The following is a 144,179-nucleotide window of genomic DNA, read 5'->3' as shown; positions in this document are numbered from 1 at the left end:
ATTTGACTTACTTTACTGAAAGGTATAAAAGAATTTCCAATAGAATTAAGATGTTCATACTCCTCCAGTGGAACTAGCTAGCTGTTTTGATGTTAGATGTCTGTTTTAAAACATATCATCATGAAGCATCTGTAAGAGACCCAAGGGAAGACCCTGGTGAACAATGGCAATATTATCTAATTGCTGGTATTGGTGTGCAATAGGAGAATGAAATATTTATACTGATTTTTCAATATTTACTGAGGGAAAGGGTGAATTAAAGATTCTAATAGTCTAAATAAAAGAAATTTAGAATCTCATTAGATTTGTCATATTTTTAAAATATGCATCTTTAGTTTGATGAATTTTTCAGAAAAGGTGTTGCTTTAATTAAGAAAAGAGCAAACAAACCAGATCATGAGTGAAACTGCTTGACATTTAAGCACGTTAAAGATTCTATTGTGACATACACCTAAAGTCTGTCTCAAATTCTGCCACTCCATAACTTCCTACATCAAGAAATTTCAGTATTTCTACATTCTGCCTGAAAAGTATTATCTATTTTATACTGATTTCCCAGTGGTTTCAGGGACTTCCCCTTAATTACAGAACCGCGGAATTTTGGGAGTAACATTTCTGCTTGTCATCACCTTCCTCCTAAGCTATCACTTTTATGAACTTTTTCACTTTGATATATATTTTTAAGCCTTTTCCTAGCAAAATGAAGTCACCCTCATATGGGTTAATATTCCACCTCTCTGGCATATTTTAAGATGTAGTAGCTTTATCACACTTATTTTGCTCATCTCCAAGACTTGAAAACATCGTGAACTTCTGAAACATCATCACGTTATATTTTAAGCAATAAAACTGAGGGATTGTTAAACTCTTGCCACTTAATGATGTGAGCTTTTTCATTCCAGCCACAGTACAAAATCCGTCAGTAAAACAGAATACTATGAGAAATTATATTCTGCATCCACTTAATGAACCAAGGTGATTTTTTTTCCCTCCACACAGAGAAGAAAATATATTTGTTTTTGACAGATACTCTAGTGAAAGATATCATATGTTATTAAATTTCAAGTTAAAAATGCAGTTGAACTTGCTTTTAAAGTGTGAAGGCAATATTCACTCAAATAACCTGAGACCACTTCTTTCTTGAAGTGAAATATATAAGTGCCTACATTCTTGTTATGGACACTGGTTCTGTATGCATCATGAATGCAACATCTACAAAATTTGGTATTTCAATAACTTTAGGGGATTGAGAAAATATAGCAGTTAGGTGATAGAGGGCAATCTTCTTTACATAGTCTTTACACAGTCTTTTAGATATGTTCAACTGAAGGAGTTCAGACAGATCTTCCCATTCATTCCATACCATAAAAGTAATTATTGTCCCCTCAAAATGAATTTCAGCATAAACTAAATTACATAAGAACAAGTATCTGAACAAGCCAGCCTTTTCAGCAGGCAGCCTATGAATTTACAGCACATTCAGCATAACAATGAAGGACAGATACATTTTCCTAAAAGAATAAAAGTTGCCAAACACACTCTCATAAACTGTTGTTAAGACCTGCAATTTTTCTTAGGGTTTGTAAACAAAGAGAGTTGCCAAGTAAGGCTGAACAGGGGCTGCCAAAGCAAGAGGGGGGCTGCAGAAAAATTTTTAAAGGTCTTGGGTTAAGGCTCAGATGAAGGCATTGAATTAATGTTGAGAAAACAATAAACCCTAGAGCTGCAGTATCAGTAGGGCTATTTGGCCTGACAAAGAAGAGGGCTGACAAAAGAAATTTCCCCTGAAACCTCTCTCTACAGGTCATGGATGTTGGTCCAAGGTAAAGACTTACCTGACCACCTAGTTAGGGCTGGCAAGGAGAGGTTTCCAAAAGAGATCCCAGAGCCACAGTATGTACAGGACCATAAAGTGGCTGCTAGAGTAAGAGGGGATTGCCAAAGGAAATTTCCCCTGACAGCTCCTTCCTCTCTGGGCAATGCTTATCAGTCCCAGGTTAAGGTTCCACTAAAGGCAGTGGTTGTGAGACAGGTAAAGCCCAAGATCTACAAACAACACTTACACCACTACTTTTGTCCCAAATTTTGTTGCTCATTTTCCAATAAGCTGCACACTCATAGATACTTCCAAAAGAGAATGGTCTTACCATCATCAAGTGGTTCTATAACCAATGGCAATAATCTCAGTTCTCAGGAATTCACAGGATTTTTCTGTTTTTTCCTTGACTCTGCAGTGCCATATCAGTTTTGATAAAAGATCCTTCCACATGAAAACACATTCACAATTACATACCTGGGGGATGAATAACCTTGAAACCACTCTCCCCCACGGAACCACATTGTTCTGAAATACTGCAGATTTTTTTTTATGCCTAGAGATTCTTCTTTGGCCATGACCTAAGTGCAGAAGGAAAAAAAACCCTCCAATGAATCTGAATCAGCTGCCAATTATGTATATATAAATATCCAAAACACCCTGCTTCTTTTAAAAGAGACTTACAGTTCTATTTTGCTTTCCCTGACATCTCTGTAGACCAGGAAGAATTACCAGAGAATGGGGAACCCAAATCAGGCAGACAATAAAAGAAGCTACTATTATATTCACATCAAGGCTAAAGCACAGAGGATAAATGAGATGAGGAAAGCAGTGCCCTGCCAGCTGGAATTTTACCCAACAAGTACAGAGGGTAGCAACCTCCTACTTGCTCATTCTTGTACCTTTTACAAGCAATTAGATTTCAAAAAGGGAATTGTAATTAGACTTCTAATCAACATAAATTTCCTGTACAGAGATTTTGATGGATCAGAGCAGACCAATGAAGCCAGTAAAACCTCTTTTATTTCCTGTAACATCTGGGCTGTCAATACATGAAAAAGCCTAGGTAGTTCACATATCTCATTTTCTAACAGACTGTTGGTAAATTAATAAAATACTTCTGACATCTTTACATGCTTAAGGAAATGCTGCTTCTGGTGGAGCAGAATATTTACAGTACATCTGCACAGATAGGCCTAGATTCTGGACTTTTAAGGTCAATTTCTCGAAATGTTTGGCTATCTGACAATACCATTACTTCTCCTACACCTGCCTGCTTCAGTACACAGGCTTTCGTTTTAAATCTTTATGTAGAACTCTGCAATGCCATATTTAGAATCCATAGAAAAAACAGATGAGAAATGTTTTGTCCATCAAACCCCTCTCAATAAATTACAGTAACATGACAACTATACACATCATTCATGTTTACTCTGTCTAAGTTTGAGAGTTTATCAGCCCTTTAAACATTTTTTATGAACAGACATTTCTAATTTCTCCTGGCAGAAGGTTTTATTTTCATTAAAAGCTCTTTCAGCAATTCAGGAAGGATGAAATAACCCTGCATTCAGGGTTAATGGCAGCCATAAAGGTTCTTTACCAGAGTGCTACTGGAAAATTACAGCAAATAATCTTCATGAAAATAACCTTGCTCATGTTGTGATCTATTACATATTGTCCTTTCTTCCGTGATAAAAATCATACTAAAAGATTAAACTGAATCATGACCCAGAATAAGGTCACATTCTCACAGTAAATGACATGGAAAGGGGGAGTTGCAAGGAAACACACAACTAAATTCTCATTAAAAGAACATCACTCACTGACTCAATGAAAAAAGTACAAAAATTTTTGTTTTGAATTGATTACTCAAAGTGAATGACTGACTCAACTTAGTATAACTTCAATTCCTCAGCAAAAACAAACAACCTGTATTCATGAGCTAGCTGAACTTTCTTACTAATCAGAACAAAATTTTCATTACAACCATGCCTGCTTACATTTCTGTAGTTTGTTAATTTCTCTTATAAATCCCTACTCACAGGAGTTTAATTTTGGTTTTTAGTAAAGAAGGATCTGATTTTGCATAAAAGGCTTGGATTTGGGTCATTTAAACCATATCTGGACTAAATTTCTTCATTGAAAGATATATAAGCAGGCAGCATGTCTCGTGTATTTCAAAGCAATTTATTTTTAGGGTGACCAACTCATCCACTCTTCTTGACAGAGAGCCTTCATTTTTACATTCATCCTTATTCCTATGACTTTGTCTGTCCAAGTTTATCAGTTTTCTGCCTTTGAAAAAAAGTTTTACTATGGGCTCTGTACAGTTGTTTCTGTTAGGGGAAGAGAGGGCTGTCTTCACAGAAGTAATGATCCTGCTACCTGGACACTGCACCTGAGATCTGGACTGATGGAATAGCCATTTAGCTCTTCATTTACCAATAAAAGAACTTGTATACATTTACTTTATGTTTGGCAAGGTAACAGGTACTCTGGATCCATCTCAACCAATCTTCTGAAGAACAGTGGCAAGACCAATTCAGAGACTAGCCTTGCTACTCTTTCAATTTCCTTCTCCCTGTTTCCCTGGAAAAAGATTCATGATGAGAAAAACAGTATCTTGAGAAAAAACAGTGGCAGCATAGCAGAGGGAATAGACCTAAAAAAGTGCCAGTGGTAACATCAGCAAAGCATTTGGGGGGGGTATTTGATTTTAAGAGAATGTAGTTGCTTCTTTCATAAAAAGATGAAAAAGTCTTCAATGCTACAAATGATTTCTGCTCCATAATCCAATGTATAAATATGTAAGATACTTAGCATTTTTGGTCTCTCTTGCTAACAGCTGACTGACAAGACACTTTATTCTATTTCTCTAAAAATGTAATTGTAACCTTGGAATTGGGCCACAAGTTGGCAAGAAAAAGAATGGGGGTGGGGAAAATCAGTACTAAGATGACAGTCAGCTAGGACTATTCTTTCTGGTTCATTTCAGGTACCTTTGAAATTAAAAGAGTGATGTAGTACACAACTCAACTACTAAAAAGGCCAGAATAAAACAATTATCTGGATCTGAGAACAATTTTATATTATCTGAATTACTTTTTTACAGCTTATCTTTTTAACAGTTTATTTTCACCACGAGTTAAAAACAACCCTTAAGGCTGCTCAAATGTTACAACTTTAGTCCTAAAGAAGTTACAGAATTTCAAATACTATCCTGCATTGTAACATCCATGTGACAGAGGATTATGCAAACCATAATAATTTTTTCCTTGTGCAAATACATTTATTGGTACAGAAAAAATAGAAGCTCTCAATTTTTCACATTCTACCCCCAATTTCTTTTACACTAAAAAAAGCATTTTCAAACACTATGTATGTCACTCGTCCTCACTCTGTAAATCTTGAGGAATTAACCAAATAAAAACAATTAATAGAAATAAGGGTTGCATGGTGAGTCTCTGACTACATACCCAAACAGAACTGAAAAATCCTGCTGACTTTGTAATTTATCTGTTTTTTCTGTGTTCACAAGTATCTTTTTGGGGATTTTTTTTTTTCTGTATTAGCTATAGAATACATTGTATTTTTTAAATGGACAAATGAAATTAAAAGCCTACTAAATATGTTAAAAATTGGTGAGACACACATAAAAAAGGGCAAGTGGAGCTACAGTTGAGAAAATGTGTTCTTAGGAATATCCACCACAGACAGCATTTCAGTGTCTTGTAAGATACACGAGGCACAGTAACAGCAGTGCCACCAGCCTGTAACTCCTGTGTTCTTCAGGTATTTCATTTAAATGCACAATGAGCAACAGAACAACTCACTAACCTAGAACATGCCTGCAAGACTCTGCAACCTTCCTGGTCCAAAAAGGGGCAGAGGGAAATCATCCTCAATCAAAGTATAAAATAAAGATATAAACACTTCCCATTAAGCACATAAAACATATGGTTTATATACTCTATTTTATATAAAATAGACATTCTTTCTTCAACTGGCAGCATTTTTACTGGTGAAATAAAACTTAGATCTTTAATTCCATGTTGAATGAAGATTGACTCCAGGAGCCACTTTTTTATCACAGTTAGGTATCACTATACTACACTAGATTAGAAATATTCATATTTTTTATTAAATGCTCCTTAATTCACCCAACAAATATAATTGAGAGCTAGACTGAAAAAGAAACACTTAAAGAAAAGTCTGCTTATGTAGAATTGATGTGATAGCTTCGATAGATCTACTATATTTAAACCTTCTATAACCCCCCTTTTTCAGATTTTATTTAGATTAATTTAATATTTATATAATGTTTAAATCAAATGGAAAAGAAATGAACTCATTAAAGACCTTGTGCCTAATAATTTCTCTGTTTGGAATTGCTTTGACATTTACTACAGACCATTCCTTTACCTTCTTTCTCGTTTCTGTCTGCAGTTAAGAGAATCCATTGCCAAATCAGTTTTAAAATGTGGTTTTCTTAATTCTTTCCTCAAATATATTAGAAAGTATATATTAGGTCTGCTATCGGCCATATATACCTTTGACAGCCAGGCTGTAAAGTACATCTACATTCAACACTGTGCTTTCTGTCCCAGTTGAGACATGAGGCTTAAACAATCTGACTAGAAAACAGAATATGTCATTCCATTGAAACTTGGGTCTATTCATGTCATGTTGGCCTATGTCATAAAACTAAAAGGAATAGGAAGGAATGTGACCTAAAAATAAGACAGTGCAGGTATTGTGCTGTTAAACCACTCTAATATTTCCTCTAATAAAACCTCAGTGAAAGCTGATTAAACAGAGATACTCATTGAAGAATTGCTGCTTTTATAGACAACTGTTTCTTGCTTAACAGCAAAGAAGATTCACGCTTTTAGACAAGCTTATCAGTTGCATAACCGTGACTTTCTTAAAATATCCATTATTTTTACTGCAGTACCAAGTAAGAGATTTTCAGTGGCTCAGAGACATTTCAGGATGACAAAACACTGACAGAAATTTCAGAAGTAACTACAAAAAAATCAGTATTCACATTCTTTAGTAAAAAACATCTATAACAAATTTTCCCGCTTTCCCTTGTGCCTAGGATTTTACACAGCAGGAACACGAATTAAATGCAAAGACATGGAGCCACTATGAATCTGAGATAAAGGGTACAAGGTCAATAGTACCCACCAGACCTTCAAAATGTTTCCATTTGTGTTTCAGTGTAGACCAAGGCTCCTCTGAAAATACTCCCTAGGATAATAGCTTTAGAAATCTGTCACAATTCATGCACTTGAGAAGTCATTTAACCTTCACATTCCTTAGTACATGCCAAACTTGGTGACTGAGAACAGCCAGCATGGATTTACTAAGGGTAAATCATGCCTGATCAACCTGACACTTCTTCACTGTTAGGACAGTCCCACAACGATCCAGGCTGCCCAAAGAGGCTGGGCACTTTCCAGCCTCGGAGGTTTTCAGGATCCAGCTGGATCAAGTCCTGAGTAGCCCAGGCTGACCCGAGGACTGAGATCCCTTCCAAACAGAATTACTCCACAGTTCTATTCAATATTCAGCAGATCACTCATATGCATTTTCCACAACATGTGACAGTATAAAAAATGCCCGAAAGGTGAATATGAATAAATTATCTCTGTGACTATAAATCAGGTATCAATACTACAAGGAATAATAGAGACAAAGCACATCTCAGAACATTTCACATTTCTTAGAATCCACCACAAAGAAGAACAAGAGAAACCAGAAAAGAGACTGCCAAAGGGTGAAATTTTTGAACTCTTGCCTTTCCATATCCATTCATTTTTAATGAGTCACTATGAAAAATTAAAGAAGGTGCTTGAATTTTATATTCCATATTCTACTTTCTACCGTTTAATGAAATAATTTCCCCTTTTTAAATAAAAAGTAAAAGGTTGAAAGCCATTATAAAACCTTAGTTTTGTCCTCTAACCATATACTGCTATAACATACTAAATGCCTGTGGGAAGTACAGGACTTTCCAGCAAACTGAATCACAAGTCAGCTTGGCCCTCCTTCCCGTATTCCTTTCCTACCAAACCATTATCCACACATCACTGAAGAGTTCTCCAAGAGATTAATTAAACTTTTTACTTAAATAAAGGGTATCAGGGGTAGCATCGAAGGTCTCATGTGTTGGGTCTTTTTGCAAAATACCTGACATAAGAGCTCAATGTCCTACTTCAGAAAGGGAATGCAGAATATCCACAGAAGCCTTCCTCTAGAAAAGCCCATAAACTCAAAGCTGTTTCATGAGAAAATTACTTTTTCTGAAATAACAATATAATCACTATATCCCATAAGAGGAAAACATAAAGACTCCTAAGTTCTTATCATCAGTATGACACTTTGATATCAACTATTTATGAATTTTAAAATAGCAGTAGCAACCTACAGAGCTTTTAAAAGCTCTGTATTTATATATCATAGAAAAGGCATTTGCTTAAATTTACTTAAATTATGTTAAAGGGATATATCCCATGACAACAAAGAAAAAAATTTACAAAATTAACTCAGGAAAAAAAACCAAACACAGTACATAAAAAACCAAACATAATACCCCCCAAAAAAGACAAAAAACCACACCACAACAACAACCAAAAAAAACACCACCACCACCACAAAAGCCCTTGAAAGATGGTTATATTTCATAGAGCTTGAAGAGAACTGGCTTTCATGACCCATAATGGATTTCGAAATGTACACACTTCCTACATTATTCTATAATGGACATAAGACATTTTGAGATTTTCATGCAGAAAAGAAAAGAGAGAAGCCAGAAAAATGACTCCTTGTTAGTCTATGTACCCATTTAAGTCTCGCTTACAGCTACCTAGAGAGGGTATAGGGACCTTATTTTGACTTTCAGATACTTCTTACAGGTCATTTATATGAGAAAATAACCTTGAATAGGTCAATATATAATTCCTGAGTTGGAATAATATTTCCAGATTAATTTTTACAGATTGCTCTATCTCTACACAAGTTCTGTGCATTTTCCAGTTGGAAAAAAAAATCAGAACCACCTCTTTAGCAGCTCAAATAATTTATTATCAAAAAACCCCACACTCTGATGCACAGAAAGGGTAAGTGGAGCTCAAAGAATGAAATAGGTATATATAATGAACAAAAAATATCTAAGACCCCTGATTTATTTTCTGCAAGGATTGAGAATAAAATGGACTACATTCTCTGGAAACAAAAGAAAAGGTAAAGGATGACCAAATTGAAATGACCTTTAACTACTCACTTGGAAAACTATTTTTTCTTTAACATAAAGTTCATATGGGATGCTTTGAAAATCATTTAAATATTCTTTGTGCTGCACCGCTGCCTGTGAAGTACAATGCCACACAAATCATAAATGTAATAGTTTTAAGTTTTGCATATTACTCAATTCTTTTTTTAATTTTAGATCAACACAGACAAAAATAAGTACATTTTGAGTAAAAATATTATTTTATCACATAAAAAAACAATGTAAAAAAAAATCCTGCCAATTAAGTAGTTAAGAAAAATATTGAAAAATGTTTTAGAGAGCAAAATTCATGTGACTTGGACAACCATATGGAATTTGCTCTGTGGTCCATATGCAAACTCTAACCTGAACAGCATATATATACAAGATAAGCAACGATATCACTCAGTAATTTATATATAAGGAATTCCCAAACAGATTTGAGGATTTGCTTTTCCAAGCCTTTGCAAAATTATGGTAATGGATGGTGTGTTTTTTCATCAGTTGAAATGTCAAGATCACCAATACTTGAGTGCTGCATTTCCATTAAGACTAATCTAAGAAATTGACTGAAATTTTCCCATTGGTCTCAGTGGTATTGATTCAGACCTTTATGTTTTTATTCCTGTCTCCTTGCTGGCACCGTGTGCTCATCATAAACCTGAATAAATTATTGCATACTCATTATTCTTCAACAGATTTACAGGGTGAACTTCTACCAAGTTGCACAAGTGATAGCTGAATTTGCTCCATAGTATTTTTTCTTACACATTAGTCATCAAAAAATTTTGACCAAATAGTTCTTACACTGCAAATTATACAAAATTATAGCAAAATTATACCAAATGAGGTAAAACAAAGCTACTGTTGTTGACACTAGAAGAAGTAAGACAAGACACAACACAAAAAGGATGAAGTGAGTCAGTCTCAATGAAATAATGGTGTAAAACATGAAATAATGGTGTAAAACATGAAATATGCCATTAGGTCTTTGAAGAAAAAAATCTCCACCACAACATTTAGTGCAAGACAGTAATAAACCTTTAGAAAACAGTAGTAAACTGTTATTGTACAGGGCAAGTAATAATTTGAAAAATAGGAGGAAAACCCAATTATTTATGATGAAATACATTCAAGTACTAAGGTTTGCACACATCCACTGCAATAAAGATTTCTAAAGCTTATAAAATATACAGTGCATTATTATCATATGATAACCTCAAAAACTGTGGAAACATAGATTAATTCCTTAGGGCCAAGAATATTGTTGATTCTCCCTCCCTATAGAGAAAACTATACATCTGTGGTTCTCACTAGGAGAACATCAGTATCTATTCTTTTATATAGACAATTCTCTAAAAATATCAGGATAATACATATACACATTGTAGAGAAATTTTTTTAAAGGAGAAGAAGAATGTGTGAATACTGACATCCATTTTCTCCTACTGAAAAATGGCATGTGAAGAAATCTATATTTAGTAAAGGCAATTAAGAAAAGAGTAAAAAATAATACCAAAGTAACATTTTATATTTTATGCTGGAGCACAATTATAAGTTATTGAAATGAGGCAAAACTCATTACCTGAAAACTGGGAGTGGTACTCTCAGAATGACGTTCCAAATTAAGGCAATAAATGCTGCATAATTTAAATACCACTATTCAAAGTGATCTCATTGAGTTAAGGGTTAAGAAACTTAAGTTTTAAAAATTAAATATTTATCACAGAAACTTTATGGAAACAGACATGGAATTACTATATTTCCTCAGCAAAGCCTGTGTAGTTATAAATAACTGTTGTTCACTGAAGCAACATTTTTATGGCTTCTTATACAGCTTTGGTTTAAAAAATAAATAAAAAAAACAAAATAAAACCAAATACAGAGGTATCCTCTGTCCCTAAATTATTTCAGAAGATACTCAGGGAATGTATTTTGAATAGTTAGCATCTCCATGCGTGTTGCTCTTTGTATTGCCACTGCAACATTTTTATTTCATAGAAGATCCTGTGACTGGAACTAGATGCATATGTTTTCACTTTATGTCTGGTGGAACTATCAGCTCATTACCATTCACTACTTCCCTTAAATCATTTTTTAGGTATAAAACCCATCAGACTTAATAACATTCAAAATTATGAGTAACATAAGGCACAATTTTAGTGATCTTTGAGAGGAGAGAAGGAACTTGCCTCTAATCTGTAATTATAGCAAAGACTGTGAATATGAACTATGAGGCACTTGGAAGGAATTCTGCTTTATAGATATCAATTCTTAGTATTACTGGCTACAGTAAAGAACAGTTCAGCATTCCATTGAAGGAGTAGGAGGTGGGGTGGGGAGTTAAACATGCAAGAGTTTCTCCTCCATGGTACTCTGGACAACAATAAAATTTGCTTCTTCTTTACAACAAATAAATTACATGACTTTCAATCCTTAGATATATAACATGGCACTTCATATTAAGGTAAAGTACACAGGTCACAAATGACAACACATCACTAATAGACTTTAAAAATATGCCGGGAGACTTACAGCCACATACATATAATTTTAAAATGCGAAGATGATATTTTGCAGCAGTTTTACAATCTTGTTCTAAGCTTTATACTGTCACTTGATACGATCTTTGCACCTAAAATGGGTACAACCATCTCCACCACATTTCCCTGACAGGTGAAAGAGATGAATGAGTAAAGAAAATGCATTACAGAGAGGCATCAGGCTAGCACATGCTTGCAAAATCTGGGGATAGTTGGGCTGCTATAACCTCTGCTTTCATTTTTAAGATAAAATACAAATACACATGTATTATGTAAATAAGTCTTTACTTTGATCCATATTAACACTTTCCAGATGCAAAGAGATCAAGGAAACTCTGTCTGAGGCTACTGCTATGGCTAAGTCTAATCTCCCAAGAGACTGCCTGAGAAATCAAATACTTATGTTCATAAAACAAGTGAGCATGTGTGAACCTGTCCTAGCAGATGCAGGATAAAATGGCTGTGCAACTCTGAGCCACTCATACTACAAACTGAATACTGCACCACCTTTAACTTTCACCCTTAAGATAATATCTAATTTTTCCTACAGCTACCTAAATAAAAATAATATAATGGCATATTTATGATACATTACCATATTTACTAAGAATAACAGAATGACTAATGTTTCCTGAAAGCTTATTTCACCTATTTCAGAAGTCAAATAGGCTTCTCTTTGCAGTGAGATAAAAAAACAAGACAACAACAACAAAATCCCCAAGACCTTCCAATTTTCAAACCTCCACTGACTTCCACACCAGCTCCACAAACCAGCACTGACACACAGACTTAACCAGAGTCACATGCTCTGGCTTGTCCTAAGGCCAACCGAGAATGACATGCCAGTATCTGCACTGAAACTCATCCTGTTAAAATAAGAGATAAGAGCTAACCGATGTTCTCAAGACTGTAAATTGCAAACCATGGAAACAAGGAGACTGATGCATTAGAAGTCTGACGCTTGTCGTGCAACAATATGAACTAAAGGGACCAATTCCTCCCCCTTCAATTCAATCCACATTTTATTTCTTAGCTACACTGCTGTGGCTGTCCTATCAAATACCTTTAAACTGTTCTATTTCAATACAGAATTATTTTACACTTAATATACTTTACTGGATAATAAATCAGAATTCCTAACTTCCATCAAAAAGAGAAAATTATACACTAGAATGATTATCCAGGACTCCCACTGCAGAAGACCAGCCACTGAATAGAAAACCAGCACGTTCCTACTGTAGCCTTCTGGCTTCTCAGCATGTGTTTTCATAATAGCAATTGGCAGACAAAGGTGATTTTTTTCTGTACAGATTTGATAATGGAAATTTCATTTTAGGTTTGTATCAGGAGATAAAATGTCAGCAGGTCTGGATTAATGGGAAAAATAGTGATAGCACATCTAGTTCATTTACTGAGGAATTTTGTGCCCACTGCCCACACAGAATATTTTCTTAGAAAATAAAGAATGATGATTAACAAACTACTTACATACTAGTATATTGAATGACCATCAGAAAGGAAAAACAGTGGCCTAAGGATAAAAATCTAATTTTCCAGGAAAAAAAACAAAGGCCTTGCACACATGATGAACACACACACAGTTAGATCAAGTATTATTCATAGGTATCTGCATTGTCCTGACCTGTACAAAGATACTAATGACTAAACATCTTGAGGACATTTTTCACTTGAAGGAATAAATAATGAAAATTAATTGCTTCTATTTTAATTGCATGTTTTGCCATAAAAGCTGGGTTTTATTCTTCTCAACACACCATGAGAAGAATGAAAATATATTAATGCCCAAACAGATCAGAATAAAATCCCACTTTACCATTGAAACAAAGATGCTTTTCACAACTATCCAAAAATCTCAGAGATTGGGTTCCACAAAGCAAAGCTAAGTAAAAGAAAACGTCACCCTTAAAGGCACAAGCATTTCTGCATGAAGAGCTAGGTAAGAGGGTTGAAAGGAACAGAGATAATACAGAGATCCTGAATAGTCCCATAATCTCACAACTTCAGAGTAAACTGGGGAGACACTGTAATTAAAACAGATATGACATTTAAGTGATATGTTAAACGTCTGCAATTTACAGATATTATAAAAAATTTAGGATGTTTGAACTCCAAAACTCCAAACAAATGCAAATTTTCCCTGCAATCACATCCACCAGCAAGTACATTAATGGAAATCAGGAACTGTGGATGATTTTTAGAATAATCAGTATGGTCACATTAGTCTGTGTCAGACATTGCCAGCATAACAATGAACCATTCCTGTTCTATTAAATTTATTGTAAGAAGGAGGATATACACTCTAGCAGCAAATTAGTAGAGTATGAAACAGCACCATAAGTTAAATCTTTCCTTCTATCCTATCTTGCTTCCCAAGAAATGGCAATATATCCCACATTTTAGTATAAATTTCTGAGTTTCTCTAGTCAAAGGGGATTTTTAAACTTGACTTAGAAAAAAGAAGTCAGGCAATCAGAATATATAGTTTTGAAAGGACTGTAGAAGCATCTGAGATTCCAGTTGAGGAATTTCAATGGGCAGTGCTTATTCATCAGAACAATGCTATCTCCACAGGTCCTGCAGGGACACCTTCTCTTGCCCATACAGTTCAAACCGAGACATTAGAAGCTTTGCGGGCAGCTCACTGGGCATTTCATGTTCTTATACCTAGATCCTCAGGAAGTCATTTGCTGCCCTACATTCTTCAGGTTTGGCCTAGGAACTTCTCTTTGTGGATCAAAAAACAACTCACTCATCTCACCTCATGAGTGATCCAGCTCACTCATTGTTCATCCTACTGTTGATCCCTTCCTTACATCTTTTTCTGCAGAGAACTGTTGCCAGTAGTTCTAAACAAAAATCCCCCAACCCTTCCCCTCAAAAGCAGAATGTTATTTACAGGTGCTGAGACAGTCATGCATGGTGGCACCAAATGTGCTAAAGTCTCAGATCCCAACTTGTCCCCCTGTGCTGCCCCAGGTTTCTTTTCTCCTTTCCCAATGGAGAACTATGCCTACCAGTATCAGTGGCATGCTTTCTTTCCTGATTTTATTCCCTTTTCCTCCAAACACATTTAGAGATTTGAGATGCCCACTGCAGCATTTGAAAAGCTTCTACCACTGCTTTCAACTTTGTTATCTTGCCTGAAATCAGAGACACAACTATCATTTTTCTAAAGGTCACTCTCAGAAGAAATCCACAATTCATTGCAATCATATCTAGCTTATGTAGGAAAGTACAAAAATACTGCTCATAACTATTTTACAGGAAAGTATAAAGACACTGTTACAGAAAGAATTGTTTCTATTTCACAAAACAGCTGTAGGCAGAAATAAATCCCAGTGAGTGTGTAGAAGTGACCACAGAAAAGTAGTTCATACAAAAAAGTACAAGTCCTCATATTTTTAAACCATTTCTCCTGCAATTTAAAAATGGTGGATACCATTTTTTTCTTTTTCTTTTTTTTTTTTTTTTTTCACCTTTTAAAGCAGATAAATTGTTTCAGCACAGCAATAACAAACCAATCATTTCTGAAAAGTGAATTAGACTGCAATGTTGCATTGGCAGGAAACTCTGAGCCAGAGAGACAGAGTAAGACAAGTTTAGGTGGCTTAAGGCTAGGAAGGGATTAGATGGAAGTTGAGCCTCTGGAACACAATCTCTGCACTCCATCAAGAGAATTTTCTGCCATCTTTGAAGATGAGCAGGCTGTAAGCTGAAATGTAAGACTAAGTTATTAGGACGAGTTTCTGGCTGGAGAGCAAACACACTGCTATGAGGCCAACAGCTGCCACATGAGCAGCTGATAAACAGAGCATTGCCACGAGTATGAATTCTGAGGAATTATCACCGTGTGCCCTGACACAGAGAATTGTCACACATCCTATGGCAGCCCTCTGCAATCACAGATTCAGACAATGATTACCCTATTCCTTTTCACTTCTGTTCTTCCTAGGGTGTTCTTTGATTCACAGATAAATCACACAGCTTCTGTCTCCCATTAATAATGCCAGATCAAGCCTTTCCACACAAGATACTCAAGCACCAGCAAGGATCGTTACCTGACATGGAAGCAACAGTGAAGAGTTCAAAAAAAAAATCTAACCCACCAAACCAAAGGTATCCAATTCTAAGCTTTGACTGTAATACTGGGTGACACCAACCAAAGCAGGATAAAACAATAATTAGCAAAAAACCTTCCTTAACAACCAAGTCCAATCATAATCATCAGTCTGTACACAAGGCAAAACCTCACCTAGAGCCAAGGTACACAAGTGTCCCAGTTCAGTGTATGGTTTCAAGCAAGGAGCCCAGATGCAGCCACCATGAGGGAAGCATCCCTAGGAAAGGCATCCCTAGGGAAGGTGAACTGTAGTTCTCCTACAGTTTTTCTATAGCTCTGAAAGTTAATTAAATAAAAATTATCATCTAATTTTAATAGCATTACCTTTATCACAAAACAGGATAGCCTCAAAAAGAAGTATTAAATTAGCTTAGAAAGTACTCATTGACCATTTGACCTGAAAACACATTTCTTCCACTTTTGGGATCTCATCACTTGGGTGCATAACGAAGCATAGTCCAGCCCAGCACACACCTGCAGAACTAAAACAGACCTGTGGAACGTGTCAATGAAAGATTTTTCAACGCTACTTAACAAATAAGGCAATTGAGACAACACATACCAGGGATAACCAAAGGAAAAAAAACCCAGCCTACTGCTCTAAATTTCTGTATGGAATATCTGCAGCCAGTGCTAACTGGTCTCTGCTCCATCTTCTCTCCTTCATGAACACATCAACATCTGTAGGTTCTTGAATTGTAATGCACTACTGTTCACAGCTTTGCACAAAGAAGATGTTTTCTTTTGTTGACAAACACCTCTTTATCCACCTTTGGTCTGGAGCATTAGGGTGGTATAATCTTTCTATCAGAAGCTTTTACAAAGTGATGTTAGTAATTCTGCCTGTAAACACCATTCAATTGCACAGGGGCTGTCAGTTTTAAATTTACACTGAATTCCAGGAACCTATGACTGGCTACGTACAACCCTTTTCTAACTTGACCTTGAGGCAAAATTTCAAAGTCACAAAAGGAAGAGAGTAATAACAACAAAAAAATTTCATCATTTACATCTATGAACTGTTAGTTTACATTTAGATTTCAAAATGTTGCATTTAAGACTTCCACAAGAATTCCACTTAAGAGATATGCTTCTGAAATATAATTAAAGTCTGAAATGCTACCACTTTTTTTTTCCTTTTTAGCTGATAACTGTTTAAGAGATAAAATAAATATTTCATACCTGTGGGCTGTTCACCAATGGAAAAACTAGATATGTTTACAGTCACACAAAAATCTTACTTGCCCTGCAGCATCTTTGTGAGATTTCATCTGGGAACTATTTTTTATATTTAGAGCCTTTAATTTTGGATAAGACAAGTCAATTTTTTCTAAAATTTATGAAAGCAGAAGCTTCAGTTTTGATATGTGTCTGTGCAAGTGGTGAGAGGGGAAGGGAGATAAATTGCAAACTTCTAGTTTGTACCTGTCCTCAAAATTAAGAGAACAGAGTATCATTACCCTTTTTATTTTCTTCAAGCAAAGAGAAAAATACAATGTAAGCAAACAAGTGAGAGCACACATGGAAAGTTTTACATTTTTGCATATAAACAGAAGCCTCGATCCTGAAAATGCAGACAGTACCCTACCCTCAATTAAAGAAGGCTGAGAGGTGGACAGAGTAGAAACAGTGTCCAGTCACAGCCCATTACAGGACACTCACATCAAGATTGCTGTGCTGCAGCTGTGACTCAGCACTTCTTTAACAATTCCCTACATGCTTAAATTTGAATGACAAAAAGGATTTCAAACAGAAGGGAGTAAAAATGCGTGCTGATACCTGAGTATTTTAATTTTTTTTTAATATCATCTAACAGTTTTCTGTAACTATTTCTATTTCTAGATTTCATTTTTTTACAGTGATTCCATAGCTTTTAAGTTTCACACCTCTGAACGCAAGCCTCCTGCTCCCCAGCCTGTGGAAAAGCAGGTCTTTGCACTGCTGGGCTGTGCTGCCAGGCAGCACGAATTTCACATGCAGCAAGTGCCTCCTCCCACCCAAAACACAACCCACAACTGTGGGCACATTCAGTGCCCTGCACAGGCACTGCAGGGTATGTCTGCACTTCCCTAGGCTGTGGAGAACGTGGTCACCCCAGCAAATAACAAGGACAGGAAAGCCTTTGGAGAGCCCCAGAAGCCAGAGTTCTGTGCACTCGCTGACACCTCTGAAGACATAGAACTGAGTATTTTAAATTTGACTAGTCCCATGGTACTTGAGTTATGAAAAAGGAAAATATTAAACCAACTTAGCTTGAAAGGTTAGGTCCAATAAGTAAAATGGAGCACAGACAATTAATAGCAAAGGATATACAACATACCAGCAATTTTATTTTTTATAATAAATAGGTTTATCAACCCCTTTTATAATAGCCTCTCTCCTAAATCAAATTTAGACAAAGGAATGCAAATCAAAGAATAATCCTAATCAGTGTTTTAACTACAAGATTAATGATTCATTTAAAACAAATGTCTACCCTGATAAAAGAAAATCTCATTATTGTAAAAAGCTGCCTTAGTCTACTTGATTGCTCCATCTAATAGGAATGTAAATTAAATAACAAAACATAAAACCCATTAATCTCGCCACTTTTACATTAAAAACAATCTTGTGTTGTAAGCTGCTGCTGAGTAAACTAGTAATGAAACAGCTATACAGTAGTTTCAGTTAAAAATCAGCAGCAGCTGGTTTAGCAACATTAAAGATAACAAAAATATAGCTTGCATATCAATTGCATCTTTTCAGTAAAATACACAAGTATTAAAATGCTGGCCAGGATTACAACTCTGGATTAAAACCTTTCTAGGTTTTAGAGAGACAGGCCAGTAGATTCACTTAATGCAGAGACCATTTTATTTTATCACAGCATCACATCTAATGAATACCCTATTGTAAGAAGCAACATGAGTGTTTTCCCTTGAACAGTAGCTTTTTGTACATATGAATATGCTTGTAGGAAGGCTTTTGCCAATGTTGGTAATATTTCAGAGGGAAAGGAAATTGCATTCTTAACCATGTTACCATCACAGAAATTTCAGTGCAAAGCAGGCTGGGGAGTCAAACGAAGGTCAAGCCAGTTACAAGTCAAGTTCCTTGAAAGAGCAGGGTTCTGAAGTTTATTTGTTTTCAGGGAGAAGTCTGCGGATAGGTCAATAGCTTGAGTTTTAGACCTGACAACATTCATGGAAAGAAATAACTTCCAAGGCTGAAATGACTATGGACCACTGAACAACAGGATTGAAAAAAATGTAGCTCCACAAGTCACAATGTATTTAAGCTCACCATTTACCAACTTTTTAAAAAATGCTACTTGCATGACTGATAAGTAAAGCAGGGTAAGGTATCTCTCAAAAGCTGTTGAAATACAAAACAAAAATGCAATGTTTTACAAGACAGCATAGAAATCTTAAGATCATATAAAAATTGCTTGATTTTCTAATAGATAACAGAATGTCTTAGGTTGGAAAGACTTTAAAGAACATCTAATGCCAACTCCTTGCCATGGGCAGGGACATCTTTCAGTTGCAATTTATCAGCTCAACTATTAACATAGAATTAAAAATTAGGAGAAAGACAGGAAAACAGCAACTGGAATCATCAAATTTCAGACTCAATCACCAGGATTCTTTAATTGCTAATATAACTTACAGCAATTAGAAAGCAAGAATCAATTACAGCGTTATAATCCCAGTGATCTGTGGAATATGGAAGCCCACATGGGCACCTTCCCATAGCATCTACAGAAATTCTTCCTTTCCCTAAGGAAGGTGAAAGACAGAAATGGGAAATCTTTGAAAGTACTCTGAAAGTACTGAAAGTACTCATTCCATTCACTTGCTCCTCAGTAAGTGATAAGACTTATATCACTCTTGTAGATAAAGTTTAAAAATAAAAATTGGGATGCAGAGTTGGAGTCAGTCCATAGCCAATTTTTACTTTCTCACCAACTATTTTCCACATATGAATAAATTAGCAAGTCCTTTCAAAGTACTAATGAAAAAACCCTGTTTCCTCCACTTTCATAATCACTGGAGATATATTAATAACTTTTCACTCCAACTGAGTAGAGCTCCCCATCTGCAGCTTCACAGCCCTTGACTGAATTCACAAGGTACTATTTGTGTATTCAGATCAGAAATCTGATTGCCATCTGTATGCACTGATTAGTTAGTGATCAAATAAGGTGCAAAATATATTCAAGTATGCAAATCAACTCTTTGCCCAAACACTGAAGGCTCAGTTATGCATGGCCACCTGAAATGTGTCCTTTCTGTTTACAATTTGCATAGCTTTGGTATTAGTTTGCATCATCATCTCAGGGAAACAACTGAGTTTCTATTACAAAGTTACTAAACTGATGTTGGACAAACACTGCACTAGTTTTGATGGAACCTAACAAGGACTACCATTAGCACAATAAGACATTTTAGTTGGTTTAGGTTTCTTACACATCTAGCATGCAACACTCTGGAGAGAGGCATGGTCATCTTAAATTACATCCTTTTCACAGAGACAGAAAATTGCAGGAGAGATAAATTCAGCAGGAAAGCAAAACCAAAAAAGAAATGAATGTTGAAGTCAACAATACTGCACCAGATGTAGTGTCTACTTGATTTCTAGACCTGATGCTACAAAATCCAGCAAGATTCACTGCTGAAATCACACAACGGTTTAGTGATATGGGAAAATGTGTTTGTGGGAACTGAGGGACTAAGAACAATCTAAGAATCTATTCACTGCATTATGACCTTTACATCACCAAGATGACAACTTTTTTTCCATGTCTTTCTAAAAACATCTGACTTAGCCTCTTTTTTGAGAACACAAAATATCCACAAGCATGAGAAGTGACTGTGCATCAGCAGAAGTCATGCATGGCAAACTCCTGACAGGACTTAAGTGCAGTTAGCTCAGAAGGCATTCAATGTCAAAACTATATACATTCATGACCTTTCCTGCTCCTTCAAACCAAAATAAATTCATTCTACCATAAGGTGGATAATCAAACAAAAACAAAACTGTATGCACAAAAGCACAGTATTTGATCGATTATTTTCTCCATTTTCCTCCTTTGTTGCTAGTGCTAAAACAAAGCCAGAAATTCCTCAGTGGGTTTGTTTTAGGAAAACATTTATTAATCAATTGTTTCTTTTTAACCTTCCTCTTTTATTTTGAGAAATTCTATACAAATCAATGTAATATTAGCTATAATCACAAACGAAATTACCTGAAGGCAATTCAGAATGTGAAATGTATGTTTACAAAACGCACTAATTAAACATTGCCAACTAATATTGATTTTGGTGTAAAAAGTGAAAAACAGCAAGGCTGAAAATGGTCTAAGTTCCTTAATGGTGGCACAGTCACAGAGCTCAAGACAATCCATCAATTTATTATTTTTTTAATAAGTACATACAAGTTTGTACAGTTCCCTTCTTTTAGTCTAACATCTCTTAATAGCTTATTACACTCCCTGTGGTGTTTTTGCATTTGGGAATTCTGAATAAAGAAGACAGATTGTGACATTTCTATTCCTTTTAATCTACCACACTCATTGCAGTTTAAAGGGCATGGATGAAGACACAATTTAGAATCTGCAAAAAATAGATAAATATCTCTAGAAACCGTGAAATATTCATAACGCCTACTCTCAGCTACTTAAAGGCAACACTGTAAAGTCATCATGCCCAACAACTGATTAAAAGAGCTGATGAAAATTATCTAGTGCAGATAGCATGAATACCTCTGAAGCGTATAAAGCTTTGTACGCTATCAAACCTTTAGAATTTAACTGAATTATTAATAAACAACTGAGAAAAAATAAATTTAGATATGTGAAGAGTTACAAAACTGGTCCTAAGACTGCAAAGCTGTGATCTAAAGCTTCCTATATATATTTGAGAAATATTGTAAAAAATACTAAAATAAAAGTAAGATATATAAAAAGTTTGCCATCCCTTGTTAAAGGTGTTATCTGTTGGCTACACAGACACATAACTGGGCACAGAGGCAGCAACCAAGTACAAAACAGGCTCTTACTGAAAACATGCAAGGAAAAAAAACAAATACAACAGGGGGATGGAGTCACCACAATGATACATACCCCATATGTAACAATTCTACTGCTCTCCAAGCAGCTCAAATTAAAAAGTTCCCCTTTAATCACAACTCCTTTCTCTTTTCCTGTCAGAAAAACCAAGGACAAACAGAATAAAGCATTAGTAATCATCTTGGTTACAAGACAAAGTGTTCATTACAACAGACGATACTGTGATAACCTGTTCACTAGCACTGGTTTAATTATGTTGCCAAGATAGGTAAATGAATTTTCTCCCTTTTCACATTTAGTTTTTCTCATCTTTATGGGATGTCCCATGCACAAATGATGTGGACGTGGCTGTCATCTCTATCATAAACACCACTACCTTTGACTCTCTTCAGAAAATTATGTTAACAAATAATTAGGTTAAAAACGTTCCCAGCCATGATTTTAACTGGTGTGAAAAATAAACAATTCAGGTGATGTAATCTCTTTAGCCTTAAACAACAATTTAAATAATCCTGTTATTGCCAAAATGTACATAGATTATTATTCAGATGAGAATTAAAAAGTATTAAATTGACTTTGTATGCAAAAAATTCATTACTTCAAGGTAGGGACCAGGTATTTTTGGTGACGCTGGGGTCTTCACCAAAAGCGGCACCAGCACAAAAGCTCTCCTTTTCCTTTGAGGAGCAGCAGCAATCAGGAGGAGAAGATTTGATGGGCTCAAGCACAGTATCAATTTACATGACAGTTTTCACCATCAGCCTATGTGTATTATCCACCTCTTGGTGAATAAATTCACAGAAAGTGTGATTCTCCTCTGTCCTTGCCAGTCTGAAAAGGACAAATAACCCACATATTTCAAGCCTATATTTTAATCCAAGTAATGGAAAAAGGTTTCAAAAACTCTACAATTTTCTCAAGTGCTCTTAATACCTTGTTCCTAAAAAATACCCCTCCAAAAAACCCCAACAAAATACTAACAAACAGAACATCTTGTTTGATGGAAGAGATCATCATAAACTTTAGGGCAAAACATAGCAATAAAGTCCAATTGCTGTGTCATAGTCTGGTATAAAATGTCAGCTTCAGCACAAGGGCAAATGAACCCACTTACTTTTTGGTGAAAGCTGAAGGATTTTGAAGGGATACACAGATATACAGCAGACCTCTCTAATATATCCATTGGTGGAAAGTCATTTTCTCTCTCCTAGCTATCTGGAGAGAAACAGACCTGTTGGCTCAAACAACAGTGACTGAACATTTTTGCACTCCAGTGTGCTCTGATAAATAAAGGCTACATTTAACTGAGATAGGAATGGGCTTCCACAATCACTACCTCAGGTTGCTTTGAAATATCCCCTCAAGACAAGCATTTTGTTGAATAGCATCTATTCAAGTAAAATTTTCTACCATTTCTGGCAGACTAAAAAATAAGAATTAGAATAATACACATTGAAAAGCCCTCATGAGTTCAAATTTACCTAGGTGAGGTTCTCTGCTCAAGTTCTGAATATCTTTGAAGATGGAGATTACACAATCACTCTCAGATCTAATATCTAGCCACCCTCAATGTAAAACAGATTTTTCCACTATTTAATTGGATTTACCTCATTGCAACTTCTCTCTGATGCCTCTTGTTCTGTCATTCTACGCCTACCAGAAGGGTTTGGCTTTATCTTGTCTGTAACCACCCACGAGACAGTTTAGGACAGCAACAGATCTTTCTTTCTTGAGGCCAAACAAATCCAGCTCTCTCAGCCTCTCCTTGTGTATCATTTGTTCTAGCATCCCAATGGCCTTTCTCTGGACTCACTCCAGCACATCTATGTATTTCTTGTACTGGGGAGCCCAAAGCTGAACACAGTATTTCAGATGCAGTCTAACAAGCACCAAACAGAGGGAAATAATCACTTGCCTCCATCTGCTCTCTATGCCCTTGCTTTTAGTCTAGTATGTAGTTGGCCTTCTTTATTGAGAGGATACATCACTTTCATATGTTCAGCTTGTCTACAGGGACACCTAAATTATTTTTTGCAGTTTCAAGTCTCCAGACTGGACTTTTGTAGCTTGATTCCTGTAGATAGTAAACTCATCTTCATTGCTTATGTTTTTAAGAGCATCTGGGCTACAGTATCTCATACTTGAGCACTTCATGCTGTTATAACTCTTCACAGCAAACCAGGCAAGCTGTGTTTATTGCTCTACGCTAGCATAACATGGGAGCACCAAAGGCAAACCAAACCTTTTCTTTAGCCAAGAAAGAATTTGGATTTTCAACCAACGCCAACACAGTGCTGGCAGAAAGCAAAGTTAATGTGTATCACTTCATAAATCCTGGACTCTGCTCACATCGCTGGGGAGCTAAGACAAGACAGCTACGAGTCACCTCTCAAATGCTGTAAGGTTACACCAACCTAAGTGACCTCAAAACATTACCTGACAGCCACAAAATAAGCTTTTGTCACTTTTGGTTTTGAACATGCTATCATTTACTTCCTCTTCATTGCTCTGGCCCTTTGATATGTGATGTACAGAAAGAAATATTTCTTAATCTTCATTTGGCTCAGAAAAACAATCTCTGTCATGCCATTGGGTGTCTGACCACGAAATTAATTCTGTGGAGGGGAGGGTTGGAAGCAGTACTTCATTATGAGCAGACACCAAATCTCAGTCTCATTTTCTTTGCACTGTTTACCTCAATATAAAGATCAATGTATCTGTAAACAGAAGGTAGAATGATATATAACGTCATACACTGAAAAATTTGCTTTGGAGAAATAAATGGAAGCTGCCGAGCATTTGCAACTGTAATTTCCTGATGTAGCTTACCAGGAGCAAAATGATCTTACCAGCCCAGTATCAAAACTGAATGCCTAATTCTTTACTCCTTTACAGACTGCATTCCTATACATCTTTAAACAATGTGAGTAAAATGCTACCATTTTAGCAACATATGTTTCCTGGTTTTAGCAAAGGGTGAAATCTGTCAAACATCCCAAAGAGAATTTGCCAAGATCTTAATCTCTATTCATTGCAGCCATTACACTTGAAATTGATTTTTACTGCTAAAACACAACTTTTTGTGACCACAGTTGAGCTTCCACAAAGATTTAGTAAAACAATCCTAAGGCAGCACTGGGGAATAATTGCAACAATAAAGTATAGACACATCAACTCTCAAAAGATAGCAGAATGGTCACACGGTGCTGACTCCTACTTCTTACCTCCATTTCTGTAAATGCATTTAAAAAGGAAAAAAACCATATTACTCTCTTTCTTGCCATCTTATATGTAAGTGTATGAATTAATAAAAGTTCTGCATTAACTATGGTACGTTACAGAGTCACAAATAGGACAGAAAACTCCTGCATTGAATACTTTGAAATGTATTACAGACTGGTGATAATATACAAGGATTCGAGAAGACAAGAGCTCTAGAAGAAAATTCAACAGTATGTACATGTACAGATATAGAATATCCTCAGTTGGATGGCACCCACAAGGATTATCAAATCTAACTCCTGAATCCACACAGGATAATCTAAAAGTTAAACCTTACATCTAAGAGCAAACACTTCTTTAAAACCTAGACCTGGGGCCATGATTGCTAACTGGGGGATCTTGTTCTAGTGCTTGACCACTCCCTCAGTGAAAAATTTTTTCCTCATAGGCAATCTAAACTTACCCTTTCATGGCTTTAAGTAATTTCCTGACCTATAACTTTCATGATCAGACACACTATTTCATATATTATGTAACAACTACCCAACATCAGCTGTTTCTATTTCAATATCTGCTGTAGCTAAGAGCGCTCTACAGATAATCACATTTCAAGGAAGTAAAATAGTAACAACCTCCCTGTTTTTCTTGTTATTTTCACCTTTTGTTAACTTGCTTATCTATTTCAGAACACTGTAAATATAAATTTCTATACCAACAGCAAGAAAAGTTAATGAGATTCTGGCAGTGGTTAAGGCATTCATTACTATGATGTTGACTTAATAAAAGGAATCGTTTTAAGAACTGAAGCAAAGTAAAGAAAAGTTTTTGGGTTTTTTTTTTTTCTTTTTTTTTTTTTGCAGGCCTGCCAGCCTGAGACAGTTGCTCTTATGGAGGCAGGTGTTGACTAAGGAACCCTATTCACAGCCTCATTAGAACAAGACTGAGTGAAACAGAGGAATACAGAAAGGGCTAAAGAAATACAGAAAGCAGCATCTCAGATGTGATCCTACAGGCTGTGGAGCCAGGAGAGTCTTCAGAGTCCTAACCCACACAGAAATCTCTGCATCAGCAGGCAGCATAGGGAATAACAAAAGCAGAAGTCACAGCTGATAGCTCTTGGGACATGGCATATTCAGAAGCTACACAGTTAGGTAGGTCTCTCCAGTAATCATGTTTACCTGCACGAGGAATTGCAACTGGAAATAGAACCTTCTGGACATTCTTAGTCTGCACATCTTTGTAGGTGCAGCTTTTTTTTTTTTTTTTTAAACCTATACCTATTTCACAGGAAGGAAACTGTAGATGAAAATTTGAGTTGCCACTGTTAGGATTTATCTTCTTTAAGTAGGTATAATATAGGCGTAGGATAGAAAATTTTAAGTCAATTTTATTTAAATCTGAAGTTCAGATACAAAGCTTGACACAGGAGAAAAAAACAGTGTCACAAAGCTCACTTGCTGATCTGCAAGAAACTGGGTAGAATCAACTTTTGATGCATTAAGGGGGTGAACAGCTAACTGCACAGGATCAGAATCAAAAATAAAAAAACTTGGGAGTTTATTGTGTTTGGGGATTGTCTGTTGGTTTTTTCTATTTTCTGATTGATCAAGCAAACTTTTAAAACAAAGACATTTCCAGTATGTAAAGGGAGCCTACAAGAAAGCTGGATAAGGACTTTTCACAAGGATATGTAGGGATAGGACAAGGAAGAATGGCTTTAAACTGAAAGGTGGTTGGTTCATACTAAAAATAAGGCTCAGAAGTCCTGACTGCTTTAGCTTTCTAGTTAGGCAGTTGTTTGGGGATTTTTTTAGGAAAGATAACATGTAACAGCATAAGTATAATAAAACCTTTTTGTTGATGTTTCCACAACTGCCCATTGAAATTCCCTTTATATGGCTACATTCTTATATGGTGCAGCAGATTATGATTGGAGAAAAAGCACTGGAAAATAAGATTTAGATACCATACCACTATTCCCTGATACTAAGCTACGTTTGAGTGCAGCTGATTCTCTGGCAGAACAGTTACACAGATCTATTTCAATGAGAACCTCTATCCTAGATACAGTACCCTACAACACCAGAATAACATTTTCACCCCTACTACTGCCTGAGCGAGGCATACATCTGACCAGACAGAGTTTAAAATGGTAATATGGTACAAGATTAAGGTTTAAATTAACCCTTGAAATGCTAAGAATATATATATGTCACTGTGGTGCAGTTTATCCAATATATTTAATTGACGTGTTTTGTCCAGCTTCCCGTTGCATACAAAAAGCCCACTTGACCTGCTGTGAAATACACTTAAAGACAGTTTCCAGATGACCAGATCTTAAAAGTTCTGATCATCTCTATGCCCACTAATTTTGGTGAACTTCCTTGTGATTCCACATTCCAGCCACAGATTTTTAAAATATGCTCACATTTAGTACATCGCTCACCTCCACTGCACTGAGATATTTCTAAACATTCATTCCCTTTCTCACAGACTGACAGGGTTTGACAGATAAAAATATGATGCAACAAAAAGCCATGCACCCTTATAAATACATTTACATCCAGTGGTTCTTCTGCTATTAAAATAATGGGTACTGAGTAAAGATCAAGTATGCCCCTCTCTATCTTGATAACTGCAACCTGGAAAATGTAGGTTTTTATCATCACCACCCAGAATGTCTTAGGAAAAAAAATCTGTTATCTGTTAAAATACACTCTGAAAAACATTTAACCAAAATATTTTCTCTTATAAATAACTGTGAAAAGAATTGTAAAATACTGTTTAAAAACATTTCAGTTGCTGCACTTCAACTCTGTTAAATGCCTTTTTTATAATTAATATGCACCTCAAATAAAGTTACTGTAATTTAACTTATAACTTTAGACAGTATAGTTACATATATAAAATAGGTATATATTCTATAATTTAAAAGTTATCATTTATGTTTAAGACTGCCCTGTGTTAATTACATACATACATACATGCATTTCCTCTATTACTATTTTTTATTCTTATTTATTATTATTTATTCTTATTTATTATTATTATCATCATCATAATCATCAAGTTCTCTGTGGTTAGTTTACTTTTTAGACTGGGCATGGAATATCATGGAGCCAGTATGAGCTGGCATGGATCAGGCTGAAGGAGGAATGACAGCATCTCCACCACGGCCTCTCCTATGCCACTGGTTTTCCTGGAGGACTTCTCTCCTTGCTCACAGCATGAATACACCTGAATGTCTCCATAATACCTAAAATATTAGCTGGGGCACCTCAGTTTTCCATTAGCTACAGGTTAATGAGAGTTAGCTGAGAGTTGATGAACTTATATACTGTTCAAGTCCTTTTGTAGAACCCTATTTTTATCCTTCTCGGTTTAGAGTCAATAACAGTACATTAATTCCACAGTAAACCATTAGCTAGATTTTGTGTTTAGAAAAGATGCAAGAAGCCTTAGGACTAGAAATTGGTGATAGAGCCTCTCCACAGGCTTTACATCATGGTGGTTTTTTTTTCCAATTTCTCCTTTAAATTAACCCTTTAACTCAGGAAAACTTGTGTTTTAAATCACTGACTATTGCTACATACATGCAGTGTAGAAAAGTAAAATTGCTTACAGAATCTTCAAAGGTGGTAACCAAAATACTATATATAGTATTATCATTAAATATGTTTTAATCAGATTAAAACTATTCAGCAAAGTTGAATGTCTTTTGTCAATAACTCATTGACTCACATGCATTAATTGTTTTTTCTCCTGAAATAGTATCTGGTAAAAGCTGAACTTAATTCTTGGACAAAGACCTCAACGAGCGAGGTGAAGATAAATCACTTACAAACATCATTTATATAACCAGTCCCAGCGAGGCTTCTTTGTTTATTGAAAGACTGTTAGAAAATGTATTACTAACTTTTAATTTGATAGACTGTACTGGTCCAAAATAAATCTAAGCCATTTCTAGACCATCACAACTCATCAATTTAACTTATTACATGAGAAGAAATTCTTAATTGCCTCCAGAGTAATTAATTTAAAATGAAAGTGAAAATAATTCATAAATTAATCATCCTTTTCAAATATCCTTGCCCAAAGCAGTGGGACCACTTATTTTCAAGACTTTTTTTCCTACCCACAGAACATAGGACTGCTCAGTAAAACTCACTGAGCACCCAATTTAGTACTGCATTTTTCTTAGTGACACAGCTGCTGCCCTGAAATTTTCAGTCTTCAGAGTGGTTACAAGAATCAAAGGGAAATGGGCAAGGACTAAGTTGTGGAGTCAAAATTTGAGTCATCTCTGATGACTAATCAGTATTTGAGAGCTAAGCTTGTATTCAAACCACTTTACCTTCTCTACAATTACTGAACACAACTTCAATAATCTGGAGTTTGATATTTCAATGAACCAAGTATATTTGTAGGGATATTTCACTTGGCAAGCCACAGAGAAATCTTTAGATTTTTATCATGTTATTACACTCTTTTCCTATTCCCCAGACGTGGTAACTCATTAAGTGCAGGATTAGCCCTAAAAAAAAAAAAAAAACGGAGTCAGAGGCTAAAATCCACTTGAGAGCTTTTCAATGAATTTAAGGAAGGCTAACCAGGCATGCCAGAGGGGTGTGCAACTTATCAATGACCTATCAAGTTTCCATGGTACAGCACTTCTTGCAATTCCAGTTAGGCATTATATCTACACTTTAGGAGTGACCTGTGCTTGGATTTATAGCAGACAGAGCAGACAGACTCTTGCAAATCAAAATAAGAAAGAAGACAATCTTCACTGTCCAAGTAGAATAAAGGGATGATCAAAACAATATAGTCTGGTGGGATATTTTTCTAATTAACACGGAAAACACGGCACACCGCATACTTGGCTTTCAAAGGAGATGTCATTATCTCAAGTCTTAACTTTGTGGTCCTCAAAATGGTCAACATCTTTATCAAAACTAAAATCTCTTAGGAAAATGAGAAAGTACCAGCCATTTATCCCAACATCCAAATAAAACAAGGACTATCTCCATTTTTGTCTGTATGTCACCTGATATCTCTTGGGCATGGGAAGGCTGCACCAGCTGCTCACCAGGGACATGGGTGGCTGCCAAGTCTGCAATCATCCCAGGCTGCTGCAGGATATAACTGGGAATCTTGAAGGGGACATATTCTCTCTGTGAAGGCAGAAATCATTCTCTCTCCAATACATTTGCCTCCATCAAGAATGTGTTTTTTAATGCTATAAAGGGATAAAGTCACCCCACCCTAGCAGGTTCCCTTCCTTTCCTGCACCACACTGAAAATACAGCCATTCCAGGCCTACCTGGAAATCATGACTTTCTGGTCATTTTCCTGGTTGTGCTTCCCTGCACTGCCTCCCTGCCCCTGCCCAGCTGGCTGACTGTGCTGCTCCCCGTCTGCTGCATGACCCAGAGTACACCTTTAGCTATGCAGAATCACACTCGAAAGAACAGAAGAATGAGAAATATTAAATTCCTTTTCATAAAGTTCAAACAAAGGGGCAAAAATTAACCCAAGTCTATTCAGAATCAAAACAAAGGATCTCTGAATAAAGTTCTCCCACAGCTATAAGACCAATCTTAAGGAAAAGTGCACTGCCAGCACTTGCTTCATGGACATTATTTCTTATTCATAGGCTGCCTACCACATGGCAAAGAGGAGTTCACAGTGTACAGCTAGTGCAGTGGGGCTGCAGGCTCCAAAGTAATATACTCTTTATTAAAAAAAAGTCCTGTGGTAATTCAAACTCAGCACTGCTTAAAGCCTGTGTAATTAGCAAGGGCAGACTGTAATATGGCAAGCCTGCTGGGGAAAATGAGTTTCTGAAAGCTCTGGAAGCTGGGCTTAGGTAAGCAGCTCTTGCCACAGCATTTAGTGCCCATTTTAATTGTACACATTTCACCATAACATTGGCTCCAAATTACAGTAGATTGTTAAGGCAAATAACATCTCAGTTATTTAACTGCTAGGGCCAGCCAGCCTGTGCTTTAAATGGATGACATCTCAGGTAATGCATGTTCTTCCCAACACTGGACCACAAAGGTATATAATAAAAATCTTCCAAGCACTCATTAGTGCTCATTTACTTCTGCAGTCTACAAATGTGATATCCAATTCCGTAGGACTTCATAATCTCTGCATTCATTTTGGCTGGAAATAAATGGTGGTTCTCAGTCAGTTCAAAATACCTAAGCATGACTAACTCAATGAGAAAAACTGTTGGTGTTTTAACACAGAAAATATTAACCTTATTGTATATTCACAGTCAACCAAAAGAAGCAGCATGTCTGGTGTTGGCTCTAAGTAGCCTGGTAGAGATTACTACAACTTCTTTAACCACCCCAAAGAGAAATTCTGTTAAGTTCAAAAGAAGGATAAGCATCTCAGCCTCAACAAAAAAAAAAAAAAAAGTTATGTGCATAGGAAACATGCATGGTAACCTGTCAATAAAGAGCAGTGCTCTATTCAGAGCAACTGGCAACATACCCTGAACAACTAGCAGAGATAGTTGCTTCCTTTAGAAAAGCCAGAGCATGTATCAACCTCAGCAAGATATCCACATCTGTCCATTAATATTATGTCTACATTTCCCAGAAATGACCACACAAAGACAAAAACCACAATGTTTGACCCCATGCTTTACCATTAGCATTAAAAACCAGTGACGCACTGGTAACAACACAGACATCTCAGTGGGGCTGACAGGCTCATTGTATAAAGCTTTTACACAGCTTTAGTGTGAACATCTTCTAAGGACATATTTATTTCTTCAGAGAAAATTAAGGTTATTAAGAATTACCTCAATCTATTGAAAAGATGCTGTTTAAAAGCAGCTCAGTATCCTCACAAACCAAAACAAGTCAGACCTTAAAACCCAAAATCCAGCAGTACCCTTTTAAAACAAGAATTAACTTTTGCTAACAGAGAAAGGGGGTGAAGTAATCTGTCATTATGTTTTAAATCAACCTAAATACAATAAATATTTGAGTAATTAATGGAATTTGGTTTTGTGCAACAGTTCCTGACATCATCTAATTTTTTTCAAAACAATGTAATTTAATCATCTGGGAAACTCTAAATGCACTGCCATGTATGGTGTCACACAGGAGGCCAACAGTACTGGTTTGTAAGAAGAAAACTAGAAGCTGTAATAGGATTTCTCCCTTCCCCTTGACAAGCTGTAGACACAAGTTTAAAGTCCATAACTAAGACAAATATACAAGCCTCAGCTGTGCTTACACGTGCATAATAAATTATCCTCTGATCCCCTACTTCAAAATATGTTCAAATTCCAATTGATAAGATGACTGCATTGAGTCAAGTGAAAGTTTTATGAATCTTAAAGCATTTTGCCTTTCTGCATAAGAAAAGCATTTTTACCTTTACTTGTCTCCAAACTTTTATCAGCATAAGTATATACAACACATTCCTACTGCACTTCTTTCTTCTTAAAAAGAAGAATCAGTTCTTGCAACTGAACAACAGGAACTGTCCAAAATTCAGCAGAGGCACATGCAGGTTCCTGCACCCAGAGAAGAATAACCCCATGCTCCAGGATAGGCTGGGGCTGATCTGCTGGAAAGCAGCTCTGTGAAGAAGGACCTGGGGGTCCTGATGCACAACAAGCTGTCCCTGAGCCAGCAGTGTCCTTGTAGCCAGAAAGGCTGATGATGTCCTGGGTGCATTAGGGAGAGCATTGCCAGCAGGTCAAGGGAGGTGATCCTGCCCCTCTGCTCAGCCCTGGTGAGGCACATCTGGAGTGCTGTGTCCAGTTCTGAGCTCCTCAGCACAAGAGAGACATGGAGCTGATGGAACAGGTTCAGTGGATGGCTAGGAAAATGGTGAGGGGTCTGGACCACCACTCTTATGAGAAAAGGCTGAGGGAGCTGGGCCTGTTCAGCCTTGTGAAGAGACAACTGAGAGGGAACCTCATCAATGTCCATCAGTATCTGAAGCAAGGTGCTCTTCTCAGAGGTGCTGAGTAAAAGGGAAAGATGCAATGAGCAGAAAGTGATGCACAGGAAGTTCACCTGAACATGAGGAAAACCTTTACTGTGCAGGTGACTGAGCACAGGTACAGATTGCCCAGAGAGGTCATGGAATCTCCTTCCTTGGAGACATTCAAAGTCATCTGGACACAATCCTGAGTAGCATCCAGTATGGGACCCTGCTTGAGCTGTAAGGCTGGACTAGATGACCTCCAGTGGTTCCCTCCAATCTCACCCATTCTGTGATTAAAATATCAGGATAATGACATAGCACTATTATACCAGCCATGGATGCAGACTGAAGATGACAACCATGGAAGGTTATGGGCTTCTGATGGTAACGAAAGAGGTAAACAAGGGCATAGTCCTATCCCTCTTTCTCTAAATATATTTTCCTGCATACTTATCCTCCCTTTTACAACAGGCACCTGAGTCCTAATACCCTCCTAGCATGGCAGAGTTACAACACTTCAGAAAAACTCAGCCTCTTTGGCATCATGTACTGAAACAGTGGCAATGTGGAGATGCATTTCACACAAGCAGCAGCAGGGAAGGCAGGACAGTCACTCCTTTTGCATGAAAGCCTTTTAGAACAAAGTCTAAAGCAACAAAACAAACTAGCCTTCCACCAAAATTTTACACAATAAAAAACTCAACCACTAATGTAAAACAGACCCTGTTTCTGTGCACAGGTTAGTCATGCACACAGACATCATGCTTGAGGTGCAAATTTGACATTGGTTTTACATTCCTGACATTCCCACAAAGGGCATTGCTGTTCTGTGGATGAAAAGCACTAGAGGGACAAAGTACAACTTCAATAGCATTATAATCATCGCAGTAAGTCACAACTGATTCACACCAATGTGACTGTAAAATCGTTATTATAAGTTCCACAGTAAAACAAAAGAGGAAGGTATTGCATATGAAACAGAGAGAATACAAGGTTGGGATGATTCAACAGCATTTTTGAAATATAATCACCCATGGAGAAAGTCAGCAACCAGATCCTCCAAAAATGAGGACAGAAATCTATGTAGGATAGAAATACCTTGATTCCTAAATGATACTTTTTTCTTGAATTTTGTTTCTCCTTTCATGTGAATTCACAAGCCCTCTTAACCTCTTGCTCAGTTCCTCTACCAACAAAGTTGCCAATGAATTAAGGAAGGATATACAAATAAATTAACTGGAGCATTTACAGAAATTTGCAAAATAGATTCTATAAAACAGCATTGCTTCTACATATGAGTTCCTTTTCCACATCCCATGGTCAAACAGTTTGATGGAAGAAATAAGAGCAATTACAGTGAATAAAAGTTTATCACTGTTTGTGCCCTTAAACCAAGCTGCACCAAATATTGCCTGAATTCCTTCCTGAAAAGCTGACCACTTAAACCAACTTTCTGGAGATAATTAAATATTAAAAAAGAAAGAAACAAACAAAGAAGCAAAAACCCAACAAGAGAGTAAGTCTTCAATGACCTGGATCTAAGAATTTTCTCAGCTGAGAATATTTAATGTGAATTTGTAGACACTGAGTGCCAGTGGGACTGGCAATGCAGACAGAAAGTCAGAGTTTCAGATCATATTTCTCAGAGAAAAGCCAATTCTCAGCTCCCTAAAACTGGAAAGACTTCTTACTTCAGTCTCAGATTAGGTGTTTCTCCTTTCTGCATTTTTATTTTTTGATTCACTGTTTGATTTGAATTATTAGCTCCACTGCCAGCCTTCTTCATTCAGAAGACAAGATTGAAGAAAAACATTTTTAAAAGAGCTAAAGACTTACTGGTCTCTAGCTTAGGATAGCTGAGATACAGACAAGTCAGATTTGAGAAGCAGATCCTACAGTTATTTTATTATTTGCAAAGGAAGATCATTCTATCAGGAGAGACTTCATGGTCAACACAGATGTTTATCATGATCTACCTAAGGCAGCCCTGGAACAGTTTGGTTACTCCTGCAAACCCAAATGCTCCCATGTGTAATTTTCTCTGCTTCTCACAAATTTAAAACATCTACCTTGGGGCTCAGAAAAGACAACTTCTGAACACTGGCTACATCAACACCACTCATTTACCCTCACAGGAATAGATTTCATCCCAAGATTGCAATTCTCACTTGATTTGCTTACATTTAATAATTGTTACCAGTGCAACTGTCTTAGCAAACAACACCTCTGCAAGGTCTTAAAAATAGCAAATCCTTAGACTTATCCTAATTTTTCTCCACAAGACATTTTAAGAAAAGGCACTCAGCTCCATCTGCTGGATTTACATTATTTCTCTCTGAGGCTGAAGTCCACACAATACAAATGGATTTATTTTCCATTTGTTAAACATCTTATACACCAACAAAAGGAGTCCAAACTGCTGCTAAATAGGTATCTCCCAAAGTGCCATAAGGGCATCACTCCTACCTCAAGTTCCATTAACACATCTCATTACTGACCTTAGGAGCAGTAACCCATTCTTGGCAGACCTGTCTCCAACTCAGAAGTAATTTCTTGTATTTTGCCCTGTTTGCTATAATAATTATAAACACAGAGGCCAGGAGACACTGAAGCTAAGCTGTCTAATGAGATTCAATTAATTATTTCAAACAGCTAAGCAAAAATCACTGGAGAAAAAGAAGCACTTAACTAGTAAATATTAACATGGTCTTTCAATCTTAACTTGTAATACTGTAAAAATCCACCCACTAGTTACACTGCTGTGTTAAGAGTAATTCTAGAAATGAATGTTTTACACCTGGTGGGAAGCAAATTCTATTAAGAAAGGAATAGCCTCATTTAAAGAAAATATCTGACAATGAGTTTAGAGGTTCCTAAATATATATTCACTATTGCTTCTTCCCTTAGTATGCATTGTTTCAGCTCATCAAATACTTCTAATGAACAGCCAGAATGGGATAGAGATACATAAAATGTCATTAAAATATATTTTTAAAAAACTATTTACAATTATAAAATTCTAAATTAGAGCTTCTGGGGGCAAGATAAAAGCATAAAATATTTTCATCACCTGTCTGAGGCGACTAGTGTTACTAATTCATGGCTTACCTGTGTCAATGAAGCAGTAAGAATTGTATCAATAAAGCCTTTTAAAAAACTCAATCAAACAAAACACCTGAAACAAACACACACAGCAAACACCTTTATACCCTGTTCTTTTTATAGGCTTTATTCCGATATTATTTTTATAAGTGTATTTTCTTTTACCTTAATGAAGCATAGCTAAATTTACACTGGAGTAATTCAAAACAGAGAAGGGACCGCATGCCTGTAGACTGAATTCTCTGCGTACTTTGGTGGGATTTTGTTCATCTAAGCACAGGCACAAAATGTTTTAATAGCACAGTAGGCAGTTCAGTGGAAAAATAAAATCTTCTGGAACACTTTGGCTGTCAGTCGCCTACCTTTGGTTGTTTGTTACACTTTACTCCCCCTGAGCTAGTCACCAGAGGAGACACTGACTTTTCTTACACTCTCTCTTCTTGAACAAGACAAATGGAAACATCTACTTAGTACACAAAGGGCAAATCCAGGGGAAACAAACCTTTTCCTCTTCCTGTAATACACAGAATTTTTAAAGCTCATCAATCTGAGCTCTGTCTATCTTCCCAAAATAGGAGGAGATTTTTTGCTTGTTTGTTTGTGGGTAATTTATTTTAATTAAAATAAAAATGAAAGCTGCATGGTTTCCAACTACATTTTCAGAAGTCCTTTGCTGCCCTCATGTGTTTTACGGGAAAAGTAACCCTTGAAGTCTACACACAAAACAAAACAGCTTCTCCAACCAAGACTACTTCTGTTTGAAAAGGGCATAGACCATAGAAATAAAAAAAGAAAAATAACTGAAAGTTTATTTCCTTCTTCTATTAGAGCTAAGTTGACTGGTTTAAAATTTAATGACTATATATTAAAAATAAGAAAATGTATTCAGCCTGAGATAATCATAATCCCGAAACAGCAGATTTCAAGGCCAGCAGGCCAATTTAGAGAAAGTTGGTCACGTTAGACTGGTGGAAAATCTTAAATTTGTAATGAAAAGTATGTTTTTAAATAAAGCGTTGTTTCAGCACCTGTTGCTCACACTAACTGGCAAAGTAATTTCTTTCCTGTCCCATTATAGTGTACCAGAGAATAAAACCATGCGACTGCTGCATTAAGGCTTCTGTTACTCTCCCAGTCAGTACATCTAAAGCTATGGTGACTCTGGCAAGCTTTCCTTTGACACTCCTGCCAGCCACTACACCCTGCACTTCTCATGAGGGTCTCAGTGCTCAGCCACAGTTTGATGGAATTTGCCCCAGAGGTTCAGACCATTCTTTAAAAGGTTTCACCATTCAGTTCTTATGTTACTGTCTTCATCCTATGCAGTCCCTATCCTGATCCCCGACCTCAATCTGTCAACATGAGTTTGTAGTAAGTTGTAATAATATCTCCATCACCAATCCTTGGTTTACAGTGATAAACCATATCAGAATTACCAATAAAATGCGGCCTGTTAACAAGCTCTTCCATACTCTAAGTCATAAATAGCCCTCCCTGTACAAAATGGTGGTACTTCAGCCAATCCCCCAACAGCCATTCCACGGGAAGAGGGGGCAAAGGCAAAGCTGGATGCTGATCCCTGCGGGTTTATTCCCCAGCACAGCACTGCCAGGTTTGCTATTGGCACCAATAGGCTGTGCCTTCAAGTTGTAACGAGAGTGCCTGGGGGAAAGCAGCAGAGAGAACTGAGACGTAGAGCAAGATTAAAACACACAAATATCCTATTTACAGGCACTGCGTAAAAACACCTGCTGATGGAAATTAACAGAGGGCTCTGTTAGCTGGCAGCGGCCTAATGGAGCTTTTAACCGCTGAGCACTGACCTGCTTGCTCAAGCACCAGCACGCCGTCTGTAAGGAAAGCAATGGCTGCTCTCCGTGTGCTCTTCCAGCACAAGCTAATCTCCCTGGATCCCGGGGGCTGCGGGCACCGGGCAGCTCTGCCCTGCCCTCCCACCGTGCCTTCCTTCCCCCGCTACAGCCTGCAACCTGCATTCCTGCCGCTTCCCATTTCTGCTGGCAGCCCTGCGTGCAGGTACCGACTACCCTTCCTTTCGGAGAAGGGCGTGCACAAATTTATAACCTGGGAGACACCTGAAAGCTCAGCTGCCCTTCGCCCCTCCTTTGCAGCCCTGCGCGCCTGGCTTGGGTCTCCCACACGGGAAAACACCGCAGGAAACACGGCTTAGCCCAGGCGCCGTCGAGCACCCCAGCCCCAGCTCGGACCCTATCCCCATATCCCCGCAGCAGGAGCTGGCGGCTCTCTCCCAGCCCGGGGCGGCAGGGCCGGGCGGGCTCTCCTGCATGCCCCGCCTGTCCCCGCCCCGCCGGAGCCGCAGCGGGGCGCAGCGTCCGGCCGCGGGCCGGGAAGGAAGAACGGAGGGTTCAGCCCCCTTCCCGCCCGGACGCCGCCGGTCCGCAGCTCCGCGGTGGGGCTGCCTGCCCGGGCCCAGCCCGCCATGGCACGGTGGGCGATGCGGGTGCTGGCGCTTCTGCTGTGCCTGCTGCGGGCGGGCAGTGCCGCCCTCCCGGCGCCTGCGGGCACCCGGCTTGGGCAGGAGGGCGGCGGGCAACGAGGAGCGGCGGCTCTGCGGGTAGGTGTCCCGGCCGTGCTTCCCCTCGCCATCGCGCCGGAGCGCGGAGCTGCGGCCCGGCTGGTGCGGGCTCGGCCGCAGGAGGAGAGGCGGCGGTGCAGGCCGGGAGGCGGATGGCCGGGATGGCAGGCCGGGATGTGCCCGGCTGAGCCGCTTGCCATGGCCCTGCCGCGCCTCCCCACAGAGCTGGGGCCGCTCCCTCCCGGCCCGGTGTCACCGCCGGAGCGGCTGCACGGCGACATGGGGCGGCCCGGAGAACGGGGCTGAGGCGGGGAGGCCTTTAGGTCATTGTCCTGTTCATTTGCTTCGTAAAGACGGGAAGCGTGTTGGGGTTAACTCTTGTCTCAAGACATTTTTTGCGCATCTCTGAACCGCAGGGTTTGTTGTGCTGTCAGAGAAGGACATCAGATGAGTTTGGCACAACTTGTTCTCAGCTTGCCTGTTCTGTCTGTTTCATGTCAATTTTTTGCGCTTAGCAAATGCACTTTTGGTATCTGTTAGAGTCGAAGTTAGTCTAATTCCTACTGCTTTGGTAGGGATGCAGGATAAATTTGAGGATAACACCTCTTGTTATCCAATTTCATATTTACTGTTGCTAACCTTTTCTTTTTCTGCTCTTACAGTTTGGTCCCTGCTGCTAACTTAATAATGCCCACAATTATTTTTTTGTTCTTCTAGGAAAGCACTAAAAGAATTAGATTATTGAATTCATCATCAAAAGATAATACGACTGCAGTCTATGGAATAAATCAGTTTTCTCACCTGTTTCCTGAAGAATTCAAAGGTACATTATCTGGTTGCTTCTAATGCCTTTTATGTTTTTTTTTTTTAATCTTTCCCAGAGCCTGTGTCTTTTACATTTACAGATTCTTCCCGTGATGATAGTCAGCTAATTTACAAAGGCTGGTACCAAACTGTAAGTACTTCTGGAGGATACAACAATCCTTTTCATGTTCTGTAGTCTTGCAAGGTTGAATTGCCCACATCCTAAATATGTTTTAGTATTCAGGCGGTTCTATTTTTCCTTCTTTCTTCTCACCATGCTTTAAAGCTTTCTTCAGTTGCAACAGTTTTAAAAATGGAAGATACACAAGGTTCTCCAGTAAGTTCATATTCCCTTCCCCAACACAAAATTGACTACAGTCCAAACAATGCTTGGAGGTCCAAGGCTGCATGACAGCTATGGCTTTCTGGAGCAATATGACATACCTATTTTTTTTTTGTAGAAAATTTTCTGATAGCTAGCCTAATCTTCTCTTCTTGCTGTTCATGTGTGTTGTTACATTTTCTATTCATCAGAGGGTTTAACATATTTTTTTAAATTTTAAATAATTAAACATTTTTTTGGTGAAAAACCAGCAACTTGCCGGTGTTTCAGAATCTTTACTTTATTCTCCTCTTATTTTCCCCTTGTACATGGCTAAAACAAAGCATTTTTTTGAGTAAGTAAAATGTTGTGGAAATTTTCGAGCAAAATTTGTTTTATGGGGTGGTTATGGTTATCACTCAACTTCAGAAAGTCTTCACACTTCCTGACCCACATACCCTACATAGAGTATTTCTGTTCTTTCTGGAACTGTAGGAATATTTACATTCATTCTGGAGTATAATGATTATTTTAAAATACATTAATTTTCAGTGGATTTTAGAAGGAGACGTAATCTCATGGTTGTAACTGTAGATCAAAGTTACCTCTGAATTCTAATAAAGTAGTTGTTTGTGGGATTTTTTGGTCATAGATTTACAGATTTTTGTGTTCTGTTTAGCTATTTACCTAAGAAGCATACCTCACAAACTTCCCAGATACATAAAAGTGCCAAAGGGAAAGGAAAAACCTCTGCCAAAGAAGTTTGACTGGAGGGACAAGAAGGTCATTGCAGGAGTTAGAAACCAGCAAACAGTAAGTCCTGGTATTTTCCTTTCCTGGTTCTCAGCAGGTTGGCTGTAAGGCACAGTGAAGGTTTTGCAAGGGACCAGCACTGCCTGAAGGTGCCTTGGAGCACTGGCACAAGAGTGGCTAGTTGAACAGATCAAAGTTATGTAGCATTTTATGTGAAGTGGTAGACTTAAAAGAATGAGGTGTAAAAATGGTGCATTTAGAAACTGTGTGTAATATATTTTTTCATCTAGTTAACTAATTTGGAAAATATTTTGCACCATGTGCATTTTGTATTTTTCTGAAGGAACCATGGTTAGTTCAATGCTTGACCTCATCCCCCTGGTTCACCTAGAGAGGTATAGATCCTTTCCTGTTGTTCTTCTCCCATAACTGAATCCCTTGCCTGGTGAACACCTCTTTCTTTAGCAGTGAACTCCTCAGGGGATGTATTCATGATAGTAAAGTAACCAGACTCCACACAATCAGAGTTTATCCCAAAGTGGTTATGGTCATTGATAAAAAAAGAAGCTGTTCAGTCCCCAGTGTCTCCTTTCTGTGCTTCACATAGGACCTTATGAGGAATAAATTATGCTCCTTATTTTAAATGGCACAGTTCAAATATCCTAAAACTGCAGTATAGATTGTTGCTAAGAATTATGTTTAATTTCACTTTACCATTTCTTAAACTATAATCTGTTTCTACAAAATTCTATAAAAACTTACATGGTTAAAAACCAGTTTCATCCTGAGGCAACATTTTTTTTTGGAAAATAGATATCTCACAGTAAAGAGCATCCACAGACCTATCTTCAAGAGCAAAAATTCATCAGGAAGGAGTCCTTAAAATAAGACACCCATAATGCATTTCTAGCTTTCAGAGAGCAGTGCAGGGGGAAAAACAATTCCATATTTTAAAAGGATGATCACACTTCTTTATTATTGCCTTAAAACAGAGTTCAAGGATTGTGTTTTAAATGAAGAGCATTGGAAGACCTCTTTTGCCTCTTCTTTTCTTCTCATATCATGCTTCAAAAACAAACTGACTTTTGCTTTCTCCCCCATTTCCCTTGTGTCTCTCTCAGTGTGGAGGCTGCTGGGCTTTCAGCATTGTAGGTGGCATAGAGTCTGCCTATGCAATTAAAAGAAACAACCTGGAAGAGCTCAGTGTGCAGCAAGTTATTGACTGCTCATACAATAATTATGGCTGCAACGGGGGATCCACTGTGAGCGCTTTGAGCTGGCTGAACCAGGTTTGAAACTCTTTATAAAAACCTCAAAAGACTTCATCAGCTTTCATATTAGCGTTCTTATTTATTGAAGAAAAGTGATGGGGAAGGTGAAATGTACAGATTTTAATTTATTTATGTGTATATATATGCATACACATATGTATCTCTGTATATGTATGCATGCTTATTTATTTTGTTTGGAACCAAGAGAGAATTTGTTCAAGCAGAATTGAAATTTGATTGGAACTTTATGGTCTGTATATGTTCTTGAGAATGTAACAAGTCAGTCCACAGGGGCTGAAAAACTTCCTGAATTGATTTGCAAGCATACAGTACCAGTGTAGACAGAGCCACTTATGCATATGCCATTTTGTGGATTTGAGGCCCCATTATATGGGCAAAAGGAAGGATCTTGACATTTTCTGTTCTCAAGTTTCAATATTTTCTGTTGCAAACACTATAAAATTATGTGTGTGTAAGACCTCAGAATAAAATGAACTGCGTTTCTTTGTTTCACTTGCAGCCCAAAACATTGCAAATGCAGACCAATTTTCTACTTCAATTGTTGCTGATACATTTCATTCGGTGAAAAATCCAAAATGTGTGTTAATAACATATGTTAGCAGAAACATTTTAATATCTTTGAAATAAAAAGTACTCTCTCAGATTGATTTACAAGAATGTAAAAAGAATTTTTCAAATTTTTTGAAGAAATTTTAATCTTAAATTTCTTAATTTTAAGAAACTGTAATTCTACCCCTGAAGAGTAATAAAACCGTGGCTAGTAACAGTCTAGATAACTTGTTAAGTTTGAATATCAGGAACAACAGAGGATACTCACATTGATTCCTCTGAAACCAAATTTCTTCTTGCCTAGCAACAGAGGGACCACAAATGAATTAGGCTGAAGAAGTCACTGTCATAAACATACTGTACTGCAAAAGACATGAAGAGTTAAAAAGGATCAATACATCATACATTAGCATGAGAGTTTGATGCCAAGAACAGAATTGGACTTCATAGTATTTTATATAACTTCTTGGGATATTTGTGCTTCTTGAACTGTCACAAGGAGAGGATAGTTTTGTGTGGGGAAGTCATTTGAAGAGAAGGAATAGTCATTCATTGAATGAGCATGTCTGTGTCTTGAAATGGATGGGATTGCTCATGAGGGTAGTTAAACCAGAGATGCCTTTTAAATTTCATCCTTTTTTTAAAGATTTCTGAATTCCTTCTGAAACTGTCTCAGTGAACAAGGAATCTAGAGGTAGTAAATACTTATTTCACAACATGACATTCTTATTTCTAATCTTGCCCAGAGCACACTGAATTTTGAGTGGGTAATGTGGTCATTTTCTATATGTTTTGAGCTGCATTGTAGTAAAGTCAAATGCATTAACTTCTGACTCAATTACTTTGCAGACGAAAGTAAAACTTGTGAGAGATTCAGAATACACTTTTAAAGCTCAGACAGGACTGTGCCATTATTTTGATCGCTCGGATTTTGGGGTTTCAATAACAGGATTTGCTGCATATGACTTCAGGTATCTATCATGGATCCTTTTTATTTGCTGTACTTTTCCTTCTGTGTTCAGCAATCATTGAGTAAGCTAGAGTGAATAGTGCATTGGCCAGGCAAAGGTTATGAGGTTGACTGTATCACTTCTGTAGCTGTGTGCTGGAGAAACATTAATGTATAACATCTTTGAGAGTTAAGGCTTGCCACAGTGAATCCACTCAACACTGCCATCACTAAGCCTGTTCAAATGAGAAAGCTTAAGTTTGTGTCTTGGAATTAGGTCTTTTAAATTGGCTGTGTAAAAAAGGGAACACAGAGTCAGTTACAGCGTCTAATATATGAATATTACACTGCTTTATTATGGGAAACAGTAAATCATACCAATAGCAATTGGAATTTATTGAAAAAATTAGGAAACATTCAGTTACTTTGGTATTCATTACACATCCACCCACATCTTCTCCAGCCCATGACTTTAGAAACAGTGTTGTCAACTGAATTCTGTAAAGACTTCAGCTTTTTAGGTTTCTGTGTGAAGAAACTTATTTTCTAATTTTTGTCAGTACAATACAGCTACACACTTAATAAAGGCAAGAAATATTATTCTGACTAGGAATTATATCACTGCTAGATATAAGTAACTAAAGTCAATCATATGTTTGCCAGTCTGTATTTGCCAAATTTAGTTACTGAACGTATCATGCTGTGATGAAAATTTCCTGTTCCAGTATATTGGACAATTACAACTGTATGAAGATGCTAATGGTAAATGTCTGATAGTGGCAATGTCCTGTGCTTTGATATGTTTGAGGTACATATTTTAGTGTATCATTATGTATAACAGGTACTTCTGTAAGTTTAAAAAACAGTGGGAAACTACAGCACAGACTAACAGTTCATTGAAAGCTGGTTTTGGTTGAGAAGAGTGATGTTCAAAAGTGATGATATAGTACTCTCTCAGCATTGCCCACTGACTTGACCTTTGGATCTGTCCCATCGTTTGTGTGTCCTATATTTGGATAATTGTGTTGTAGTGTATGAAATACATAATTACTGACGTATGTTATGTGGTATGTAGAACTCAGAGGAAGCAGCTTAATTATTTGATTTTTAAACTATTTTTAACAAGTACATTACAATCACTAGAATCACTTTAGTGTGCTAACTTCAGTAACTTGGCTTTGTTACTCACTCTTTCCACAGTGGTCAAGAAGAGGAGATGATGAAGATGCTTGTCAACTGGGGCCCTTTGGCAGTGACTGTCGATGCCATTAGCTGGCAGGATTATCTCGGTGGAATCATACAATATCACTGCTCCAGTGGAAGAGCAAACCACGCTGTCCTTATCACTGGTTTTGACACAACAGGTGTGTTTCCACCAGCTAAACTTCAGCACAGTAGGTGTGGTGGGGTTTTTCTTACTTGCAACTTGCCTTTTGTGGGACAAGTGATTAAAATCCAGAACTTGGTATTTTATTGAAAGCTGTGTCATTTGATGTCACATCAATTCTGGAAATGCAGCCTGATCCCCGGAGAAAAACTCTTTCTGTCATTGATTCTTCAGTTCTGTGGCACTTCCTTCTTGTAAAGTCAAGACCATGGCTATGTGTGTCTTTCTGCTGGAAGAGCCCATATCCAGTCTTCCCATACCAGAATATTAGTTCTGTTCTCTATGGGAGCAACAGTAGGTTTCACTGGCCTATATCATCAACCCATCAGAAACGCTGAGATACTAAAATGCTAATTAATTAAATTTGTGGACTGTTAGGAATCTAAAGCTTCCAAATCTCATGTTGTCTCTTGCTCATGAAATGTCTCTTCCAGGTAGCATCCCTTACTGGATTGTACAGAACTCTTGGGGGCCAACATGGGGAATAGGTGGCTATGTTCGTGTTAAGATAGGCAGCAACATCTGTGGTAAGTCTGACAGAAAATAAGTGAAGTGGTAAAGGCCACAGGCTGGGATATGTTTCTCCATGTAAGGAAGGCTATAATAAAATACTATAATAATATAATAGAGATATAATGGGATCCTCAGGCAATACAGAACAGTGCTATGCTTTAAAAGAGATTAAATGAGTCCAGATGGAAAAATAAATAAAGTGGTTACTAGTCTGAGCAACCGGTGGAGTTGAATGATTGAAAAGCACCATGTAAAGGTAAAGCTGTATAAGAATAACAAATAATTAAAATTCTTTTGTCCCTGACCATGTAGAGGTAATGGCACTGTAAAGTATCCAGCCATGTGTCATAGTTCTAGGTGTGTACCATCACTGTACTCCTGTAGCTAGAACAGCTGCTGTCCTTGGCTGGTGGGTACCATTAGCTCTGGACTCAGCTTAGCAAACAAATATGAAAAGTGAAACTCCTTGGGAATTGTGTACCCTGCTTGTGGCTTTTCTTGTAGGACAGAGATACATCCTTTTAGTGCTAGTTCCATCTTGTGCCCATTTAATGTTCGCATGAAATTTCTCTTTGGGTTTGAGGGATTTCTGTAGTATTAAATACCCCATTTATGCTGGATATGGAGGTAAGGCAAGTCAAGCTCCTGTTTACCATCAGAGACTGCTGAGCCAAATTGCTGGGATATTGCCACTAGCTAGGAAACGTGTGCCTGTTGCAATTTTACATGTTAAAGTAACACTGGAAGTCTTCCACTGGCTTTCCCTTCCCGTGTGTGTTTCACAGTAGCTCTCAGTGATTGCAAGAGGTGTTAGATTACCTAAATCTTCTGCAAATAAGAATAGATAATATTCAGTTTGCCTGCATTTGGTAAAGATCAGAACAATGTATCCAGTCATAGCTTTCTCATGTTGATGAATTTTTTGTTCTTGTTGTATAAACAAACAACTTGGAAAGAGACATTTAGAAGAAGTCATAATGCAAGTCAGTTAGAGATGGTGGAGAGAATAGATGTGTTACGTTCAAAACCTGTTCTCTGAAAAGGCAAAGGTTTTCACTTTTTCTGTAGCATACCACACATGAACAATTGCTCATTTTCACACAGAGATGTTATCTTCTGGTTTAGAGGTGCTCTGATACCACCAGGATATAAAATTTTGAACATACAAGCAGAGGAAGGAGAAGATTAGATTTCAACTATACACAGTGCCAGGCAAGGAAGAAATAAAAGGGTTGCAGATGATTCCCTGGATTGCTACTGTCATGGCATGGAGGGCAGAGAGCATTATATGAATATGAATTCTGGGAAGTCTCCACTTCAGTATTTATTAAAACCAAATTTTACTTCTTTTGTAGGTATAGCAGATACAGTTTCAGCAGTATTTGTTTGACACTCCTCTGGGCCTCTACAGCTGGTCAAAGACCACAAGACCATTTGGACACGCACTCTATATGAGATGTAATTCAAAACAACATTTTCTAATATAAGAAATGGCTGTAAGGGCAATTCCTGCAACTCCTGGCTGGAGATTTTAAAAAAAGTTTTTATTTGGAATTTGCATTGAATGCCAAATTTCTCATGGAGTAAAAAGACTCAGAATCAACTGCAGAGTGCACACAAGAAGCTACAAAGATGGACCAAAGCCTCAAATGTGAACTTTATCCGGGTGTTGAATACTACTCTCCTTATAAAAATCTTGAAAGAACTGATGGCAAATGAGAAGGAATTTGGATCAAAAAAATCAATAGTATAAGAGTGTATTTGAATGTAAGAATCATGAGTAACAGTTTAGAAAGTCAGCAATTACAGAATACATTGAATAAACTGAGTGTTAAATTTCCCTCATTAATTGAACTCAGAGGTCAGACTTGCTGGGAATCAAAAAGGGGTTCCAGCTTTGCGTATGATACAAAACTGCAGCTGCAGGCAAATATAACTAGAACTCAAAACCAAATGTGTAATTCTAAAATGCTTTGAATTTTTCACCTGGAATGCTTTACCTGTATCTTTTAAGAAGGCCTACTGTGAAAAGTATTGAAGCAATTCTGTAATTTTTGCACTCAATTTCTGTACCATGTTAATAGATTTGTTTTTTATAACTTTTTATGACAAATGCAATGAGTATTTATAATTGTGTATAGTTAAGTGTTGCTGTTTTAGTCCTTCTAATTGTTAATATTTTAAATGAAGGGAAGGCCCAAGTGTGATGTGTCTTTCCTTCGGGTTTTGCTACTTACTGAATTTACTTGGCTGAAAACTTCAGTTGAACAAAATACGAAGTCTTCTGTACTCTGAGGGTTGTGTAGTCTGGCCTTCCCTGAATGTCTTACAAACAACAGATAGCACAGTTGCATAACTGAAAAACAATTGCCAAAGTTCCTAAAGGGGCATTGATAAAAGTAATGTAGTCACAGCAGTATGAAACACTGATGTGCCACCAGTGTTTTTGAGCTGCTACTGCAGTGAACTGAATGGCTGTGGTAGAGAGAACTTACCAGAAATTCCAGTCTAGAGTCATTGTATGTGTGTTTCCAAAGGAAGCACTTAAGACAAAAGTCAATTTAAGGAGAAGATGACCCAGCTTTATCAATATTCTCTAGCCAAAGTTGCCTTTTATTATATATCAGTTTGAATAAAAACCACTTTAAATGTCTGTTGTACTCCTGTTTGGACTTTATTTTTTCCTTAGAAGATGACTTAACAAAAGATGAGCTTTAATACTGCTTTATTTGAAATGCAAAGTAAGTACTTATATCTGCTATTTTTAACAGTATTTCTATGTAAGGGATTTACATTCTCATGTAACCCATAGATAGCAACATGATTCTTGATGTATTATAAGTTCAGGATGCTTTGGTTTCTATAGATTCAGGACTTAGTTTTTTGAATCTAGCTTTTGAAACTTTTAACACAAAATTCCTTTTGAAATTGCACTAGAGCTCAGAAACTAATATTCTTCTGGAGGTGATGAGACTGATTACATCCTCAAATAGTCATAAATTAGTAACAGCCATTAGGCAAACAAGCAAATACAAAAATATGTACAAATAAGTTGTGATCCTGATAACTCCATGTAATTTACTCTGTCTCTCTTAAGTGTAAACTTTAGGAAGCCAACTAAGAGTTATATTGGTCATTGAGTTGTATTGGGGTATCATTTTACTTTTAACCTAGTCTAACTCAATACAAATTATTTTTTCTACAAGCAATTTAGTTTCCTTCACAAGGCTACTATTCACATAGCTATCAGACATAAATACATATTTACACACCCACACTCCGTGAGAATGGCTGGTAACACCACTCAAGGTGAAAGTCATGAAGTTCTTTACAGCAACCAGCCTAGAAAGGTAGGCTAGTCAGAGTCATCACTGCTGAAGTAGGAGCTGTCACAGTATTCTGCTGTGTAAAGGAATTTATGAATGTTTGGGTTCATCTTTGGTATCCAGTGTCTTGGCACTAGAAACGTTGAAAGATTGAACAAATCCACAAACACCTTGTATCTGTCACTGAAAAAGACAATTGGAACAATAATTCCATCAGCGCAGAAGGCCATAATTAGTAAATCCTCAGTAATCATTCCTTGTCTTGTGTTTTATAGGATGCCTTGCACTAACTCTCCTGAACATTGCAGAGCAAGAGTCCAGTCCTAACTTTCTAGGGCATAGCAGATTAGGCTTAAAAAGGAAGTAGAGTTCTATAGTAACATCTTTCTTCTGAAAATACAGACTACATAGGTTGGGATCTCTAGCAGAATTTATCCAGGAACAATGTAAACCTGACATCAAGGAAGAGTAGGAGAACTTTCTAACAAAGTCAGTGGACATTCAATCCTCAATATCAGTCTAACCATCTGCTTTCTACTCTGCCCTCTGTTCCAATGGCTGTGATAGCAGTCATTGCCCACAGCCACATGTGGTGGTTCACGGTTCTTTGAGAACAAACCTCAAAGAAGATCCTCCTGTTAGGAGGTTGTGCAACTACAGGTCATGCTAGGGAATAAAGAAACTCAGTTACACAGTAGCTGGGACTCACTTCCAGCCTGTGTCACCTCATTGACTTGGGCTAGCTGGTACACAAACTAAACAATGCAAGGTTAATATTATTGCTGTCACTGTAACGCCTGGACCCCTTGACTGAGAATTATAGATTACACTTTCAGTGAGTGATCAAAAGTTATTTTTGCCCTAGAAGGCTTGGAATTTATATATGTCACCTGATAAATAAATGTACAACAACCAGGGGGAGATGCTAGAGTCCCAGAAGAGAAGCAGCAGCCCTTTGGCCTCCAGTGAGCTGTCTGAAATACTCCTCCCAGCTTTAGAGTATTTATGAACTATTCATTGCAGGTGACATGTTATTCTTACCTCACTGTTGAGCGCAAGTAGTGGTAGCCTGATGAGCCTCCAGTGCCAGCCTTGCTACCAATCATTCTGTGCACCAAACAGACATGGTTGTCTAAATGATACAAAAGGAGAAAATGGCACATGTTCAGTGTTTAGATACAATAGACAGTCACATTTATTAAAGGTCATGCAGAGATCTTTACAGGGATACAGAACTAGGTCTTCAGCAATGCAGGAGTTAATTCTGCCATTCTTCAGTCAATTTATATAAAGTTATTTTTAATTCACACTGATTATTGTATGAGCACACTAATTATTATAAATTACTATGCTCTGTTAATACAGAGCAGGTCTAATAATGTATCACTTATTTATGCCTAGATAGCAAAGGAGCAGAAGGAATGTTTGCCTATAAAGAGATGACTTTTTGGGATACATTGAAAAATATATACCTGTCCCTTAAATAAAATAGTACACTTTAAGCAGGTTGTAGCTCTACTTATGTATGTAATGATCACAAAAGCAGCTCTTTATCTTTCCTCGTGGCTGAAGTAGAAATAAAAAATGTCATTCCTAAAGAATGTTATTCCTAAAGCATAACTCCAAAGCTCTGTTCTAAGACTGGGTGAAACTCAGAGACAGAACAATTTACTTGCATCTAGAAGAGGGAGTGTCACAGTCAAAAAAGTCAAACTTACACCTCCATTTAGTCATGAGCACATCAAGATCCATAAGGGAAGTGAGAAGCTGAAAGGGAACCTGGAAACGAGGCTCCTCCCTTGGAAAATGAAAGAGTAGACAGTGAGACCTCTTAGCAAGTGCTGTATTTTTCAAAGTTGAACTTCACCAGTGCTTAGTGACTTAAAGTCACTTTCCTAAATTGGTACTGAAGTATCAGTAGATATTTTTACTAATGCTTCCGCCATGTAAGTCTTATACTTGGAAAAGGACTCCAAATCGTTCTAGGACAGGTAGAACAAGACATTTACTAGTTACAATCTGAGAAGCAGCATCTGGTCAAACAAGAACCGTCTACCCAGAGGGGATGTGCCACCTCTATCCTTGTAGATACTCAGAGCTCAGCTGGACACAGCCCTGGGCAGCCTGGTCTGACCTCTGAGCTGTATCTGACTAATCATGGCTCCTGTGGAGGGTTGAAATAGATTGCTTTCCACAGCCCATTCCAACCTAATTAGACCTGTGCTGCTGTTCTTAGCCATCACCTCTCCTCCTGCCAGTCACCATTAAAGACACATATTACATTACCTGTAGAAATAGATCATTAAGGCTCCCTTCAGTGCTTTGTAGGACAGTCGTCTCTCTCCTGCAAGATACAAGTGTCCTTAGTTTATTCTCATTCTCCTGCAATTGTAATGCTATTATGTGATTATAAATAACATGTCTAAGCCATGCAAAGTGCATATTGACATATGGAAATACAATCTACCTTTACTGAGCAGATGTTCATGGCGTTTTTCATCAAATAACGAAAGTAGTATGTCTTTCTGTTTTTGGTATTCAGACAGTAAGTCATCTTTTTCTTCTGATTCTGCTTTGGCCTTTGGTATTTAAAACAAAGACAAATTTTGGAATTCAACAGGCAAAATTAAGCACTTGAATGACTCATTATGCAACTTTTATTTAAATAAATACTGTGAAGTTTGCATATTAAATGTAAGAACTGTATTTTCAAATAAGATATGAGTCACTGTCCTTTGAAAAGTACAGTTACCAAGAAATGCACAATTAAATAGATGCCAACACAACTCAGATAAATATTCAAATAAACTGGCAACTTATCATTTATTTTGGTCTAGAGGCCTTGAAAACATTTAATATTAATTTGTTTGAAGTCTGATTTATTTGTTTTCAAGGCAAAAAAATGACATCTTTGTAGAGCTGTTGGTAAGAAAATTGTAAATAAAAAAGTTTATATTAGAAAGTTGTAAACAGATATTCTCAGGAAGCTGATTAATTCTTATGAATTTTTTTTTAAAAATGAAAAAATATTAAAAATGTTTTTTAAAGCTACAGTTCTTAAAATATTCAGGGATTTTCTGGTCCTTATTTGCCAGCATAATTCAAATGATCACATAGCAGCAAATTGCCACATACTGTTAAACAGAAACGGGCTGTTTATAGTGACATTCCATATTCACAGCTCAGGGGCCCAAACTTTCTATTTACTCTGGATTGTAGATGCAAGTACTAACTAAAGGTGCAGTTGTAGTTTCAGTAAAATCAACTTCATCCCTTCCATTGATACAAATCCAACCCTTTTGCAATCAAAATCATCCATGTATGTCATGCTTTAAATCATCTTAGATGTCAAATTTTAAAATTATTATTATTTCCTGAAGAATGTGCAATTTTTTCTGCTTCTTGCAGAGACTGATGAAGATTAAGTGAAGTGAGTGAGAAACTGTGAGTGAGCCAAAAGTTAAATTAATGTCACAATATTATTTTGCCATCTGTCTATGCTTATGGTAGTTCAAGAGTACGCTATATACCTGTATCAACTCAAATTCCTCTTCCAGACCTTTCAGAACGTTCACTTCTAGTTGTCCCCAGAAATCAAATTCTTCTGCATCGAGTCCCGGAGTTCTTTCCAGCCATTCCTTTAATAACAATAGTAATAGTAAAAGTAATAGTAATAGTTAATAGTAATAGTAATAGCAATAGCAATGTGTTCAAGGAATAACAATGCAAGTGCATTATCCTATAATTACAAGTTATAGCAACATAAATTATACTACTACAGTTCTGTTTGGGTACCCTGTGGAAGTGCTTATGGCTAAATTCAGCATGTCCATGGAGATGATTTACACCTGCACAATGGTGCCATACCAGCCCCCTCAGGTTCCAGGGAACCTGTCTCATTCTAAGGGTGTCTTTAAAACAAACTACAAGAAAACAGTCTTATTCCACTAGGATAGAAATATAAATATATAGGATAATAGTAATGATAAGTCTCAGAAAGGAGATATAGAGCTATCTATAGTTTCTAACCTCTCTGATAGACATCACTAACAGTGAGACTATTTTTAAATTTTCTTCTCAAAAGGGCTTACAGTCATGAAAAACAATGCAAACGAAACAGTACATTTACATTCTTAGCTTGCACTTTCACAGTGCAATTTACCAGTTTACAGACAGAATTTTCAGATGAAAGGAGATGCTGTGAAAAGTCAGTTGGTTTAGTAATGACTAGCTCTCTTTCATGCAAAATTTGGTGAGAGTCCAAAACACAATTGACAGAGAATTTGTCAACATACTAGCCACTCTTAAGGTAGGAGAATTCGTCATTGACACTAATGAAGGACATTCTTGGGAGATGGGGGAAAATGAAGGAAGGTCTAAGACAGACATTGTTACCTCCACAAGTTGCAGTAGTGTTGGTTCTTGCTCTGATTTAAGCAGTAGTTCATAATCCTGTCCCTTGAAGTTATCACGGTAATGCCTTCTATTATAAGGAACTCTCAGACTTTGGGGAACACCAATTTTGTTCTCTAGCAAGCGAAACTGCAGGCTCTGAAAGCCTGAGGCTGGACTTAGGTAGTATCTTTGGGAACAGAAGAAAAGAAGATACAAAAATGAAGGATGTTATTTTACAGCGGTTGGTTATCTTGTTCATAAAAAAACCCATCCATATTTCACATTTGAAAAATCAAATAGCTATCTCAGCATCTTTTATATGACTGCATTTAAGAAAAAAAAAAACCAAGCAATTTTAATGCAACTACAATGTTCATAAAACATAATCTTATTTTCTAGTTCTCTGTTGTTTCTACATGCAGAGATACATTCACACACTTATGTTTGCACTGTATTTTAAAATGGCAGCTTTGTGCATGTGATGTACAGGAGGCAACATTAGTGAATATAATTTCTTTTCCAGACAGAATAGGTAGTTTCACCAGCAGTCACTATTACAAAAATTTTCACAGCAATAAAGTTCCCACAAATGCATTTTAAAGTCTTTTTATACAGCATAATTCCAATATATTGCTACATATATGTGTGCAATATTATATAGTGCCTTATTCTATACAGTAGAATAATGTTCAGGAAAAACTTCCAGTGGGTTTTTTTGATGGATTCATTAATGGGAGTCTTTAAGAGTTAAATTGTCTGACCATGCTGAAAAACAACTACTGATAAAAGTAACCTGAAATCCCACATTGCTAGATAATTGTAATGCATTTTGAATTGCGAGTACAAGATTTGACAGAGACACATCATTGATATAATCTTAGGTTTACTTATCAAATGACAGTATGTGGTTGAAAAGCAAGTTTGGATCAAAACAGATGATTAGCCCATGGATTTCCCCTGCTGTAGAGTAATGCTAAATGATACAGATGCTACAGACTTCAAACAAGGGAAGAAAAATTGTAGTTTCCTTCTCTTTTCATTTGGGGACATTAAAAGATAGAAGGGAAAGGATACCAAAATGCAGAGCTATTTCTGTTGTTTCTGTTATTTTAACTTTTGACTCTGAGACCAGTCAGTAGCACCCTACCCAAAAGTGTCAACAATTAGTGAATTGCACTTCTTTGCAGAACATGCTGGACTCACGCTCAGGCTCAATTTCGTAATTGGCCCTTGTGCTTTAACGTCATGTTTGCATCTCTAAGGTGAACCCTCAGCTTGCTGAAAGACACCAGCACACATGCAGAATTCACAGTCAGCTCTAAGGATGGGGATTACCAACTCATGGATTGCTGTAGAGAAATAGTGAGTCTTTACCTGAAGTCAAAGAAGTCCAATGCAGTCATAGTTTCCAAAACTGAGAACTGCTCCACAAGTAATTTCAGAATCAGTGAAATTCTGTTCATTCGAGTAATAACCTTCAGCATGTTCCTCTCATCTCTTACCTGTGGAAAAAATAAAGATCATAACCAGAGAGAATGGTGTTTTCTCTAGATCCTACTTGGTTATTTCAGATCTTTTCACTGTGGTACATACTATAGCTCCCAAGTCCTTCCCATGTGAAATCCATAGAAGCAGAATCTCATATGGAATAGAGTGCTCTGGTTTTAACTGCAAACTGAAATATAATTTTCAAAGATTGAAATCCATTTTTTTCTGACTGATGTTACATTACAATTAGGCCTATCATATAGGGTTTTTTCTATGTTTTTGACTAAAATAGAAGTCAAAGAAATTAAATTCTAAAGCAAAATAATTTCTATAATTTCCAATAATTACTATATTATCGTAAGTTTATATTATATAATAAGATAATTATATACTTTCTGTTATAATTACTTCTAGAATAATTTCCATTCTTGTGAAGGAACAAGCCATAAGGCAGGTATGGAAATTACTTAAAAGTTGAGAAGTGGAATAATCTGACAGCTACATGAGGAGAGCACATCTAAAACATGTTCCTCAGAAATGTACATTAGCAAGCAGAGAAGATGAGAAAAGACTACATCTGGTGGGAAATAGAAAATATTAAATGGGAAACACAGAAATTCTTTTTTTGGCTAAGCTGAACACTTTGCCTGCAGAGGCGTCTGCTAAAATTCCTTTAAGTTTCAATGCAATTGAACTTCTCTCTAAAATCTGGGCATGCAACCAGGAAATATCAAACTACAAAAAATGGCAGATGATAACCATTTCCTTAATTGCCTGGCTTGACCTTAACATTGGCATTTCAAATGCTAATTTTAAACAAGGTTTCATTTTTCACAAAATAAATAATGAAAAATTCTTCTTCTTAAGAATTTATTTTGGTCAGTTATAATTTGATAAAATATTAAACTAAAAAGCCAATGAAATTAGGAATATAGTGGACAACAGACAACATTTTCATTTCTTATGAAAAGAAGGTTTCTTGTTTCAGTCTGGTCTAGTTTCAAATTTTCTTTGTAGACATGCTCATGATGTACTCAAGGTATTTCTCAAATTGCACACAGTTAGATTTTTTTCTGTGGATCTAGTATCAAGTCAAGAGCTTTATATTGTTAGCTATTATTGTAATGTGTGTTTAGCTTTGGACAAATGTGAGGAGTTGCTTATCTTCGTAATTTTCGGAAATTGTCACACAGTATTACCCTGCTTTGGATTCTTGCTTTTCTGTTGGATTTACTATTACACAACTACAAAAGCAAGTTCTCCTCCTCACAGCAGATATGGGATGGAAGGATATAGTATGTAGACTTCAAAAACTGAACAAAGACAGAAATTACCTTTCACCATAATACCTGTGAGCCTTCTACTTTTCAGTTTTGCCTCTGAGCCTGCTTTTTCTGCAGTAGAATGTTTCCAGCTTAAGTCTCTGCAGTTACCCAGCTCTAGTAGGAAACTATGAGAGCATTTTGGCCTATGAAACTGGCCTTGAAAGGTGATCTACACAAAAGCATACTTCAGGAGGAAATAAGATTTCGCTGATCAAAAATCTGTACTATCACAATATAAGAGCCACTCAGCCAAATTTTATTTGGTCTTTTGATGCTGTTTTTCAAAAGAGTACATGTTTCTTAAATAAACTCAAGTATATCAGGCTGAGAGGCAGGAAATTAGAGAAAAACAGGGCTGAATTTTCCAAAAATTAATATTTATTTTTAACTTACATGACCATTTTGAAAGATCCCTCGCACAGAGTCCATTTCCCACAAAATTTGCTTAAACCAAAGTTCATATGCTACAACAAAAAAGACATTGTCAGCATCAACTTCAGTGTTAATTTGGTTTTCTTTCTTCTTAGCGCCAAAAAAAAAAAATTCTTACGTTGGTTTGAAATTAATAGCCTACATTTACACTGCCAGTGCACAAAAAGGTGCTGACACATACACTTATGACCTGTTACAGTATTCTGCCCTTTACCTAAAGCACTACAGAAAATAATCTAGAGTCGAGAATATTGAGAGAATTTTTTAAAATCTGTTTTTGCACATCAGATATTTGATCTCCACATTGTTCATTACAAAAGGAGGAAAGAGAAAATCCAGATCTGATACTTCAATAAAATCTAACTCCAGAGCTGCTTATAATCTGCATGTTTTCTGTCAGTAACAGAAAATATCATCAGGCCAGGCTCTGCAAAACAGGCAGATATGAGCATTAGGGAGTGCCTAATGAGTGTGATGATTTCTACACAGATTCTAGATCGTTAAAACTGGATTGAAGTTTCAGAGAAGGCACAAGACAACACACAAAATTTGCCTCCAATAAACTGCATAGCAGTCTGTTGCTTGGACAACACCAAGATTTTCATAATCTTAATTTGTCTAAGAATAGAACCATCCATATTTTGGTTCACCAAATCCAAAGGTTATGCTCATGGCTTCACAAGCATAGAGTTGATTATAGCCTTACAATTTGTATAGGGATATATATAAATATAAAACAGATAAAAGACAGAGCTGTTGCTGTGCTGGTTCTAAAATGAAAACAATTTGTGAATTGCATGTTTCAGCACCAAATAACTCCCTGTGGCAAAAATGTTGGTCAACAACAACTGTGCTCCTCCACTTACCTTGATGTGTCACAATGAAAAGATGCTCATCATGTATTCTTTTCCCTTTCTTCTCACTCTCTAGTTCCTGAGCATTCAATATTTTGTCCAGCTTAAAAATAAAGGTAAGATTGTCCTGTAAAGCTCTCAATTCTACTATTAGCAATGGCAGTCCTACTGCATATGGCTAATTTTTACGGGATAACAGTTTTAAAGAATGCACATGCAGACTTCACACTCTAGGTTATATGAAAAGTTTGACTAAATTGTCTCATGTATTACTTACTTTTTAATTAAAAAAAATCTTGCCTAAAGTAGAACATTCAGGTACCTCAAGGGAAAAAAGTTTTGAAAATAATCTTCAGGGTAAATATCCAGGACACTTTCCAGATTTTAGATCTATACTGTCATGTCCCATAAAAACAGAGTTCCTAAAGTAAAATTCTGAGTAATCACACAATAACATCTGCATAAGAGCTCCAATTTGAAGCTGTAGTAATAATTTCAGTTTTGAGATTACTAGATTTCTTTTTTCAGTCAAATTTACAATCTAGTCATAGCTAATTTTAAAAAAATTCTTTGCAAGATTCCAAATAGTATATCAACAAATCAGTTCAAAAGCACAGAGTAATTCCCCTCACTGCAGTTCACACTGTCAGGGAAAAAAAAAAAAAAAACCAAAAAACCAAACTTCTGGATTCTTTTAGTACATATGGCATTTTATTTTTACTTATTTCTTAATTGCTTCTAGTTTCTGCAGGTTTTGGGTTGGGGTTTTTTCATGTCGTCATCCCCACCATCCCCTCTCCCCATTAGTCATTGTCCTTTGTCCTTCCCCCTAGTTTCCTGAAATATATTTTTACAGTCAAGTATTCTGGGCTTTCATGGAAATTGCACAGTCTGCTGATGTGCAGAAATTGCCAAGTGATGATTTTCAGACCAAAGAAAGCTTTTTGTGGTGTGTCACTTTACAGTTTGGGCTTAGCAATATGGATAATTCCCTATGAAACCCCCAAAATAAAACATCCATCTTCCTTGCAGTTTGAGAAGCATTCCCACAGAGCACACTGAGGTCCCAGTTGAGATGGGCACCTGAGCCTGTTACACTTGAATACCTGTCTTAGCAACTGCTGGGAGAAGTGTCAAACACAGGTCCTGCCTCAAGTCATAACAGCAACCAGGACAGCAAACGTTAAATCCTGAAACTTACTTGTAGGTAATCTCCATAGATAAGCCCACCTTTGCTGGCTTTATTTATTCCTTCTTGAGATTTGTCTTCATTTTCATCTTCCAAAGATAGCTTGGTAAAATTAAATCTAGGAATAAAATGAAGTAAACAGATAGCTTGTTAAAATTAAATCTAAGAATAAAATGCACTAAATATGTAAATGATTAATTAAAGAACTATGAATATACCTGCCCTTTTACTAACAGATGCATCTACAATTCAAACAAATGCTTTATTTTGATAAACAGAACCAGTAGAGCAGGTTTTTGATAAAAACTGAAATTCCTCTTGTCACAGTAACAGCTGGTAGCATTACATCTAGTTCGTCAAGTAACAAGCACTCACACAAATCCTTGTATGATCTCTTTTCATTTAGCAATAGCTACAGCTGTCTACTTGCTGATAGCAAGTAATGCCTCTCTGAGATTTCCTATTTTGCACTAACAGAGTATCATTTGGGTTGAATTTACAAAACAAAACACAGAGAGGAAAGACTCACAGGTAATTCTTCCCCGCGAAGGGGCAACCGGTCATGATTTCAGGATCCAAACTCGCTGAGCTGCACACTGGGGAATATATTCTGTTAGTGTTCCCAAACCTGCTGCAGCTCCCTTATATGTAACCTTATCTCACTGCCAAGGCCAACCCCCAAATTCCCCTTCTTAGCCCTCAGCCCATCCCCGCTATTCAATAATTACAGAGACTATCACAGCACAAAGGTCAGGAAGTCCATGTTGGCTCTCCAGGATTGTGTTTTTCTCTCCCAGTTAAAAAATGAATGGATGACATGCTTGTTTTTTCCTATGGCACAAACTTTTTGTGCTTTTCACTGCAAGGTTTCCAGCAGTTGTTTCTTTGGACACAAGTGTAATGTGTAAGGTATAAGTCAATGAGAGGCCTGTGTGATAAAAAGGCAATATTCAATAAATTGAGGAGTTGCTAAAGTAGGTTTTTAACCTGCAGCCCTTGATACAAAAGTATCAAGATACTATTAAGTTTAAAAAAATCAAACACATGGAAAGGGAAAGGGGGAGGGGAAAAACATATTTCTGTGGCAGTTTAAATAGTGCTTATTCAAAGAGATTTCAAGTAATATCTATAATCTCAAACAATATACACAGATTAAATGGAGAAGTAAAAGCATCACATACCTCTCATGCTGGTTTTCCAGTTGCTCAATCCATCATAATTTCTTAATTTTATCTCCTTGCACAAAAGTTTCACTCTCATTTATTGACAAATGTTACTCAATTCTATCTGGTCATCAGCTTAACACACAATGAAGTAACATGTAACATACATACGCTTCTTTTCTGCCTGCCAACCCTTTCTGAAAAAAAAGTTAATGCTCAGTTTCACTGCAAACAAAACTCCAGGACCTCTGTGACCCTGGATCGTTTGCTCTCTGCCAGACTTATTCTGCTTAGTGTTGTCTGTGCAGTGGTTTCAGCTGTCCCAGTCACGAGTAGTTTGCTCATTAAAAAATGCATACATAGTATTTGGGTGATGGGATGGATACCCTGTTATGCCAGATGTCATTTGTCAGGCTTTACACATATCAGCTTAAAATTAAGCCACAAGAAAAGCAGGACCTCACTGAAGCACCCCACCAAGGGCAAGGAGTTCTTCCTTCATGATGTAAAATCTGGCAGAGGAAAATAATCCTCTCCTCACACACATCTACATATGTGCTCAGCAATGCAGACAACTGGAGATGAAAGTGAAGACATCAGAAATTAAATGTTGAAAACTGCTTTTCATTAATATTTGCACTCAAACAGCTTGATTTACAAATGTAGAAATCTTGCACATCCATAGATTTCAAAGGCATGGAAAAGGAAGGTCTATCTTATCATTCCTATGTATCTTCACCTGAAACATCCAGACTGAGCCTACATAATGAAATCAAGCTTTCTGTTATCTTTTCTCATGGCACAAACAAAGAGCGTGAAACTAGTAAATATAAGGACAGTTGGAAAATACTGAATGCTTTACCTCATAAAATATGTGAAGGTGTGTTTTCTTGTGCAGTTTTATTTATTTCTGTGGAACCCAGAGAACAATAAAATTCCAGTTCAATGATCTCTGTCAACCTTTACATTGCCTACCTGGTAGGCAAAGGACTTTGAAGTATCAAAGCCCTTTTACACTCTGCGCTTAACAAAACATTAACTCCCTATTTGGGAAGTAATAGTACCATTAATTTGTTCAGGGTTAGCAAACTCACTTGCAATCTAGCTGGGGATACTGTGTAACCAAGAACTATACAATCTCCCCTTCCAATTCTGCAACAGACAAACTTCAGTCAATCAAATAAATCAGCCAGACAACAGCAATTTAGAAAGTTTTTCCAGTGTTTCCAACATTTCAAACTCCTTGTTTAAGGACCACATGGATGATTGGTCCCAAAGCTGTAAACTGGCCAATTCCTGAAAAACTGGATAATATTATGGAAAATATTTGCATCCATTCATTTAAGAAAATTTAATCTCACACTAACTGAATTCAGCTCTCTAACCACTGCAACTACAACAGATTTCAAACTCTCCAAGATCAGTGGGAAAATATGTTTTGATGAGGACTTGAAAACCCCTGAAGTAAAACCATAGACAATACAGATCATTCATTCATTCATCCATCTTACTGGCTGCCTTCATCTGATCTCAGTAAGGCATCAAAGTGTGCAATGAACTTGCCAGGAAAATAATTTTGTTTTAAGTGACCTGTATGACCTGATTATGAAACTGTCTGTTGGCAGTGTAGATGACAGCACAGGACACAAGAGTCCTCAAGGTTTGGATCAGCTCAGAGCCTTGAACTCTGGCATGGTTGCAGACAACCTTAGAAATAAAAGTGCACCTGCCACGCTGCTCAAATTTGGGGTTCACTGTAGGGACCTGACTTTTATTTGAGTGTCCTTTATATCCTGACAGAGATTTTATTGCCACTTTGCCATCTCTTTCTACTAGCATAATCATAAACAAGACTTGATGAAAAAAGCTCTTCAGTGTGAATATATCTGAAAGCAAAACATAACCTTAATTTTAAGTGACAGTATTGCTTTTTTTCCCAAAATGTACCTTCATTTCCCTTTTTCATGTTGAACACTCAGAACAACAAAGAAGCAGATCTAACCCCACACATAACTTGCTGTTCATGCTGTAGATGACTGAGCAAGGCTGTGAAACCCAGGAGTGTGTGCCTTTGAGCTTTTATATAGTTATTTGTGTATTTACTTTTAAAGCATGGAAGTCAGATAAAATGCCTTCTTTTCATCACAGAGGACTCTAACCTTCAGCAGACAGTGAGAATGTTCTGTTTTGTGACTGGGCTGAACACAAGACAAACAGTTACATACAGCAGAAAAAAAACACCCACAGCTTCCCAGAACTGCCCTTTGTAACCTTCAAATGAACCGTCATGGCCTTTATGACCAAGAACTGGAATTGTTAAGCAGCCTTCTTACTCCACCCTTGCCCACTTTCTGTTTACCTCCCCTTCCCCAGGTGGATGTAGGGTGGCTGGAGTGGCAGCTATAGGGCTGCAGAGCAGAAACAAACTGAACTTAGTTGGACTGAGAGAAGTGATTCATGTGGGCAAAAAGGGATCCTCTCTCTAGCCTGGGTGAAGGGAGGCTCGATATAAGGCAGAGGTGGCCTGTAGAAGGATTTATGGGCACAGCCAGAGCCAAGAGTCTGTGTGTTCTCACTGTGGGGCTCTCTGTCTAAACCATTATATCTGATGGGGACAGGTAAGTAAGCCTGACCTCCCCTGTACTGTCATGAATCCAACAGGAGTGTGAATTGGAAGTGACCTGGTCACCCAAGCCAAATCTCAACTTTTCCTACATGAAATCACTTATGGAGAAGAAAAAATGCACACGCAAGTGGTTTGGACAGCGTCACCCATTCTACTGCTCAGACTCTCATTCTGATTACAAAATCACCACAGATTGTTTGTGTAGTGTTTGCTGACTTGAAGGGCTCAGAGAACTTCCCACTACAAACAAGTGACGCTTGAAGCTTCCCAACACTTTTGTCCAGCAATTGCAGACTAGGAGCTATGCAGCACACATGGCTTCCACCCGTGTAACAGCAGCTACAGTGAGTCAAAGGTCCAAGTAGGTCATGCCATGCTGAAAAGTTTCAAAAAGAAAATAAAAGATGTCCTGGGAAGAGCTATTAGAAAAAAAAAAAACATACATTAAAAACCAAAACAAGACACCATCAACAACAAAGAAAAAAAAAAAACCAAAAAAAACCAAAAAGCTCCCCAACAAACTAAAAATCAAACTTACAGTGCAATAATTTCGCCACCATAGTCATCTAATTTACCAATTTTGATAGCCCAGGACTACCTAAGATACCTGTGTCCTTGCATTTAATAACTTTTTTGTGGATTCTGTGAATCCACAGCCTGCAGCAATGAGTTCCATACCTGAAGTACATACCATGTTAAAGAGTATTTCTCTGTGCAAGTTTCATACTACCTGCCAAATAACCTAGTCATTTTCATTTCTGTTTGGTACTGAGTCATGGCTAATGAGAAATAAGTGGTCTATACCTTTTAAGTCCCAATCACCCTGTTCTGTACTTGTGCAGATTCTGCTGTGACTTGTGAGATTAAGTACTCAAAAGTAAACTATCTTTTCTATGTATAGATTTTGCATTGTCAATTTCATAAAGTTATAGTGATGGAATAATTTGGACAACAAACACATAACTATAATAGTGAAATGCAGTGCAGCAGCTACTGTTTTGGTTGACAAGGTGCAACTCAAATCACAGAGGTGAAGCCCCCAATGTCCTAAAAGCCAGAACCTCACTGTGCTGGCTACTCTGCCACGACTGAACAAAAATCACTTCCTCACCCAATTTATAACATAACAAGAGACAGACAGGTGAATAAAGACATATAAAAGGAAGGTGAAGAACAGAAGATTGACTTGGCACCAAAATGTGCCCTCTGCTGAAATGTGTGTTTTGTGATTTTCAAAACTGGACTTGCCATCTAACTGGCATTTGAAATTAACAGCTGGTTTTAATAAAACTAAAATTTGGTGACTCTGGGCTAAAACAAACAAGCTTAAAGTTGATGCAATATATTAATAATCCAATCAGACATTTGTATCTGGGGGAGGAACAGAGTTCAAGGTCATGCAAACTACAAACAGAGATGAGATAGTGCTAGAAAGATTATTCTTTTCTTTTTAAATATTGCATTTTTTCCAAATTCTTAAACACAAAGAACTGTGTCATCGCTTCCCAGCATACTTTTAACTTCCATTTATGTTTCACACATCCCAGCACAACCTTCCCTTCACTGTCTTTCATTTGTGGCTCAGCAGAATGCAGCAGTATTTGTTTCACATTCTGATAATTTCTGGCTGATAATTATTCCCCAGGTATGGAGAAAATGTTCTTTCATTTCTGTCGACAAAACACCCTCCTTTCATCAATGTAAATGTATCACTGCCAGCCAGAATTATAAACTTAGGAGAAATAATGTATCTTGAATACATGGCACAGCATTGTCCCAAGGCAAACCTACCCTCTAATTAATACCCTGCAGCCACGCATTGCAGGGTACAATTCCTTCATAGAGCAAGGCTGTTGTTTTTCCCCTCCTGAACACCCCAATTCTGGTTCCCAGTCAGGTCCAGTCAAGCACAAATCTGGAACCATAAGCTACTCCAATGCCTCCACATGGCTCAACTCGTGCTGCTGTTTACTTCACAGTACAGCTGTCTGGCAAGTGCAAAGGGTTGGTTTAGGACAAACGTTACAAATTTGCTCACCTCATCCTGTTCAGTGTTGTCATGAATGGTTGGGATGATGGAATAGGTTGTACACTTCTTAAACTGACAAATGAGAACAGCCTGGAAAGTGTAATAGCATGCTGGCAGATGGGAGCTACAATTCAAAAGTACCTTAATGCACTGAAATTAATAATGCGCAGCTTCAGCAATGCAAAGAGCAGTACTTTTGAAATTCAGCTGTGATAACTAAACTAGCAAATAAGAAATTCTTTAGAGCAGATATTATACTGGATTTTTTAAACAGAAACTTTCTACATGGCATGGAATCCCTCCTTTCCATCCAGCATCAGAAAGAATTTCCCTGTTATATTATGCCCTGGGCACCACTCTTCAAGACAGATGAAGACAACGTGGAAAGGGCTCAGAAGAAAATGGCAAGAACAACAAATTCTTGATGTAGAAAACACGTCCTGTTGAGAAAGATGGAAAGAATTTGCCTATATAACTAAGAGAAGATCGTGGGGGAGAAGCAAGAAACACCTTCCTTTAAAAAGGAAAGGTTATGAGCAACTTCCAATATACTAGAGGATGGGAAAAGGAGTAACCAGTTAAATTAGGCAAGATAACACAGGCATAAGAAAACAAAAAGTAAGAAAATTTCTAGTATCTGTAAGCACTAGAAAACAATGATGAGAGCTCGTAATTTCTCCAGTCATAACCAATTCCTCCTCAATGAAGAGAGAGAATCAATGAGTCCTCAGACTCTCCTTGAGCACCTTCTGCTGCAGCCCCTTCTACCCTCCTGCCCCCCATTGCTGAACCCACTGGCAGTACATGCTTGAAGGAAGGAGCAAGACAGATGCTTGCATATACAATTAGTTACCAGCATTCCATGAAATGGCAATGACAATATAACAATCCAGATGGTGATCTCTCCACTGTTTTTTTTTCTCTGTTTCCCCTTTATTTGCTAATATTTTTGTATGAATTGAGTAAAAGTATTTGTAGTCTGCTGTATTAGCAACTTAGCTAATTAGCATTACTTCTGTCTTAAAAGTAGATAATATTTGAGATGCTTCTATTAAAAGAAAGACCTAAGCAAAACATCAGAAGCATTAATGTCAAGAAAGCACTTAAAGAGTTTCATGCAATGTAACAGACATTGGAAAAAACACTTTAACGTATTCTAAAAATACAAACTTGTTCGATGAAAGCTAAATATATACCAAATACATACTTGTGTACGCACGTGTTTTATCTCAGCAGCCCATAAGAATTCTCAGAAGACATTTTGCTGCAGCTAGGCTATAAAGAATTAACTTTATCAGAAACATGTTATCTATTTGTCTCAGGAAATAGCTATGTAGTTACTCTGGCTGCAGCATTATTTTTTTTTAATTTAGCACCATAAGAGAACTGAACAGCACTTAGGACTGACTTCAAATTATCATTTGTGTACAAAATTTACATTATGTATGAAAAAAAAAAAAGTAGTGAACTCTGTCAACAGTTGGCTTTCCTAATCTTTACTGTATTAAGTATTAGGGAATGTGGGGTTTAAATAACCAGATATATATGCTAGGAGTGAGTGGACAGAGCAAGCTGTCTCTGACCAATTTACTACCTGAAAGCTGTTTGCCCCAGCCATTTGGGAAGGATGAACAAACAAAAGATGTTTGGTCTTAGCCTCTTCATGTTTGCTTATGAATTAGTATAAAACAACCATAAAAGAGAGAATTTTTTAAAATCAATTTCTTATGTAAGACACAACAGGAAAACATAAGCCTTGTTCATCTGAAGTATTACATAAGCATAACAGCTCTTTGTAAGGCAGCAACACAAAAAAATAGTTGAATCATTTGCTGTATAGAGAGCAAATAACTTACAGTTTGTACTTCTTAATTCTATGAACATAACAGTGTAAAAGATTGATATAATTTGTTTTATGTACGCAAGCAACTCAGGCAAGAGGCATTGTCTGAGTTCTGTGAATTACGGTGGTTTGCATTAACAGGACTCAATGGATCTGCAGCATTCAGCAACTGCTCAGCAGAGCATCAGTTGGGGTCAAGTTACAAATAGATCTTGAAAAACTGCTTGAGTCAACACAAGTGCTGTGCAAAGCCTGCCCTGACAGAGAGTCCTACCAGTGAGGCAACAGTGACAAATGGAGCTGGGAATTTCAAGAAGTACAGAAGTCTCATCAGCCAGGAATAATTAAATGGAGTTCAGTGCTTTGCATTGTTGCTTGTAGCATTAACAACACAGCCAGAAAATAGCAACGAACCAGGCAGTGAGGCACCAAGGAGCCAAGCTAAGACACCTGATAACCCAAGAACACTGTAGGTGACCAGATGGACAATTACTAACAGAAAAAGAACTAAACAGATCAAAAAGAGAATGTGAGGAGGGCTTTTTTCTTAGTTTTTCCTAAAGCATTAATCAAGTACAACCCAGGTTTGAATTTTCTGGTATTTTTGTTCACTTCTATTAGATGTGCAGTTCTTTTCTTGAAAGAAATTTCAAACAAGATAATATTGCACATCTAATACAAAAGTACTCTCTTTTGCATAAGGAGCTGCTGGAATGATTGACTCTGCATGTATTTTCATCCTCACCCACAGGGTTAGTTCTTGGGAGCTCAGTTCTTAACAGCTCATTTTTGCTGAAGTCCACAAGAACAGGAAATCTGGAGCTGAAGGCAGCTACACAAAGTGTGGATGAACTCCACCCTGTTCTTAGTGGGAACCTAGTGAGAAACACTGATTTCCCTCCAGACCAGAGAGTGGCTCTTTATCTACTTCAAGAGAAGCTATTCAATTCTGAACAGCAGAGTATTTTAGTGAAGATAATTGGTCTTTCTAAAACAAAAGGAAAGAAATTTGCAATGTGATGCAATACACAAGTGCACCTGTACTACTTCTAGCATATGTACTTGAAATGTATATAAATGTGTATATCTGACCCTGCAATAAAAATAATCTTCTCTTTTACAATGCAGACTGTGTTAATGAAAGGCACAACATAGCAACCCTGGCAGGTAAATGACCTGGTCTCATGTGTCATCATGTATCACCTCCCATTTAGTTTTCTATAAAAGCCATTACCTAGCAGAGATCACAGAGGTAAGGCAGCTTGCTGTCCTTCCTTACTGAAATAAGCACAGCCTCATGGACCAGCTTGGGAGATTCATTCAATCAGATGCCAAAGGTATGTGACCAGGTATATTGGAGTACTTTACCAAGGGTTTTCTTGTTTGTCATTTTGTCCAAAAGTAGCAGTAGCATACCTTTTCAAGATCCAAAGAAGGGAGAGCTAAAAAAAGTTTGTAGAAAAAAACTGTATGCTTTCTCAAGAAGTAAAAAAAATCTTTAGCTATTGGCCCTCTGTGTATTTAGAATAAAGCTAATACAGTTTTAACTGGGCAATTGCTTCTCTGAATAATATACTTGAATGATTTTTACACAAAGGCAAAGAGGAAATCAGAAATCAATCCAGACAAACTAACTCTAGCAAAGAGGCCATACAACCTTCCTAAAATAACTCCTTTCAGGTAAGAGCTCTGGCTGAAGATAAGCAATCTTTAAATAAGCCATTCTTTATTAATATATAATAATGAAAATCCAATCACAACTAAACATTGGGAATACAAAATTTAAAATGCTGCACCTTATTTTTCCTACAACTTAGCTTCCAGCTCTTCCCACTCAGTCCTGTTACATCTTTTCCCCCACTAGATCAAAGAGCCTATTCTTATTATCTATCAGTTACTGTGCAAGTAGTTATAGATGGTTACCAACTGCCTGCTGACTGAAGTAAAAAAAACCTTTAAATCCAATTTATAGCTATAACATTAAAGATACAGTGAATTTCTGAGGGGATAATTTCTGAATGCCCCTATTATTATGTGAATTTCTGTAAGCCCACAATAGTATGTCCATGTATCCCTAGTTATACATGCAGGGAAGTAATTTCTCCTTTAATAACATTTACTGAGAAATCAGGTTTATCTGTCTTACCATGATGGCTCTCAGGTCTTTTCCAATATTCAGGGTTTCCTGAGGCAAAGCACCTGCAGCCCATCCTGAACATATGTGCTACCTTACTAGCTCTTATATGCATGTTATATATTTGTTTCCTAATATGTGGTTTTCTCCTGAGCCAGGATTCCTCTATTCCTCTCACTTAGTTACCTCCTCACTTTTTTACTTATTTGTTCTCTACTCTTTGAATCTGCTATAAAAATTTGGTTTATTAATATGTTTGACTCTTTTTTCAAGTACCTACATCAAACGTCCTTTGTATTGCTACTGAAAGAACCCTGTGCTCCCAAGACCTTGTTGTCTATTGTGTCTAAGTCCATATGAGGCCTCAGTGTCTATCTAGCAGCAGCTTTAACTCACTGATGGTTCAGCTGTGCTGGTTACACAACCTTAGCCCTGATACACACAGCCTAAGGGTTGCACAGCATAGGATGTGAGCAATGCCCTTAAAGGGAAGGAAGGGTTAATCATTTATAATCTCACGTCCATCCATTATTGTGGTGTGTTATCTTACTACTCACTAACTGAGACCTGGAATAGCCATTCTGTTATTACATATAACTGGAAGGTATTTATTCCTCATGAACAGACCAAACCACAAATCAATGGCTAGTCCTAAATTACACATTGGATATCACTTCCCAACCTACCCCATGTGTGAAATTTCACACCAGAAGTTTACCATTTGACACCTACTTGGAGTAGCTAACAATTGTTTTTCTTTTTTTCTTGTTTTTACAATAACATTTTCTAAAGAAATCTGGAAGTAGAGTAAGGATTCTTTGAGACACTCACACGGTAGTGCTAATTCCTCTGGGGAAAGCCCAGAGTAATGGAAGCAGCAGCATGCTATTATTAGATAATCTCACTGATTAAAAGCAAACCTTCTGCAATCAGGTGAAGCATCATTTCTACTTACTACTATTTACAGTACAAGCTATGCACAAGAGCTGAAATATAGCTCAGTTACATATTTGCATAGATTCAAAGTTACATTTCTGCTGATTAAGGCAACTAGTGTTTTTTGATGGCACTGGACTTTTATGTAGGGACATGTTATCATTCTCTTACCTAGCACAGTGCATACAGGAGGAATAAAAACACACAGCACTACCTGTGGAGAGAAGGATCTGACCTGCCTGTGGTCTCTTGTTGGAGTCTACAGGCAGCAAATAAAGACAAGTAGGAATGTACTCCTCTCAGCTTTTTCAGGGAACACACAAAGAACTCATCCCACTGCCCACATGCTGGTGAAAGAGAAGCCTACAGCAAACCCAGAAATCCTCTGCATTCCAGTATGATGTACAAAACCACACATGGCTGAACAGATTTGCAATGGACTCCAATAGTCACTAGAGCTAGGAGAGAAACTTTTGGATAGTTTTGTAGCAGAAAACTGTATGATGACAGAATGGGGTCACAGTAGGTTATGTAATATTGATCCAAGGTCTTACACAGACCTTAAAAGAACAACACAAAGTAAACACTTTCCCTTCAAAAACATTCTGAAATCCAGCACCAATTGGGATTTCATTATCATGGTCCAGAGACTGTGCAAAAAAGAAACACCCCAGAGTACTGATGTGGTCACGATGTGGTTGATGTGGCTTTGGCAGATGACTCTCACATCCCTTTGTTCCTTTCCCAGCTGTAAGAGCCTCAAGTAAATCAAACTTAAAAAGACTATAGTCCCTACCACACATGCAAACTATTAAACCTAATTTTTGGTTACAAACAGAAGGTAAGCATTTAATTGCTGTTAAACACTGATCTAAATTATATTTTCAGATACTAATAATTGTCTCACAAACTTTGATTTACTATTCTTATGGACTTAATGTCAAAATAAAGTAGTGGTTAGCAATCCATAAAAGAAGCACTTTGCACAGAGACTGATCCAATTATGACAAGGTACAAAAAAGGTATCATGAAGTTTTCCTCATCTGGACATTTTGGGAGAGAAAATTATGTTTAAATCCATGCTGAAAAGATTATTCAGCATCAAGCATAAGAAAGTTACTACAGTTACAGGTATTTATTATATTCATTACAGCTATAGCACTTAACTTAGAATTAAAAATTGTTTGGTTTGGTTTATTTTAATATCAGTTTGTAGAAAACATGAGGTAAATGAAAACTAAACCGATTCCCATTTCAAAGTTATGGAACCAGACAAGTATGAACTTAAGAAAATGAAATTAAAATATTATTTTGAACCTGTACCCTTCTAAGTCTTATCCTGAAATTTTTAATACTGAAAGAGTGAAATTCCCTTTCATATCATTCCATATAATTCCTTTCTAGTCTTATTTCTCAGAGCATGTGTGAAGGACCAGTCCTTTAATGGGTTATTACTGTAAAAACCAGACATTTGATTTTTCACAGTAAGTTCACAGCAAGCTCTGGCTTTAAATCACTGAGGTATGTCAAAATCCAATCTTTCCCCCAGAAGTGGAAATACTCTTTTAAATTAAAGTGGTTAAACATTGCTTTAAACAGTGCTTGAAATTTTGAAAGATAGAATTTGTACTCAGGGCAGCACTGAGCTCATCTCTTAGCACACAACTCTTCCATCCTCAGAAGCAAATTCACTTCTTAAAGAGACAATTTACAATTAGGGAGAAATTTTACATCTGCTTTTCAGTATCAGAATTATGTGGATTCCTTTCTCAAGTGACAGTTAAATGCTAATTTTTAAAAAATGTTTTCGCTTTGTTCCACATTCAGGAATATTGGAAAAGACACGATTGTGTTTAACAAAGAAACTGCTGCCACATTTGGAAGACAGAAGGAAGTATCATGAGGAGTTTGCCTCATCCACTTCCTTTCACGGCGTGCACAGGATTGTCCACACGCAGAGCAAGGCTCGCAGGGCGCTGTGGCTGCTGATAGTCGCAGGCTGCCTTGCCATTGCCATCTGGCAGATCTGCAGTCGCGTCATCTACTACTTCAGCTGGCCAACCACAACTACTGTGGTGGTGCAGTATGTGGAAAACATCAAATTCCCCGCTGTGACCTTTTGCAACTTGAACAGGTAAAAATTACATTTGTTGTTTGCTCTTGAGACACAACATATCTTTATTTGAAAGCAGTCAGGTTCCACGACTTGTTTGGACAAGTCACATGGAAACAGGAAAATATGGATATGAAGGGCATGTCTTCTGCACCACTACATGATACTTAAATGAAGATGAAAATATGACAATCAGGAAAGGAAGGTTGCTTTTAAGATCTTCCTCTTCCTTCAGATGAACTGATGACATGATTTTTAAGTTTCCTGACAGAAGTCGGAGTAGAAAAACTCCTCTGGTGGTGTTGCTCTACATATGAATGCTGCTTTTACAGAGTAACTAAGGGACAGCCATCAGCCACAGCCAAGTTAGAAACAGAAGACAAGATTAGCAAATGAATTTAAATAGCAACCTCTCACAAAAGGAGAAATCTTAGGTAAAACAGATACTCTTTTTCCAGAGGTGCTCAGCCTTTACAGCTCCAGCTGATGTCTGTGGTTTTTGCAGGAAGGAAGCATTTGGGCTGTTTGGAAGTCATGTGTCTAAGAAAAAACTTCACTACAGATTTCTACATTTGAAACCAGGGTCCAACATTCAGACCAGCCAATTCGAAAATAATCTAATAAAATTCTGGCCTGGTTTTAGAGCAAATATGTAATTTAGGAACAATTTTACAAATACAGAAAGTTTATCCAAATTTTGTCCTCAAAAAATAGTAAGTTTTCTTATCTTCTACCTTTTGCCAGCAGAATTAGCCAGAAGTCCACATCTCAAATGCCTGGAGCTGTTCTGCCTCCCCATGCCACCTTCCCATTACCTGCACAAAGCCACCCTGGGTTGATACAGCTGTTATAAATGTGCCTTGCTTCCCCAAACTATAGCAGCAGCACATAAGGAGGCAGCTACTGAGCATGGCATTTCTCCATCTAAGTAACAGTTTGCTGCCATGTCCATCTGCCAGTCACACTGTGCTTATCCTCCCCCATCCTGTTTTTAGTAAGCAGGGGGTTTTTTGTTGGCAGGACAAAGAGGCACAGGACCCCCCTTTGTCTTTATTTTTTGACTCAAATCCAGTTGTGAAGAGCTGTTCCTGCTAATCTTCCTACAACTCAGCCATTAAGCTTTATTATACAAATACATTAATACATTTTTAAAAATAAGATAAAATGTCAGTTCTAAAGAACATGGCATTATAGCTTCATTTGTGCTTATTCTCTTTTCAAACTTATAACTTCTGTAAATCCTTACTTTACTTCAATAAAGAACTCCAATGCTGTACATAAGAAAAGCATCACCAAAGTCTCATCATGTTTTTGAGATTTTTCAAGTGGGTTCAAAGAGTAAGGATCAGCCTTGATTTAAGCCACTGTGCCACCAGCTCATGGGAAGCTAGACTGTCTCTACACTGGGGTGTAGTGCCTTAGTAAAGCAGGTACATGAGATTACTGAAGATGTGCTTAGAAATCAATTTTCCAAATTAAGGAAGACCGCTTTTTCTGAAAGGGACAGCTCCTCTCAGCTAGTTTCCCACATGTAAATGCAATTGTTCAGCTTGTCATCAGTTCTACAAATCTGGTTGTTAGCTTATGTGAATGGTTAATCTACTCAGGGGATTTGGCTTTTATTTTTTAATAAACAACTACACACAACAGAAATGCTTCCTGTATAACTGACCAGAATAGCCATGGAAGGTGTACATTTTTTTTTTTCCAGATATGGAAGATACATCCTAGAGATAGAGACTATATTGTTTATTCATGTTGTAGAGATAAAACTGCAACCTGATGGGCAAGAATCACTTTCAGTTTGTGAGCAGACAACAAATTGTGTCACAGTTTTGTCAAGAGTAGCCTTGAGATCAGTCCTATAACTGCAGAATTCCAAGCAATTCTTTCTCTTTCCTTCTCACTGACAGGTTTCAAGCTCATGCAGTGAGCAATCTGAAAGTAATTTTTTTAATTTGGAACATTGTATCTGCAATTCTCCGAAAATTTGCTATGGAAGATAAATATTCCCAGGAGTTAAATGATTTCCTTCTTCAGAACCAGAACTTCAGCATTAAAGAGTTTACAAGGAAAAATGGGTTTTATCTGAACAGCAGCACATTGCTAGAATGTGATTTTTTTGGAAAGCCGTGTTACCCACAGGTAAATACATTCATTTTACTAAAAGAGTAGTATGGAAAGGAAGGGGATATATTCTTACACTCAAGACATCTAGCTTGCCAGCTACTCCCTCTGTGCTCCCTTTATAGTCAGACACACAACAAAGAACAAAAGTCCTGCTCTAAATTACCCCAAGGGCCTCAATTCTCCCACTGACTGCAGAAGTAGCCTGCTGGACTCTCTGAGCTGTAAGATGGTATTTCAGTTTAAATTGCTCTCTGCCTGATGCCACTTCTGCACAGACAGCAGCCTTTGAGAGCTGCCATACCTCCAGGCTGTATCTAACAACCTTTTCCATCAGCAGCCTATAATGAAGGACAGTTTGAATGAAGTTTTTTGCATGACATAATTCCATTGTTTTGCTCTTGAGGTCAAGAATCTAGACAGACAGGATAACTATATGCAGAGTCCACAGGAATGTTATATATTGAAATGAAAATAGCCCATCTTTGGGAATTTTGGACAACAGCCAAAAAATAGGAACATCCCATTTTTATGTCAATTCTTCTGTAAAGAAATTCCCAATTTAAACAGAAAATGTGAACAAAAAAGTCAAGCCTATATTCTTTCAGTTTAATCTAACCTTTAGATATGCTGTAGTTCCTAAAATAAGGTATTGGAGGCTTCTCTTAACTGGAAGATAGTAGTGCTGATAACTAAAAGCAAAGCAATGAGATGCAGTCATACAAAATGATAAGGTAGTTTGGGGAAAAAATGCAAATATTGTACTTTCATATGTAACGACATTTAGTTTTGAAACAGTCTTTACTAAGCAGCTAATAGAAAAAAATTAAAAATTGGTTTTGAATATATGATTTCTATATAATGTAACAGGTACAGAAATAACACAGGACCTCATTAAATTATTCTGAGCAGCTCATAAGTATTAATAAACAATGAAATTTCTCCCTTAAACTCCATTTTCTATAGAAAGGGCTGAAATACTTTTGAGCATTTCCATCAATTAGCACTTTTCTAATTGTAATATTGAGCACTTTGGGGGGAAAAAATAAAACAATCAAAATAACCCAACAACTGCAGTAGTGCCTCTGTTGCATTGTAATTAACTAAGGAAATTTCAAGTGTTCTTTCTTTCATTTCACTCTTCCCTATTTTCCTTTGTTGAAGGATTTTGAACATGTTTTCACTGAATATGGAAACTGCTTTACTTTTAATCACAATGATCTTTCAGCAAGAAGAGTGAGTTTGTCTGGAAGAGGCTTACATATGCTTTTTGATGTCCAGCAGGTATCGCTATCCTAAGGATTATAAACAACAAATCATGTAGTAATTTATAAATTAGTCGAGGGGGTTTTTTGGTTTGGTTTGGGATTTTTATTTGATGGGGTTAACACAGACCTTCAGAATTTCATGCACATAATTCTAAATCAAGACTATTTCCAAGTGAGAGGATATTTTAAAGGAAGAAACCCAAATACAGATTTAAAAATACAGAATTAGTATTGACTCTGTCCCCAGATAAGGATGGGAGGTTTGCGAGTGAGCATATTCATGTTCACCTACAACTGAAACATATCAGATGAGTGGTTTAATTTTATACAAGCAGTTTAGGATAACTTAATTTCATTTTAATAAAAGGCCCAGTAGGGAAAGTCATCTGGTGCCAGTTTCTAAGTAGAACCAAATTTTAGTTACAGCAGCTGCAGCAGCTCAGTACCAGCCAAGACCTGGTCTTTGCACTCTAAATTGTTTCTGACATTAGAATTGTCTTTGATCAACAAAAAGCAGAAAACATAAATATCACCTTGTGAGAACAGGGAAGAAAACAAAAAGATTGATAAATGACTTAGACATTCACTTTTGTTCTCTAGGAGTTATGAGTCAGGAGTGAAAGGTTCTGAAGAGAATGATGGGAAGTTTGCTGAAATGTGATGGGTAGTTTCAAGTAAAATGAACGAATATCCAAGTTATGAGTAAATGCTCATCTATGATGTCTTGATTTTAAAATTGGGGGATGCCAAAAGGAATAAAAAAGTTGAAAGTTTATAGCAACTGGAAGGAAACCCACAGAGGCAATGAACAAAGGAAATTCAAATCAGTTTGCTTCTATACTTTCCTGTAAATTGCCAAAGAAGTTACTAGAGATACAAGACTAAATAGCATAGTACCACATTAAATATTGCTAAAGCTTCTGATGGTAAGCAAAGCCAAAACTACTTTAAACAATTCTTTTTGTGTCAGGACAAATTCACCGATGAACCTGCTCTTGGTTACACTGATGCTGGAATAACTTTTGTTATCCATTCACCCCAAGAGCTTCCACGCTTTGATGGTTTAGGTTTATTGTCACCAGTCGGGATGCACGCACAGGTCGCAATCCGCCAGCTGAAGGTAAGGATTTTGTCCATGAACTAAAGTAGTGGCTTTTACTGTCTCTAATTATCTTCTGAGGCACTGACAATTAAGTAGACATTATGGAAAATAGATATTTATCATGCCTTAGTGACTCCAAAAAATAACATTTCCTCCAGACACAAACAAAATTACTGCTATTTTGGGGAGGATATCACTAGTTTTCCTAATTTGTCTCTATCAAAGTCAGCCTTTTTTTCCTATAATTTTACAGTTTCTGACAGATAATGATAAATGGACACCACAGCATTGCCCTATCAACACATTCTGCTACCATTAAGAGGGTCTCAGATTCCTAGTGGAATCTAAGCAGAGCACAGCATTATTTTGCACTAGGCTGTCTGATCAGCCCCTACTTTTTCTGTGAGAAAGGGGAGATGACTTTTTAATCTCAAGAGCACAGATTTTCATTACCCCCAATTAAAACACCATGTTGCTGCTTAGGTTTTCAACAGGCTGCCTTCAGCACTTTAAAATGTGAAAAAGAAATACCTAAATTTAAAACACATGCAAAAAAAATTATCTTTTGTTATTATTACCCTACAGTCAATTATCCAGGAATACCCATGGGGAGAGTGCAAGCCTGATATAAAGCTTCAGTACCACAAGATTTATAGTACTAATGGATGTTTGCTGGAATGCAAAGCTCGGTACATACAGGACTGGTGTGGCTGTTTGCCATTCATTCTTCCAGGTATTTCTCAGGAGTATCATCATACCACACACTGATCATCTTTCTGGAAAACCTCACATGTTGTTGAATAGCAAAGGGGATACAGCACATTTTGAGGGATACCTACAGCTAAGATTAATTAAAATTCCAAGAAAGCAAGCAAGATATTTGGTCAAGTCTAGGCCTAGCATCTGGGTCATTGTGTATTCTTACGATACAGTCCAAAAAATGGAAAGAAACAATTATGCCTCAGGAGTGTGAGACAGGTCTGCTGTCCTCAACCTGACTTCCTAAGGAGCTGGAACTAAACCCATAAGAAGGCACGTATTTTCACACATACCCCAGAAAGCTTGCTTTGCAGGCAGGTGTTCAGCAACCACAGCAGAAGAGCTTGCTTGAAGCAGAATCCAAGATCCCCTCCATGAGCTATGGAAAGAATCTGGTAGCAGCAAAGCCTCTTCAAAAGCCAAAAAGCTGTATGGAGCCCTCTAATCAGCCTCAAATGTGGAGCACCAGGTGCATGCTGTAATATTCCCCTCAAGTACCCAGGCTTCTTAACCACTCTAGAAATGTAAAGCAGTAACACTGAGCCCTCACACCTTTTCAGCATTAAGTGTAATGATAGTATTGTCACCTAAAGCATGAGCTGGAACCCAAATCTCTATTCTTGCACCTCTTTTTATTTCAACAAGTTGACCACAAGAAAGCCAGTAGGTCACAAGAAAGCCTGCACTTTCTGACTCACTGTATTTTTTAAATATGCTCAAGCAAGATAGAAGGCTCTTACTAAAGTAGACCCATGAATGTGTAATCTGTAGCCTGTTTGCTTGAGAACCCCTGGGAAAGAAGGCTGGCAGTCTTCTGGAAACTGTCATGGAAAGGGGGTTGCCAAGGCAATTAAGCCTGGGTCTCCCACACCTGGGGTGAGAGCTTTGTACAAAGGCAGTTAGATAAGGGAGTGCAATGCCTTTCTGGAACTGTGTGCTAAACTGCTACATAACATTTCCATGTGAGGGAAAAAAAAATTGAAAAAGGGATGAAACTGAGGCCATCTGAAATCTGGAAATTTTGCTCTAGCTTAGGATACTGTCTTACCCCTTAGATCTCCAAACAACTCTTGCATGAAGCTCAAAACATCTGCAGAAACACATAGGATGTAATCATATATCAAATCTACCTTACTTTGTTGGGGTTTTTTTCATTTCCACAGGGAAAAGCAGAAATTCCTGTCTTTAGCAAGCTAACACAAAGAGTGAGCCACAAGGCAGTTCTGACTGGTACACATAATGAAGATGTTTGCTTCAACAGCAGCCTCCTGGCTTGGTCTGTTGTGTCTCTTCACTCTGTACCCTTCTGGTGTTGGCAACTGCACTGTGCCCAACTGCATCGATTTCTCACTTGTGTAATCATTAACATGAAGTGGGGAGCAGGCTTTGATGACACTACATTTCAGTTTAGTACAAATAGACCTAAGGGTTAGATGGTTAATTGAGGTTCCTAAGTATTTTTATTTATTTTTAGGAAATGGAACAGAATGTGACTTGCTGAAGTTTTACAAATGTGTTTATCCAGCAGTCTGTAAGTAATAATTTCATATTCATGTTTTCTAAGCCAACTCCAAATAGTAGACAATATACAACAATTAAACCAAAATACTGAAAGTAATCTGAAATGGGATACATCCCAGTGCATTTAATATTCTGAAAATACAGACCAGAAGAGCACGAAATATATGCTATTTAAAAAACAAACAAAAACACAAAAAAGCCCCTCCAAAAATAAGTATATATCTATATAACTAACAGATGAATTCATTTTAGCAAATCAGAAATGGTTTAAAATGGAAGAACATTCAACTAATCTGTTTTCACTTACCAAGCCTCTGGCTAGCATTTTCACATCTTCATGGTATCATCCTTCTAGATCCAATGTTGAATTCTTTGTGCAAGAGTGAACAGCACAGTAATAACAGGTTTGTTAACTGGTGAAAATATAAATCACTGGACTTTCAGGTTTTATCTTTTTAAAGGAAAAGTTAATTATAAATTTTGAAAGCACTCCAAATGTAATTCTTTTCCATAAACAAATAATATGCACAGAGTGGAAATGAAATTTTTAAGTCACCACAACAGACTTTCTGAAAAACACTTAAAATGGTAATCTGAGAAGTAACTTTGCATGAACTTCAAAAAGCATTATTTTTAATTGCTTTGGTTTCTATTGTGTAATGTGACTCTCTCTGAATGATTAGTAAACTCAGAAGTTGGTGGGGGGACTGTTTTGATTAGGTGTGTGCAACATTCAGGCAAGACCCACTACTGTGAATGATTTCTCTTTTTTTCCTGTGGCTATTTTGGAATGGATTCCACTAAGTTCACATTCTTAAATAAACATGATCTTTGAAAGCTTGCTATGAGGAAAAGATGTATATTATTTTAGTTATTGGATATTCCATGACCCAATTTCAAAGAAACCACAGAGCAATAGGCAAAAATGACCCCAAAGTCCTATGAAGGGTGGATAGGATTAAGAGCTGGAGCCCAGAAGGATGGTGAACCTGGTTTGTAGGTATGTGGTCCCCAGGATCCCATTTTAGGGGCTGACTCTCCTTTGACAGTGTAGGAGAGGTAAGACATCTGATAACAAAATCCCAAGTAACAGCACACTGACCCAGTATCTGCAGAACCTACTGTTGGAAAGAGTATTTATTTTAGCGACTCTAAAGGCTGCCTATCCAGAATTAAATCCACAGCCTCAGCATCCCTGGAGAGTATTTCAAATCATCAGCTAACATGCTGAGATATCTCCTTCTTTTCGCTTTGAAAAAGTGAGAAGCCCACAACCAGAGAGAACAGCCACAACCTCCACCAGCACACAAACAGGACAAACAGAGCTTCACAAGCAGAAGATTACAGTACTCATCTCAGAGTGATGGCTTATGCTTTACAAAACATTTATACCCTACAGCTTTCCATCTACTTATTTTTTTCTGTAGCTGTCCAGATTTCTGTAAGGATTAATTTCTGTTAGAGCTTTGTTAGGGGAAATGGCTTCCCACTTTCATGAGCAGCCAGACCTGCAGAATTTTATGACTTCTCTTTGGTATTTGAAGAGACAAAGCTTTCCCTAAGCCTTCTTAGCTGTCTTGAGCCCAATTGTCAAAGGGCAGGCAGGAGTTAAGGTAAAGTGAACTTAGCTTACCAAAGTTTTGAACAGGTATCAGCTGATAGCAGACTACAATTGGAATTGCTCTGGAAGATGTTTCCGTGCACTGAAATGAGCTGAGCAGGAACCAAGGCATGAGGACCAAGGAGATATATATTTAGATAGATATATATATATAGAAAGCTAGCACAGAACATGGAAAGTCTTCTGTTGCACTTTTGTTTAACTGTGGGCCAGAATTAAGCACAGAAAGCCCCAATGAAGGCAGAAAGAGGTGCTGGATTTCTTTGGAAAAAGTGAGAAAAACATCTTACCCCTTATTATTGTGCACCAGTTTCCCAAATGACAGTTGCAAATACTTATTTGTTCCTTCAAAACTGACAAGTATCCACTTTTCTTGGAATAATTAACCCACACATTTATCAAAGACAGTTAAAATTAATTTAGTGAGTTTTTTAAAGGAAGTTTTTCAACTGTGTGCTTTTTTAGAAATATTTTATAAATTATTTCTCCTGAAATTTCAGATTATATAGAAATAAAAGGATTATGTACAGTAGGAACACACAATTCCACTTGCCCTACCCCATGTGAAGAAACAGATTATCCCACCACTGTCACCTATTCAAGCTTTGGAGGAGAAAAAGCCATAAAATACTTTTCTACAAAACTGAAGAAAAGCCCAGAATACATCAGGTAATCTTACCTAACACCTTATCTAACAAATTATTGATTCCTTCTAACCATGCTAGCAGAGTGTATGATGGAAATATGATCTTAAAAATATATTCTTTTGTGTGTATATATATATATATATATGTACAGATGTATGTATGCATCATACATATAGATACAAATATGTATATAATATACTTAAATACATCTAAGACTGTAGATAACAAAGAATAGATAATGCAATTAAAAGATAAGATTCTCAATTACCCTCTGTGTCATTGACCTCTTATAACAAAGCTTTTTGATCATTGTTTCAATTAAGAGTAAGAAAAAAAATCAGGGTTATCAAACCTGTCCACAATCCATGTGAAACATCCATCCAATGGAGAAGACAGATCTTCCCACTTCCACAAATTAAGACAAAAAATAACACAAATAGATACAAAGTTTTTCTCCTTTCAGCCTATTCCCAAAGGAAGCTTCATAAGCTCTGAAGACCTAGGTTTTATTGTAGCAGCAATGCCACAAATTTAATAATATTTTCTATTATTAGTAGAATTCCCTAATACCATTTATGTTATAAAATTTATTTAGAAAATCTTTGGCACAATATTAATTCTCACAAGGTAACAGAAGAGTGAAACGACAGTTTTGTGTGACTGAAAGCACTACACAGCAAAATAAGGTGGTTCTACACCCAGCAGAAGATACCTTCTAGTGTAAAAACATCTAAACAGTACTGACTACATCTTTTATCCAGGAAAAGGTGACAGGACTCACGTTATGCATAGAGCTGTGCTGCTCAGTATGCAGACTGCACTGACCTGATTTGCATACTTTTAAATTCAGAGATGCCATGCATCCCTACACTTTAATAGACCATACATGCCTTACTGTTATGATATCATGAATTGATGCCAGACTTCCTCACAAATACAAGCATTATATATTAAAAAATTAGATTATTTCCAGATTTTTATTGCTAGAAAGATATGATCTAGTTGTCAAAGAGAATTTAATACAGTTTCATAGACTGAATTGCCTCTTGCTCACAGCCATAGATGTCAGCAGGACAAATAAGTATTAAAGCATGTGCTACATGAACTCATAATATATACAACAACAAAGTATATTTATAAACAACTGTAGAAAATTTGGTTCATGAAATATCTATGAGTTTCATTGTCTCAGTGACTTCAGTTTTCTCACTTTTGAAGCCATCAGTCTGCAAATGCCTGCACATGTTTATACATGAAAATGGAACTATACAAACCATAGAAAGGTTTGGGTTGGATGGGACCTTTAATGGTCAACTAGTCCAACTCCCCTGCAGTGAGCAGAGACATCTTCAACTAGATCAGGTTACTCAGAGCCCAGTCCAACCTGGCCTTGGATACTTCCAGGGATGGGGCATTCACCACCTCCCGGGTCAACCTGTCCCAGTGTTTCACCACCCTCGTTGTAAAAACTGCCTTCCTTATACCTAGTCTGGATCTACCCTCCCTTAATTTACAACCATTATCTCTTGTCCTATATCTACAAGTCCTATCAAAAAGTCTGTTCCCAATGAACATTATGAAAATTAAACCTGTTGTTACATGCAAAAGATATTAATCCTTTGAGGACATTTTACCTCTGTTGATTATTTTATTGTCTGTAAACATCATGCGCAACTCAGTAATTATTCAATTAAGCAAGTGAACATACAGGATATTCCCCTGTTACCAGGCCTTACCCAATAGCAATCCTGCCAACACATTAATGAGAACATATTACAAACTATAAAACATAGAGATGTATTTACTTCTGAGGATGTAAGGAGGCAAAATTAAATATTTAATGGACAGTTCTGCTAGTAAATCCATGACAAGGGCAGGAGCCTTACTAACACAAGATAGGAGAATAAGATTATTTTTATAATACTCAGCACTGCCTGAGTTTTAGAATTACCACCCAAAGAGGCAGATGTAATGATTTATATAGAAAATACTTTATTTTCATGAATATTGCTAATGAACTCATTGTCACTGTCAACCCAAAAACCTGTACCTGTTCACACTTCTGAAGAATCATAGAATGGTTGCACATAATCAAGAATGGTAGATTACACTTTGATTGACATTTCCTCTCACGTTTCTCTCAGTGACCATGAAAAAGTATGAGTCTATCCCACAATACATGTATAGAGCTACTTTTTCAATATAACATGAAGATCTATTCCTGATAAGCTGCTGTTTGGGACATTGGTGTTTTTCCTTCTCTAATGTAACTGATTTTGACAACACACATATAAATTTTTCATCAAAAGACACCATCACTCTCCCTGAACTCAGATCATGCTGATAGATGGTGGTAAAAATGAACAGCACTCCTGACTGCCTCAAGTAAACTCTCTATATTTGTCATTAGGCAAAACCTTGTGCGTATTGAGATTAAATATAATGATCTGAGCTACAAAATAACACAGCAGCAGAAGGCCTTGACTATATCTGAGTTGCTTGGTAAGTGAATGTTTAATATTTACTTATTATTGATTAATAATTCATCTAAAATAATAATCTTAAAAAACACTAGGAAAAAAACCCACATATTTTTAATTCTCTCTCCTCCTGAATCATAAACTCTGTGGGCTTCTGAACAAGAAGATGGACTTTTTGTATTATAATAGTAATAATCATGTCTGTCCCATGGTCATTTTTCATATTGTCTCCTATTAAAGAACCTGTGGTATGCACAGCAGCTGACACCACGAATTAAGTCTGGCACTAGTTTATGGCTATATCATTGACAGGACTGTAAAAATAGGGATGTTCTTGGGATTTGGAGGGGAGAGGGAACACATGGGGATGAGAAGCAAGGGAACAGTTAAAAAGACATAGAAACAGGAAATATTTTAAGTATCTGTTTCACAGTAGGATGTCTTGTACTCGCTTTATTTAGAATTTTCAAAAGCACATTAGTCTTCTTCAATAAACATTCTTAAGAATATTAATTCTGTTTTCTTAAAGTGATGGATTATGTATATTGAAGCTATTTAACACTTGAGCCTGGCAGGGTTTTGTTTGCTTGCTAGACTAAACCAGATGCTTTGGATGACATATGGTTATCTCCTTCTATTACAGCTGATGTAGGTGGCCAGCTTGGATTGTTTTGTGGTGCCAGTATGATTACAATCATAGAATTGCTCGAGTATATTTTTACTAACTTCTGTTGGATGTGCATCTTTCTTCTTTTGAAAGCTCCTGAAATGCCTCAATGGAACAATCCTTCCCAGAACCAAGCAACACATAAGGAAAAAAAGAGGGGAATACAAGAATGTTAGTGGCTTGTAGAAGTCCAGAGCTAATTGGTTTTGCAAATTTCCTTTCTTTTTAAGATTCAAAGGAGATAGTAATATTCTACCTTGTCCCCTTCTCTACACTCCTTATTCTCCCTTTTATTGCCTAAAACTGTTTAACTGTGCTAAATAACTTTAAAGAGTGCATTTCACAGTGTCTCACTTTCCTTCTCATGTAAAGAAAAATGCAATCTATAACTAAAATTTTAATATTTTTTTAAAAATAGCATAGCAGGTGAGGCTGACATACAAAGCAATTTAGCATTCATGATCCAGTTTTTATCTTCTGTATTTTGAGTGATGAGAAATAATACATATGCCAAATTATCTCCCACAAGTTTCTTGACAAGCATAAATACAGAGCATTGCTATTCTTAAAAAGCAGGTTCCTTATTAACAACTTTTCTGGTAGGCTACTACTGTAACATATTCCAGAGAAGGATATGGTAGCTTTACCTAGCAGAATTAGGAATATGCCTAATAACAAGGAAATTTAGTGTATTATCTGTTTGTCTGAAACACATTAAAAAAAAAGTCATTAGTCTGCCAGCTACTATTGAGAACCATAGGGCATGTAAGTCAATGGTAAGTGGGAAAACATGGGTCAAGTTCAGTGTTTAATGTCATGAAAGATGGTAATAAAAGCTAAAGTCTAAGTTTTCATCTAAGTTTTACTAAAAATCAGTCAGTGTAAGGATTTTGTGGCTTTGGTGCTGATTCAGGCTTCCGGGACATTTATTTCTTTAAAAGTGTTGTGAAAAGCTTCTGTGTTTTCCTGCATTTGTAGGATGCAACTATATCTATAGGATGTAACTATAGAGCAGTAGTAGTTTAGTCTTATGTATTTTTAAGACAACTTCAGAGATTAAATAAAGCAGTAAGTGTATTTACTAAACAGCCAAGTCCTTAAGGTCAGATATAAAGTAATGAAAATGCTACCATTTGCCAATCAATGGCAACATCTTCCCTTCAGTGTAAGTCCTAGGATATGCAATTCAGGAAATACAGGAAATGTTTTTGCTTCCTAGAACAAGATGCCATGGTTTTTGCCTTCTAACCTTAAGCATAACTTAAAGATTTTTCTCTCAATTCTTTGTTATTGGTCACTCCACTTCTGCTGGGACTTTTCCCCCTCACTATGACCAAGCACAGGCACACTGGGCTCAGCAGCCCTACAAAAAGTTCATTCCAACCCCACTGTCCAAGGCATGTGTTGGCCAACACAGAGGCAGAATGGAAAGAACAGAGCAAACATAATGCAATATTTCTCTAAAGATTTCTCCCAGCCTCAAATAGTTTGTAACTGTGGAATTCTTAAGCCAGAAGAAATTATGGGTTTGGAAATAGGAATAAGGTATCATCAGACTTCTGGATAAAAAGAAAAGCAGGGTAAAGTTTAAACATAATAATCTAGCACACCTTGTATTTTAGAGATCAAAGTGTTTTGTAGCTATCAACCACAATGATTTGTTTTGTGATGTTTGCTTCTACTAATAAGGGCTAAATAAAAGAAAATTAGTATTGTAAGGACTTCACAAAACAAAACTGGTATTGTTTCTGTCCAAAAGTTCAAGTGAAATGAAGCATAGAACATGCTAAAAATCAGCCAAAAAAAGCCCCAGTCCTCAGGAAGGGAAGGTACTGGAATCTTTGCTTAGTTTAACAAGACTAAAATGACGTTTGCTTACTCCACTAACTTTGGACAAGGACAGCTGAAATCACTGCTTGGTTACAGATTCTTTTAACGTATGTGGCAGAAGGAGCTCTGAAGAAAGCACAAACACTTCTTTTGCCCAAGGTCAAGTGACAGACTCGGATGATTTTTTCAGCAATGGCTTGTGATAAGATTATATAAAGCAACTGATTCCCCAGCACAGCTAAATTTAGCAAGTGTGCTGTGCAGCAGAGCAGAAGTAAGGGTGCTTTTGTATTTTGATGTATGACTACTCTTCTATTATGGCAATAGAATTTTCAAAAGTCTTAAGGAACTGTCTGGCTTTACTGCATAGGTGACAATGTCTTATCTGTAAGGACAGCAAACAATGTATTTTAAGTTTGAACAGATCACCTCCTAGTTTATCATTACTTTGCTGGTTATTTATTCAATTTTCCTTTTCACAAGTGTACATCCACACTCCAAGTAAACACATTGCCAAGCTTTTCCCATAGCAATTGATTTTAAGATGGTAATCCTAACAATGAAATCAGTTGACATGATTGAGAAAGACTCCTTGAGCTCCTCACAAATACTTGTCTGATCTGCAAAAAGAGATACAACATAGAATTTTGTATAAAAAAAAGAAATTAAAAATATATTTTAAAATGCATTTTGCAGAAGTCATTAAACTTTATTTAATGCTGTAGAGAATCTCATGCTGTTGCATATAATGTTTTCTGAAGAACGGAGAGGCAATTTAGTTATGTGGATAATGACCTGTGTTTGGCAGCTCTGGATTTTATAGTATTACTGCATTCCCTTATATCGTATTCATTCTCGTATCCTAGGCAGCTGGTCAGAGCGTCAGTTTGTGGTACAAGGAAGACAGCCTTATAAACTACCAGAGAACTTGCCATGAGAGATGGGGCTGGGGGAAGGCTGGAGATAGCTAAAAACATGAATCACACCTTTTGACAAGTTTCTTTAGCTCATTTTCATTCTTCTAACTGTCTCACAGGAGTACTATTGCAATGTACATGGCAGACATCTCTAAAAGAGTACCAGAAAGGAAAGACTTATTCAATAAGAAATTGCAATTTTCTTCCAAAGCGTTCAGGAAACAGGTCTGTCACTTACTTATTTGGCAAAACAAAATGTACACAGAATGGCCTGTACAGAAGAAGGATTTGGAGCAGACTGTTACACAGCAGATTAATTCATTGCAGTGTTTCACCAGTAGATGCCCCACTTACCTTAGGCTGCTGTTCACAAGCTTTCTCATGCACAGTTGATTTCACAGCACCTGTTATAGAATTGCTCAATATAACTAAAGTCAGATTGTTTCACTGTGGTTAATGATGTATTAACTGGGGAAATATTTCAAAGGAGCTGCTGGAAAACCTGACATTACTTCAACAGAACTAAGAGACATCATCTTTGCCGAACTATGTTTAGATTGATTTCTGAGGAAAACAAACAAACAAAAGTACATAACCATCCCCACTCTGCAACAAAATGAGCAGACCAAAGCATTTCTTAAGGAGTTTATACAAGCCATCTGATCTAATGTTGCTTCAGAAAGTGTTGGTTAAGGTAAAATAAGTGTCCTCACCAATTCTTTAAGCTGAAACTATACGGGGGAGGGGGAGAGAAGTATTTCCCTATACAATCACTCCAGTCTGAAGGTAGCTAGCTGTGCCTACCCCCTAACACAAATACAAGTGTTTGTACTGTGTGTGAACCTGTTGCTGGCAAAACTTCAGAAATTTAGTCTTTTTCACCTGAGTAGTACCCCATAGCAGCATGAAACAGCCAAGTTTCTAACAGCTAAACATTGCCTTGCAGTTGCTCAGTATTTTGGAAATTCAAGCATCATCATGCAATTCTAAAAACTCCCAGACCAACATAAACCATAGTGTTTTACTCACACTGTCTCTCAAAGTACAAAGTGTTTCCAGAACTTCCTAATTCTGTACACAGAAGTGAATATACCACATTAGGCTATAAACATTAGTACATCTTGTCACTCTTAACTGTATCCAGAGTAAAACATATTTGTGTGCTGGCAGTTGGTGAGCTTAATAAACTCAGGATACAGGAAATATCTCCAAGCTCACACCATATTAATTACTTAGTGCAATGCTGAAACATGACAGGGCTATAAACGCTAACATCTGTATGGGGATGATACTGCTCCAGATCCACGGTTAGCATCACCTCTCATGCATGTTGCTTATGGCCATCCTGCACTGTTAACCCTCTTGCATTCTAAGTCCCTTTATCCACCAGGAGATGCTCACCTCTGCTGGCTCCTCACTAAAAGTCACCACAAGAAGCAAAGTTTCTTTAGAACACAAAAACTTCCAAATGGCTCTTCCCACTGCCCACACAACTCATGTCTAAACAGGGAATCCCCACCTAACTTGTGTCTCAGAAGAGATGCTCAAGGTGGTAGCGAGTTTTTTGTGGTTTTGGTTTGGTTATTTTTTAGCATCTTTTGGGATCAGAACTGCTTTTAGAAAACTAGAAGGAGAGAGAGGTTCACACATGTAGCTATTCTTTCCTGAGTGTAATACTAAAAACCCTTCTGTCTCCAGAAAAGCACATCATTTAGTCAGGAAGACTGATTAAGTGCATATCTAGTTTTGCCTCCCTAATCGTTTGGGGTTACTTCCAAAGAAATTACCTTGAGCCTTAGAAAATATAATAATACTTCCAGTACATTTGAAGGTCCCTGATGAAAAGATTGAGAGTCCACATTATAATTGTTTGTATTTCTGCCTACTTTGTGACACTTTCAAAGCCCCTCTCAACCTAGCCAGTAATTTTGAGTTAAAGAGATGAACACTAAATAAACACAGATTGTGTCCCTTGTGGGTCTCAATCTGAGCACAGCACTGGGTTCCCTTATCTACTTCTACCTATTTAAGACACGGCAAACATGTGTGCAAGGCAGGATTGATGATTACACACTTGACCACTACTGATGTATTCCTCACATACTGTGAATCAGCTGAAGATAAGAAACAGGAACAGTTACAACAAGGAACATTTCCATGCACAAGCTGTAAAAAAGGTGGGTTTGTCAGGGCTGCACACATACCACAGAACATGCAAAAACTGTTCATTAAAAACGAAAATTTGCTTCTGGTGTTTTTCAACTGAACCCATATGCCTCCCACAACAATGACTCAATTCTTATGCAGTTTCCATAACTGATACTCCCAATAACTTTAGCTAAGAATTTTAATGTAACCCCTTTTCCTGAGGTAACCAACAGGTCTTTGTGCACAGCAGCTGCAAAGAAAACACACTTAGAAGGCCTACTATGAATCCTGGCTAATAGGACTAGCCCAGGAATATTCTCCTGCTGGTCACCTGAATTACACCTTGATGTTTCTAGCCCCACTGTGTAGGACTCGTATTACTTGTTGCAGACTTGATCCAGAGTTCAGAAGGAATTTTTCAACCTAAAAATGCCAAACAACTTCAGACCATGCCCATGGAAATATACAGTTCACTTACAGATAGTACATGCTCTAGTCAGGAAGAGCTACATCACATCTTAAGCTTCTCCTGAATAAATGGAATTTTCTGGGGTTGTTTTAATCCAAACATCTAAGCAATGCATGAAAAAAAATGGCAAACAATGCCCCATATGAAGCAAACCAGACATGAGGAAAAATAATCCTATTTGACTGGAGAAACATCACAAAAGCCTGTTTTAAGACTAATTATAAGAAGCTGTTCACTGTTTAAACATGGAAGTCAAGCAAACTAACAATTAGGAGAAAAAAATAAAAACAGCAATACTGTTACTAAGAGACCTACACAATTCTTAAAAAAAAAGCTGAGGGAAGTGAAGTCATAGAGCGCAATACAGCACCAGATTTTAGAGAATTCATTTGTCCTGAAGTGTAAGTTGCTATTGTTAATTATTTTCAAGTATCCCAGTCCAGACAAGAACTCTGTTGTGTGAAGTACCTCCCAAAATGCAGACCCTGTTCCAAAGGTACTTCAGCTTTAGCAAACTGTAAGGGACCTAGTTTGCTCCTCAATTCAAAGCACTTGAGTGTTTGGGATGCCGATTTGCATGGTCAAAAGAGAAAGTGTGGTTAGGTAGGCAATGGCTATTACCTTTTCTCATTCTTACTGCTTGCACAGTAAGTTTAGATGTCTTAACATAAAACAAATGGCCTTAATAGCAAGCAGACAATAGCAACACCACTGTCATGACTGGACACTACTCTTCCTGAGCCTCCCTTGTGAAGGCAAACATGTTTTACCTCTGGTGTATGAAGAAGGGAGGAGAAGCAATGGTTTTGAATTTTTTGGAACAGCCAAGCTTCCTGCCACCCAGCTGTTTTGATGACATCTTTGGGTTTGCTCCACCAAATATTCACCCACGTAAGTTCTGCTGGTGACACTAGCAAATACTGCATTATGAGGTTTACATCTAAATTTGGAGACAATCTATTTATTCTTTACTTCTGACACACAATTGAATTTTCACTGGTTGGCACTGCCAGTTTCTGCAGACTCCATAGCAAGTTTTCAGTACAATAAGCCAATAAGAAACTTCTGGCAGAAAACTCTGTCTGGAAATCAAGAACACTATTAGCAAATTAGTAACTGTATTCAATTCCAAAGATATAGCCAAGGGGGAAAACCATTTATCTGGGGAAGAGGAAGGGGTAGTTTCCAACTGCAGAAGAGAGTATTTCTCATGTTGACATCTATAAGGAAAATCAGAAGGACTAAGGATCCAAACAGTTTAAGGGAATCACGAGACTTTTACCTTCTTTCTTAACCTCTGTGTCTTTCATAACACCAGACATGAAGGCAACCTTCTAAAGGCAGAATCTTCTACTGAGTTTCCACCCAGCAATGGAATTCAGCTCTTCAGCTCCATTAATTACTAATTATATAAAACACTCATCACATTCTCACAGTGTAAAGTCAACTAATAGAGCTCTGAATTCAACTTTATAATTCTGACATTTTTGTCTTAATAGAGCGAAGAATATAAACAAGTCCACAACTGATCAGTAATGTACATATCAAGACCAGACACAGAATGCCCTGTAAGGAAAATATGCAAGTTACTTATCAATATGAATGACCTTAACAACAAAATCCTATGCAATGGTGCTTAAATCTACCAAAATTCTGGGGGGTTATATCAAGGACAAAATCTGACTACTTTTTTTTTTCCAGTCTCCCTGTCTTGATTTATAAATACTGTGTTACCCAAAAGCTTTCTACCTTCAAATAATCAGATGAAAGAGGTTGAGGTTTAGTTTATAAGATTGCTTAGCAATCAGCTGAACAGAATGGCTCTCCTGCTGAGAAAGCCACAAGTGGAATGGATTTCTATAATGTATTCTGAATGCATTCATTTGGCTTTGTATTACTAAGAGTAGATTAATTAAATAAAGCATATACAGGACTTGATAATTAAAATGAATGCATAGCTCACACACACATCAAAATCAACAGATGAGTATTTGCCCTAAGGAGGTGAAGGACAGTAGAAGAGAAAACAGATGGCAGGCAGCTCTCAGATCCACAGACCAAAGCAATTTTGGCCATGCCTACAGAATCTCTTAGTGTCCAAATTCTGTCCCTCTTTTCCTTGTTAGAAGTGAAAAAGCAGCAACATTGCATGGTACTGTTTCTTCGGGTGCTGATGGAGTAAAGTCCTTAGCATGGATCCAAGCCTCCAGCACCTCACAAGCCAGTCTCCCTTGTCCAGGTCCCCTGGATCCTCAGAGCCACACTGCCTCTGCTACAGGGTAAGGCAAGTGCATCCCAAATGCTGCTGCCTGTGTAAGTGTCCAGACAAACAGAGGAGCCCAAATGAGGCCTGGAGCTCAGGAAGCAACCAGCACCAGATTTTGTTTTTCACCCTCCTGATTATCTCTTCCACCTGCCCCTGCAGGGAGGAAACAGGCACAGTTGGAAAAGTCACAGCAGTGCTTGAAGTTACTGCCTGACTGAGCTGTGCGCTGGTGGGTGAGGACTATTCCTTTCATAGCCTAATTTCCCACTCAAAAACCTGTTCCACTGATTGCTACTAAGTTTTTTTGCACCAAGCTGTGCACTGATAGAACTCACCCACTTGCATATCAGCCAGAATAAAGCTGTTTTTTGTTTTTTCATGAGCAGGGAGCTTTCCAGCATATGTTTTTTTTGTTTAGGAGCAGGAGATGTTCCAATCTGACCTAGTGACTACGATTAGTAACTCTAATGACCTATGGATGTTTTCAAGTAGACTGAGCAAGTAAAACAGCTCTGATAAATGCTACCCAAAGTTCAAATCTGCATTATTGAGATACATAGAAGAGAAAGGCAATTGTTACAGAAATAGATGAGGGAAAGAGGCAAATACTCTAACATCAATCTGCCCAGTTGATCCACATCCTCCCAATTAATGATGGAAATAATTTGAGGGTTGCAGAACTGCAGAACAGAAGCATCAGATGCAGTGAATTCTGGCATACTCCAGGTATGAGCAATAGCCTGGAAATAATATTAAATTTTCCTGTTTCACAAGTATTTTTAATTCCTGTCTTCAGTTTCAGAGACACTTTCAGTAACATTTGTCTTAATAGAACTTTTCCTGTATATTTACCAGAGAGTTGCTGAGGAAATGAACATAAGGTACAGAAATAGATGTGTAAAATGGACTACTCTGCATCACGAGTGATACTGCTAGTCAGCAGAAACTCCTAGCAGGAAAATGAGCGCTCTACAACAGAAGCCACTCCTGAAGTGCTGATAAGCTCTTCCAAACAATTATTTCCATTAATAGACCAGATAAATTTTCTTGCAGCAGCACTACACTTGCCACAGGCCTCCACATTCATGGGGGCAATAAAATCAGTCATTATGCAAGCAGAAATTACCCAAAACTCCTTGTATGAGAAACTATATATGAATTATGAATTTAAATGTTTAGAAAGATGTGTCAGTGTAGTATCTTTGGCTTGTAATTCTTATACAGTTAAAACAAAAACTCTCTCTTCAAATATGATCTACATTGTAACAAATTTTGGTTACTTGTAGGATGCTTTCCTTCTAAGAGCTTCCTGTAAATGTAGCTATAGGAATACTGGGTGCTGCTTGGGCAAAGTTGAACTCATTTTCTTGAACTGAAGTAACAACACTGTAGTTACATAATCCTTACCAAAATGTTACCAAGGATCCATGCCATTGTAACCATGTCTTAGGTAGATATTGGAATATTTTATCTTCATTTAAAATCGTAGCTTATGCTACATAATTTTACAAATGACAGCTGTTACAATACGATGTATTGACACATCCATCAGACACAAAACAGCTGGTTTGTGTATTTCTGCACTTAAATGTAATGAACTACACGATGCATGGCTTTTGGATAGTATCAATACCACCCGTATTAGATGAAACAACCACAAACATTACACTGACATCTGAAGTGCAATGCAGAGTTAGGAGTCAAGAAGGGAAAGGCTTTTGATTTTCTTCAGGGTGCCAGGGACAGTCAAGGGCAAGGTGAGAATTTAGCACTTAGTGAAAACAAAACAAAGAAACCAAAAGGATGGACAGTGTTCTTTGACAGGTATGCAGCATGGCTTGTAAGATAAGGTTCAAGAGAAAATTGAGGTTAATTTTCTCACAGAAATGTTATCATTAACCCAGCACTTTTGCCCAGCACTTTCAGACTTATAAATTGAGCAGTGGAAGAAAGCCATTGCTTTCAAAACTAAATATTTATCTCCATAAACAAAATTGACCTTTTTTTTCTTCCAGTGACCAAAGCAAAGCAGTAGTTATTTCCATGATCTTCATTTGGAGGAGAATAGAATACCTCAGGAAAGCAAGTTCTTCCAACAGCTGCTGACTTTAGATATTGCAATCTGTATGCCACTCTTGCTACTCTATGCAAGAGCTTGCAGCACTCAAATGTGTGTGTGCATCTATATATATCTATATATATACACATGCATTTATAAAGCCTGAAGGGTAGGATGATGTGGGAAAGGCTGTGTGAAAAGACATGTATCCTTATTTTGTGGGAAAGTTTCTTATCCTCTAGATCATTACAAAATTGCCCACAAACACATCTGTAATATGACAGAAAGCTTTGATTTCTTGTGCAGCTGAAGCCCTGGATGATTCACTATTCCCTCTATGGAAAAAGGGTACTTACTCTTCAACCTCCTTATACAGTTGTGTTTTTTTGAAATTGGTTGTTTCAGAACATTTTGCATAGGAAAGCTTACATTTATTAAATTGACTTGCACAAAATCTCTGAAGATAACGAGGCATAACTGACTGTCTTTTCTTTCCAGGAAAGCAGTGTTTAGGACTTGCAGGAAGTAGATGTGCATTTGTTCACACTTAATACACTGCATATTTCAGAGTGATTTATGAAGGTAGTTTATTTTTCACAAACTTCATTAAAGCACTCTGCTCATACTGACATACAGGCTGAAGGCAGCAATACTGAACTCAAGAGGTTTTTTTTCTCATCTGAAAACTATGACCATGTAGTTGGTTTGTTGGATTTTGTTTTCTGGTTTTTGCTTTGGTTTTTTGTTGGGTTTTTTTTTTTTTTTGGTGGGGGGCGATTTGTTTTTTTTTTTAACAAAGGCTCAAGGACTATTGGCTTAATTGTTTTCCAGTTCAGGATTATTATTAACACCAGCCAGGAACTGTGAACATTTTCAGCCTTTTGTTGGGACTCAGCAAAGCTCTGTAATCTCAATCACAAGTCAGTTGTTTGAGCACTAGACGGAGTAGCACATTTATCAAAGTGTAAAATCACTTTTGAAAGGCTAGAATGACCCTGAGAACCTGCAATATAAAAAGGCACACAGGTTTCCTGCCAGAGGTGTCTAGCACATGAACAGATAGATCCTCAGCACACAAAATCGTTTCCCTTGAAAGCACAGTTTTTCTGTAGTGTTGAATTTGTACTCAGTGCTTTATCACCTCTGAAAAAAAAACCAGTAACAAAGACAATGTCAATCTGACTGCTGGATATGGAGAACAGTCTGGAACAAAACCTTTGTAAGAGAGATCACACATCTTGACCCCAGAACACTAATCACAAAATATTGTTTTCACATTCCACTGTTGTCATTTCCTCTAAAACAGTTATATTGGCAAAAAGACCCATTGATTATGATGAGAATGAACATTAGCTTTTTCCTGTTAATAACAAAGAATGAACTGGTGGAGACAGCATGTATTGTTGCACTTTTTCCAAACTGTCATCCAGAAATCTAGAGAGAAAAAAAACCCATTGCCTTGTATGTGGCTTACTACTTGCTCCCCCCTCATGGTCAGGTAGGTGCATGAAATGACAATAGTTTCAGATTGTCTCCCTCAGGAAAGAAAGGATCTTGTTACAATGAAAAATTAAATCTTATTAAAATAAAACAGGACTAAAAATCCAGTAACTTCCTTTTACTTGGAGATGATAAGCCAACAGAGTGACTGGCAGAATTAATTTACAATTGCCTGTAAGCTCACATCTGTACCAGTATGCTGACTGGAGAACATTAATACTGAATTCAAGTTCTCATAGTGCTAGAACAAGATGGCCCAACTCTGTTCTCTTTTTTTTTTTTTTTTAAATATATGACAGCTCTAGAAATGCATGGAATAACCATTTTACAGTTTGTGGCAATACAGTAAAGTGTTGACCTGTCTATATGGTGAATGAAAAACACATTTTAGGATACAGATGCCTCAGGCCTTGTTCTGACTCCATGGAGACAGGTGTAACTGACAAGGCCATTGAGATTTCAGAGTACAAGAGTGTATATTGTAGTGCACAACTGCCTGCAGCACACACACTTATTAGCTTTAGATTTTACTAGAGGCTTGCTCAAAGCAAAGGTTCTGGGGCCTCCAACTCCACCCAGTTTTCACTCGTATCAGATGCTAGCACATCCCTTCCTATTTCCTTCTTGTGCATATGATTGTCTTTCAAAAGTGAGCTTGGAACTGGTCAGATATGATTTACACTATCACCTTAAACACTCGAACCAAGTAAAAAAAAAAAATCTCACATAACCTTTTTTGGTTTTGTCCTCATGCGTCCCTCCTGGAGGATGTCCTTTACAGAGAATCAGTTTGGAAAACAACTCTAGGACCATCAAGTCCAACTATTAACTTTGCACTGCTGTGTTCAGTGCTAACCACATTCCCAAGTGCTCCATCTATGTGCCTTTTGAACACCTCCAGGGATGGTGATTGCACCACATCCCTGGGCAGCCTGTTCCAGTGCCTGCCTACCCCTTCAGTGAAACCGTTTTTGTGATAATCCTGTAAGCAGATATCCAAATGAGCATTTCATCCATTATCATTCTGTTGGAAAAAAACCCAAAAAACCAATGAAGTTATGTTTCCAGAGGTTATTCCTACCAAGGACCTGATCAGCAGTCTGGAAGCCAACTGCAGCAGCCACTTTAAGACAGCAGTAGGGTAACAGAGTCCTCTGAACAGCCAAAAGCACAAACACCACCGAAAATCAATTTCCCTTGCCTGTGTGAATTCAAAAGAATGCGTAAGATCCAGGAGATTGCAAACAACTAAGCATTCCATCATTTGCAACTTCACGGCTGTTCTTCCCTTTCTTCTCCTTGCTGTAATTTTTTTTTTTTTTACAAAAAATACCAGAATAAAATACATCCATTTATAAAGACCTTTGAAACAGACTTTCGTAATTACTCAGCCTCATGTTTCAGCTAGAGAGCTTCTATTGAAAAAGCAAATCACTACAGTTAAATAAAAGAGGCAGTAGAACACACATAAAAGAACTAAATACCTGCAGAAATGTTTAACTGTTAGCTGGGAGTAATTTTTAACTAACTATAAATTTAGTAGCTGAATGTGGCATTTAAGCGAAGACTGATTTTAGAAACAGAAGTGGTTAAGTGCCTACATTGTACTGAGATGAAAAGCTGTTACATGAACACAATATGAGCTATTATTCTATGCTTTACAGAAACTGGTTATGTTACAGAGCAGCTTAATAGGAGCTTTAGTATTTTGAAATTTTTAAGTAGGCACAATATAAACCCAGAGCATCATTTAAGTCTTCTGGCATGCTGTCTTCCATCAGCTTGAAGCAAGATACAGAACTTCAGTTTCTTCAGAGCCATTTGCATGTATTATATCAACACACAACCACAGCTGTCACAAATTCCATGTCTTTCAGAGGCACCATTGAAGTTTTTGCAAGCTTGATCAACTTGATCAATGCAAATTGCTGTTGTGTATCCATTTGAGTGAGGACAACTTCTGATGGTGTGCTGGGATGTGCTGCTGTCTGACAGTGAGATAACAGGGAAGAAAATATGTGGTTTTCTCTCTTCATTTCCCATTCCTAAAGCTTTGGTTCCTAATGTACATCCTGCTCAAAGTGGACAGCTAATAATTTTTGATTGTAAATATCATCCAAGAGTTTCAAAGGAAGGTGTGCGTATTTGTGACCTCATCTACTATTTTTGAAGCATTAACCTCAACATTTTGAACACTACTTTAATATAAGGATGTGATCCATTAGCCTGAATGTGTGAGACACTTGGACATTTGCAAACATTGGAACAATAACTCAACAATTTATTAAAATTTGAACTGCAAATTATTTAATGGAGAAAATACTTGGTTTGTAATAATGAAATATTATTACATATTATTACATATACATATTTATTACATAAATAATGAAAAATAATGAAATAAAGCTTTCTACCAAAAGAAAATCACACGATTTCTAGAAGTCAGTGGAAAAAATAATTTATTGCAATTTCTTTTGCACATTAACATGAAACATTTATACATATATATTCTGTACTAATAAGGTATACTAGATATAGACAATTTTTATACACAAAGTAATTGCACTATCATATTTTATAATGCAAATATTCAGAAATGATCAGTCAGATAAGAACAGATACTATTCACATAAAAATGCACTATATATATTAAAGTTATGGAAGGTCTATGCATCTGAAACCTTGTCCACTTTTACTAACTGTATCAGCTGATGAAACACACTATGTCCCCTTCCAAGCTTTACATCCCTTAATTATGTCATGATGCCTAGAACATAACCAGGTCCTCTCAAGGAATGAAATAAGATCACTTCTGAAATTAGAGAGACCAAACCAAAAGGCAACCATGTCCACCATGTCCCAGCAGCATGCCTTTCAGCTCCGAGAGCTACATCAGACAAGAATCAATGCACTACAAGTGGTCTAAAATTGTCCAGCAATCTATTATTAATATGACAATTTAATTTAGGTAATATAAATCAATGAGAAATACATTGCAAGTGAACAGCATTTCAGTAGAAGTACATTGGCACATGCTTCAAATGGCAGTATCAAAAAAACAGCTGCCCCCTTTCAATACAGAAGATGTTTATAGTGTCCACGAAGGGAAAATGCAGCATGGTATCAAATGAAAAACCTTTTTCTAACTAGGAATTTACACAGCATCAAGTGTTATTCACAAAATGAATGGGAAGCATGGTAATAGCAGAACTAAATCTGACAACATTTATACAATAGTGTTCATAATGCTGCTTTAGGTATTATTTTTAAAAACAGTTCCTTAGGATCATTGTTCTGCCTACCAACTGAAATACCTATCTTTTCAGAAAAGTCACCAATTCACATAACCACTGTACTTCAGAGATGAAGATGAAGATGTGAAGCATCAGTTGAAGTGGTTAGTTGTGGCGTGCATACTACATGGTTTCATTCAATATTATCTGGTGGTAGGAATGGTCACATGACTGACATGCAAAAATGCATATCAAAGAAAAGGAAAGCTTGAAATACATGCTCATAGCAGAGATATAACAGTACCAAACAAGAAGGACAAAAAATTAGCAAGCAAGCCTGGAGAAAAATGGTAGGTATGACTTCAGGAGTAGGGCAAAAGACAATGGTATTGCACACAGCCATGGGAGATATAACGTGAAGTAACATCCATAACACAACCTTACTGCCTGGCACCCTATTTGGAGACAGTATTGCACCCTACCCAGCATCCTCTTCCTCTTCCCACAGCTCAGGAAGCATCTTGCTTTGTTTCCTTGAGAGCATGCAAGCAAAATTTGATAAGTAAGGAATTTTCTTTGAAGCAACAATATGGTGGGTTAATGCAGTGACAAAATACATTTTACAACTTGCAACCAGTATCAGTAAACAATAAAAAAAAATGAAGCATAGGTAGTGCATGTATTTCTTTTGTATGTGTTGTATGCAGGAATGTAACAATTCCTACATGCCCTGGTAAACTACCAGCTCTGCCTGAGATATTCCAATTTGCTTCCACCAGTAACGTGGGAACAGGGCAGAAAGGAAAGATACTAGAAAGTGGAAAGGGATGAAAATTGCAGTCAGACATCTGAGGCTCTCTGCAAGATTTATGTCTTACAACAAATCCGTTTCTCAAGGGAGAAACTTCAGCTGAACCTCTGTTAAAATAATAAAGATGGTAATACTTCATCTTATACCATGCAAACAAGCAGATGCAAAATGAATAATTGGTCACAGTTGCTTTTGTTCTATGTGTATTTCTGATGCATTTCTACTTTTTGCTGTATTGGTATCATGTAAGAGGAGAGAGGAAAAAAAGTGAAGGAGCAGCACTTCAAATCAACACTATTCTTGAAAATTAGGTCTTCCTCAGAAGTAACTGCTGCTCCTGGGGACTGATATTAAAGATGTCACTCAGGAACCAAGTTTGAGGCATGCTGAGCTACTTCAGCCCTATCATTTTCTACATGCCTAGTGGAGCAAAAGCTTGTTTCACATCTCTTATGGCATCTGTAAATATTTTGTCCTTTTTTCTCACCACGTATTTATTACTGAGTATATTACACTGATAGATTTGCAAATGCTGAGCTAATAACTTTCTAAATGATATAATGAAAAGAAAAATATATCACTAATGTGCATTGAGTCTAGATTAAAGATATTGGAGGTAGAAAACTTCACAGTAAAAGCATAATTAGCAGAAGTATCTTCAGGATGATTTAAGAAATAGTTTCATGTTTACTTCTGTAAGCCACTTGCATTATTTTGGAGTGACCTTTCAGGAAGTTTACCATATAGCTTCTGAATATGTGTTAACATGCCATATTTATCGTTATGAGCAGTCCTGCTGAAATAAATGGCACTGCCCACAATAATACATTAGCATTCTGAAAAACTTCTGGAAAGAAAACCAAGACTACACCCATGCAGAAAGCAAAGTGATTACTTTAAAGTGATCAAACATAAAAAGTTGGTTATCTGATATCTGCTTTTGGATTAAAACTATTATGTACAGCCTATAAAGTGCCAGAAAAAACATGAAGAGTACCTTCACAGAAGAAACTGCAAACAGTTCAGAAAATCTTAAAGGAGTAAAACTTTGTGCATTTTTTGTGTATGGACAGATGAAATCGTGCAGGGAGTGAAAAAGAATCAGAAGATTAGAGGATTATAGTCTTCCACTTTTCAAAATCACCTCTGACAAAATGATTATCAGTTCATAATATCACATCAATGTATTTTTCTAATCTCCTATTCTCTGAAATTTAGTACAATTTAGAAGAGATACCTATCAGGGGAGAAGTCCTTCTGTCTCTAAGAATTACAGCTATATCTGAATTTCAGAATAAGCAAAAACTAACAAAATTAGCAACACTTTCTGAGTGTGTTTAAACTGTGAGTCTTAAGGGCTCCTGAAAATCAGGCTCACAGTACTTCTCAGTCAGGTTTATTGCTGCCCCCATGTCTCCCTCTACAAAGCTCAATTACTGGATAATAGTATTGGCAAGTGTCTCTAAGGACTGCTGTGAGGATTAACAAAACCAACTGTTGTACAAGATCTCTGAAAGGAAATTGCAATATTTAAAGTCCTAAACTACCTGAACCTTACATTCCTATTAAACATGTGCTAGGCTGAAACAAGGAAAATACACATCTGACTCAGTACCTCTCTGAAATTTACATTTAAAATTATAATGTGCCTTGCTACAAATGATACAACATTTATAATGCAGAAAAAAAAGTGAAAGGTGTTTAATTAAAATATTTTAAATACAACAATTGATTTGAAATAATGGTAGCCATGTGAAATTATAGTTAATCTTACTGTAGAATAAGAATAGAAAAGTATTCTCAAAAGTGGCACCCAGAATATAACTATAAGTAATATATATTAAAATACAGAATTAAAATGCAGAGTTAAAGTACCAGAGGTTAATACTGGGAGTTACCATTAAGAAGTCAGTATTCATTTACTTGGGTACCAGTGGTAATAAATCTGGATTAGATCTCCTAAAAAGCCTAAACAGTTTAACAGCCTAAATTACATTTTCAGAAGTACATGAGTATTCAGACACATAATTAATTTCCTCTGACTTACAAGAATTATTTCAGCCAAGGTAACTGATGACTTTCATTATTATATTCAAGTGTCTTTTGAAGATAAATACATTAGCTGAAAACTCATTCTTTTTGTATTACCTCAGGGCAAAATTCAAGCTATGTAAATTACTATTATCTTTTTTCAGATGGACTGTATGCACCTGCTCAGCTACGGCAAAGCAGCTGGCAGAATGTAACCTCATTGTCCAACTTTGTGGCATGCTCATGAGTCTAGATATCATTGTCTTTTACTGAAATTTTGGATAATACATGCCCAGAATTCTGAATTTGAGGCGTAAGCTTAAAGGCCACTCAGTGCTTGAAGAGCTTTATCCTACATCATTTTGAGAAGAGGACTTAGGCTCATATGTCATTTAAAGGAAGTAGTTTTCACCCTGTCTATTTCTAAAGCAAGACCCCTGCCATGCAACAGTCTCTGAACAAGCAGATGCCATCTGGGGTTAAGAGACCACCACACACATCAGGTATGAACCTGCCTGCAAGTAGCTGCTTGACTGTTGCCTAAATATTTGAAGGCACTTTTTTTCACTCACTGCAAGACAGCAAATGGCAAATTTTGAAGTGCTGATAACCAGACATGTCAGCTAAACAGAAACTGACATAATACTGCAAAATCTAGCACAGTGCAGAAATCTGTAAGAGGGAGATATAAATATTTAAACACTTAGCATTCCCTCAAGGACTTTTTGAAATCAAAAGTATTCTTTCAGGAACTGCATAAACTGCAAAGACAAATAATCAAGGACTTTCAAGTACTGACAAGATAGTAAATGTGTTAATGAAGGAGCATTGCACAAAACTTTAAATTTTTTTTTCCTACAGAACATTTAGCTTTGCAAATGCAAACGGATCTTGGTGGTTTAGATTAAATTTTTAATGTTTATGCCTTGTTCAAAAAAACAAAATTAAACTCTAGTTACTCATACCTCTGTCTCTGTACTCTTTCTGGACAAAAACCAAACCTGCATTGGCTCTTTTTTGCCCTTCATAGAAACTGGACCCCTGTACTCCAGGTGGAACTGAGGATCAGAATTTTCTGGTGTCATAAGACACCTGAAATTGAAAGAGAAAACATGTAAATGAATGCACTTTGCATGCAAGCCACACACTATGTAAAATATTAAACGTGCTACAGGTATGTGAACAAACTATCTGAAGATTCAAATCCATCTCTACATCCTTATTATATTTGCATACCAATAACTGTATATCATAATGCAGTTTGCCATACAGTTTCATGAGAACTCACATACATAAAAATGATTGCAGGAGGACTGTCACTTTCAACTCCAAAAAAAACTTATATGTTATGCTGACAAAGTGATTTATTTTAAGATGCCAACACCAATTAAAATAATACATCACTCACCTGTAAGTATATTCAGAGACATTGATCTTTCCCTTTTCTCCAGTAGTTTCTGTTCTGCTTGTTAGATTCACGGTATTTCCAAATAGACAGTACCGTGGCATCCTTTGACCTATCACACCTGTGACTACCTCACCAGTATGGATTCCTATTGTTATCTTTAGAGAGAAAAAATTAAGTTTCAATATTCAAAATAAATGTAAATAATCTGATGCTTTTGACTAAATACAGGTAATATGTCTTTTATATCTACTAGAGCTTATTTTTCCAATGTGCTACTTCTGCTTCTTCAAAGCCTTGCATTTTGTGGGTTTTGTCACTTGTTTTTTAACTTTAGTACAGTGTCATGCCTCTGCCTTCCACATGAACAATCAAACTCTGTAATTTTCCAGCATGCACCCTGCTGTTACTATGTACTGTGAAAATAACAGGTGGGCAGAGAGGCATACTCTGCAGGTCTGTGTTTAATGAGTGCTCAGAAGGTGCAGAAATGGATGGGACAGGTCAAGAAAAATACATGTTTCTCAAAGGAAAAATAATGGTATTTTGTATTTAGAAGCTCAAGAGATATGGGTTTGGAGAAGTTCATTCTTGTAGCATGTTACAGTTACTGTAAAGCCCCAAATCAAACCTCCTCACTGCTTTACTCCATGATAAAGTGAACAGTTTTAAGCTAGGTGACAGAACAGTAACATTCATGTAAAAAGAATTATGCATCACACTCATTAATCATTTTCTGTTCATGGCCCTCTGATGAGGACAGTCAATGCTGCTTGCCCAGTTCTGTATCAGTGCCACAACACCTCCATAAAGTCCCACAATGACTAAACTTCCACTAATATACACTGGTGTCAGTAATCATTGCTATAACTGTCCATGGAGCTGTACTTCTCTTTCTAATACAGTAATTTCTCATTCTGACATGAGGATCTGAGGTGTGATCAAAAATATCAGGGAGGAAATATTATTGTTCTGTTCATTGAGTTGAACAAGACTCAACAGATTGTACTTGATGCACAATAGGAATTCATTGATTATATTGAAATGATCAGAAAATGGACATAAATGATGTAGACCTAAATTTACCTTTTAAAGCCCAAAAAGCATTTTAAGGTCTGGGAACTGCACATGTCACAGCTATATGTGATGTGACTTCTCATATTATTTGTATATATCAGTCTCAAAATCTAACAATAACAAAGCTTGCACAGACTGGGACTAGAGCATTATCATGTTTCAAAGCATTATTACACTATCAAAGATTGGGTTTTTCATTCAAGCCCATATTTACTCACCTGTACAGGCTCACCATCTACTTGAACTTGGCCTGCTATTTCCATCATGTCCAAAGCCAGGTGGCAGATAGATCTTGCATGATGCATGCAAGGCTCTGGTAGACCACTCACTGTCATATACTTGTCTCCAACTGTTTCCACCTATCAAGATAGATATTTTTCAATTACTTTATCATTATGGCTTTTAGAGTACTAGAATTGATGTAGTGCTTCCTTCAAGACTGCTTGTCCTTTCAAATAGTTCCCCTTCCCTTTCATTCTAATCACCCTAATTACTGTCATCTCTGCTTGTTATTGAAGAGAATTTATTGTAAACCCACAATGTAACAACTTACAATGACACTGTGGTTGGGTAAACCTGAGTGTCTCCTGATGTCTTCTGAATGAAACTGAGCTCTGTGTTTGTTCTGACTCACACCCTTGATTCACACAGTACCAGCCATAAAATTCAAGTCTAGTAAAAGCTAGGAATTACTTTCATAGATAAAAACACACAAGCAAACACCTGTACAAATATATGAGATATACATGTATATATCTCTGTACCTTCCTGCTACCAGTCACATTTGCAACTACACCTCACTCCTAATGAAGGAATGAAATTCACATTGAGTAACTAGTAAGTTACAACATACAACTAGACAACACAGGAGTATGACTGAAAAATTTAGACCACAAAGTCAGAAGAACCACAAATGGCTTGTATAGTTCACATCTGCTAAATGTGGAAGTAAATTTATATGTCCACATAATGGATGACTGCAGAATTGTGGTGAGAACTTAGCACTTTATGTTTCTTCCCACATCTAGAGATAATGAACATACTCTTCTGTAGCTATCTAATATCAGGTAACACAGTTCAGACTGAGAACGTAAGTTTTTTTTTTTTAAAGCCTAAAATCCAAGAAAAGACTGGAAAAGACTGACACGATAGTAAATTATCGAAAAGTAACAGATTAGATGCTTTAAAAATCTTATGCTTACCTTATAAACAAATGGATTCCTTCGTGAATCAGTCAGAATATCAAATCTTGTGTAAAGATCATTCAAAAGATTGACAATTTTCATGGCTCCCTCTCCTGAGGCATGTTTACTACAAAAAGCATTGAATCCAACAATGCCACTGAAAAGAATGGTGACATTGTCGTAGCGCTTGGCTGGAACAGGACGCTTGTGTCTCAGCTCATTTGCCACTGATGGTGGTAGAACAGAGTACAGCAATCTAGACAGGTAACAAAAGAAAGGCACAAGCAAAACAGAGAGGATGTGGAGAAAAGTGTTTACAGCAGCACTCTACATATATGAACTTTGTATCACCCACAGGGTTTGTAACATTCCCATCATCAATGAGCAATAGAAAAGCTGTTTTCTGAAAAATATGTTATTTGGAAAACAGGAACTGATCTACAACAGCATGCCATTACAAACCCATATTAATCATCTAAATTATCAACAAAATGAGACATATATTACTAATTCTTCTGACATGATCTGTTAATAGTGTCTTGGATCACTTTTACTTCTTTCTGCAATATCCTCAGCCCATATAATACGGTTTTGCTCACAGAACCATAAAAATTTGAAAAAAGACATGAAGAGATCAAATGATTTTCCACCTGTGATCAATTAATTTCTAAATGCTTCCTCTTCTGTTGAGCATGCTGCTTTTAGGGTCTAGAGTGTCTTTATTTAATTGTCTATATTAACACTTGTATATATTATAAATTATGCAAATTAAATCCAATCACACACACAGAAATTCACCCTATTCTCTTGTATTACTTCAACTTTCTAACTGTCATCTTAAGGTCCATTTCCCTCCTGACACAGCTAAGTGGTCAAGCTGAAGTTGTCTGACTATTTCACAAATCTTGAACATCATTTTGTACACAGGCTCCTGCACAAACCTAATTAGTTGGATTTTTGGCAAGTTACTACTGCATGAGTTATAATTAGTGAATACTTTTGGCACATCATACAGTAACTGACACTGTCTGTTCCCAAAGCTGCCATGGAGGCTAGAATTCCTGAAGATAAAATGACTTTATAAAGCAAGTCAACAGGAATGAAGAGAAAAAATACTTCTTAGGTTTTTGAGTTTTTTTCTCTGATTCTCCTGTTGATCCCTTTCTAGTATTTTTAAAATAATTTCCATTACTCCATTTCAGAAAAAAATATCTGTCAATGGAATTCACACAGAGAAAGGTCGGTGTTTTATAAACAAGAGTCAATCATGAACCCCATGCTACTTTTCACACAAGCTTTTGTTTAATTTGCCAGTCATTGTTGAGCTGAGATGGCACAGACTAACGGCATTTGAATTGGACTTTATAGTTTTCTGTAGAATTGGATTTGAGGCCCAATGCACACTTACTGTTATGTGTTATTTCTATGCACTTATATCTAGATAACCCTAAATTCATTTCTACAGGTAACTGTTAAATCAAATTTATAGCATTAGACTATAGCAAAATTTCAGCTTTACACAAACTATTTTAAAGGTTTATAAGATACGTTTTTCTGTTCTATTAACCTGTGCCAGTAAGAGAAACGCTGGTTTACTGAACTCTGTCAAATAACAGCATTCATCAAATTCACCTTCGCTACAGTGACTGCATATAAGTTTCCAAAATTTTGGGCAATTTGCAAGTGAAAAAGAGTTGTCAGCTCACTTTTTATAACTTTTCTTATCAGGGAGGGAGCCATCAAAACATCTAGGCATGTAATGGCCTAGACTGTAGGTGACATTTGACAATCTAAATAAAGAAATACCCTATCAAATGTTCTTTCTTGACTCCAAATTACCAGTCCTGATTATCTCTGATATTCCTTACAAGATTCTGTTATTTTTTGAAGAAGGTAGCTATAAATAATATATTGCTTTGAGTGTTTCAGCTCAAAATGGGGATTTGGTTCTTACGTATCTGTCTTTTTCTTTTCATCTTCCAGTGCACGCAGTGTGTGCTGCAGTCTGTCAGTGAGGATCTCAAGCTCTTGAGTGAGTTTATATTCCTCTCTGAACTGCTCTCCCAAAAGAACCAGATCACGAGTAGCATCATGCAATGGAATATCACTCAGATATAAACCTCTTCTGGTTAAATCATCCAAGTTCATCACACTGTAATGCAGAGGAATATATAATAATATGGGTACAATTAAACTTGCCAAAGGAGCATCTAAAACTCAAACAGCAGAGAGTAAAATAAATTTGAAATTAGCAATCGTAAAATGATAATCAGTATTATAGAATTCTCTAGGTTTAAAGTACCTTGGTGAACAAAGAAAGAGAATGCTGTCTGCTTCAGGCAAGTAGATCATTTGCCCTTTCAGGCGTAAGCAGCTGATTTCTGTGCCAGTCAGTTCATCTTCACACTCCAGCTTTTCCACATCCAACAGCCCCTCCTGGGGATGAAAAGTCACAGTCGTGTAAGGGCAATGGTGTGTTGTGCACCAGGCCCAGAATGTAAGTGCATTCACTATGAAGGCAGTCAGAATATTTGGAATAGACTTACAGCCTACATTAAACCTCAATTAATTTCTAGTTTGAACACCATGCACTACCTGTTTTTAATATTGCGATTTGCTACCTTAAAGAAACAAAGCAAGGTATCTTTCTTTACATTCATGTTCATAATTCCTTGTTTTCTTCTACATAATTTCTTAACAATAGTTTTGACAATAGTATTGCCTACTCTGTGAAGTTCTATCTGTGCCTGAGAACATCTCTAAGAAATCTTCCTGGTTTCTCTCAAGCACAGTTTTCTTTAAATAAACAGGCTCCTTGATGTAGTAGGTGTTACCCTACATGCTGCATCTGTTTGTATCACTTGCCTCGGCTCTGCCCTCTTTAGAGAAAAGGGCACAGACCTTTGTACAAACATATGGGCCCAAGTAAGGATACACTTCATATTTGTCTCCCACACTGTTATGAAGCAAAAGCAAATGTAATTATCTTTCTGAATTTGTTTTGATACAACCCTATATACTAGATTGGCCCCTTGCAAAGAAAGCATCAGACATGAAGTACATTCACTTCAGCATTCCTACAAAACATCCTACTTCACAGCTACACACAAATGCATACCTGTGGCTCTCTCTCGGCTCAAGACTCACAGTGCTTTGAGCATGCTACTGCGCAGAGAATTAACTTTGAAAACTTCTGAACTTTCTGCACTGCCTATCTCTGCAAAGCACACTTACTTTAAGAAAAGCTGGGAAAATATTCTCGAGTTACCTTAGTCCTCAGTACAAAGACTGTATTGATATGGGAGAGGATTCCATGGAAGCTAATATCAATATGAGGCCGGACCAAGGAGAAAACTGACAACAGACTGCAATTCCCTGGCTGTAACTAGAATATTAAAAAACAGAAAAAAAATTGTTATACTTTATAATAAAATATACATAGAGCAATTATATTTCATTTTCTTAGATGACAACGATGACAACACTGAATGGAAGAGAATATACACTTTATGCATTTCTCCATTAAATCACAAGGTTTTTGAATTATTCTCTTACTGCATATGGACATGATCATAAGGAATAAAGCTGTTGTGGTATTAGGCTATTTTCAAGTCCTTTTTCAAACAAAAGAAGCACAATTTAGTAAATATTATACACTTACATGGGAATGCTGTTCAGACAGAGAATCCTAAATCTGTTTTATTCATCTTTATAATTAACCTGTGAAGCATCTATCACTAGGAATTTCTAGGTAATCCATGCATAAGAATCATCTAACCTGTGGAAGGACTCTGTATATAGCATTGCCACATTGTGTGACCACCAGATCTCTGTCAAATATGATGTGGAAAGGAAATGCCTTGCAGAAAGTATAGGGACTGATGCGAGACTCTTGGGTACCATTTTCTTCAAATCTGTCAAGGTCCTCATAGTAGTCCTCTTCTTTAGACTCTTTCTCTTCAATTAAAAACTGAATGTGGTCACACTCCTCATTTCTCTGTTGAATAACCTAGACAAATGAAGAAAAAATGAAAAATTAAAAACTCTGCTACTCATTAGTCAGAACGCTACTATGAAGACAGGAATGTATTCAGAGGAGAAAGATAACTTCACTAATTATATTTGCATCTTGAAAAATACTGTATTCTGTTAAAGATTTCTGATTTTATAGTCTTTGTAATTTCAGGTGAATAATTATCGATTTACATAGCCACAGTTATTCTCTGCAAGAGTAACATATTGAAGATTACCCAAATACAATTTATTGGGCCTGAGTGAAATGCAAATCCTGAAATGAGGGGTCAAGGCTCAGGTTATGCTTGCTTTTACTGGTACTTGTCAGAAAACAGGGTGGCCCCTTCCCCTCAAATGAACCTGCAGTCTTGAATCACACAGATCTCTTGAATCATTTTGTTTAAAGCTCTGTGCAAGGTCTATAACACAACAGCAAATAGTGCTGTTTAGTGCTGACTAAATAGTGCTAAGAGGGTGGGCATATCACCAACAGCAAGAAAAAAAGTGGATAGAGCAGATGTTAGAATTACACAGTCTTTACACATTCCAGCAGACTGCAAGATCAGAGCCAACAAACAAAACTAAAATCAATTACAATCTTCCCTGGGCCGTATTCCATGTTAAAGGAACTGACAGCAAAACTAGAATCATCTACATCAGTGAAATATCAAAAAGATGTCTTTAATACAGTATTTCACACTTCAGTCATTTTACTCAAAGTTAGCAAAAAATATGAAATTAATAGTGATTATTTTGTTTGCAGCAGGAGTCATGTGTGGCAATATGATCTAAGCTAATAACTAGTAGAATAGCACAATTTACCCTGAGAAGCCAAATTCACCTCTTTTCAAATTTAATTACACTTAATGGCAGGAAAAGAACAATTCTATTTACACAGTATTGTTTAGCAGTGACTTTCTGGAACACGTTCCACCTGATTCTACTTTCATGTAGAGTCTGATCCTAAAGTCACTGAAGCAAAAAAAAAAGATTTCTTAAAATCCCTAAAGCATCCTGATTTTGCCCTTTACACATCGTCTTAACCACAGAGATTAACAATTACAGTACGAAAACAGAACTGGTATGCACAAACACTGCACTTGATCCCTAAGATGGAAAGTTTATTAAATATTTGTTCTCCAAAAATGACAAAAATACTAGTTGACAGGCTGGGGAGTGCCAATACCTTTATTTGTTCCTATACAAATGGAGGAGTGTACAACAACAAAGCAGCGTTTTTTTGTTTTTATGTTGATGCATAATTTAAGGTGGCAGTGCTCTTTGATCTACAAATTGACTACTCATTTGAAGGAGAGGCTTTTCTGGAGGACAGTTCAGAGCAAGAGCCTGATTTAGGTGCTCTATAGCTGTGTCCTGCATTATTCTTCTCTTTCTATTGCATATGTAAGTAACTTAGAGAAAGATCAGCTTACTAAATTTACCAGCTAATGTAGCTACCCAAAGCTGGCTGTATGAATAAATTCAAATGTTGATGATGATAAAATCTAACAGCCTCAAGAAACTGTATTGGTAATCCATATGCCAGTGTGTGACAAAGGGAAGTGGGAAATTATGAGCTAACAAGGGGTAAGACTCAGAAAAAATATATGGTGGTCATCTGAGGAAAAGACATTACGCGGGTTTGTCTAGGAGAATGGAACATAGTAGACAGACACTTAGTTTTCTTCTGAATTCAGGGTTTAAAGGTTTTCCATGTCTTCCTCTTCCTTTAGATTAGATTTAGAATCCCTGAAATTGTGAGAGGCTGTGGTCATACTGAGAATTAACAGAATGCAGTTGAGAGTCTTAGTTCTTACTTTCTATCACTCATGCACACTCCCACAGGTTTTATTTTAATACTACTGTTATTGTGGCTAGAGATAGCTGAGATTATGCACAGAAACCTTTTTTCAAATTGTGGAGATTTATCTCTAGAACTGATCTATGCTTCCAGATCATTTCCAATCTTGGATCTTACTTCAAAGCATTGCTCTTGCCACAAATGGAAAACATCCCTGCGTATTTTGGATGAAAACTTTCTTAATTCAGCAAAGCTGATTTTAGAAAATATAATCATCTATAAGGAAATGTTCATATTAACAGCATATCACTTTCCAGAGATATTCTCTCCTGATAGCCATCTTACTCACTGCATTCTAGTATTCTGCTACCAACCTGAACTTGCAGACTTTTTTCTGCTATTATGCAGCACCTAACAGGCTGTTTTGAGTAACTTCTCATATTATTTCATTTATTAAAAATGAATGACGCATCAGTAAACAAAACTCAGGTTTAGATTTAAAATATCACCTATAAAAATAGAACTACTACATGCTTCAAGATGTCTAACTAGTTAGAGCCATGACCCTCTGCAGATTCTACAAGCTTACACAGTGACGAAGTCAGTCCTTGCACATGCTGTGCTATTTTCTTAACCTTTATAGATTAGAACTGTGCCAGTAACAGTGCAAAGCTGCAAATTTCCCAAGCATCTTCAAGTTCATTTGAAACGCTATTTTTGACCAGACTCCAGGGCATCTAGAAATGCTCGCTGCATTAGTGCAACACATTAGTGCAGAAAATTAACACCAGGACAAACACATGGATATGTGTCAGATCTACAAGACAGACACAGTGCCAGCTGCACACCCCTGGTAAACATGATATGCTGTGGACATGGCGGGTTTATGGAATTTTGTTCTGATCATCCATGCACAGACACTTATTAACAGACGCTTTAATCATTCCCCTCTCCAGGCTAAGAAATCTACTGATGCATCCCTAATTAACTTCCCAATGGATGTACAATTTCATGATGTCTTTTCTGCTCACACAATTTATGAACTATCCAATCTTCCAATCTCATTACTTCATCCACATTGTCAGCAAATTTAAAATAAGTACTTTTGACCATTAATGTAAGACAAATGGTTAAATTCTGTTCCTTCACCCTTGTACCTACAGATCCCACCTAATTGGCCAGATATTTGTCTGGCATAAAGACTTGCCCTAGACACTCTGCTAAGATAAACTAGAATACAACTTATCTACTGCTTCATTCTGCAAGCAAAGTTTGCAAGCCACACAATTTCAGTATCATTTAAATATTGTTGAAGAAGCCTCTGATAAATGCTTGACAAATCAAAGTTCAGTGACAAAGCAACAAAGCCTGCAATCAAGTCTAATTCTTCCTCTCCCTGCAATCTTAGCTGGTGAAATGACATCAGTTCACAACGTCTAAGAGCTCAATCACCATAGTAACTGCAGTTAAAACTGAAGGGAGAAATCACTCTCCTGGTTTCAAAGAGAATATATAACATCCAACTGCTAACCTGCCTGTGCTTTCCAGAAGATGTACCTTCAGTGTTTGTTCTTGCCTAATCAAGTGAAAACTCACACCGATATTTCAGGGAATGACAACTCAGAGAAAAGTTATTTTAAAATGAATGTGGTTTAATCTATTTGGTGAGCTTCACACACGATATTAAATCAAGCAATATCACTGCGATACAGAATGTATAATGAGCACATGCTATCTGTTAAGCTGTCACTGATATGTCTACAAGATTCAATTCTGTAGATCTGAGCATATCCCCAGGACACAATCATATCTCAGTATGGAAGGACAGAATGTCCTTGAACAAGGATCTTTTCTATGAGACTGTGAAGATTAATACAAAAACAGGGGGGGTTTTGCCCTTTAAAGTTTAATATAGGATGAAGTTCTTGATCTTTTCTGATCAAAACTGATTGTGCAATGCTACTTAACAAAGTTCACTGCAGCTGTTTCAGAATGATTTCAAGACAAAGGAGTTCACTGTGGAAACAGCACCGCTTTTAGTTTTACATACCCCAAGTTAGAAGTGTGGGGATGTTTTCACCAGGCAGCTGGTTTCAGTTCAGACTTTCTCACTTCACCAAACCACCACACCTGGAGACTGTGAACTTTCCAGCTGCCCTTGTGTCAGAATTAGAGGCTGACCATGCTCCACAACTGATTTATCTTCATACACAGTATTTGAAGGTGTAGACCAGTACTGCTTGTGCTCCATGACAAATACCCATGTAGTTTTTAGATCAGCTCTCCAGCTGGTCTCATCTTAATGTTGTATTTTACATTGCCATTAATAAGTCTGAAATTACCATCTTCTCAAGGACTTTCCCTGGTCCTTTGTCATTTTACATTGTAAAACATCTTCCTACGTAAAAGATTTTGATAGTCTGCTCTCAGATAATAACAAAACTGCAGAAGTCTGTTCTCCTGACAGATTTTTGGGCTTTCTTGGATTATATACAACATTCTTTGTTGACCCATACCATTAATAGCCTTGAGGGAATCCCTGTCCTGACTTCACCTTCACAGGTCACCCTCATTTGTATACAAACAATCTCTGGCAAGTGAAGCAAGAGAAAGCATAGCCAGTAGGCTGCTAACAGAGATCTCATCACAAAGCTTGTCACCAGCATCATGACGACTTTTTAGTTCTAATACTCAGACTGGAAGAACATGAATATTCATGTGTCCATAAAGTCAGCAGCAATTCTTGAGACAACACCTGCTGCAAAAATTCTATAGTCTTAGCTCTACTTGGCTAAAAATGGATTACGATATCAGAGAACAAAAGACAAATTGGATTTGAACTAATTAATCAATTAATGTCAACTTAGGTTTTGCTGAACTATTCAGCTGGAATTTTGAATCCAAGTTCAAAACAAATTGCTTTCCTTTCAGTGCTAGCAACGTTTAACAGAAACAAACTGACACTTTTTCCTCCCCCTTGCCTTCTGCACACACATATTCTAGGTGTTATAAGAGAACGCACATTTCCTGAAGGACACCATTCTGGAAAAAGGAAGCCCTACTGTATGTCAGAAGATGTAAGATGTATGGTTATATATATATATACACATATAACCATTTATTTTCTATTTAGCTGTTTTTTCACCTAAAGAAACTTATCTGGGACAAAACAAAACAATATTTTTCTTAATATTTAGTTTCCTCTTGTGATCATTAGATGGTTTTCTCTGCAGGCTGAGGAAGGCGATCCTTCCTCTCTCCTCAGCACTGGAAAGATCACACCTGGAGTGCTGTGTCCAGTTGTTGTGGGCTCCTCAGTACAAGAGAGACACAGAGTTATAAGAGAGAGTCCACTCCCTCCAGGGAGGGCTGCTACGATGATCAAGGCACTGGAGCACCTCTCAGAAGAGGAAAGGCTGAGAGAGCCAGCACTGTTCAGCCTGGAGAAGATATGGCTCAGGAGGATCTCATCCATGCACACAAATACCCAACGGGAGAGTGCAGGGAGGATGGAGCCAGGCTCTCTTCAGCGGTGTCCAGTGCCAGGACAAGAGGCAATGGGCACAAACTGAAATATAGGTGGTGGTGTCTGAACATCAGGAAACACTTTTCTACCATGAGAGAGATGAAGCACCGGCACCTGTTGTCCAAAGAATTTTGCAGAGTCTCCACCCCTAGAGATAGCTGAAAGATGTCTGAACACAGCCCAGAACAACTGGCTCTAAGTGGCTGGGCCTGAGCAGGTGAAGTTGAACAAAATGATTTCCAGAGGTCCCTGCCAACCTCAGCCATTCTGTAACCCATGAAACAAAATCTAACTCCTCAATGAAACAAAGCCAGAATTATTGAAAACAAGATCTGCTACCACCTTCACAGAGAGTTGTAACAAATTAGACAAATTCAAAGTTTCATGAAAAGTTACAGACTTAGAAGCAGGTATTCTCCCAAGCAGATTTACATAAGCGTTTGTTCAAAACAGATGGAGAAGAAAAGTGGATAATGAAGTATTAAACATCAAATTGCAGACATCAACTTCATACTAATATAAAGACAACTGCAGAACTTACTGAGTCAGTCCTGTGCTTGATTGTTATGTAAATGCATTGGATAAAGACATTTGAAAGGACAACTCATGAATCTCTTCTTGCAAATCAGGAGATGATTCCCATAATAACACTTGAAATTTCTGGCGAGGCGCTGAGATTTTCATTAGTTCCAAAAAAAAAACCTCCATTATTCGATAAGCAAAATTCTAACTAAAGTCCAAACCAAATATTTCACAGTAGAGGCATTGATTGATCCATAAAAAGTGAGGGAATGAAAAGCAACTCCATCGTTTTTCTGTGCTGTGCTTTTTCAAACAATGCATTGCTAACAGACTAAAACACAAAAGCATTAATTTACTAAATTATGAGGCAAGGGATGGAGATGGAAGAAGTTAGTCAATTTTTTTTCCTATCCTCAATATTTTGAACAGTAAAACTATTTTGTTATCACAGTGGCAGACTTTACTTTAAAACCTTCACTGAATACCATTCAGCTGACCTGTGGAGTAATGGAGGAAGACTTTCATTGTCTGTGTGGATAAGCTGCAAATTTTGTCACTCTCACCTTAGAGAATCAATTCTCTGCTTATCTACCACTGAAGTTCCTGAGTACCTGTGGAGTACAGCAGTATGTAATGTCTCAGAGATGTCAAGACATAGGCTTTATTAACCAGGAGAGACACGAAAAAGTTCAGGGTTAAAGGTATACGACTTGCTAACAGGGAAAAGCTTAAAACTGGAGTAACAGACAAAATAAGACAATATATACCTTCTTCTGTTTAGAGGTACTTCACTTTTTTAGGCACCTATGTGCTTTTAGCTCAGACAGTCTAGAAAAACAGTGTAGATTTAAACTGGACTTTGTGTTCACTTACAGTAAGCTTGACTAATACCATTAAATTTCTATTTACTTACACTACGACAGTAAAATTTCCAGAAAAGCCTAAAAAATTCGAATTAAAATAAGAAGTAAATACATAATAAACATTTAAAGCTCTTTGGAACATATATTTTTTGTGAGAAGATCTAGATGGAGATCAATACAATCTTCTCAGCGAAGTAACATTCAGTCTGAGAGCACAGTCTGTCTAAAGTTTGTGCTGCTAGCTGGTTTTGGACAACTCAGATTTCTCCTCTGCCCCATGGATCACTTTTGCCTCTGTGTGACCCTCTAAGAGACAGAGCACTGAACCATGTAAAGGAACAGATGCATGTAAAAAAGAAATCCAGAAAAAACCCTGTTATTTTGAACACAGTTCACTTCCTCAATACAGCTTATAACTTGACACCAGCTGGAGAGACAGAGCCGAAGAAGCTGCTGTAGGACAAGCTTGAGCACTGAGAGAACAGGGTCTGCTTAAGCTGCCTGTGCTACCAAAAAGCTTGTCAAGCAACAGCTTCAGCACTTTTGCAGCCAACTTTCCAACATGGTCCTTCTTGTCTGTCTCAACACTTCAAATAAATAGGGATCTAAAAAGGAGATTGTTTTGATTCTGTTGTATCTTACTTTATCTGATCACTAACACCTGCTGCAAAAGTTTGAACTGTGGTTTTCTACAAAATAGAATCTAAACAAGGACACAATTATATCACCACACTGTACACAAGTAGACATCTACTGTAAACCCAAGCTAGCTTAACAGGAAACCTAAAAGGCAAACACTCCAATATAGCAATAAAAATATCTTTGTCATTGGATTGCTTGCAAATCTCTTATCTGAGCAAGAACATGTTTTTGATATAAAATCATAGAAGGATTTTCTGAGCAAGCATACAATGAAACTGTGCTAGAAATGTAGCATGACTAGGGAATATTTAAAAAACCCAAGGAATGCTTGCTGTACCTGCTTAGATTCTATTCTACTTGATGAAAAAAATTTTATATCAGTTGCAGTATTTCTAACAGAAAAAAGCTTTCATTTTTTGTTTCTCTCTCCACATAAATCTACACCTTGGATCAAGCTCTGATTTTACACTATTACATATGCAAGGCCTGATCAATTAATCTTTCTGCTCTGAATGGGCTCTTTGCCATTTCACAAGTGACTTAGCAAATCTGACATTACATAAAGTCTGTGACTGAGGAACACTTTTTTACTTCTGGGGCTTCAGACATATATCCAGTCACATTTCCATGAAATGATAGCATGAAACCCACAAACACATCTTGTTTCTGGGAAGGACCTGGTATGCAGGCTGGGAAGAAAACACTGCTTGCCAGCCAGGCCTCATCAATGCACATCAGCCTCACGGTTTGCACAGATAAAACATCTAGGACACGAAGATGAAATGTCCATGTTCTCAAAGAACACAGTACACAGTGAGAAATATACGCCAAATATAAAATAAAGTGGGGGGAAAGCACCCCAAATAAGCCAGTATCTAATTTCTTCTCTCTAAAAGCCTTCTCTCAGTTAGGGGATATTGTTCTGTACTATGCCCAGTTGGGTCTGCCTGCAAATTACTGCTGGCCTTCTCAGCACATGGCTGATGTGTCCTTCAAGCAACACAAATGATGATGGCTCTTCCTGAGTTAGTACTGATGCCACTTCTTCACAGAGGACAGCAACAGTGAAAATTACTGTTTGCAATCACTTCACTCTTGATTTTCTTGGTTTTTGCCTATTGACATAAATTTTCAATGATAATATCACTTCAGACATTACCTTCATATCTATTTCTGTACCGTGGATCTGCTGAGCTACTGTTTTGATGATTCCAATGACAATATCCTGAAGACCTTCTCTTTCTGAATAGTAATGCAGAATGAGTCCCTTTCCCTTCTCTGCATCAGTGCATCTAAAGGAAGGAGCTCGCATCCCTGGGTAAATAGTAGCGAGGTGGTCATGCAGAGCATCCAGGTTCTGGAAGAAAAAATTAAAAACATGATTATAAGGCATTCACTTATTATTTCTGAAGAAAGTAAGTACATATTTTGTCTAATCTGAACATCCCCTTTCTCCTACTGCGCATACTTCTGTGCTTTTGCATTATTCTCTGTAGAACTGTCATCATAGCAGGCTTTTCAGGTAGCCCAAAATGTTCTTTCTAGCTAGAGTGGAAATATTTGAACAATAAATCGCATAAGAATTAGAACTACTATAAATTACTCCAAATAGTAAGAAGTCGTGCTTGATTATACTGTATTTTGAAACATTCAGATGATAAAAGACCTTCTGTGTGTTTCTCAGTCTGGTGCCTCACCCAGTTTCATTCCTTCCAATTCTAGTCTCTATAATCTCCTCTTCAAACATTAATTCAGGAGTCAAATACAACTAAGCATGTCTGAATAAGCATAAATCTTTCTCCTTACTATCGATGAAAAAGCCTAGTTCTGACATCATAACAACCAAGTTTACAGGGCCTGACAAAGTTTCAAATTTTAAAGTAAAGATTTAAATGCTTAAAAGACCAACCTCAAATATATATTTTCTTTGACAACAACTGAAAAACTCCACAGAATAACTAGCAATATCACAGCTGCTGTAATAATAATTCAGAAAGCATTGTTCAGGAAAGAGAAGAGATCTTTCTTTTTTCCTGCTACTCTCCCGGACATCTCATTATTTAACTTTAAATCTTAACCAGAAAAATAGTGACCTGGAGAGGAAAGCTAAATTATAAATTGATATGAATACCTAGTAAGGGCATTAAAGAGAACAGTAAGATCAAAATCACACTTAAAACACAACACTAGATTCAACTTTGTTTGTGAAGCAATTATCAAGGCTCCAAGTTGCTATTTACTGTACATTTAACACAGAAAGAGCAACCTAGTTTGCAGGATAGCGTTGCAACCCACAATTTTTATTCTTATTGTAAAATTCCTGCAACTTCTTTATATCTTAAGTCCAAAACATTACTGCATATTTTAAATGTTGTTCTCTCACTGCCCTGCAAGTAACTGCTACCACCAGGCTTTGCATACTTTTTTCTGCCAACATAGGAAGTGAGGTGAAAATATTTTCAATGTGCTGTCTGGGAAATTCTCCACCTTTCATGAGCATCTGTCGATCATCAAATTTGTGGAAGCATACTGAACTTGATTTCATGTGAGCCGTGAAGTGCTTAAACAGCTGCCTCTTTTCCTGGAGACCTCCAGAGAAAATGACACTCTTAGCAATGAATTCCGTGGGATGCACTTAGCCTGGAATTTCCTCCTTCAGTTTTTTAGCTTGTTTCAAATTCATGTTTTTGTTGCTATATCAACATGTCCAAATTAGAACTTGAAGAGGCAACAATCTGGGAGTCAATTCATTCCAGCTGTTAGTGGGCATTGACAAAAAAACATAATGCTTGAAGGCAAATTCTCTAAGAACTTAGCAGGGTTCAAGACAATGAAATTGGAAGAGACTGCTTTGAAAATGTGTGGATGAGAAAAGAGCAGGAGAAATGACTGGCTGTGAAAAGCTGCCCTGCCATCTCCTCAACTGGGTGAAAACTACAGTTCTAGTACATAAGCCTCAGAAACAGCTGGGATATATTGACCTTTTGAAAAAAAACTCTTAGGGAGATACATGGGAGAAGACAATAATCTTTCAGTTACACAGTCACCAGCTGAAGAACTTCACCTGGAATATGGCCAACATCAGGGACAGAATTTGTAAAGTGGTGGCCTAAGTAATAACATTTAAGTCTGGCACAAGTGTGATTAACAAATGGTAGTAGCCCCATTCTGCAAAACCATTTTGCCATCCTTCTACTCCTTTACTGGTGACTTTGACAAAGCAGTGTTACAGGTGAAGTCCATGTGATAGGTCTTTCAGTTTTTACTCTCTAATCTTCCTGAGTGGGGGACTTGCAGCTTATTGTATTCAAAATCTCCCTCCAACACAGAGTCAAGGAGTAGGTGTGTTTTTCCAGATCAAGGAGCTGAAATCATTCCCAGATCTAGACATTGGTCATTGTTACTCCTACTCCTATTTTTTTCTTGTTGTGTTTGATCCATTCTAAACTGATATTGCAGCTTCTGAAAGAACAAATGTCTTTTTTACAGAATGTTCACCTGCTGTGAGCCAGAGGTGGAGTCAAGTACAGATTATCCTAGGCTAAGCTTGCTCCCTGAATTCTTGGCTCCTAAAACTGCTCAGATGTATGCCAGAGCTTGTGCTGGGACCAAAGAACTACTTCTAGAGCTTGGAGGAACAGTGATCAGCTCCATGGTGAAACACAAGGGAATCTCCAAGCAAGAACAAGCAGTCATCCTAAATGAGGTCGATCCTGGTCTGTCTAAAAGTGAGAGTTGTGGCTGGCATCTGAAATACAAAGATATGCTGTTCAGTGCTGTGTGGTACACAGCACCTGGAAACTTACCTAAAAGAGGAGTTAGTTCCCTGAATTCTATTGCACTGCATTTATGAAAACCTAAATAGCCATGTAAACAATTCCTTCAATGAGAAAACTAACTACAACTCCAGTGTTTGATTTTCATTCAGTAGAAAGCTATGGAACTGAACATAAAAGCACACTTTGGGTTTCTTAGGAGGTACCTCTTTTCACACTGCTTGTCTTTGGCACAGTGTCTTTCAAAATGATCTGCAAATTTTCCATCCTTCTGTTTTTCACAGAAAGTATAAATATTTAGTTGCCATTTTTATTTTCCTCTTCCGCAAAGCTTGAAGTACCTGTGTTCCAACTATGGATAAACTAGATTTTCTTGAGATGTCAAAGGAAACAGAACATAAATACAAGATTTATTTTCACATGTTTTAAAGAGCTGCAGTTCTCAATTATTTTGTACATCCTGGACTCAGTATACACTTCAAGAAGCACCTTTTGGAACTCTATTATATATTTTAATAATCTGAGAAAACTTTGGGACATTAAACCAAATCAGAACCTATTTTTGTAACAGATATATTAAGTAGTTTCCTGACCTAGTATGACTGCTGGAAGATGCAAAAGGAATGAATCACAGATAATGCTAAACTTCCACTGTAATAAAAAGCTAAAAAGTACACTTCTGGCACACCTACTAATACATTAGTCCTGTTAACATTTAGAGAAGTATGTAATAGCCAATCTCATCTCTTAACACTGAAATTCAAACAAAGCAGCTTAAAATGCTGTCATTAGAAGAATATAAATGTAAGCTGTTTCCACTTTTATAGATGTTTGGTGTGCATAACAAATGTGTCCAGGGCTTTCACCAGCACATTTGGTAAGGAATGAACAGAGAAGTGTATTACAAGGAAAAGGACAGAAGGGAAAGGAATAGGGAAGGAGTGGCCCACACGTGAGGAACCCAAGTGGTGATGCAATGGGCCAGCTACACCTTTTTTTTCCTGCCCTATTCTTGCTCAACCTTAACCACAACTTCATTACATGAGTTATCTTTAAAAATTACTTTTATCTGAAGGCTTGCTTTGAGAGCAGCCTATGAATGAAGCTATGAAATATAAAGGATGTCACATCCCATAGACAGACAGTGGTTTACAGATCACTCATGATATGCACATGTTGGAACATACACATACCCTGTGTGCCCAGCAACTACAGCTCATGGGATTTGTACAAGAAGTCTAGGTTGACTGCATCTAGGATGCTCTGGAATGATGCAGGTTTTGGGGCAGGTAGAGAGACACACAAGTAAATATTCAAGTAATCCAGCAAACTACAATTTTGCTTTTTCCCTTAAAGCTGTAGAGATTTTAAGGGTAAAGATGACAAGAGGCTGCTACATTTTCAGAGAAAAACAGTAGTTTTTACAGTCACCTTTTGGGCAACCTGCAGTTCAATGCTTTTAACCTCATTACAGCACACAGTTCTCTCCAAGAGTGATATAGATCACAAATCCTAAATACAAAGTGCTTACTGAAGTGAACAGCCTTCAGGCAACAAAAAAGGGAAAACCGTTTTTCTACACTTAGAAATAACACTTTAAAGCAGACCCTACATTTCTTCTATGCTATTAAAAATCATTTTCATTTTGTTCTGGTTTATAGTGCAGTATCATGCTGCTCTGCAGTTGACAAATTGACTTAAACACTGCTGCTTTGTTCCACCATCAGTTAATGGATGAAGGATAACATCTTAAGAGTTAAGCTGTTATAAGCCCTAGCTCTGTACATAACATACTCCTAGAAATAACAAGTACCTATAAATAGTCAGAGGTAATAGAAGAAATACCCACCATCTTCTTTTCCTATAAACCAGGTAAGTCTTTCCACTTAACACACACCACCCCCCAATTTGTTGCATGTGAATAATCCTGTTCAAAATTTCTCTTTGGAATTTCAAATTAAATTTCTGTTGACTAGGCTATAATTCTGTCTGGTATCTGAAATAATCTGGCACAAAATTCTTACCTGCAAAAACTCTCTGACATTTGAGCCCAAGACACGTAGAATTGTATCATAACCAGATTCTTGACAAAACACAAAAAACATCTTCCCAAACATCTGAAGAATTTCTCCAGCATTTAGATCTAGTTAAAACAGGAAAATATAATTCAGTCCAATCACTGTATTTCATGCAGTTGCTTATTTCTTTACTGTCATGTTCATAAACAAGAAAGACAGTACCTAAACACTACCCAAATCCAGTAGATCAAGAACAAAGCAAGATTCAGGGTTCATATGGCAAATAATGAGTATCCAGTACAGGAATTGAATTAGGATTTACCAGTTACCATTATTACTTAACCACATTGTACATTTCACACACTTATAGCATTTAGATTTTGATACAGAAAAATGAATCCGTTCTTGAAAATAAAGGAATTAGGTTGTTAGTAGTGCTTGCCTCAGCAGAGTTCATTCTAATTTACAATTGCATGAAACCACATCAGCTGCTCCAATTCAACATTACTACAGTCATCAGTCTTATAGATTCTTGGCTAATTACTGATGCAGAACAATTTCATACCACACGTGGGTCTGCAGATAAAATAATGCTGATGGGTCTAATTCCACCTTTTAAATTCCAGACCAGAGCTGCAATGATTGAAAATGAATGCAACCCAAATCAATGGCTGATATGCAACTAAATGAAATGTGTCCATGGCACAAACATCTCTGTAACTCAGCACAGTTCTTCAGCAGAGATCAAGGATGCATTCATTCATTCATTCTTTCATTGCTCTTGTAGCAGTGGTTGAAACTTGGGTGTATTGGAAGGCAGTTGCAGCAGGATGCTGTTACTTCATGACTGCTTGTAACGCTGCCCATGCTCTGTGGATGAGGTATATTTCTCCAGTTTAAGATTAAATACTTTGGAAGTAATAAAAATAATTTCAAGGAATAAAAGGAGTAAAGTTATCTTAGAGAAATAAAAGAAATATAATTCTTTCTTCCAAGATTAAAAAAAATTCTATCTTTGACTAATATTCCATTTTCATTTCCTCTGTGCTAAATCCTCTTTCTTTCTGCTACACAGATTTGGGGGCAGGAGGGATATTACCTTTCTTGTGATGAATGGGCCAAGAAGATATCTGTACTACTTACTAAGGACCTTGCTTGCAGCTGCAACGAGGTCATAGGTTTTGGAATCATCGTAAATTATTCTGACCAGAAACTGTCCCTCTTCATCCAGCTGTGCCTCCTTCCTAAAAACAAAATATAATAAAATCTTTTTGATAAGGGAAAAGCATCATATGGATAAAAGTATTTTCAATAAAATAAATTTGTAAGGTTAAGACAGAAAATCAGAAATATATTTTTCATACTTCAGTCATTAGTGCACAATGCAAATATTTCAGACCACAAGTGTTCTGAAAATAATAATTAGCTATACGAAAATAAACATGATTTTTCAGTACAGAACCTCAAAAAGAAGGTACTGTACTAATAAAGACACAAGCTGCATTTTAGAATAAAAGAATGTCCAATAATGCAGCCCATGACAGGCTCTTTAAATACTTTTTAAGCTTTGTCATTTCATCAAATTTTAATTACACTTTATTTACAAAAGGCGTGGGATGTTTTTAACAACCATTTGTACATATGTCCAAAGAAGAATTTAAAATACAGATGCAGGTACCAAAGCAAATATCTTTTTTTCGAATTCTGCACATGCCCAGTACATAGGAAGAAAAAGGATGCTCGGATTTTGCAAGGCCTCGTTCTCACATTGCACATCAATTTTCATGTGTGAAGTGTCACTACTTAGCTAAAGCACAACAAAAATACACATTTCTTCACTAAAGAAGAACTCAACCCCAGGTTTAAGACAAGACTCACGCATGTCCTGTGCACACTTAAACCTGCTACTAAGTAAAAAATCTAAACCGAATAATATTTTGTTTTTAGGATCATTTACTATTTTCTTCAGCTTGAACACAGAGTCAGCAGCTTGTCCAAAAGGCAGCACAACTCTTTAGGCTATCTTTTTTACTGAGGAAAACAAGTTGATCCCCCAGACAATGAACCATCATGCCTTCCAAGCTTTGCCTTTGGCACAAGTGATTTACTAGGGAAGGCCCACAAGTGCCTTCCTCCCCGTTTTAGCCCGTCTGCAGAGCACAGGAGCCAGGCCACTGGTGCTGCAGCAGTGGCTGAGTCCCAGCTCTTGGGAAGAGGACAGAGAGCACCTTCATGGGCAGGCACACCCCAGGACACTGAAGAGCCAGCTGCTCATGGGGTTGGCCCTGCTGGGCATAGAGAACACCAGTGGACATGGCCCTGTCTCTGCCCAGCTTCAAGTAATATTCTGTGTTTACTCTTATTTCCCTTGCAAATTTTCCTTCAGCAGAGAGGGAGAAGTGCAGGGGGACCTGCTGTGTTCTCTGATGAAGTTGTGCCCTGTTTGTTGAAGTCCTCACCTAGAAAACGAGCACAGCCTCCTTTTTCAGTATGTTTTTTCAAACAGGCGTTCACCTCCTGTAGCGTCACTTACCATGACTCTATAGAGACAGTGTGTTTTGCAGAAACAGTGACGAAAGAGGAGACATTTGTAAGTACTCATGCTCTAATTGATGTACTTAGAATGTACTTTGGCTCAGCAAAACTAATGTGATCATGGCATCATTAGTATATTTGCAGGTGGAGCATCACAGCAACCTCATTAAAAAGAAATTATACCCTTTTATCTAAATGTATCTCTATGCTGCAGAACACTTCAGGAAGTCAAAAGAAAGGCATAGAGACAGGAAAGCCTTGAAGCGAATTACTGAATCACATGTTATGTCACACCAAAAAAATAATCAGCACACGATGCTGCTCTTCAGAAAAAAACCTGAGAATTAGAAAAACTATAAAAAAGGCAGATTATGAGATATGTTTTATAAAAACCTAAGCACAAGGGATGCAAATCAAGACATTCATCAGCTTGGTAGTAGAATAATTATTTTTTTAACATACAAATGAAAGACGACAATATGTGAGCACTTATTTATGAGCACCATGGTGATGAAGAGCTTTTACCAGACTATGACAGAATGCTCCTTGAGACAAGGCTCAAGCCTACTGAGACAATATTTCCAACTTCTGAATTTCTCCTGGTCATCAGAGGAATTACAAAAACCTACAAAAAGCAAAATTCTAAATCTCCTATGCAAAATCCTACATCCCTTTTTACATCAAACTCTTTCTCTCCATTATCATAACATAATCAACCATAAACTAAAACTTTGACTGTAACTCAGCTTTTAATTTTCTAAAGTGGTGTAATTTATTTTAAAAATTAATTAATACAAAATAATAATGCCTGAAGAACAATTGAAGCATTTTTAGATGCAGTGCAATTATCCATCCATAGAAACAAATATTTCCTCTGGTACTCAAAAGGGAGAGGTCTGAGAATTAAGTACTCTTGTTCATCTTAAAAACTGCTAGATGACATATGTTACTGCTGAGAAGGACTGATTCCAATCTCCTATGCCTGTATTCTATTGGCCTAAATGAAATGATTCATCATTTAACCCTCCTGTCTGTAATCATCAGTCTTTGATAATCTGCTCTCTTAATGGATGTCTGAAACCCCTTTTCTTCTTCCTCTTCATCTTCCTTTAATCTTGCTCCTCACATTCTTCCCACTGTCCAAAAATTGTACAACACTGTTTTTATATTTCAATCAGAGATTTAATTTTTATTAATTAATGAATTATTGCAATTGTTACTTGAAATAAACATTTTTATACTCACTCTAAGAACAATGAACTGAAAACAAGCTAAGCAAATTTCCTAAAGGAATATGACAAGGCTATAGGGGAGGTGAGACTAAATATCCTTCATAATTCTACCTAAAAGGTACATCATTCTCTATCCAATGACACAAAAAATGTAATAAACTTAATGAGGTTCTTAAAACAGGAGGAGAGCTGAAGGTGCTAGTGGGAAATTATGTCTTGAAATATATGAGGTTAGTCAGGGACAAGAAGATAGAGTTTCCATTTCCTAGGAACAGAACCGAAATGAACATGAGAAAATAAAACTATCTTGATTCTTTGATTCCCATAATATGGTATGTAACTACAAGTAAGCTACGCCTTGGAGGGATGTTTGCAAAGGGTGAACAAACTTTCCCACATCTCTGATACATGCTGTGCTTTCTTTTAGTCCCTCTGATCTGAGCCAAACCACAAGGATAATACACACATCTGGAAAAGCAATGAACATCCTCAAAAGCACTGCATACTTGCACAATCCAGTAGACACAGCTTTTCTGTGTGAGAGTTTTCTCTATGAAAAATTGACCCAGTTTGATGATGCTGATATCTCTTTCAAAACTTCTTGCATTTCTTTCCAACTACATTGACTGGAACTTTTCCTGTTTACTTCTCTGTGCCAAGCCACACTTCTTTTTTTCTTATTTTATTTGTCTTTAGTTTACTTTGTTGAAGATTTTCTTCAATGTCTACAATTTCTGTGAGCCACAACTTTTAAAAATTACCACTGGTCATTTCAATGCCTATTCAATTTAATTGTATTAAGTGTTTTGTTCTAGGTTACTCTAGGTCCTTTGGATCACTCAGCAGCCACCTTCTCTGTAGCCTTACTGATGTATTTCCCACTTAAAAATATTTTTAAGGTTAAAAAAAGTATCTAGAAAATTTGTCAGAGTAAGTATTTACTTCTGCAGGGAATTACACTTTTCAGTTGAAACCATGCAGGCAAAAATTTCTTTGTCTGTTCTACAAATATGGCACAGACCATGACAATGTCTAATCTAAGCTCTGTGTCAAAAGATAAACTGCTTTTTTAAGATGCGTGGTTGAAAATTATTGTATTTCAGAACTTTCTTCTTCCTTTCCAAGTCCATTCTTCCTCCATACCTCTAAGATCTGTTGTGCTGGTACATTCCAGCAATTTAGACAAGTGCTGAGCTGAAATAAAATTCAGCTAGATATCTCTTTTTCTATATTATTTTTCTGCTAGATGAATTTCCCTATCTACTTCACAGAAGTTGCTGAGCATACAAACAACATGTGGCGAGAGTGATTGTGGACAGGCTTCTGAAGCCCTTCTACCTCCCTCAGTAATCTTACAGCAGTGAGAGTTTCCAAAAGTCTTTCTCTCTGAATGAAATATTAGTCTTAAGACTGTATGAGAGGAGAAAATGCTGCTGTGAGTTTATCCAAAATGGCCCCTGCAAAGTGAAAGCACTCTTATTTTTACAGAGGCACTGGTCCTTCAGCAGTAAACAAAATAGCAGGTACTCCAATGAACCTGTCTGAGAGAGCATCACAGCTATCAGCACCAGAGAGGCTGACCATGACTGACCACCAGTAGCCCAGAAAACAGGGCAGTGCCATTCAGGTGAATGGGCAATACCTACAATTGGTCCTCGTGGTTGCAGTTTTCCCACCTAATTACCTGACCCTACCTGATTTCCCAAAGCTGCCTGCACTTACACTAAGGAAATGGTTCTATAACAAGGGTGATAGGAAGAAGTATATGATAGTGTTGTGAAAACTGTTATAACTGATGCTAGGAGTGAGGCTGTTTTGTCAGCTTTGCAGAGCTGCTGTAGTTGGCTGTCCATCAACAGTAATTCCTTACATTTATATCTGGCTGACCACATTTCAGAGAAAACTTCATAATCCATACCTTTACAAAAAAAATGTGGCATTTCCTTTGAAATGTTTTGCTGCAATTTTTAGTTACAGTTTTTGACCAGATAAAATTATGGGAGGAAATTAGCATAGTTCTAATGTTTTCTGCAGACTGTGGTGTTTGATCACAAAGACATTAACAGCAGTAACATGTTGGTGGCTTTCTTAAGAACTTGACTGGAAATAAGCCAAAAGCAACAAGCTCTGGCAAATTCCCAAGCCCTGCTTAATTCTTTAGTGAAGGAGCAGCATTACAGTAGCAAACTTTTAACTTTTATACGGCTGTTCTTCCAAAATAAGTTCCAAGTCAAATAGAACAGAATTTACAATTAATGTCTCATTTACATTTATGGAGACAAAGTAAGTGTGGGTTTTGGTCCCCTGTATATTTATGTTCAAAACATGGAAAAAACTCCCAGATTTCAATGCTCTTGCCCAAACTGACTCCTGTCACACAAGATGTGATATTTCATGGTTCAAAACTTACATCCTGTGACATGCTTGTCCTAACTGCTACAGTCTGGCAGCCCTTATTATTTACTCTAGACTAATTCTGAATGATTACACAGAGCTATTTGAATTGTGAGAAACAAAGATTCCAGCCCAGACTTTTCTAAAATGCTTTTGTTTTCCTCCAGAACGTTTCTATTATCCAGGTTAAAGTGAGGCAGTTTACTTGGGCAACAGAAGAACCTTAATCAGTACACCACAGAAAAAACCAGCTATACAGAGGATATTTTTCACATACAGATTTGGCCTTGAAATCAGTGGAGCAATTCCTATTGAACAGATCAAAGCAGGATGAAGTCTTAAAATAGCCTTTTCTCCATCAGTCATGCTAACACCCGCCAAAACTGCTGTTGATTTAGCAGCACAGAACAGTGTTACAGGTAATACATGTGTGTACAATGGCTCCTTTGAAAATCCTTCCCATTGTGCAACTAGTTTAGTATTTGTAAACATGCTACTAATGTTCAAAGGTAATGTTAATAATTCACAGGCTGAAATGGCTGAAATGCTATGTGTGGACAAACATTCTGAGAAAAACTATTCTTAAAATCAAAACAGATCCTGCACTTCAGATTTTTAAACCACAGATTGCACACAGTTTTATGTCTCATAGGAGTTTGATGCAGTAAGGATTTCTTTTCCCATCTCTAGAGATTTTACAGACAATACAGCTGGACCAGATGTCATATCTGGCTGGTCTTACTTATACAGCCCCTTCTGCTCAAGGTGAGTTTTAACGTAGTTTTGCAGTCAGACTGTATTATTTAAAGTGAATTTGCATCAATCATAATCAAGAAGACTGCTGCTGACAAAACTTTTTTATTCCTATGAAGTAGCACTTGCTATCCTGCCTCTGTAGTCAGCCAAAAGCTGAAATCTTAAAAAATTCTTACAAAAAAAGAATCCTTCCTATTTCCATGCAGCAAATATTGAGAAAAAATATGGTGGAAGACCGCATGGAGCAATTACTTTGCATCCTGAAGGTGCACAGGCTTCTCTATGACACAACATTATTACTTAGAAGGTGTTGGTGTCACTTTAAGAGATCATCCAGTGTCCCAAAAGCACAAACTGGATCTCTTCCTATCAAAACTCAGTCTGAAGTGTGCACACTGGGTGTGTCATCTTGAATATACCAAAACAGCAGCTAGTTCCAAGACCACCTCCAGGACTTCTTCCATGATACGTATTGTTTCTGTTGGGACTTTTGCCACCATTGTGCTTCAGTATTCTTGGTGTACCAAGGATGGAAAAAGTACTCACTAAATTGAAGAGATCAGTCAAAACAATCTTAATGACAAAATAACACTGCTGCACTTAGAAACACAGCACGGTTCTGATCTCACTGATAGGAGTAAGTCAAGTTTAATTCCGTTCCAAGAGTAGCACTCTTAAACAGGGTTACATGGGTCAGAACTAAAGATGGTATCTGGGAAACCAGAATCACTGTCCTTGCACCTCATTTACATTAAAATGGCAAACTCACTGCTCATTATATTACTTCACAGACTGTTGTTTTTCTCAAAATGCTTCTCATCCTTTTCTCATGTAATTCACAAAGATTCTTTACTAAAAATTATTAAAAATATTGAGCCACTCTTCCAAAAAGGAAAAAAAGAAAATAGACTTGTACATGTTGCGGATGGTCCAAAGATATTTTAAAATACCCAGCTGGGAAGAACATAAATTATATTAAGTTACAAGATTAAATAAAAATGGGAATCTGTCCAGGAAAATGATGTTCTGGGTAAAGTAAATAGGTGTATTTATAGACTTCACAGTTCTGAGCTATTTCCCAGTTTTACAGGCTGGATACAGGAGTGTTTAATGTAGGTTTTCAAAACAACATAATACTAGAAGATACAGTTAACAAAAGTACAAGTTCCTTGCTGCTACTACAAATACTAAAAATATGATTAAAAATATAAAGCTAGTATTATTTAGCTTCCTTTTACGTAAGTGGACTAAAAAGAATTATATTTACAAAATACTCTTTCATGCATTTCATTTGTAAGAGTGAATGATGTGTTTATAACACCTGTTATCCTGGTAGGTCTAAAAGCACTTAATTCTGGGAAAACTGCAAAGTACCTGAGAGATACTGCAAGAACACTCACATAAAGTTTCATAACATGCCACTATTTCCTTTTAGCCAAGTCTTTCCCAGAGGAATTAAAGAATTTGGCATCCACTCAGTTTAACTCCTGACCTTCAAGCAGGTCCTTCCGCTGTGAGTTACTGAAAGAGCAGGAAGTGTAGTGTCCTGACCCTGTGAAGCTTGTAAATATTAACCTCCATACCAACGAAGAATCATCCATCCAGCATCACTTAAACAAAAAATTATAAAATACTGCTTAGAACTTTGGAATAGTATGGAATAAGTACTCAGAAACATAAACAACAATAAATGCCACTTTCTGGATAAAAGCTCATTGATGTTAAAAAGGGTATGGATTAAAAACAAATAATCTATTGTCATTTCACCACCAATGGCTTTCCAAAGTCTTTTTCTCTCATCTACTTATAGGCAATCTGTATTTCTCTCAAAATTGTTATGAGATTAGTTACACAGAACACTGTCTTCAGCACTGGGTAAACCCACATGGTGCTAAAAGAGGCAGCAAAACCTCCACTTTCTTGCTTTTTCACAGACCATGGCAAATATTTACAACTGAGGACTACATGATCCAAAATAAGAATGGATTTACAATCTAAACTCCAGTGAAGAGTTCCTTTTTTCACCCATGTTCATTGTGACAAGGCAGTTAAAATAATTAACATAGTATGACTGCAACACTTTTAAACGTGAAAGAATCATTAAGTTCAGGTAAACTGTAAAGCAAGCATTCTTTACAATAAATTAATAGGGGGCTGGGAAAGGAAAATACCAGGCAAGCTCCCAGGAGTTCAACAAAGAAGGAAAGAAGATTAACAGGGGACTGACTGCCATCACTGCTGTATACAGGTATGCATGTCTATGTAGTAAACTCCATAACCCACTTGTTTGTCACCTGGACTTTTCCTACTCTTCCTGGGAGGAGAAGTACAGAAGAAAGGAACAGGAAAGCCAGCATTTTGTTGGGAGAAATCCCAAAGGCATTAATAGGTTAAAATAAAATTGAAGTCCAAGACACACCCAAACCTACACTTAGACATTTAAAAGGAGGTTGGCACCAAGGTTCTTCTGCAAATCAGTCCCTTGACAAGAAATATCAAAGATAATTTGAAGGCTTTTCACTTGCTTCCACTACAGATGATTACTAACTGAAGTGCCACACCTCACATTTTGTACAGATATTTGATTCTTATTTCCTGTTTAATTTGCCTTTTTATTGCCCAGACCACATGGTGATCACATAGACATAACATGCACACACACACATGTACATGTGCATCAACATGATTTACATATGCATATACACCTACATATACAAATTGAGATTCTCCAAAAACTTTACATTGTAAGCTGATTATTATCCAACTTCTCTCCTACCAGAAGCGACACTGTTATCCCTGCAGACAGATTGTTACAGCCTATGGTACTGTTTTACATGCTTTTTAAAGGGCTGCCCTATATATAGAAACTACAGTCAGCTGAAAACTTGAAAAACACTTTCCAGAACAATTACAAAGAAACAAAACATGTCTCATGTGATCAGCCATAAGCATCTAGTGAACTTTTTTTTGTTGTTTAGTGAAAGCAGGAAAGATGGACTCAGGTCCACTCACAGCAATAATTGAGCAGTTTGCTCCAAGCAACATTTCCCTATCTGTCCCTGAGCCTGCTGGACACAACATACCAGCCACACCCATGAGCCCTCAGAACCTGTTCCTTTTTCTCCAGGCTACCAGTTCTTCCCCTACTGAGGCTAAATCCCACTCCATTGATGCAGAACTATTTCGTATTTTATTTTATCCCATTCACCAGTATATAACCTCCGGCTTGATTTACAACAGTTTTCAAATCCAGTTCGGAAGAGAGAATTATTTCTTTCTAATAAGTCTTCCTATGGAATTGATCTCTACACTAATTGCATGCAGAAGCATTAATTAGCTCTCCAACAACCTCATGAGGTCAATTATACCATTTCCACTTAAAACAGGCAAGAACACCGTAGATCAAAAAGGTGTCATTCATTTAGGGTGCCCAGTATGCAATGGGTGCTTCTGGTTTTTTAAGGTACTCAGTGCTTTTTATGTTCAAAACACAGCTTTCATGGACTTCACAGACTACCAGGCCTACATGTTATCTAAATTCCAACGTATCTTAAGAGTTTACTATTGCAACTTAAAAGTCTTTCACTAGAACTTTTGTGCATATTTTCCCAGGTTTCTTAAAAGGCACACTACACTATTGTATGAACTATTACTACATCTAAACATTGTGCTAAGTGACAGCAGTAGGCCAAAATGTGGATTCTTACAGGATCTGTAAACAAATGTAAGTTGTGTTTTGATATATTAGTAAAAAGAAAAAAAACATCTCCGACAAAGTGACATTCTGAACTCAGCATACAGACGCAGTAAGCCAAGCTAGTGCCTTCATTCTGCAGCTAAAAAACCTTTTTATTACTTGCTTTAAGTAGCATAAAAATGGACAATTTTTGCTATGTGAGCAACTCCCAGGAAACAATGCAATCTAAGCCCATCTCCCACGAAAAAAAATATTCTTAAAGGCATTTCATATTTATTTTGTATTATTTATTTATATTATTTATTATTTTAGACTATAACTACAAATATAATTAATCAGAATAGCACATCCTGTCAGTCAGTTCTTAATTATCTAAATGCTAGTGAAAGTCAGTGGAGGACAGTTTTTAAATGCATAAATAATAGTATCTACCTCTCCTGACTTAAGCAGCCAACCTACAACACTACTGATGCAGCTAACTGCTAGAACACCTTCGAAAATTTACCCAATAATGTGTCTTCTTAAATCACCTACATTTCACTGCAAAAGCCACACCCAAGTCACTAAATTCTGACCTATGCTAACCTTCACCAATAGGATGCAGAACTTTCTGTCCGTCTACCTTTCTATAGGCAAATGATAGCCCTGCATTTTATTTCAGCCCCCCAAATGGAGCACAATTCTACCACTTCAGCTGAACCCTATTTGAAACTGAGCCGAGAAGCTTTCCACTTTCCTTTTCCACACTGCACCAAGATAATCTCTCAATCCTCAGTGTTTCACCATTTTAACCATACCAGGAGACTTAAGAAAAAAAAGCTTTTAAGAGCCCGAAGTCTTGGTAAGTGATAATCTGTGAAGCTTGGGCAACAAAAGCTTCCTTCCTCCTAGGACAAGCAATTGGCTTTTGCTCTTCCTTTGTGCGTACTTCCAGACCACAGGGTCCATGCAAGGTTTGTGCCACCCAGAAGGCTCCCCAGACCTGGAGTCTTGGCACTTAGGAGTGTGGACAGCACATGCCATCCTAACCCTCCAGAGAAGGACAAAACAGGGCAGGAAAATGCTGTAATTCTATATTAAGCACAGAGGACCAGGGATATAGAGGACCAGGGATATAGAGGACCAGGGATATAAGGCTATTACTTGATTTATATATTACTTGATTTATATAAGGTACAGAGAGCAAAGGATACGTGGCTCTTGGGGAACAAAATGCCTATTTTTCTACTGTGCAAGTTTGAACACTTCTTTAGAATCAAATAAAAAGTATTTTCACCCCTAGGTAGTTACTTCAAGCAAACACTAAGTTTCAACTTCCATTCTGGTTTTTCTAAGCAATGTATTTTTGTCGGGACTTTTACCATAAAAACAGAAGGAAGATGAAATCTGCAGCTGACTGGTTGTGCCATTTCATTTCCCAAATCCCGGTATTTCATATACCTGTGTGGGAAAAATACTAATTTACTCTACAGGCTTGTGATGAAGCATTTTAATGCATTTCTTAACTAGATATTTGAGTTCTCATTCATTTTCTTGGCAATATGTTTGAAAGTGTCACAGTTTGAGCATCTAACCTGGCTTCAATTCAGATTTAGAAGCCCGTGGGAAAATCTTGTATTCATTTAGTCAAACATAGAGGGATAGTGTTGGGAAACACAGGAAAAAAAGACTATGTACATATTCCCTGCTGACAGCATTGCTCTAGCTCCCACATTTTGACCTGGAGCTGGTTCAAGAAGACATCCCTGTCAATGCTTGTTACACAATTAAACCTTTAGAGCTGCCGAGTGATCAGAACTTCACATATATTGGCTGTTCAGCTCAGCCATAGCTCTTCTGCTGCAGAAGCGGTCAGATTTTATCATGATAGAGGCCACTTTGAAATATGTATTGCCACACACCATAAAAGTATTCCCACCATAGAAACATACTAGGGAAGACAATTTCTTAAGCCCTGGAAATTTTTATTCATTTTTACAATATGAGTAATCTCTCTGTATTGTTTTGGACAGGTACACAGACGCTAATTCCATATGCACTACTTACGATCACGTTCACACATTACTGGATCACCTAGCAGTACAAATTTGGCCTTAAACAGACATGAGCACAGAACTGCATGCATGTGGGAATGGCCAGGCCTGACAACTTTCAGTTTATGTTGGCTGCAGAGAACTTGAAGATATCTAATGCCAAAGGAATCTTGAGAACCACCCCTGAGAACCAGCCATTGCAATCGTGGCCACACAATCTAAACCAGCCTTCTGGATGTAACAAGCACAAAATAAAGGATTCAGAAGAGGTTTTCTCTTAAGTAGGGAAGGAACAAATGAAAAGTGTTTTCTCAGCACAAGTGGCATTAACAGCTCTGCATTAACTGTTAATTTACTAGTAACTCTTTGCAGAGCTAGTGAAGTGCTGATCAAAGGAGTCTCTCTCCATTGCATTGCAGGTCCTAAATCTCCCCTTCCAAAGACTGAAAAGAATGAATGACAATGAGCAGTGTATATGCAGCTTACAACTGCCAGTGAGCAACAGAAATTACCATGACGAGTCATCTTCACTTTCCACCAAGAAAAATCTGCTACTGCAGAATTCAGTAACTACAGAAGGACTTTCCTCTCACTCCCTCTTGCTCATGCAGCTTTGCTAAATCCCACTAATGATTCCAGGGCTTCATCACAAAAACCCTGTTTGTTAGCTCAAATTCTCAGTTCTGTGTGTGGCAGTCAGAGAAAAGCTAAGGAGAAGCCAATTTTTGAGACTTTGCTGTTCAGAAAATGAGTAAAGGCTCCATAAATCAAGATTGACTTTCATAACTTACATGCCAACTTTCCTAGTCTAATTTTGAATTCAACCTATTTGGGATCCAGAATGCTGGTTCAGAAGTAGGAGGCTTTGAACCATTTTGTGTGTCAAGCATTTCAATTCTAATTCTTCAAGAAAGCCAAGCCCTATATCAAACTATATACCGTAATTTTTCTGTGAACTTAGTGCCTCATTATATGATGTGTAAAAGAAGTCCGTTGCTTTGTTTTTAAAGTGGATGAAAAAAACCACAGAGTCTAACTTTATGGTCCATTAAAAAACAGTATGTATCTTTTTCTGATAGATCATGGTTTCACAAGAATGTTGAAAAATGAACAAAACACCACAGACACTTGAAAATATCCTTCTGACTCAGTTAACGGTAAGTGATAGCAACAAAAACATCGCTCCCACAACAGCATCAAATGCCACTATTTGGATACCCAAATTCTCTATGTAAGAACTTCATTCAACACCACTACAGCACAAGCTGTAGAAGAGTTTCCATGTTTCAGATGGAGAACACCCTTTCAAGTCACTATTTAACTTTTTTAAATGCATTTTTTTTGACGAATGATCTGATTTTATTACTTCAGTTTATTCAGTTCTATGTTTTCTTCTCCCTTTTATCAATACTAAGTACAAATTCACCTGCTGGCATTTGAGAATCTCTCAGCAATCATAACCCACCACTATGCAATGCTGGTTCACATCTCCTGCAGTGACATCAAGGAGAACAAAATAGCAGTAAGAGATAAGCTCAACTTTAAAAAAAAACAAAAACAAAAAAAGCTGATAAGAAATTTTGTATTGAACTACCCAGAGGCCTCTCTGCTTCACAAAAATGCTGAAGTTTTACTGCAAATTCAACCTGACTGGCAGTGTAAAATTCCTCTTGTTTTTTTGAAATAGTCAAAGACCATTGACTTTAATAATTACTTCTCCAGTCATGAGTGATTCAACTGATTCAACTCAGCATGCCACAACACTAGTCTGTACCTTCCTGCTGTTTCCTAAATGATTAACAGTTCTAACAAAGCCTTTGCAAAAAGCTTGTATTTGCTTATAAAAGATAAAGCATCCAACCTCTTCCCCAACATCACCTGGCTACCAGTTGACACTACCATTCCCTAAATCAGCACCACTATAATCTGTTCCAGCAAGGGTTAGTTTACTGGTTTCTGAACTCGAGGATACACTGCTGATGGACTGATGTACATTACTGAAAAATCCTGCTGAATAAATACCCCATGGGGAACACTTTTCACATAAGGAGCCATGGCAGCTGTTGCATATACATTGGCTCTTTCTTGGAGATCACATTCCATTCTCCTGCTGGGTGATGTCATGCTAGTTTCCTCCCAGAGAGCCATCTTCTTGTGAGCTAATAGCAGAGCCTACCTGCTGGGCTGCTACAAGACAAATGTTTCTCATCTGAAACACATAAACAGGATGCACCACCTTCCTGAATTTTCACAGCTGACCTCAGAAAAGTATTCTGCATATTTCTATTAAATTTCTCCAAAATGCTATATGAGTAATGTTCCTCATGGGCTTTCGTTATCTTCAGTATCCAATTAGGTGTTTGTAAAAGCTAAAGAGATAGGATGCATCAGGAATTCTGGCTGTGTTCTGACAGTCAGCATCATCATCATGCACTAGAAGATGAATCTCTGTATCTTCTCTGATGGACCATCTTAAATACATATTCAGTGGGTAACTTGGACAAAAAGTGGTCCAAGACACTTAAAGGCATGTGGTAAGGGATGACATGCCAAGAAAGAGTGCACATCGTATTTTATACATATTTTTATTTTATTTATTTTAAATTTCATGGAAAATGATGCATGTGTCACTATTTTATTTTATTGCCTATTAATTTACATATGCCATTAAAAAAATCAAACCACAGGAATTCAAAATAGATCACTGTGCTTAGAAATGTTTAGCATGTAAGAAAGATGAATCCCACTTACAGCACAAAACACTGTGGCATACACTAAAAGCTCCACAGAACTGGTATCTGCAGTCATTTACAGACTACCTGTCAGGGATCATTAGAACAATGAATGTCTGCTAAGCCACAACTGTGAACTCACCTTCAGTGATTTTTACAGACTCAGCTAGACAAAAGTCATAGCTGAGCCCTAATCTAGTGCCAGTAACAATCCAGGCTCGAACACTAACTGGACTAGACGACCTCCAGAGGCCCTTCCAGAGAACATTTCTGCGATTCTCTCATTTCATGGTACTATGCAAGTTTACCACATTCTTAACGACTGATTTTATGAAAAAGATATGTCATGGTAACAAAAATCTCACAGTCAAAACTGTCCTTTAACTCCAAAAATTGTATTAGGACATCAGTAATATATTATAAAATCAACATCAACACTGACATATTAAAATTGGCCCAAAATAAATGCAAGAGAGGGATATAGGAGGCATCCAGTTGAAGAGGATCACTTTCTCCAAGTTGGATAATTGACTTCTGCCTTAAAAATGTCAAGAGATCATATTAAACTCTTTCTTCTGACCACACGTTGCCTAAATCCTGATGAAGTAAGCCTACAACTCTGTAAGCTTCTATGTATTTTTAAAATTTTTTGTTGTAGTTTTGCCCAGCTATCAATATTACTATTTTTAAGACAAACAGAATCTTGTCTGCACAGTCATTTCAAACTTTGAGTGCCATCTCATAACTGATCAAAGGTTTAAAGTGAAGGCAGTCAGCTCCTTAAAAAAATGTTATACCACCAGAAAAGCAAAGGCTGGGCACAACAGATCAGGTTCAAGAGATGAAGCCAAAAATCATTCTTATACTTACATTTTTATACATATTTCTCTATAATGATCAGTGACCTTTTTTGATTTCAAGCTGAGGACATTACCAAAATCTGACACTACTTTTAGACAGTGTTTAATAGGTAAACACTGCATCTCAGTTCCTTCAGGGATGCAAAGGGACGCAACTGCTGCACGGTTCACCTGGTGGCCTGATGCAAGGATGGGCATCCGCGTGTTTCGGGGCGTTTTGCCCGCACATGTTTTCTGCCACATACTCTATATAACCGAGGAGATCAATGCCATCCCCGCTGCGGCTCCGGGAAAGATGGAACAAGCAGGGTCTTGGAGGCGTTCAGGGAGGCCGCGAGCGGGACGAGGCTCGGCAGGAACCGCGCTGCTCTTGCCACGGCTGGGAGCCTCTGCCGGCCAGGGGAGCTGCGGGCATCGCTGCCAGCCCGCCCAGCTGCCCGGCACCCGGCAAACGGGAGAAGGCACCCGGTACCCGGCCGGGCCCTGCCCCCGGCCCTAGCGCCCCGCGGACACACACACAGACACACAGACACGCAGACACACACAGACACTTACTTGATATCCTCCCAGACGGCGGGGCCGTAGTTACGGATGACGAGCAGCTCCAGGGCGTGATTGACGAAGCCGTACTGCGGGGCAAGGCGAGGCGGCGGCACGGTCAGGCACGGGATGGCAGAGGAGCCCCTTCCCCTTCCCTTTCCCCTTCCCCTTCCCCTTCCCCTTCCCCTTCCCCTTCCCCTTTCCCTGCCCCGCAGCACCGCACCCCACCCTGCCCATCACCCCGGCGGGAAGCGACCCCACCGAAACATCACCCCATCTCCCCCCGCAACGAAGGGCTGGGGCCCGGCTTCCCGCTTCCCGAGTGGATTCTGCCCCTTCCCTCCCACCGCGGGCCCGGTGCCGGGCAGAGCGGACGCGCCCCGGCCCCGGGCAGGGCGGGCGGGCCGGCGGAGCTCACCATGGTGCCGCCGCCGCTGCCGCCGCCAGCAGAGGATGGGCCCGGCTGCCTCACCGCCTCCCCCGGCCGCCGCCGCCCCGAGTGGCACCCGCCGGCAGCCAATGGCGAGCGCGACCGCCGACCGAGGGGCCAATGGTGGGTGCGGCGGCCGCGCTCTCGCCCAATCAGAGGCGGGGGAGGGACTGAGGGCTGAGGACCGCGCGGGGGCGGGCGGGGGTCGCGGGTCGGCGCCGCCCGGGGCTGTGGGGTGGTGGCTGTGCGGAGCCGGTGCGGGGCCGGTGCGGGCCCAGGGATTGATGGTAGGGCCAGGGAGTGATGCCAGGGCCAGGGAGTGATGCCAGGGTCAGGCACGTTCCTGCACATTCCCAGCCTGCCCGTAGTTCTTGGGGAGGTACCGAGAGGGCAAGGCGCGCTTGCCCCGGTGTCACTTCCCTCTGCAGCGGTTGCCTTCTCCCGAACAAGAGTGCTTCAGCTTTTTCTTGTGCCAATGCAACTGCTTAACTTATAGGAACACAAATGTCCCCAAAAAAGGGAAGAATCTGAGCCGCAAAAAGATCGCAGACGTTTCTGTTCCTGTGGATATATTTTTCAAAGGCCAGTGAAGTTAAAAGCATGAAAATGAGTGCTTTCGGTATGAGGGGTTTTTGTGTGTGTTTGAGTCCTTGTCAAGTGTCAGTGTGAATAAACACTGCGTTGTATCACCAACCCACTGAACATGGATTCTTAGAGGCCTCCTTAAGTAAGATGTGGCCCTTAAAACACAAGTTTCTGAGCAGAGGCAATATGATAAGGCCAGCTCAGACATGACACACTCTGTCATATGTTATCATATACAAGGAATAAAAAGGGATAATAGTGCACTTGAAAAATCCATACAGACTAAAGCCCTGTGTATGATTGAAAGACTTGGTCCCAGTGAAGTAAAAATTCGAAGGAGTCTACCATGTTTTTTTACCTGTCTGAGAAGAATAAAAATGTATTAAAGAGATAATTTGTTTATCTAGGAGGATAAGGGGATGACTACCTAATGGACTACCATTGAAGTAGCTCTTGGGCAGGAACCTTGCACTAAAGCCATAGACACTAATCAATCCAGATGGATTCTAGATGTAGGTAAATTTACAGAAGTTCAGACCTTAGCAAGATAGTGCAAAATAAGTCTGAAATTTGAACTGTTCACATAGTTCTTGGGGGAAAAATGTAAATCCATGTAAATAAGTTAAAAAATGACAGCATGTGATATCTTTTGAAAATTCAGTTATTGCCTGGTGAACTTTTGAATCTGTGTTAAGATCTGTTAAAAATTCTGGTAACTGAAGAGACAAGTGGATAGGCATTAGAAATTTGGCAAAGTCATCTCAGTAGACATTCCAAGAACAGCAGAGGGAAACTCTGCTTTTAGGTCATGTAGGCATAATAATCAATTCTATTTAACACACTCCAAATTTTCTGCGAAAACCAATTTTAGATTTTGTAAAAGGATGACCAAGAACAAAAGCTTCAATATAATCAGTTAAAATCAGAAAAGTGATGTGTGAATTTTAAAGGGAGAAAAGAAAATATTTAAGTAAATTAACCAAACTACCCCAAACTACTGGTTGGATATATCTGTGTAGAAAACCAAACAAAACCAGAAGAGATGCAAATCTCTAAAAATATCTTCAATTTCCAAGAAACTGGCAATAGAGATAATGTAATAAGCTGTTGGAACCAGGCCAATGGTCATGCTTTCCTATAGCTAAGGAAAAGTTGTCACCAATTAGCTAACATTTGAATACATCAGGTCACTATCTACTTTTCCTGTTTGGTAGGAAGTAAATTTTGGGAAAATGGGAAACTGTATCCTACAATTCTAATGTTGTAATTACATCTTTGTGTGCCTGCTGCTGGCAGTGAATCTACACTACAAGAAGACCTAAGACAACATCTGGGACTTTTGCTCTCCTGTGCTGCTGGAGTCTTCTCCTTCACGCACTTATAAAACAGTTTTTAGGATACAAACATCAAGGAACTCCTGGCAGCACATCCCAGGCAGGAAATAAGTTGACTGTGTTGAGAATTGGTGTAAAAAAAAATCCCCATTTTTCACAGGTTTCAAGGGAATCCGCTTGCTCAGTCTGTGCATGGGGTAAGCCCTCATGCTCATAAGATATTAGAGAAATTACATTAAATTCTTTTTGGTTATGGTTTTCAGAAGGTAGATTATCCTGTTGATTTCATGCACCTGAGTGACACTTTTTCAAAAGTGCTCATATCTACAAGAGTTGAAATTGCCTTAGGCAAATATGAAATTGCCTTTCTTCTGATTTGATTAGGTTTGGTAGGTTGCATTTGCAGGCTGTTCTTGTGATTAAGCCATTATAATACAAATAGAAGTTCTAGCCAAGGTGAGATTTGTAAAATGTGAAGTGAAAACAGCATGCGTGGAGTGAAAACAGGCGGTGAGTGATTTCATTTTCTAAAATAGGAATCCCCTTTTAAATTTTGGAAGATGCTCAATTAAAGAATTCAACCAAGCGATTTGCTGAGAAGGACAAGCCTCCATTCCAGATGCCTGCTTAATCAAGACTGTCTGGTAAGTGTTGGGCAAGATTTGGTTTCAGCTGAAGAAAAGGCTCAAAGTCAGTAAGTACATATCAAAGTAAGCTGTTATTACTGAGTTGTGTTTTCAAGACCCAGCCATGTCAGTATCAGGACTGTTAGGCCACATGCATTATGCACATCACACAAACATTTGGACTGTATCTGCACTTCCATAAAGCCTGTAGTTTATTCCACTGTAGCACACAATCATATTCCCATTTGGGGACCCTCATGGACTAGGTACATGCTGTACATGGTTAAGTGGTGTTTATTTTAACATTTCATACTGACTTAATCTGGCAATTCTTGGTGAGATTCATGAAAGCAAAAAGTAGCATAGAATCCTTTTATGCTGTGTGAAAGAGCAGTTACTTTGGGAAAACAGTTAATTTGGGAAAACCACTCGGTGGCCAAGAACATCTACATTCAGCTCAATATGGTTTGTGTTAATACACAAGCACTGTAAAACAAAGGAAGTATTTTAATTAGTCTCATTTTTTACTTTGGACTTTGCTTTTGAAGTTTATTTTGTTACTGAAATCCTGAATAAAAAGGCTGCCTTATATGGTATTGCTGGATTCCACTTACTGAAGATGGAGCTACTTTGTGGAGATTGGACTGAATGATAGGTATTTTCTAGTTATGGTCTGAAACTTGACATTTGGAATTGTCATAATAATACTTCTCAGGTGCAGAAACACCCTCTTAAGTTCACTTCAGCAGGATTCATTATCTCTACTATAATACTATATTCTGTTCTACTATACCATTACTTTAATTTTTCAGTACAGGTATTGACAGGCTATGATCAAACAGCCCTCAATATGTCTGTGCTGTTCTGTAATGCAGTAATGTGTACATTTGAGAAACTGAGTGCTCAATTGTATCCTCCTGTAAGAGGAATGTAATCTTAGCCATGCAGAGTAAACTAATCATATGTCCAAATTCTCCCTATCATCTGCAATTAGTGGAAAGACTCCTGTTCATTTTCACATGCTTGTAGTCCAAAGCCACCGGGAATGCCTTTGTCCTTGATATTTCTTTGGCAGGTTTTGTTTGGGCTGAGAAATCAGAACATTAGAAATGTATCTATGTCTGATTCCACCCCTTTTCACATCCTTGGGATCTACTGCATGTATTCACTGAGTTATTTCCCACTACATGCTGCTGTGTGTGCAGGATATGCATTTGCTGTAGTGGCACAAAAATTTTCAATCTTGTGCTGCTCAAAAAATGAGAAGCAATTTTAGCACTGATCTTCAAAGGCCATCTTATAATGGGGCTGCAAAGCAATGTGCTCATTTACATTTATATTAGGAAACCGCTGGCTCGACTTTGCTTTCAGCATCAAAAATCTGCCGAAGCAGATGAGGCACACAACTTTATAAGGTTGTTTACTCTGTTTCAGATTCTTTCACAGTTTATTATTTCTTTGACTGGCTTTCCAGTTTCATGTTCCACCCTAACTGCATATTTAACATTCAGACCCTACTGCTTGTGCTCAGGAGAGTATGTTGCATCTGGACACAGCAAAGGTTCCAGAATCACTGATTATCTTCCCTCTTTTATTTGTGTTTCAGTATAAAGGCAATGCTCAGTAACATAAGATGGTGACTTTTACTTTCCCTCTGCTCTGCAGAAAAGGGCTGCCAATGAAGACATGCAAATGGAATTGGAAAAGTTGAAAAAAAGATTGTATCTGATCATTTCCTACCCATGCAGTTGTGAGCAGCCGCACCATCAGAGGCAGTTTTAGAAGTCTCAAAAGACTGTTGTGGCACACATCTTGCAGACTTTAGAGGCAGAAAAGCAAGTCCTGTCTCTCATTTCAGAAAGTTAAATTTGGTTCCTGCCAAGCTTATTATAAACTGGAGCACAACTTTGAAAGCAACTCAGTACCTTGTTCACTCTGTGGCAAACAGCCACAAAAGTCATTGGTGTTGCAGGAAGCAAATCTCCCACTGCCTTTTGCAGAACAATGAGTAGGCATAAAAAAAATGGTGGCAGCTAGAGCGGCCTGCTAGGTTGTAGGTTGGGTGGGGTTTGAAAAAAGGTCCCCTTGCCAAGATTCAAGAGCAGTTCCCTTAATTCTGATGGCTCTTAGTTGGAAATACTGATTTTGCCCCCTGTACTATTAATTGCAGATTTTTCTGGAAAGATGGCAGAAAAAAAAAGATGAGAGAAATAAACTGGCTTTTGGGGGAGGTCTGAATTCTGCCTTCACAAGATTTCCCAAGAAGAAGTAGATCTGTCCCAGGGGCTCAATTATCTGGGAGCTTCACTGTTCTGTCAGTTTCTGTAAGTCCCTTTGCTTTGGTTTTGCACAGTAGTTCAGAGAGAAAGAACGCATCAGCTCCACACTAATTGCACTTCCTCTGACATCAGCAATGCAAATTTTTTTCCCACATCTCCCTGAAATCTTATCAGGTCATGCCTGAATGAAATAAAATTAGTTGAATTTTTTGGGTATAGCTTTCACTTTAGCTATGTCAGTGTTAAGATTCACAGGACCCACTTTTTATTTCAAGGGCCATTTACACATCTTTATAAAAGAAATTGGAGTGTGATAAAAATGTATCTTCTATCACACTGCAAGTGTGAACAGGAATCAGCCATGCAGAATCTTCATGAACTAATAAAAAAATTTCACATATAACTAAACTGCTTCTGTACATAATACTAAGGTATTTGTATATTTATATAAATAGCATTGCATAGTCTCTGAAAATTTCCACAATATAATACACTATACTGCACAAGACATCAAGTTAAAAACAACTCTATTATTTCTTCCAAAATGTCCCAGAACTCCATCAGTTAAATTGCCTTCCTTTTGTTTATCTCAATAATTTGCTTATTAACCTTCTGATTCTTTTTTTTCAATTTCAGTGAAATGATAAGTTAAAAAGTGAAAGGAATATTTTAGATCTCAGTAAAAAGATTGATTAAAATATATCTCCCTTATTAAATAAATATTCAGGAAAAATCCTTAAACAGAGGAACAGCTTCAGTGAGATCTAAATTCTTA

The 144,179-nt window shown here is 37.5% G+C and overlaps 4 protein-coding genes and 1 long non-coding RNA gene across 6 annotated transcripts; 2 read left to right on the top strand and 3 right to left on the bottom strand.

Annotated features, from left to right (window-relative positions):
* Positions 1-17: 17 nt before the first annotated feature.
* Positions 18-38,298, bottom strand: LOC146438187 (uncharacterized). Its single transcript, XR_014851685.1, has 3 exons — positions 37,935-38,298; positions 2,294-2,397; positions 18-129 (listed from the first exon to the last, which is right to left on the bottom strand). It is a non-coding gene; the product is annotated as an uncharacterized LOC146438187 (long non-coding RNA).
* Positions 38,299-38,332: 34 nt separating this feature from the next.
* CTSO (cathepsin O) lies at positions 38,333-47,428 on the top strand. Of its 2 annotated transcripts, XM_085058571.1 has the most exons (9): positions 38,333-38,704; positions 39,383-39,488; positions 39,571-39,620; positions 40,452-40,604; positions 41,666-41,833; positions 43,235-43,356; positions 44,535-44,698; positions 45,156-45,248; positions 46,590-47,428. In XM_085058571.1, exons 1-9 carry the CDS (start codon positions 38,570-38,572, stop codon positions 46,622-46,624), a joined length of 1,026 nt encoding a protein of 341 aa, XP_084914697.1. In that variant the 5' UTR covers positions 38,333-38,569; the 3' UTR covers positions 46,625-47,428. The 2 variants fall into 2 exon arrangements, with proteins under 2 accessions (XP_084914697.1, XP_084914698.1); XM_085058572.1 differs by lacking the exon at positions 39,571-39,620 and having other exon boundaries at positions 38,347-38,704; positions 40,471-40,604.
* Positions 47,429-47,942: 514 nt separating this feature from the next.
* Positions 47,943-58,898, bottom strand: TDO2 (tryptophan 2,3-dioxygenase). Its single transcript, XM_085058570.1, has 12 exons — positions 58,773-58,898; positions 58,256-58,361; positions 57,067-57,157; positions 56,162-56,232; positions 54,330-54,457; positions 52,956-53,142; positions 52,091-52,198; positions 51,028-51,139; positions 50,847-50,904; positions 50,279-50,358; positions 49,602-49,692; positions 47,943-48,743 (listed from the first exon to the last, which is right to left on the bottom strand). The coding sequence occupies exons 1-12, from the start codon at positions 58,805-58,807 to the stop codon at positions 48,590-48,592; spliced, it is 1,221 nt and encodes a 406-aa protein (XP_084914696.1). The 5' UTR covers positions 58,808-58,898; the 3' UTR covers positions 47,943-48,589.
* Positions 58,899-61,144: 2,246 nt separating this feature from the next.
* On the bottom strand, positions 61,145-138,931 carry GUCY1B1 (guanylate cyclase 1 soluble subunit beta 1). The gene is made up of 14 exons (XM_085059868.1): positions 138,569-138,931; positions 138,166-138,239; positions 122,515-122,615; positions 121,378-121,496; positions 116,737-116,934; positions 107,988-108,218; positions 107,478-107,594; positions 106,512-106,645; positions 106,164-106,361; positions 104,228-104,465; positions 103,244-103,384; positions 101,952-102,106; positions 101,509-101,635; positions 61,145-64,501 (listed from the first exon to the last, which is right to left on the bottom strand). Exons 1-14 carry the CDS (start codon positions 138,929-138,931, stop codon positions 64,343-64,345), a joined length of 2,355 nt encoding a protein of 784 aa, XP_084915994.1. The 3' UTR covers positions 61,145-64,342.
* ASIC5 (acid sensing ion channel subunit family member 5) lies at positions 67,202-85,188 on the top strand. The gene is made up of 10 exons (XM_085059856.1): positions 67,202-67,241; positions 70,802-71,108; positions 73,001-73,232; positions 74,379-74,498; positions 75,453-75,602; positions 76,170-76,317; positions 77,818-77,874; positions 79,986-80,154; positions 82,543-82,634; positions 83,256-85,188. Exons 1-10 carry the CDS (start codon positions 67,202-67,204, stop codon positions 83,453-83,455), a joined length of 1,515 nt encoding a protein of 504 aa, XP_084915982.1. The 3' UTR covers positions 83,456-85,188.
* Positions 138,932-144,179: the final 5,248 nt, after the last annotated feature.

This window comes from Lichenostomus cassidix, chromosome 4, assembly GCF_008360975.1.
Source record: "Lichenostomus cassidix isolate B80296 chromosome 4, HeHo_3.0, whole genome shotgun sequence".
NCBI lineage: Eukaryota > Metazoa > Chordata > Aves > Passeriformes > Meliphagidae > Lichenostomus > Lichenostomus cassidix.
The sequence above is the reverse complement of the archived record's forward strand: the minus strand, read 5'-3'. Positions and strand labels throughout refer to the sequence as shown.

What these genes read in the sequence shown, in the direction of transcription:
- CTSO (XM_085058571.1), top strand. Translation starts at nt 38,570, where the DNA reads ATGGCACGGTGGGCGATGCGGGTGCTGGCGCTTCTGCTGTGCCTGCTG. An exon ending in CTTTGAGCTGGCTGAACCAG is followed by an intron (nt 41,834 to 43,234) that starts GTTTGAAACTCT and finishes ATTACTTTGCAG; the next exon opens with ACGAAAGTAAAACTTGTGAG. An exon ending in TTTGCTGCATATGACTTCAG is followed by an intron (nt 43,357 to 44,534) that starts GTATCTATCATG and finishes CTCTTTCCACAG; the next exon opens with TGGTCAAGAAGAGGAGATGA.
- ASIC5 (XM_085059856.1), top strand. Translation starts at nt 67,202, where the DNA reads ATGGACCAGCTTGGGAGATTCATTCAATCAGATGCCAAAG. An exon ending in GAAAGCCGTGTTACCCACAG is followed by an intron (nt 73,233 to 74,378) that starts GTAAATACATTC and finishes CCTTTGTTGAAG; the next exon opens with GATTTTGAACATGTTTTCAC. An exon ending in TCGCAATCCGCCAGCTGAAG is followed by an intron (nt 75,603 to 76,169) that starts GTAAGGATTTTG and finishes ATTACCCTACAG; the next exon opens with TCAATTATCCAGGAATACCC.
- GUCY1B1 (XM_085059868.1), bottom strand. Translation starts at nt 138,931, where the DNA reads ATGTGCAGGAACGTGCCTGACCCTGGCATCACTCCCTGGCCCTGGCAT. An exon ending in GCAGCGGCGGCGGCACCATG is followed by an intron (nt 138,240 to 138,568) that starts GTGAGCTCCGCC and finishes CTTGCCCCGCAG; the next exon opens with TACGGCTTCGTCAATCACGC. An exon ending in GAAAGAGTACAGAGACAGAG is followed by an intron (nt 64,502 to 101,508) that starts GTATGAGTAACT and finishes CTTTCTCAACAG; the next exon opens with GACGTGTTTTCTACATCAAG.
- TDO2 (XM_085058570.1), bottom strand. Translation starts at nt 58,807, where the DNA reads ATGACCGGTTGCCCCTTCGCGGGGAAGAATTACCT. An exon ending in TTGGACTTCTTTGACTTCAG is followed by an intron (nt 53,143 to 54,329) that starts GTAAAGACTCAC and finishes CTGTTCCCAAAG; the next exon opens with ATACTACCTAAGTCCAGCCT. An exon ending in CACTACTGCAACTTGTGGAG is followed by an intron (nt 52,199 to 52,955) that starts GTAACAATGTCT and finishes TTGTTATTAAAG; the next exon opens with GAATGGCTGGAAAGAACTCC.